Raw genomic sequence first — 121896 nt, forward strand, 5'->3', positions numbered from 1 at the left:
GTTTCTACTGTTAAGAGAAAGGGCCCAGTAATCTCAGCAGACAAGTTTCCGGAGCTCCAGCTACTAACTTTGATTTTAGGGGGTTTTGGATCTCACCTCTGCCCATGGTAGTGCTGCCATCAGAAAGCTGCTCCCTGTAACATGCTGCCAAAAGCACTCACTGTTGCCACATTTCTTTTAAAGCTGCTGACTTCTGCTGTCATCAGTTTGGGTCCCTTCCATTTCAAGGGGATCTCAGACAACATATGGTATCAGCAAACAATGGGTGTATATATATGCTTATGAAAAGACTGATACATCACTAGCATCATATATCCTTTCCATTCCTGTCCCTAAACAATTTTCTCTAACATTGCTAGCAAACAACTGCTGGCTGGAGATGGCAGTGGGTGACACAAGCTTTGCATTTACAGTCTCAAAGTACCACAAGCTCCTTGCAAATGAGACGCTCTGCAATATCAACTGTAACTTCTTGAGCTGCTTAGAAGATTACATGGACAAAAGCTGCTGTTTGAACACAGTAGGGAGGTGGAAGCTTAGCAGAGATGACAGAATTCTACACAAAATTACACAGCATGAGAAGTCTAGCACCCCATGCAATATGTCCCAAGCTTGGACAATCAGCCAATACAAGGGGACAGATAAAGATCACAGTGACTCCAGGAATAAGAGAATGTTTCTGAACAAAGAGAGAATTTCTTCCTCAGGATTTTCAGAGCCATGCTTCTTGAAAATAGTCAAGGAATTTGCTCTGCTGTGTGCTTTGAATGGAAAAGAAGGCTTGCAGGCTGAAGTGAATGGTGAGGCACAAGACCAGACCTGAATCACTGCTTTGGATCTCACTACTTCTCACATGTGGGCAGGCAGCAGATAAAAACGTGAGTGAAGTATTTAAACAGGACAGTCAAAGATAGTTATGATTTAGAGACACCTTCAATTTCCCCAAACTATTTTACATATTATTAGTGTAAAGCAAAAGCAGAGAAAAGTGGCATAAACTCTCACTAGAGGGAAGCAGCAGTAACATCATTGGAAAGGACCCAGCTAGAAACAGGAGGTAAACAAGAAAGAAGCAGGAGGGATGAGAACTGAAGTACGCAGTCATCTCTGGATAGATCTGTTTCAGCAGTAGGTAAAAATCAATCTTCCTGAGGCTACAAAATAGCCCTGTCCTCTGTTTGTGGCTAGACTTTATCAGATCATGCAGATAATAAATCAAAGTAGGAAATTCTTCGTGAGCTACATAGAAATAAACAGATAACAGCTTCTCTGAGTAACTGGGCAGCCTTCAGACCTGCAGCTGCACATAAAATCCAGTGGCCCAAATCTTTATCTGTTGTGAATTAAGCAAGTAGTCTCAGCTTTAATGAAGCTGTCTCCATTTATGCAAAAGCATAGACCTTGTTTACCCAGCATTAGCCTATGCTTAAGTGATTTAGGAACATGATGTAAAAGTCCCTATGAATCCCCAGATGGAAAATTTTAGACACTTCTAATATTTGGCCATCTCATCATAAAATTAAGTATGAAATCAACAGGCAGATCTATCTTGTTTAAAAATTTCAGCCTTTTTTGCCCAACACTTTTTTTAACCCATGGTTTGAATGCTCACTTTGAGTTGTCTAAATTACTTGGATAACTTTCCATTTTTACTTAATTTATCTAACACATCTAGATCTTTCCACCAGTACATCACCCCTAGACTTGAACATTATTGTACTTCCAAATAAGGCTGTTAAGAAAAAGTAAATAATCAGTACTGAATACATACTGCTGTCTTCTAAGTCTCATGCCGCATAAAGGAGTATCCTCCATGATCCCTATTCTCAATGCAAAATGATTGTCTTCAATGGATGAGCAGCTGCAGCTCAACAGCAACTACGCTGGGTTGAAGTTTTTTCTCATTTTTCTTTTAAATACTTAGAAGTTTGCAATTTATCTTCAATTCAGCTGTGCCATAAGCTTCAGGCTGTCCAAATCTTAAGACACAGGAATGAGTTTACTTCCAGCTTCAAGTTTAATAGACAACATTTAATATCACTTGCCTTTGAGGGGTTTTCTTTCTTACCCAAGCAGAAGCTAAGCCCTTATTCAACCCTGAATCATGACTTCTCAAAGTAATACTTTCACTACTTTCTGACGAGGTGAATAATTAATCATGTCAAATTCTACAGCACCTTAGAAAAGTTATTCCACTCCTGGTTCCAGCCACAGATTGCCTGCATGGTGTGGCACTGACCTAAGCAGATTAATGATGGCACTTCATTAAAGGGCATGGGACACACAAGCAGTGGGATGACTTACTTGTAATGAAAAACAACAACACTGGCCAAAAGACTGAAAGCTCCGATTTTAACAGAAGTAGCAAATAAGAATGAGCCAGAGGCACATAAACAACTGAGCAGCTGCACATTGCCTGGAGCCCTCCCATGGGGACCCTCTCATGCTAATGAGTGTCAGTTACAATGCAAAAGGCATAGGATTTTGTTTGTGCTATCTAGACAGAGTAGATAGAACCCCTACTCCAGGATTACAGCCTGAGCTAACACAAGAAGGGAGAGAAAACCATCATTTTCTTTTTCACAAATAGGGAAGATACACTTATAAATAGACTTGCTAAAGATCACCACAGAAGGCTGCAGTAGAAACAAGGACCACATCCAGGACTCTTGTTTATTCCACTGTCTGAACTCTGAGACTTGCCTCTCACTGTAGAAAACCATGTTGGGAGGGACCCTATAGGACATTAAATCCTCTCTCAATAGAGAATGAAAACCAAGTTAAACACTGTGACAGATCTTTGTCTAATCTGTTCTTAAAGACTTCCAGTGATGGATATTCATAAGCTGAACAGGCAGTCTTGCACTGAGCTCAGGGGTGCAAACTTTGACCTTAAACAGTTCTCCCTTTCCCAGCCTCACAAGATCATGTCTTCTAGATGTGTATCATTCTCACTGCCTTCTCCTTAACTCTTTCTGCTTAGTCCAAAACTTTTAAAATGCACACCTGCAACTCCAGCCTATATCTTGCCAGAGCTAAGTTAAAAGATTGCTTCATATAACTTAGATGTGATAGTAATCCTTCCCTGTCCAGCTTCACCTGATAACATACATTATCTGTACTTTGTTCAGTGACCCTTCTGACCTTGGTCTGTTAGTGGTCTCTAGGCACAGGAGTTCTTCACAGCAATGCATTATTTTTTCTCTGAGGATTTTAGGAAATATAACTTAGTGCCTGGCCCTTCCTTCTGCTTCCCTCCACTCCATAAAGTTGTCCTCTAACAAGGGTATTACTCATAGATGAGCTGATACTTTGTCTACAGTGTTAATGACTGAAGCTGTGAATATAAATTTATTTCCATTGTGCATTTAAGAGCTTGGAACAAGCCACCAGTATGGCGAGGTCAAACATATTAGCAGAAACAAAATCCTGGGCAGGCTTCCTCTTTCTTCCCTCCTGCAAGTCATTTAGACTCATTTTCCAATTGAGTGAAATGGAGTTGCCTCAGCCTAAGATAGGCATCTAAAATAAGTCTGCTGAATCATGGTCTTTAAGGGTCCTGAGTAACTCAAGCCTTCCTTTACTCGTTTAGACTTCACTATTTCTCAACATCCTTTGCTACCCAGGGAAGGATGAAGACAGCCTCACACTCCAGTCAGTGCAGGGGGTCAGTGTTAGCTCAAGACCTCTCAGCAGCCTTCACAAACAAGTATTTCATCTACAGAGCAAACAGCAAGAAAACTGGAGAGAAATGGAAGCTGGGCATTTACACATTGCACCTCATTTTTGCAGCGTGCAAGGGTCTCAAAGTTAACTTGAATTTTTTTTACCTCCCCTTTGTAAATCTGTTGGAACAGTGATTAAGGCTACTGCTAAGGCCAATGTTTGGTGCTCTCCTGGGGAAATTTAAACTCACTTTTAAGACTGCCTCTGTTGAGGGAACACATTGATCGGACAAAGTTTCCCTCTCAAAGTTACTGCCCAGAACAAGGAGGTGGAGAATCTGTCAAGCAAGTACAAGCACTTAGTTCATGTGCTTCCCTGTGGCTAGAGGAATTGTTCTACCTTGGCTGTAAACTCCCAATCTGTATTCTGCCCCTCTCACTTCAGGACATAATTCTTTGTATTCATCTGTTCATCATCAATGACTTGGGGCACTTTTTAAAAAAATACAGTTAAAAGACCCATGTGAAAAATCAAACTCACTTCAACAGCACATTCTGCTCAAGGCATTTCATAGTTAAACCCTCATCTCCAGTTATCTGTGCTGCCTACCCTTGTACTTAGTCCCAGCATGCAGGCTGCATGGTCACTGTGTCTGTCTCTCCTTGTTATCTTCTTCACGCTCAGTTTGCCTGGCAGGCAATTGTCTTTTTATATCACAAGAATTACTTGTTAGCCTATAAACAGCTTGTTAGCTGGCTTCCACTTTCTGATCTCTGCAGGAACTGGTCGTTTACATGGGAAAAAAAAAAAACACACAACAAAAAAACATCACTTGTCATCAGATGATGTGCTCTTTCTTTCTGAGCAATACGGGAATGGCAGGCAATTACGGTAATAGCAAGGAAACTGCCTGCTACATCAGCAGAGCAGTAAAGTTACTGCTGCTCCTTGACAGTGTGGAGCTGAGCACTGCCCTGGGGAGGGATCCCTTGAGGGATGCTGGAGTCAAACCCCTCACAAACATTAGGATATGGGGAATTAGTGCAACTGGGAGCTGTCAAAACAGTGGGGAAGTAAAGGGAGGAAAGCAATGGATTTTCAGGCACAGAGTACCATTTCTGCATGAAGAGAAGAGTCTATTGTGTTGTGCTGTGAACCTCCTTCCCAGATGCTCAGAGAAGCTGTGCCACCTTCTAGAGACTGAAGAGGTGAGTGTGGACTGGGGCAGGCACAAGGGTCTCAGGTATGCTCTTCCTCAAACCATCTGTCACCACAGATTATTCTCTGGTTGGTTTTGAGCATTAATATCTCTGACAGTACTTTCTGTTCTGCTTCCGTGACTTACTGGCAAGTTTTGCTTCATGAGCTTAAAAAACAAGTTTGATAATTTCTTAATTTTCTAGCCCACCATCAACCCTCTAATGACCACAGTTATAATGGTTAGAGATGCCTGATGCTATGGGCACTTTTCATTGATGTGCTTTGTCAAATCTGTCCTTTTCTTTCTTGAAATTATTCTTCAACTTGTTTCCTCTTGCAGGAAAGAAAATAAGATTCCATTTTCTTTCAGTGCATGGAAGGCAAATTCCCAGAGTGCAATACCCTTTCATCTCCTCTCCCCCATTCTGTATTCTTATGAACTGGAAATTTCAGGGGTCCAGAGTTTTAAGTCCGTTTGCCTGCAGGAAAATTCAGTTTTGAGATTCAGCTACATGACAGCTGCTGCTGCTCAGTGTTTGTGTAAAGTGCGGTCTGAGGGACTCATCTGAGAGACCTAATATTAGGACACTTACAGAGTCTTACCTTATCTCAGATGTAACAGGAGTAATCTTAGTGGTGGTTTTTCACGTTTGATCAATATTCTGGATGGGAACACTACAGTCGCATCCAGGTGTTGTGAAAGGCTTTCAGCCCACAGTTGTAGCTTTCCCCTTCATGTCCCCCATGTCTCAGTTCCCAGACTTATCCTCACTTTTCCATCTGATGTACCTTTTCTCCATATTTAGTCAGCTGAGCCTGAACTCGGCTTCCAGATACTCTGAAATGTTGTGTCACTCAGCAGGAAACTTATTCTTTGCAACATCTGCTTGGCAGGAATTGCTTTTCCCTATAGATTTCTAAAATGGGCAGTTCAGCTGGACTAACCAGCAGTTCAGGGCATAAAGGAGTCACTTAAGAAATCTTACTACTAAATTCTTGAATTATAAATCTAACTCACAGTTTGGAGTCCTGAATTGTGTCCCTCAGCTTCCTATCTCTTCTAGAACTGGTCTCTGCAGGTGAACTGATAATTAGGATTGATTACTATCCCTATAGGAGAACGGTCTGCTGCTGAGAATGTAGTGAAAAAATTCAGGCAACAAAATCTACATTGGTCTCCTAGTTGTTGTTAAACAATACTGGGCTCAAAAAGGTTGGTTCCACTGGCTGGAGCCAGCCTGAGGAAGGCTCCCTAAAATAGCCTCCTGCTCTATTCTTATATGGGAACCATGGCAGTTAAGTGACAGTTGCTTCTGGGAATCACATTGTTTGTGTCTTTGTCTCCTTCAGGGGGGTGATGATCTCCAAAGAGCACAACAGCACGCATCGCTGACACGGCAAACTTCACTCTCCCCTTCAAAGCAAGCCAGAAGCTGATATGGACAAACTTTAATTTGCAGGCCAGGAGCTCAAGTGACAACTGCTCCACAGCACGGGGAAGCTCTGATTGACACGTCAGACCCTGAAGATGGGTAGTGGCAGGTATCTCAAATGACACTGCTAAGCAGACACAGTAGCAGCAACCTCCACCTAATCAGGTTTCTTCTAAGCCAGTGTAAGGCTGAACCAGGACTAGCACAAGGTAATTAAAAGCATCACTAGTTTCCTCTTGGGAGAAACCTAAAATTGAGACCTTTTGCAATATTTATGTTACTTAAATATTGAATGTTCCCAAAAAGGCAGAAATTATTTTAACCTGCAGTTCCATTATTTCTCATGATGCAACCCCAAAAAGCAGGATAAACAGCCTCAGTTTTTTGTAGTTTCATTTCTGCACTCCAAGAAAAATGCAAAAGTAGTTAAATTTTACTAGAAAATGGTGGCTATTAACTGTGTTTTACTGGTAAACACTAAGGAAGAAAGGTAGATTTTCCAATATGCTTCTGGATCCTTCTCATTGTTCCTGGTGCTGCACTTCTAAAATGTTCTTACAAGTTCTTTTCCCCAGCAAAGTCAGGCAAATGTTGCCTGTAGGACCTTCTGAGAACTGATCTCATCACTCTTTCTACATGAAAAGGGAGTGAAGTACAACAGCCTTGCATGAACATTATCAGCCACTCACCATGGCTTTCCTCCCTGAGAACTCCTCTGACTGCTCCAACTGCACCCATTCTGTGGGGCCTCTGAACGTTTCAAAGGCCATTTTACTAGGTGTTCTTCTAGGGGGGCTGATAGTTTTTGGGGTTTTGGGTAATATTCTGGTTATCCTCTCTGTAGCCTGCCACAGACATCTTCAGAGTGTCACTCACTATTATATAATTAATCTGGCTGTAGCTGATCTCCTCTTGACTTCTACTGTCCTGCCCTTCTCAGCTACTATGGAGATCTTGGGCTACTGGGCCTTTGGGAGAATTTTCTGCAACATCTGGGCAGCTGTTGATGTCCTTTGCTGCACTGCTTCCATTATGAGCCTCTGTATCATCTCGATAGACAGATACATCGGGGTGAGCTACCCACTGAGATATCCAAGTATAGTGACAGAGAAGAGAGGCCTCCTGGCCTTACTGTGTGTTTGGGCATTGTCTCTGGTGATATCGATTGGACCTCTTTTCGGCTGGAAGGAACCAGCACCAGAAGATGAGACCATCTGTCAAATCACCGAGGAGCCCGGCTACGTGTTGTTCTCTGCTCTAGGCTCCTTCTACCTCCCCCTGACTATTATCTTGGTGATGTATTGCCGAGTGTATGTAGTGGCCAAAAGGGAAAACAAAGGTCTGACTTCTGGTCTGAAGACAGAGAAGTCACATTCTGAAGAAGTGACCCTACGGATCCATCGTAAAAATGCTCCCGAAGCAAGCGGATCAGCATCCAACCCCAAGAGCAAGCACCATTTCTCAGTGCGTCTCCTCAAGTTCTCCAGGGAAAAGAAAGCTGCCAAGACTCTGGGAATAGTTGTGGGATGCTTCGTTCTCTGCTGGCTTCCATTTTTTGTAGTAATGCCTCTTGGTAAGTAAAGCAAATCCCTCTACCTTTCACAGCACCTCCCCTGGAAGGAGGGCCGTGTTCGTGACTGTGCACAATAATGCTGACCAGAAAAGCTCTGAGGGAGTAATTTTCTATTGGAAAGCTGGTAAAATATAAGCATGCACCATCACAAAGTAGTGAAGGGAAAAAAGAAGTCTCAAATGAAAGGAAACATCTCTGGTGCAAAGAGAAACAAAATTATGAAAATAATAGAAAGGATTTAGTACTGTTTTTCCATACAGAAATTACTCTTTCAGAACCAGGACTGTTATTTCTGACCAACTCTGGTAAAGGAACAATATCTTGGGGGGGGGGGGGGGAAGCGGGGGGGGTGTTGTATGTTTATATGTAGGTTTGCAGCCCGTTCTTCAGGCGACACAAATACGTAAAATGTCAGGATAGAAATATATTCAGGGTCAAATCACCTGTTTACAGACTTGGGGCCAGATCTCTTGGAGTGCCCAGCACCTAACAGTTCCCACTATAAGGAAAAAAAAAAAATCAGCTTCCTACCAGGAAGTTCACACTATGAGATACCATATTCCTAATTAAATTAATGTATTTTTTCATTTATTGTATGATCAGTCAGAGAAGAGCAGTGACAACCCTTCAAACTAATTTTATACTCTTCTGGCTCGCATCTGTTGTGGAACCCACTGAGCCCACTGGCTAAACACTGGCTTCAACCATCATGCCAAATATGCATATTTATTCACTAGATATAATCCTACAGGGGAGGAAATTTGGGGATTTGTTCTGCTTTGCTATCACCAAAATATGAAGTAGTAATTAGAATTTTAATTAAACCTTGCTCAGTTAGCTTTAATGCAATTTCAGGATTCAAAAGCAGAATACTAATTACATACCTATATCTGAGTGTGATGCATGTGGCACATCTCACTGAACTTTACTTTGCAATAGCTGTACTAAATACTAGTTTGTTGAAATATGGAGCCTTAAATCTGTTACTTGCTTCATTTCAGTAGCTTTTCTTATGGAAAGGGATTATGCTGGACAAAAAAAAATTAGTTAGATTGTGTGGAAGCTTTAGTTATTAACAGAACAATGTGCAAAATTGAGGAAAAGAAAAAACAGCCTTACCTAAACATGAATAGAAAGATTTGCAGACTTACTTATTATTAAGCCTTATAAAAAACTGTTCTTTTCCAATTAACTTCTACTAGATTTACCAATATTACCAAGTTGTTTCAGGAAAACCTGTTGGTAATGTTGCCATGTGAAAAACATAAAAATACAGAATCTTTTCTGTTAGTCATTACTGGGAAGTGCTGGAGCAAGGGATGTTTCATGAGGAGAAGCCCTGAAAGGCCTGGCTTGTGCTGTCCAGGATGTCAGCATGTTGGAATGCTGGTTGCCAAGATGCCTGAAACATACCCAAAAAGGGTTCACAGGAACGCATTAAACACACTTCTTTTCATCTGCAAGTCTGGTTGCCCACACAGAGCTGTTGTTAATTAATTTGCTTTGGATTTAAGAAATTTTCTGGATTCAAGAGTGACTTTGCATCTTTCTTTTATCCCTTACAAGGAAACTTTTTTGAGGTTAGTTTCACTGTCTTTGAGGGGTTAACTCTGCTATTTTTAAAGACTAGAATAAGTCTTTCAAAACCTATTTGTTCCTTTTCTTTAAAGCCAAAATAGTTATTAAACAGAAAAGTGGCGGAAAAAAACCGCCTTCAAAAATCCTCAAGAAACCTCCTCAGGCAGTGTCCCACCCAGAGGTGATTGCACAAGGCACGCCACACCTATACCATGCAGAACAGTTTCCAAAAGACAGTGAGAGAAGTGATGGAGCCAGGATCACACCACAGGTTAGTGGCAGGGGTCAGACTTCTCAGCTATACAGAGCACTGCTGCTGAAACCAGTGGCAGCTGTAGAGTTCACAACACAGCTGGCTGGGCAACAGGAGCTTTGCTGTGTAGCAGGCCAGCTCTGCGGCTTTACGGCCACAGGAAAAACCTATAAATGGAGCCATCAGCTGCTGTAGGCCACTTAATCTGTAGGAGTCATTGCCTTTTAGAAGCAGACCTTCAATGAAGGCTGCCCATGAAACAGACATTCTTTAACTGTGTCACCGTTTGACTCAGGTCCGATAGCAATGCTCTCCATCCCCTCCCCCTCCCACCCAGGTAGGGAAGGAGAGAGAGAAAAAGAGAGAGACTTGGCTGGATTGAAAACTAAACTACACAACTTTAATTAAACAGTAATGAATTATATAAGAAAAAATATATACAATTATATACAGATATGTTCAGGTATGAGCAAAAGCCTCTCGCCTGCCCCCACCCCCAGCAACTCCCACCACACTCCCCTGAGCTGGAACAGTTCCGAGAAATCCCGGAGCTGCTGCTGGAGAAAAGCACAGAGTAATGAGGGTCAGGAGAGCTCGAGCCTAAGGGTGGATGGTGATGGATGGACGGAAGAGAAGGGAAGAAGAAGGAAGGAAGTTGTCTCCTGTGATCTCTGACCTTCCTCTGAGCTTACGTAGCTATATGGAATGGAGTATCTCTGGCCAATTTCGCTGTCTAACTCAGCCTCCTACGGGAGGGGGGGGTCATAGATCTCCCCATAGGGTCTGAGCAGGCAGAGTGAAGGTGCAACCTTGAAGACGCAGCAGTTAGAAAAACATTCCAGTGTCTTATCAGCCTTAGTCAGAACAGAGTGTTGCTAGTTAAAAGAAAGCTCACTGAAGAAAAAAAAAACAAAACAAAAAACAGTAAAAAGGAAAATTGGCTTCATCCTGGCTCAAACCAGGACAAACTGTGCTACACAAACCACTTCTGACAACTGGCAGGCACTTGCCACTCTATGCAGGAGAAGTTCCCAAAATATAAGTTTGTTTTACTGTGATCTACAGCATCTTCAAGATCCCCACAACTACTAAAATCAGCTGTACCAGCCAAGAACCAATGTAAAATAAGAAACACCAGGCTTGTTAAAGTGTGTAACAAATTGGGGTAGAAACTTTAGAGGTGTAGGTAAGGGAAAGGCAAACCTAATAGAAAGACATCAAGAGAGGGATAAAGGCATGATACCTGTATCAGGAGATGTTGCTGATAATACTGAAACAGGCTGAGTATGCCTGCCATAAGACAATATCTTAATTAAAATCAGTGTGCAAAGTTACCATTTGCAAACTGTGTAAGTCATGTCTTTCTTACCTTCTTAGATTCATTAGCTTCATTCCAGGCAAAAAGTCTGTGCAAAGGCTTTCAATCCAACACTCCAATACACCTTCTTCTCTTTTGGCTTTGATGTTTGCGGAGTAAGCCAGGGAATGATAATTCTGCTGCATGAAAAGAACCGAGGTTAAGATTTGTTTTTTCTCTGCACACTAGAGTGCAAACCCACTTTTCACACTTGAAAAGTTTTTTAATGCTGACCTTCACACTTTGGTTACCCTTTACTTGGCTCCTTTCTCAGAACATAACTGCACTAAAGCACTCCATTCAAATAGCTCAGAGGAGTGCAAGCCAGTTGTCATAAACAGGGATTATACCCTGTGTACCCTTTACATTAACAGGGACACACTGTTTCACTGAAGAGAATTAAAATCTATGGTCACCATACCTGAGCAGAAGCAGGCAGAGGTGGCAACTACGACAGGTTCAGCTGACAGCCTGGTAACCACCAGATAAAGGCAAAACAGAGTCAGGAAAGAACAAGCCTAAACCTGCCTGCATCCCTCAAAGAGGGCTAAGGAGAACAGCCTGAGCTTATTTGCACCTCGTGGGCTAATAGACAGAGGGATTGTGGGTAGAGGCCTCAGATGAGGCTCATCTGGGCAATTAATATTTGTTAGGCCATAGCATTCTGCAGTAGCAGGCTGGCACACAGCATGCTTCTTTCACTTCTGTTTTTTGTTTTTCTCTTACAATTGCAAAGAGATACAGATATAGACAGAAATACAGAATAGTCTGGAAATTCAGAGCATGTCCATAGTGATGTAACCCCAACCTCAACATTACCTTGGAAACTGGTGCCAACTGACAGAGCAGACCTTTTCATGGAGGTGGAAGACACTTATGGGTTGCTCTAGGAATTGTTCATAGTTTCTTCTCAACAACATTGATGACAGTGCTTGGAGGTCACTTTGTACAGAACTGGTAGCAAAAAGAAAAAGGGTTGGGTATTACAAAAATGGTTCTATGTTACAAACTCAGAGCTTGCTGTGGCAAGCTAGCTTATATCTATCTGCTTGTAGATGTTGCTTTCAGAAGCATTAAGAAGAACAAAGGGAAAGCTTGAGCCAGGATGTCACAGGGGAAAATGTTCAGCCCGCTAAACTGGGCAAGGGAGAGGAAGGCTTTTAGCATTTGTCAATCATTCTCATGATGAAGACAGCAGACGAGAATACGCTGGAGGGCGTTTATATTTGTAGAACAGTAGTAAATTAGTCTTGTGAACTGACACAAACACTATCAAGGGAATAGTCTAATCCTGTCTATGTGCCTGACTGTAGCTGGTTTCTAATTATTGTTTTGTGGTGTTTTTTTTAATTGAGTCAAAGACAATGACTCTTTACTTTCACTAGAGCTAAGCCAGAAAAATAAAAAGCATTTTTCCATCTCGCCATTGATGCAGTATCTCAGGAAGTCAAAAGGTGAGGAGCAGGAACTTGCACTGGTATCTGGAGGTTGACAAATTTATCCCTGTGTTTTCCTGTGATGTTTACATTTGTTGTAGATTAATAAGGTGGCTGATTTAACTATGGCACCTTGCTTGGGCTCCAGAGGTCCAGGTTCATACCCAGTCCGCTCACTGTAAATGAGAAACTTATTTTTGGAAGTCAAAGGTGACCAGACATGTCAGAAATGCTGCAGCTGTCTGAATGCTGTCAGATACAGGAATTCATTTACTTTCATCATGCTACTAAGGCATGATTGACCTGTCCTCTTCTATGCTGCAATTCCAGGACAACAGAAAGGTGTCATTTTGTCTGCTGCGCTTCAAGGACCCACCTAATTTTTGGCACCAATGAAAAACCTATCACGTATAGCTTTATGGCCTCTCACTCAAGGTCATCTGAACTTCAGTTCTATGTATTCTCCTGCCAGAAGTGCTCATATCAACTCCCATGGTTTCTGGATAAGCCATCCTGCATCCTGCCCACTTACTGCCAAAGTAACTGGGCTTTAGACCACGTTCCTTTGTCATCGTGAACCAGAATATGACAGAGCTGGGTCAGGAAATTTAAGCCAGGGTCTCTGCTTCACCCGTATCTTGTCACAGCAGGAGTTCAAATACCTACTACTGCCTTTAAGTTTATACTCTGTGATTCACTCTGTTCCCTGCCTACCAGCTCCTTTCAGTGGTGGTTTAATGAGCACAATCTGGAAACACCATTTCAGAGTAACACACAGGATCCAATGGAGTGAGAAACTGAGAGCAGTTTAAACATGGGGCTCAGGGTCTTTTGGGGACACAAGATGGCAGTGCTTCATCCAGGCCCTCAGTGTTTATGTAGCAGTATAATGGGAACTGCCATGGTGTCAACTCGGATCCCTCAGAAACAAGTTAACTCTAAGTGCTGAACATAAAGTCACCAATTTTGTACAGAATGAAGTCAATTTTGATTAATGATACTGAAGCAATGGGTCATATTGTGTTACCCTGCGAAGGCAGTGTTAAAATAAGGTGTTTAAATGTTGGGAAAATAAGTTTGCTAGTGGAGAAAATAATAAGGAGAAAAGCATAGATTTTATGGGAAATAAAATTGTGAATGTTTTAAATTTATTTCTAACTAATCACAAAGACCATATTTCATAAATACAGTCTGGAAAGGCCTTGTTGGTCTAGGTTGTTAACCCAGCTACACTGAAGCCAATGACAAAGATCTTGCTGACACCCCTGTGGCTAACATTTCTCCACCATTACCAAGTGCTGAAATGTTGTGTCCCACTAACTCATAACACAGCACAGCAGCAGAAGGAACTGGTGATATTAATAGCCATTTACCCTGAAAACAAAACAGAAAAAGTGGAGTCAGTCATGCTATGTTTTGTGATTCACATATCTGGTTCTCCTGCATGCACTACCTGTCACAGAAGGCTTGTTCTTCTCTTTGAGATGTTCCTGCTTTGTGTATTCACCACTTTGAAGTCCTTGGAGTAAATGAACCAAGAACCTAATTTTTCACTCCCTCTCAAACTTCATGGTGCAATTTAGGAGTTGTTAGTGATTGAAAGGCGATGAGTGATTCTCCCACCACACCCAGCAAATGTCACGATTTGTCTTCAATTTGGATTCGTAGTAGATAGATACTCAGCTTTTGATGAAGAAAATTCCAGTACTGCTAGCCTCAAGGATTGAAAAATTCTCCAACTGACAACCATGTAATGACAAACTTGTAAGACAGGCTGAGAAAGACTCATTTTTTCAAGCTGTTCTCTGAATAGTGGGGGGTTTTTTAATTCTTAAAGGAAAGTTAAGAATTTACTCTAAGTACATAACTCTGAGAGCAAGGGTTTCAGGACAAATATCAAGTATCTAAAAAATGTGAGCAATGAGATCCAGAATCATTCCACTGCAGTAACAGCATGGGAGCTGGAATTTCAATGACAATGAAACTGATTAGTAAAACAACGTGATTACTTGGGTTTACACGGGTAACAAACCTCAGTTTACCTTCCCATGGCTTTTTATCAGCTTTCTAAATCTGCAGCTGCACACAGTGAAGCTGGAAATAGTTGCTTACTGAGATGTTTGCTCTTTGCCAGAAATACCATCCATGTAAGTGGGTACAATATGAAACAGAGCACAAATTAGTTGTGAAAAAAATCCAACTAATCAGAGCACCATTCCCAGACTGACCAATGCCTGCTGCCTGTCCTTCCCACCTCTCACCTGTGTCCAAACACCTGCACTCTTCTGATGCCCCAGAGATCTGAATTCAGGCCCTTGTGAAAAGAAACAAGCTCTTGCTCCTCCTTCTATGTATCTTTATAATGGGTCAGGGATATCAAGGCACAAAGGCATCCTCATTTTCCCTCACAATATTCCAGGCTCTGGGACAAGCACAGCTATAATTGTGCAAGACTTGCCAGATGTAGGCTTTTGTCCTTCCTCACACCTATGAACCGCTGTTCTGCATTCATTACACTAATTTGATTGTACAAAACCCTGAAGCATTTCCTATTGTCCAGGGGTTCTTTGGTTCCATTTTTATTCCCACAGAAAATACTTTCCATAAGGGAGCAGCAGCGTGAGACATGCTGGGAGAGCATATATGTACATAGTGCAGCTGTTGAATGTCTGAAGCAATTAATATATATAAAAAAATATACTTTCCAGGGAGCGGTTTCTGTTTGACCTGAGATGCAGTATAGAGTGCCAGTCTTTTGAAATAAAGTTCAGTGCTAACATTGACCTTGGGAACACAGTATGTAACACATTTATCAATGTTTGTAGAGCAGACTGCCTCAAGAGAGATCTAGGGTGTCCCTGGTACAAAGTTAATCTCGGTGGGGACATCAGTGCTCCTCCGTGCTTCATCCTCTGGGTCTTTAGGGCAACTGCTCTGGAATAGCTGCTGCCTTCCAGCTTGACCCCTTTAGGACAGATCCCAGGACCTGGGTTTTAAGCTTTGCCTCCCTGTAAACCAAACCACTCTCCCAGTTTCCAGGCCACCTGTGATTCCAAAGGCGTATCTATTATATGTCAGAGGTAAGAGGTGCTAGGATTTTTGTTTGACTTCCGTAGGTTTAAAATGGGTGCCCCTCCTGATTCCCTAGGGCACTTCAAGCTCTGATAACACTAAAAATATGGCTGTTCTCTGCTCACAAGGTGCACAGGCACTGCTGTCATCTCTGACCGGAGTCTGCAACCGCAGACTTCTAGGTATTGCAGGCAGCTACTCATTGCAAGCTTTGAATACACAGGCCTTAGAGATTATTGCTGATCCCTCATCACATGTGGGGACAGCCCTGATTTCACCTCATACAGCCCTGATACAGCCCTCTCTGCCTTTCCTGTGTGTTTAGTCACCAGATTTGTGTAATAAAAAATAAAAGGGGGAAAAAAGTAATGAACCTAAACAGAGCTGCAAGACACAGTAGCAGAGATGGATTTTAACTCCACTGTGGGTCCATGGGTCACAAAAATGTATGAGATCTTATTCCCATGTTGCTAACAGAGACAATACAGAAAAAAACAACACAAGTTTCTGTAGTCTGGCAGCTTCTAAATCCCTCTGTGCTGTCCATCAATGAAACAATGTACATAAGGACTGGTTTTTGAACAACCTATAATCAAGCAGCTCTGTAACTTCTGACAAATTATGAAGTCAGGTTACATCTTTGTGATTGAATTGGCACTTAATCACCAGGAGGTACGTGGAAAACTTATCTCTCAGATCTGAAGAAACTTCAAGTTGACAAAGAGCAAAATTAATGATGAGGGGAAGAGAATGCAATCCTGACATTTTCAGGGGTGAGTGATTAAATACTTAATGGCAAAGGATCCCAGGAGGCTAACAGTACATTTTACTTTATTTAATTTTCCTATAACAAGCAGTTGAACTGTGCTGCTGACACTTGTGAGTCCTCAACCTTCTGAAAACAAAGCAGGAATTCAAGCATCATTTAGTCAATCTACAATTTAAAGGCATTAAGAGATCATTTGAAGTTTTCTTTACTGTATTTCCAGCACAGACTGCAGGGAGAGCAAGGAAGATGAAGCCTCTAATCAGTTTTGCCACTATTTACCAGTCTATTCCTGACAGTGTGCCAGGGAAGATATTACAGCCTGTGAAAGGGATACAAAATTAATTTTCAGAAAGAAAACTTTTCACTTCTCAACTTCCCCTCACTGCCCAGCTCTATTAGAGAATACCTGGATGGCAGCACTTTATTTATCTATTATTACTACTAGTCTGGAGTGAGTGAATTGGAAAAGCTTGCTCTGTAGAATTAGGTGCTATAATCATTTTGTTTTCTCAGTCCTGGCTGCTAGTAGGCAAGTATGCAAATCCAAGTTGATATTTTTCCCCTTTTTCCAGATATCCAGGTAGCCAACAGAAAAAGATTAGGGAAAGTTTCTGGCAGTAGTAACCAGCTGCCTGCAGTAGAAGGGCACTGTTTTCTGTGGCTCTTTGAATAGGATGTCACGCTTCTAAAGAGACACTGAGCAAATACTAGCATGTCAATAGTTACAGCAGTCCTGCACCATACAGAAGGATTTTACTCATTAGAGAAGATGCAGGAGATGAAATTTTTTTTTTTTGCACCATACATAATAGTTCAGTGGCTCCCAGTTTAGACATGGTGGTCTTAACTGACATTGCTTTGGAAGCTGAATAAGCTGTCAGCCTAAGAAGAGAATCCAAATTATTTTTACTTGGTTTTTACATTTAGCTCTGTTACAATTGGGTGCATTGATTATTGATTCCAGTTTCCGCGCTTTCAAAATGCTACAGACAATATTTCTTCCTATTGATACTTGTACCATTTAATTCACAGGACAACACACATTTATAATGAATCCTGGAGACAGAGCTTAAGTTGGTCTAAAGTTATGAAACATCACTGACAGGCACAATCAACTGTACAGCAGAGCAAAGCTACTGTCTTAAAGACAGAGTTGTATTTACCACTGGAGAGAAAGTGTTAAAGACAGCATGTGATGGGGTCTACAAATAGCAAAGTGTATGCTCTTAAAGCCACTTCCGTCACTATGTGCTGTTCCAAGGCAACAAGTCCCTACAATGATGAACCAAAAAAGGTTACGTTAATAAATTAGCATGCAGATCCCCACCCGAAAAAAAATATAAAAAAATCAAGAGACAGACTCTGACACCGGTTATTTTCTATTTTTAACAGACTTTGGCAAGGCACTAGCATTCCATTTAGAGCAAGCCAGAAGCTGCAGCAAAGAGGAATTGTTATTGTTTACTCATTTTTACACTCAGCCTCTCACAGCTGATTTCTTAAACCAAGATCTGTTTCACTTTTTGTCTTACCACAGAACGGGAAGGCGGTAGATATGCTGCAATTAAATGAGGAAATAAAGATAAAACTGAGTATGGTTTGGGCAATTAGAAGCCTTTCACTATTTTTCATCTGCCAATGACTTCAGCCAGAAAGTTCTTTGACAATGTTATTTAGTTGGTTTTCACTAAAGGAGAAAAGCATTAATTTGCTGAAAAAATTCTGGGTTGTGGATATGCCTGCCCTCTCAGGCTTAATGGCGGAATAGAAATTGCTTTATTTAGCACATTTCTGGTCTTAAAAACTGGTTGATACTGAAACTAATAGTGAAACTGTCCTACCTAGCTTGCTTGGAGCAACATAGAAGCTATTACAGAGGCAGCAAGGTTGATGCTTGTTGCCCAGGTTGTAACTGGGGCTGGAATCAGAGGCCCAGCTGCTCCAGTACAAGGAGCAAACTCCTGTGGCATTTTCTGCACTGCCTTTGGGTCTCACTTCTCTGCTGCTCCACCATACACCAGCTGGATGGATCTCAGGGGACCCTCCCAAGTCAAGAGATAACTGGAAGGCTTCTTACCCTGCCACATCTCTATCTCCCATTTCTTCCTGACAGCAATGTGTCCTCTAGGCCCATTAGCTCCATGCTGAGGGTAGGAGCTGGTGGCACAGCAAGAAGACATTGCTTCACATTTCACAGCAGAGACAGTGTTCACTAGAATGAGCAAGCCATTAATCACACTGCTCTATTTGTGTCTCTGGTTCAGGCAATATTTTGATAAATTCTCACACAGGCAAAAACACCCTGAGAATTCCTCTCTGGCTTTTACTGCTTGAAAGCATTTGCTGCACTTGCTGTAGCTTTGACAAAGACGGGAAGAAAAAGATTCAAACTGAAATCTGAGGTCTGAGAATTAAATTAGAACACTCTCTGATTGCGTTATTAGTTTTTCCTAAATCAGGGGAGTTCCAAGAACAGATCGATCCCTGTAAAGCTAAGGAGCTGCTTACAGACACAGTTAAACTGCAGAGGATGACAAATGTATTGATGCCTAAATCTTCCACAATATTTCTTAAAACATGCACATGCTTATGATTTTTTTTTCCACAGGGAAGCAGGAAGACCAGCATTTGTCAGTTATAAACTTGACTATAAAGTCCAAAAGAAGCCAATTATGTTTTCTGGGAATTTATTTTTCTTCCTGTGCCCAAATTAAGTACTGACACTGGCATGACAGAACCACTTCTTTTGTTTTTCCCTCCCATTCTTTTAAAGGAGGCAAGAAACAGCCTTTCCCCTTGATAAAACACGGCAAATATTTTTCTGGTTCTACATTCATTCTGCAGAATTGGTCTGTTATGCTGTTATCACTTATTCCCACTCCAGCATCCCATAGAGTTTAGTTTTCTGGTTATTTCATATTCAGACAACATTATTTTTACATCTAAGCAAAGAGAAGTACCAACTAAAAGAACTACAGGATCTTGTTACAATGGCCACTTTCCAGTATCATTCAAGAAAAGCAACAAGTTTCTAAACAACTCTCTGTAAGCAACTGTGTTGACTCTTTGACATCTTAAATATATCTTTGTAGCTCTATAACATCTCCCCATGAGTAAATCTCTTAAGCATTTACTGACATCCTATTAAAATCATTTAAAGTTGCAGCAAAGAGCTCAAGTTGTAGTTAGAGAAAAAAACAAAAGTTTGGCAGTAGGAAAAATGTTCAATATTTTAGACTGGCAGATAACTCATAATTAAATCCTTTGTTATATGTAGTAATCTATTTTTTACAAAGGATATTAGTAATATTATTTACTTTTCAATTTGCCTGGTCAGCTGTATGTGCTAAGACTAATTAATGTACAATTTATGGCTCTGTCTCTCATATGCTGACTAAGCTTCATAAAAAATTTTCAAGTTTTTTGAATGTTACCCTGCCTTCTACAGAATAAAAAGTCACAAAGTACTTTCCTTACTAAGGAGTCATCTAAGTTCTTGTTCTTTTAATCATCCATATTAAAAGAGGTAACCTTGCAAGCATGTATCAATACAGGTACTATGACTGTGCACAAGACCCTCTCGAGACAGTGCTTGTTTATGTAAGAAGGAACCTTTCTTTTACATCTCTGAATTTTAGATGTATTCTGTGAGACTGAAAAAAGTGAAGAGTTAGATTTTCTAAAGGTTTAAAGGGAAAATGAGTACCTAATACTGATTTTTTTTAAGACTTCTAGCTGGAACGCAGCCAACTCAGTAATCTTACTTCTCAATTACTCTGACTTCGGAAATGGTGTGATTTTCTTGCCATTTGAAACTCCTTTTGATGACATCCTAGATATGACTATGGCTAACTAATCTTGAATTAGAAATGTTGGAGGAAGGAATTTTCCTCTGTCACTTGAAACCAATCCTCTTGCTCACCTCTGGCTCTAACTGGGAAAACAATGCCTGTACAATAAAGTAGATGTCTTGAATTATTTCTGATAGAACATTCATGTAATTGTATGACATCATACATTCTGAAATACTTTATTCCTGCAGGATTTGAGCTTTGAGTAGTAAGTTTTCCAAGACAGAACAGAATCTTATTTATTTTTTCCAGTGTTTCTTTGGTTACCTGCAATTTCTCACTGCCTCTGCCTTAACACTGTGTATTTTCCACTTTAGGTTCTTTCTTTCCTGCAATCAAACCCCCGGACACACTTTTTAAAATAACATTTTGGCTTGGATATTTAAACAGCTGCATCAACCCCATAATCTATCCATGCTCAAGTCAAGAGTTTAAGAAAGCGTTCCAAAATGTCCTAAGAGCACAGTGCCTCCAAAAGAAGCAAGCAGCAAAGAAGCAATCCCCAAGTTTCAACCTCAACCATCCAACCAGTCAAAGCATGGAGAGCAGCAAAGGCGTCGTCCGGATCCCTGTAGGCTCACAAGAAACCTTCTATAAGATTTCCCAGTCAGATGGGGTATGTGAATGGAAGATATTCTCCGCTGTGCAAAGCATGCCTGCAAAAAATGCAGTTTCTAAAGACTGTATTGCAGCCAAAGCAAAAAGCAAAGGCTTCCTCCAGGAATGCTGCTGTGCGGGCACTTCAGGGAACCTTGTCCATGAAAACTGTAAAGTGCCAACTATTAAAATACACACCATCTCCCTCAGTGAGAACGGGGAGGATGTTTAAAGGAATGAATGTGCCTAGCAGCACAGGCTGGCAAGCACATGGCTCTGATAGGGTATTGCTCTTTTTACTGGGAAGTAGCAGTGGATGCTACAACAGTTGAAGGAATCTGGGTGAAACAAATACCGTAAAACAGAGCCAAAGCTTTTGAGGAGTGATGTCTTTTTAAGTGCTGGTAGCCTGAACAATGCCCCTTAAAACAGTGAATAGCTTCAGTGGATGGTGAGCACCCTACAGTCTTCCAAGAGACTGGTCTCTGCAAGTCATTTGCCTGACACTTAAAGGCTTCATTTTTCAGTTTATTCCCGTTTCAAAGTTCTTACTGCTCTGATTTAGGTTCAATGGGGGGAAAGAGCAAACAAGTCCCTGAAAGGGTACTTTCAGACAGCTCCACATGTAAAGACATTTTGTGATATTGGCCGCCCAGAAAAAAGCTAAACCTCTATTCAGCAGCCAGGAGAGCTAAGGTTGGGAGGCTCAGGTATTGGGACAGTGTTTACAGATCTCTGCTTACATTTCATTAAGGGACTGTGGACAAGCATATTCTCCGACCACGTCTTGCCTCTTTTTTTCATGTCCAGGTGCTGGGTCAGGGAGGTCCTTGTTGAAGGGGACAGGCAGCTATCTGGATCTGCATCTTCAGCTGGGCAGCCTCTTTGCTCCTCTTTCCAGGGCTGCACCAGCTGGGGATTTGGTCTTCCGTAATGCTCACAAAGCTGCTTGTCCTCCACCTACCTGGAAAACCAGCCACTTCAGCTCAGAAGGGATAGTAAAAATCCCTCTCTTGGCTCTTTCCCTGCTTGGAGTCACTCCAGGTTTCCCTTTGCACTCCGGATTTCAGTAAAGTCCATTTCCAAAGGAAACACAATCCAAATACCCACGCTCTACCTAGCTTCAGAGTCCAACCAGAACTTCTCTTCTGTGTACAACCAACCTCCCAAATCTCCAAACAAAACAAAACTGAAATTTGCATGCATCCTAGGTTTATTTAGAAGGTCTCTGCACTTTGATGTGGGTCTAATAAAATTCAAAACTAGGTAGGTCATGATCAAATAAGGCTTAGAGAGGTCCCTTCCATTCATTCATTTATTTTAGCTGTTCCGAGTCCAACAGGCACCTACTTAGGTGCTTGCTAGTCAGATGACTGCCAGAGTCAGTGGAAAAGCAGCAGACATTTTACTGCCTCCTTGTGCAGCATTATGCCCCATTCCAACTCCTTCGATACCAAGTGCTCTAAGCTTTCTAGGAGATCCTGGGTGCCCTGGAATCAGCAGCTTTACCCTTGTCCGGAGTAGTGGGAGTTAAGAATGTTAAATGACTTAAGGACATACATCCCCATGAGAAAGCCATCCTTTGGGAATTAGAGAGAAAAGCATTTAGAAGCATGTCATATTTTAGTAGAGCTAATCCAAATAAATAAATGAATGAGCTGTTCATCATCTGGAAGAAATAGTGGGAGGAATTCTCTGTACAATATTAGAAATAAGCAGCTCTTGACATAACTCCTCCTGAGCCTGCCAAGTAAGAATACAGCTTCTTGAAACAACACAAGCTTTTCCTCACGTCTTAATGTCAGCTCCTGTGCTGAGTATCTACTGGCTTGCAAAGGAAAGGGCTTGAGATAAGGTTAGGTTTTACAGCATAGGCCCTTGAAAGGACACCTTGCTGTTCTTGAGGAATCAGTTTATTCTTCTCTCATTCAATATGAAGTCCCCAATGTCAAGAGAATTTCAGTCTTCTGTGTCTTTTATCCATGCATGAATGAGATTTATTTTCTCCTGCAAACACATATTTGCAGCTAGAACATTCGACATTTTGCAAAAGTAAAATAAGATCCTTAGAGTTCCTGCAATACTGTTGTTTTGCACAGTCCTGGAAGCAGAAAACAACCTCAGAGTGTAAATGCACTTCACACAGCCAGGATGCTAATCAAGCAATGCTACTCTAAATAAATGTCAAACTCAAAAGAGTAGATAGACCTAAGCCTGTGTTTTGTGTAGACAATTCAGAGGGAGAACAAGGCAGCTAATTTTCCCCCGTTTTTGGCCCTGTTCTCATTGCATTAGACCTACTGCATCATATCAGTACAACCAGGAAACCTACTGCGAAGAGTCCATTTACAGATCTTGCTAATCTTGCAGGATCAAAAGTAAAATCTGTACAAGTAAGAACCATGTCTTTGGGCAGATGCACTGGTATTTATTCAGACAATACCAGTCTGATGGAGCGATGTCAGAAAACACAAAAAGTGTAAAAGGCTTGGTAAAGTTGGAAGCTTTTCCTGGGTATAATAACCAAGAATACTTCAGGTCCCATAGGTGCCAGTAAATTTACCTTGCAGCCCTTGCTGCCTAAGATATGTATCTTACAGGTGTTCTTCAGTGATAATATATCATATCAAGCAGAGAACTTGCTTCTCTCAGCCTAAAACAAATGAGTATGCAGGAATAAAGAAAGTGAAGCTGAGAGTTCTCAACTCAGACTGCAGTGGTCCTGTAGACATTGAGAAGACACTTGAGTTTGGAAACACAGTGGTTTTTTTGTTTGTACCTAGCTTAGCTGATAAACTCAATCAAATAGTTATTTGTTCTCCCCCACAAATGCTGCGTAAGATACAGAATGTCCCTAACAGGTTAAAATTAGAGAAGAATTTAAATAAAATCCCTGGACCTAAACCCTTCTTTCCAAAAGCATGCACCCAGCAAATCTGTAGCATTATGCCATTTTTAGTGTAAATAAAAAACCACACACTCCACCCCTTAAAGCTTTTATTAGGGTTTTTCAATAAAGTCTAGAATTTGAAACTGGAAGTGTTGAAATACCATGAAAAAATATTCTCATGGTACTTCAAGCCAAGACCAGAAGCAGAAAAGCTGGAAATCTCATAAGAAAGTCACATGAGACTCATGGCCAAGGTTTTCAGTCTCATGGGGTTCAAATACATGGGACATTTATTTCAACAAACCTGAGCTCTAAAACATTCTCAAAAACACCCGCTGAATTGAGCAAGACTAGCAAGATTTACAACCTTCACTGAACACATATGACCGATTTACTTACTTTATACTTTGAACCAATAAGGTCATTTGTGCCACCTCTCCCTTGGAGCTGGGAGACTTACAGAGTCTCCAGTAATTTTAGACTTTTTGAGGTTTCATGATGTCAGGCAAAAGGTTCCTGCAGAGCTACACAGGCTGACACAAATGGATTAGTCATTTAAATCCTGAGCAATTCTGAAGTAACAATATAATCTGAATCTGTAAAATGAGGATAAACTGCTCGTGGAAGTATCTGGATAGACAGGACTGGATAGTCACCTTTGTAGCACAGCACTCCTGTCTGAGAGAGACACAGGCTGGAATAAAGAAGCATGGGTCTCAGCTTCAAACAGATGCTAAAAGATCTCTCTCTGTCCAGTGACTCAGAAAAGTACCCAGACCAGTGTGGTCCCAGCCACACCTCTGCTGCTGTCACATTTGCCAGCAAAAACAAACATAATTTGTTTGGCTCACTTAAGAGAATTTCTGCATTAAAACTGCTCTGTTCCCTTGTTGCAAGCAGGGTCATAGGCATTTGTCATCTTTATGGACATTTAGACTGATGAGTCTCAAAAAACCATAGAAGGAGCTCTAAGAAAAAAAAAAAAAGTACAGATTTAAGCAGCCCATACTTTTCTGTTATTTGTAGTGAACTTGGCACTGGTAAAAGAGCTGCAGCCACAGAGGCTGAGTGTTTCTGCCTATCTAAAGAGAAATAGTAGAACAAGAGATTTCCCAGTGGCTTCACATGCATCCTCACATGTATAGTGTTTCTACAATCAGGACTCCGTCATGTGAAATCCTGTAGGAGCACAGAAAGTGGTCAGGTGGGAAGTAAGAACAAAGTGGAAAGCCATGATTTTCCCCTCAAAGCCCCATCCACTGGATGACACAGACCTGCCAATTGATGTGCCCTAAAATCTTAAAGGGCTGCATATGACATGCCAGCCTTCCACTATTTTTTGGTGACAGCAACAGTTGCGATTCCCATCCTGTGTGGAACAGATAGTCTCTGATGTAAAGAGTTGAGAGCTGCCAGCATCATCTAGATGACTTTTAATTTACACAGGTTGAAGCTAAGCAGATCACCAATCTCTCTTCCTCATAGAGCAGGGAAAGTTCAGTAAACCCATTTCCACTGTTACTGTTAATTCAGATTTAAATCCCAAATACTGAAGATCTGCCCACTACCCAAATAAACCATTTCTCTTTTTTTTTTTTATTTAAGATTTCTCTGCCAATTCCAAGGATAATTTATGCATTGTGTAAAAGAATATTTTCCTTTGTAAGCCTTTAATGTCTTGAAAATCCATGGCATTGAAAAGAGAAGAGATTAAGATAGGAATATTTCTTGCTTTTCTACTCACCAGACTCAGCAAATGGATTTCATAAAGCTTCTTCAGTCTTACTTGCTAAATTCCCCTGCCTGACCTTTTCAATTTTCTGAAAGTTAACTGTGACAGACTGGAGTATCACAAACCACTTGACGGCAGTTAAGAAAAGATGTCATTTCTTTATTGAAGTGGAAGTTGCTTAGTTCTCAGTATCACTGTTGGTCTCAGCTTAACTAATGCTCATGTTTCAATGGGTTTTTATTTGGAATTCTATTTTAAGATAAAGCTACTGAGGACCAGAATGACTCAGTGATTTGCTCAAGGAAGATTTCAGCTGTTCCATGCTGAATCCATGCCTGGTAATTACCTCCTTTACGATGTCTTTGCCCGCTTTCTTGTCTTAATATTGTTTGGATAAGCAAGACAATGCTGACAACACGCTGAACAGCACAGGCTGTTGACACTAATTATTTCTGGATAATCACTGGTGACAGGGCCAAAGAGCAGAAACAGTCTGTCTTCAAGATGCTGCACTAAGCTCAAGGTTTATGTGAACCCCGCACAACATAGTTTCATTGTCAGAAGGAAAAGGTATGCAATAGCTCATGAGAACTGTTGTAATGAGGCAGCTTTGTGTATCTGCTCCCTCTGCTTGCTGCAGACTCATACTGACTTCTTCATCATCCTTCTGCACACTTTAAGTCTCACTAGCTTATCAGCCTTTAAGTTGTTTCCCAAGAAGCCCAGGAGTCAACTCGTTCTTTCTATGACTTAATCTACCCAATATTTATTCTGCTTCTTGCCTAATTATAGTGAGACTCACAGGGAGAAGGTTAGACTGTCTGGCCAGACTAATCCTATCTTTTCCTATCACTGCCCTTATGGAAACAAAACCTTCTCCATCTGCAAAAGGGAGCTAATCCATAAGCACAGTCAACTATTACTTGAAGATATTCCCAAGCAGATTGTTTAATATATGACAGTATTATGAAAACACAAGGTGCTACAGTGATAGTTTGAGGTGCAATGAAATAAAGATCTTCCACCCAGCCTGATAAATGTAATTGAATCATTTCTTTCCCAGGAGGAGATTAAGCATTTGTATTAGGGATTCAACTATAATGTCATGCCTTCCACACAGAGCATGCTGTGTATTTCTCATACTGACAGAGAAGAAAAATAGCAAGCATGAGCTAAGGGGAAATGAATTGCTAAAGAGGTGAGCAATGTATTGCAAGCAACTATCACGTAGAGAAACAGCCCATCTTCTAGTGCCACAACATGCTCAAAGGTGTAGTTAATGCAGGTTTCTGTCTGTTATACTGAGCTCAAAACCCAGGCTAACAAATACCCTCTCCTTTAGCATCACAGCAACAAAGTTCTTTTTCAGAATCAAAAATGTCCAAGTGTTAATACTGAAAAGCAAAAATAATTTTCCAGTACTACTTGTCTCTACTGAATGACCAGACCTTCCCGTATTGATCCAAATTTCTTTTCTGACCTGCAAAAACAGTCCTTGTAAACCATTTTATGAAATAAGAAAATACAAATCTAGACAGCAATTCAGCAGTTTTCCACTTAAGAAGCAATTCCACTCAGCTCACGAACACAGCGTCATTGTTTTGTGATACGAAACCTCTGCTGAATATTGCTGAATATTCAATTCTCCTTACTGACATTATGGCTGTGGGAAATGTGTGCAAGCTGGTTTGGGCTTTGCTTTGCCAGTCGTTGGTTGCAAAACTGTTTTATTTTTCTTGTGTGCTGCAGCATTTTGCCTGCATGTTGTACGAGTCTGGCTGCCAATGGTTTTTAAAGATGTTTGTTGAAATGGGCACTGCATTTTCTGAACATTATATTCCTATGTCATTGAATTTTCTACGTGCTGTTTTTAAAGGCCTGTTTGTTATCATGTGACATGTTTGAACAGTCATGCCGGACATTTTTTTTGAACAATGTATATGAAACACTGCTAGGTGAACAAATAAATTATTGGGGGGAATGTGCACTTTGTGACATGTGAGCTAAAGTCTGCTTGTTGTTCTGTTGTTTTTCCCCAAAAAGTATTTATACAAATGTGACTTCCCACTTTCAACAAATATTTCACGCAGAGGATGAGACAGACATTCCCACCAATAGTGCTGATCTCAGCGGGTTTTCATGGAAGGAAGGTACAAGGACAATTAAGGAAGCAAACTTGTACTTCTACTATAAAAAGTAAAGAATTCTTTAAAAATTTTGAAAAGAGATTGGAAAGTCCATTTGGGCCCCAGGTCCTCACCAGGCTTATTCAATTTGCTTACAGTAAAACATCATGTCCCAGATGAAATCCAGCCCATTTTGCTGTATTCCTTATAAACAAACACTAAGAGAATAATCTCAGTCAACCCAAGAATGTAAATCCACTGTGGGAAAGAAAATGCTGAATTATTATTTTCCATTATCTATAAGGGGAGAACTGAGACACAAAAGACATATTTCCAAAACAGCAGATGCACCAGGAACCTGAAAAACCCTGACTGTAGCTGTCCTCTCTAAGTCCTCTGGCTTACAATGTGCCTTTACCCTATATTACTTTGTATTGCAATAGGGTCTGGGAGCTTCAGTTAAGGACCAAAATCTTGTCCTTCACTGACACAGCCCTCGCTCTGAAAAATACCCTTCTAAACTTACAGATGGACATGAAAAATGCTGCAACTACAACTAATAACTTGGAACGTCAGAATGTCTTTGTGATCAATAGGTTTAGTCAGATAAAAGAAGCAGAGTGAATTTTAATCAGTGATAGGAAATGTGCTTGGCTTTTAATATAAACCCAGTTCTGTTAGGATTACATCAATGTCTTAGTAATGTGGCTATAGATCCTTCCTGTTACACACTCCCTCACTGTGAACCTGCCAGGTGAGGAGAGGAAAGAGTTACATTTTTTTACTTACTGGATGAGGATTTTATTTTCTGAACCAGGTCATGATTTTCTGACCTTATGGAAGTCAGTGCATTTACCCTGTGTCTAAACTCCTCTGCACAGTGGCTGTGATATATCCCAACTGTGTCAGGAATGCTGAGCCTCATAAAACATCATCAACGATATTGAAAAGCTGACATATGACAGGAAAAAAAAAACCAAAGCCTGTCAGTACATTTGTTTTGTTGCAAGTACATGAACTCAGCAAACTCTGCTTACCCTTTTTTCCTGATAAACTTACCCCACTCCAGTTCCTCAGATGTCTTTGCTAGATTCTCAGCAGCTTCTGTCCACTCAGCCTCATCAATAAATTGGCCCAGTTCCATGGAGCCCCAGGGAAGACACAAGTTCTTGCTGCTCTGCTTAAACACGAAGGCAAAAGGTACAGCTTTCACTCATATCCTGACCATGGGCAAGCACAGTTAAGTAATTCACTGCCAAGAAATTCTGCTCAGGGTCACTTTTGAGGCTATCAGAGATTCTGTCCCTGTCTTAAACCATCAGGTTAAAATAACACACAACATAAGGCCTCTGAAGGTCCTCGATTTCCCTCAAAATTACATAATCAAGAGAAAAAGCAAGATTTCCACTTTCCCCAGTTCAGTTCTACACATTAAATTTCAGTAATAATGCCTGTGACCTACATTACAAATAAGGCCTGAACAAATATAAAATTTCTGTTTTATATGTGATCCACAAACAAGTCCCAAACCTGCTCTAGATTTGCTTATTACAAGATATAGCTTTCTAGATACTACAGTAGTTAAAATACCCTAAATACAATTCACACAGTACACTTTTCTTAATTAAGCCTTTGTACTACGGAAACTGCCTTATACATATCCCCTTCAAGGTTACCAAGCTGTTTTATTAATTTTAGCTTAATATAACTTCGAAGTTACTCCATGAAAAGGTGAAGTCACCCTCCACTCTGGTGTGAAGGGAAGCATCACGTTTAGCATATACCTTAACATCACAACTACAGCTTTGATAAGGAAACAGCTATTTCCTTTACCAGTGAGAACCTCAAGGGAAAAGCAAGTAGCAGAATATTACTGCTCAAATATTATTTTGGCCAAGGCAACACAGTCAACACAACACCATTTTTCTGTCTGAATGCAGTATTTAATGACCCATGGACAAGTGATGCTAATGGTACTGCTTCATCTCCTAGATGCTAATGCTCTCCAGAACTCTTGAGGGGTTGTTTTTTTCCATAAAAAAAGAAATTTTATCACAGTTTTAATCAAGGTCCCAGGCAGAATCAAAATCTTAGCACTGCAGCTTTTTTAACTGTTGTGTTAATCCTAGCTGCAGACAAAGGTCAAAGCAGTCAGGGGCTTTATTGAGGTTCAAACAGATTTACAGCAATAAGTGACAGTGTGCTGGCAATTACAGGAGAAGTTTTTCATTCAGCTTGTTATTGCCCTAATGCTACCATAGTTCTTACAGTAAACTTCTGCTCTTCATTCAAGCAGTAAGTGACCCAAACAGGTATTTGTTTAAATCCACCAGCTCATGTAACGCAATCACCAGCTGCTGATCTTTATCATAAAGTTGCAGGATTAACTGAATAACTTTGGAGAAATGGCTATTTTCTGCTTAGTATCAAGCCTAACATCATTCTCCAGATTTGGCCAGTTGGCATCACCTTTTGTGTGAAGGAAACAGCTTTAGAACAGCTACATGGACAGGCCACCCGTGATCTGTCACTGCTGGCTTAGTTTATCACTGTAATGATTAGCTCTATAAGAAAGAGATCTCAGCTATGATTAGAAGTGGTCCTGTTAATATAACAGTCTATCTCTCAAAGCAAAAAGAACCTGCACAAAATGTCCATTTATATCATACTGGGTTGAGGATCCCCCTTTACTTATCAGTATAAACTCACCCCTTTCTTCATACGGTCATACATGTCACTCAGACACAACCCCATGACCTTGGCAACAATTAATTTCACTGGAACTCCACTGGGTTTAAAACTGAGCTCAAATTGACCTAACAGGTAATGAAACTAAAACAAGCAAATTATTGTCCAGGTCTGCATATTTTGTTCTCCACTTGGCTTACATGCAATGCAGAAAGAAAGGCCCGTGATGTTACTGGTAGTGGCAAGACAGCATTTAAGTTCCCTTTTAATAACAGTATGTTGGGATACCAGTTCAGTTCTCATCTACAGATATTTGACTAAAGGGAGCAAACCTTCTTTTCAGCCTCAATATCCAGACTATAGTGGTTACTTTGCACCTCCAGAGAGAAAACTACTGGTACAGCAGATGGACTGAAACCAACTCAATAACAATTATATAGGTGCCTGTATGTATTTGTGGATATATACACACACAGAGACCCTAACCTCACTCCAGAGCTCTGTACTTCAAGGTCTGTAGGCATTTTCACAGTTGAGACCAACTGAGAAAACTGGAGGAAAAGAGACAATCTGTAGGGCATAAAAATCTATCAGCTCATCTAAAGATTTGTTCAGAAACTTGAGCTCTGTATGAGTTTCATTTTCAAACAGAAAATCCTGCCCTCAAATTGTTGGCCCAGAATAAGAGAACATACCAGGTTCCACAGATTTCTGACTTGTTTCTTCACTCTTTTACAGATCTATTGCAAAGCAAAGGGAAGAAAATGCTAGAAGGCTTCATTCGTTTGTTTCCTTGCTATGGGCAGCCATGCATTCACATTTGCACATAGATCTGCATTTTTCCCTCCCTCACCCCAACACACACCTGATCCCTACAAATGGAACTAGCCAAGGCTGAGGAAAACCGGGCTTTATGCAGCTGCATTGTAGTTCCTTACCAAGTAACAACCCCTCTACAGACTGAGGAAACAGCATTTACACATTTCACTTCTCTTCATCAGTTACACATGCTTAAACTCACAGAAAACACAACTTGCCAGGAGAGCATTTAGGGCTAGGTACATTTACTTATTGTCACATTTACTTATTGTCACAGAGGCACTCACAAAACAAAGACTGCATCTACTCAAAATGAAGACTTACTCTGACCAAAGGAAACCCCAAGTTTGGACATCAGGCAGGACTACAATATTACCCGAGTTTACCTCAGAATTCTTAAGTTTTCTCGAAGAGTCCTTTTAGAAAGATGACCCAAAACATGCTCTGGCTCACACGAGGGACATCCTCTCACTCAAAGATACCCAAACAAATGGAATCACACACGCTCAGAGAGAACAAGGATGCATCGAGAAGAAAAACAAACAAATAAATAAATAAATGTAAACATTTTTAAACTCACCTACCACATGAGGTGTGTGAGGGCACTCAATCCCAGCCAGTTTCCCTGAGCGAGGCACAAGGTAAGAGCTCCAAGCACCAGCACCGCTGCCTGAGGAAACCCACCCCAACAGCGGCAGCCGAACCGTGCGCACCTATTGGTCGCGGCGCCGAGGCTCCCCCCAGTCGAGCCTTCCCATTGGTTGAGAGCCCTGTCTGTTGGCCAGAGGTCCCGCCTCCTTTTTCCCGCCGCTGGAGGGGGCGGGGCGCGCGCTGGCTGCAGCCCGCCGGGGTGCGCAGCTGCAGCAGCCGCTGTGCAGCAGCAGCGGCCGAGGCGGGAAAAAAAGGGCGGGAAGGAGCCCGGGCCGGCAGGTGAAGAGGGAGCTGAGGGAAGCGGGTGTGTGTGTCACACTTATATAGAATATGTATAGTATTGAGCCCAACCTGCAAGGTAGAAAGGGGGATTAAGAATGCATCTGGTGACTGTCTTCCCAGTTTTTATGTCAACCTACCCAGGAGCAATAATGGAGAGGAGTGGAGGGTGTATGAAGACAGCAGCACATTTTGTGGCTAATACAATGTTTCCCTCAGATCCTTTCTATATACTGAGTTTTTAGCCATAACAAACCAGCTCCTCTGGTTAAAACTGGAGAAATTCCTGTTTCAATCAGGGAAATCCATGGCAGTATTTCAGCTCAGGTAAGGCTCTGTTAAACTAGAGTCTTTTGTTTCAGTAGTTGGTTTGGTGTTTTTTTTTACCAAGAAATAGTGTTTGTTCTTAAAATTCACAATCCGATTGTGTTGTTTGGTGTTCACATAAAGCTGAAGAGCTGCTGTGTGCTCCTTTACTGGACTTTTTTTTTTTTTTTTTTTTTTACATCACAGCTGCTGAGATGGAGGCAGCTGGCAACAAATGAAGTCTTCCTGACAAGTTAGCTTTTTGCTAACCCCACCTGACTTTAGTTGTGATGTTTCCTTATCATCAAGTTGCTGCTGGAAGTCACACTGAGCCTCTTGAGATGAAACATTTACTATTTATTAGTAAATCAAGTAACAGTATCAATGTTTACTGGCCTCATGCCTCTTAAACCAGCTATCCCCGATGTTGGCAGCTCCCATGATTTATCCTTGAGAGAGCCTGTGCTATCTGAACTCCAGCTCAGGGACTCCAAAATGCTACTTCAGTTTCAGGAATGTTTGGCGTTTCCCTTGAGAGTCATAAAAATCTCAGACTAATGGTGCTAAATCCGGAGATGTAGCGGAGGAGGGGGCAGGCAGGAAGAATACTGCCAGGGAGTCTCAGGTTTTAAAAGCATTTCTTTCCTTGAGCACTTGTAAAACGGAGGATAAACCAAATGTGTTGGCTGTAGGCAGTATTGATAATCACAGGGGTCACTAATTACCCCCCAAATGTAAAAAAAAACCAAAACAACTCAAACCCTCCTAACATTTTATTTATTTAATTTTAGTTGAAGGAATTCATCAGATATTTTGGAAAAGGCTGTGGCTTTTATAGTTTGAGGATGCCCAGTCCAACATCACATATTAAGTTATCCAGTGTGGCAACGAAAGCAACAAGGCTTTCTCAAAAATCCCAAAAGAGATCCATTTCAGAGATTGATGGGGTTTAGTTATTATTATCATCAACATCATCATTATCAATTGATCTTACATTTAGAAAACTGACCCTCTTTTCCAGTTTCAATATTTCCCATTGAGAATCCCATCACAGTATAATCACCAGGAAAAATATCCCTTCAGTCTGTTATTTTTTAGTACTTGGTTCAGTCACTACTGCATGGTGGCCTGTGCTGAGACAGTTGCACTTAATCACCAGACTGTTTCTGTTGTTCTGCCTGTCTTTCCTTCACTCCAGACTTAACACTATTACTTACCTACTTGAAGAAAAGTATTTTGCTGCTACCAAATAATCACAAAATGTGGAGGAAAAAAACTAAATTTGCTGTTTGCTTTAACTCACTGCTACAGCCATTATGGAAACTAATATTTAAACAGGTTCAGTAAAAGGAGCAGCTTCTCTGATCTCAGGATGTTAAAGCAGAAACAGGCTTTGCAGGAAAACTTCAAGGAACCAGCCCAGGAGGAATTTCCTTGCAAGGAACTTGTGTTGGACAGGTCAAATGGGATAAATGCAGGCTCCCCAAATAGCCTGTGCATTCCCATGTACTGTCTGAATAGTTATATGAGAATTTATCAAGTGCATGGGGAATATGAAAACCAAAAACATGCCAATGCAAAGAAAAAGGAACATGTACTTACTTATGAGCACAGAGTCCAGACCCATAAATTGCCTCCTCCATTTGCCAAAAAATAGGTTCCATGTGGTTGCTAGCAAGCTATTTTAAGGTACTTTTATGCCTTTCACTATGTTGTTATATCCAAAGAACATTTGATAGGGAATTCAGTTGTCTAATTCTGAATGCATGACACATACTCAAAAAGAGGCAGTTAAATTAAATTACAAGGCTTGATTGGGTTGCTGTTTCATTTGTTACATGCCTGGAGTGTCTTCTGGCTTCATCGAGAAATATCTGAATATAAATCTCATCTCAAGCTATATTTACATATGGATCTGAGCACATTGAAAGGCTCCAGAGACTCATAAGAATCATATGCCCCTTCCTGGTGCTGCAAAGGGATCATGCCTAAATATTCCAGAACCTAGTGCTCACATCACTGGGGACATTTGTTTTGCTGGAAGCTATGTATAAAAATACAATTCGGTATCTATCAAAGCAGGTGGCAAACAGCAAATTGGCCAATAAACACCTGTTGTGTCAGCAGTAGCTATTCTGGGCATGTTCTGTACAGCCTTGCCATCGTGTGGTCTACTTGGGGCTGCACGTTGAAAGCAAGGTTAGGGTAAGAAGGGGACCTGACAGCACAGTTGGGAAGAGCAAGTGGAGGTACACTAACTCATGAAGATGGAAAAAAAGGCAGAGGAGACAGGGAACTGCCCCCAATCTGTTTGCCCTCCCATTTTACACCAGTATGTTGCTCCACTGCCTGCATTAGAACAGCTGATTTATGCTGGCAGTTCAAAGCCATGAGCTTTCCTGCCAGATTTTATTTCTGATCCCACAAGCAGTAATGGCAAAATGCAGGGAGATAAATCTACTTTTCTGTTGCTTGTGGTGGGTATGGGCTCCATAGGCTCCAATGGGTGACTCTGCAAAGGTGTCAAAGCAGATTTAGAGAACTTCAGGCTCAGAAACATCAGCAGAAAATGCTTGCAAATACCTGAGAAGGCCAAGGCAATGCTAAGACTGACATGGCAAAATTAACCTCTCATGTGAAACTTCTTGATCACAGCAGTAAGCTAACAGTGTAGTCCTCTTACCCTTGTTCTGTACAGCTGAGGTTCCCCAGTTCCTTTTGGATAAATTTTATGTACTCCAACAGAGCAAATCCTGCTCAAAAGGTTTTTTGAGGGGAAGAGTAGGTGGCAAGCAGCTTGTCAAAGGGGTACAGCTTCAGCTGGAGATGTGAGAGCCAGTACAGCAACACGTAGCCAGCTTAGTAAATGCTGCTTTGCAGTTGCTGATCTTCTGCCTTCTTCTCAGACGAACTCTGGGAGCTTTAGAAATGTGTTAGCCTAATTGGTGTCATTAATCTACCTGGAATCATATCATCTTAATTTGTATTGAGGTTAATTTTTGTTTAGGAAAAAAATGGCTAGACCTTTGTTTAATGTAGCTGTGTGTGCCTTTTAAGCCTGCTATTTTACTTTAAATGATGAATTAGAGGTATAATTTCCTTTCAGGTTTTGAAAATTAACATCTAATTATTCTTAACCTAAGGGATATTAGCACTTCTTATGAAAGCAAGTAACAGTCTAATCTAAATTTAGAAGAAAGAACTCAGTAAATGACTATGCTGGAATTATTCAAAGACAAAAGAATCAAGCCACAGAAACAAATTAACATAAAAAAAAAAATCCAAAGTAATTTTTAAGACAACCAAAGAAAAAGGCATTTGCCTCTTTCAGATCTGTACTGATAATATTATTCATCAGCTTCCAACCCTGCAGCTTGGCAGCGTGGTACAGCAATGGGATTTCTGTTCTCTTTGAGATCACTAATATCTCTTTGAAGAAACTGAGACTATTTCTGTCTTTTTGTTTCATTTTAAAATGTTGGTGTCTGGAAGAAAAATTAGAAATTGGGTGCATTTATTTTATTGGTGAGAGCAAAACACCAGCAAGACAGACTACCAAGGAACAGGAAAAATTCTCTATCTCTAAAAGACTAATAAGACTAAATGAGTGTCTAACGAATGTGATAGTTCAGCCTCAAATTCTTGGGCCAGACAGTGGAGCAAATCAGGGAATTAACAGAAGAATCATGGTTTAAAAAAAAGAAAGACTTAATATTTAGGAATGTAAGTGTCTTTGACAGCTACGAAACTACAAATGCTTGTTTTCTTTCTAAGTGCACAAAGGCACAGATCATTTTCCTGGCAGATATTTCATCGTTTCAGACTTTCTCTTCTAATGAGAAGAAGCATTTTATTTTTCTCTTTATTCTTAAACTACAGATTGTTCCAGAGAGAACTGCAGGAACCAGAAATAGGATTGGATGTAGCCTGACAACTCATTACTTGTACCTAATGAATTAAATCTCTTTGGAAAAGGCATGCAGTACAAGAAGGGCACTTTCCTAGTAGGATCTCCTTAGGCTTTCAGACCAAAGCTTCTGTCCTTGTTGTCTCTATTGAAGGTTCTCCAATGAAATGTCCTTAATCTGTATCATGTTTGTTCATCAACTCTCATATCCAAGCCAGAAAGGAAGCACTTGCCTTCCTCCCTCAGGGCTTTAGATTATTTTCTCTCTCCTTCGGATGTCAGGCTGAAGTCGTTCTTGCATCTTTCTGTCGTGAGTGCTTGTCACTGGAAATACTTTCATGCAACACAAAGCCAGTGGGTGAATGATTTCTGGCCTAGAGCAAACACAGATCTATGACTATGGCATGTGCAGTTTGCCTTATTTCTAAATTGATCTCATAGGGCAGGCCTGATGCCAAGAGGTTTTTCTCAAAATAGGAGTTTCCACTCTCCCCTGATAGGGGGGAGCAAAATGCACTTCCAAACTGGGAGACATGCTAATATTATCTCTTCAGATGTTCCTGAGCTTCCTTCTAAGCTCTTTTGGTGCTCACATGAAGTGCTTGTCTTAAGTTTTGGCAGCCCTGAAGGCTGAAATAATCTCAACACAAAACAGAGGGTGGCCAGGGTAACCAGCATATTTCCAGCCCTGTCCCTTTGGTGACCACCATACATATGTTGGCCAGGGAGATCAGGCAGTGGGAGGACAGCTGGGCTTACAGTAGAACCTTGCTGAAGCTATGGCTTCAACACCAATTATTGTGTTAGAGTTTAGGCCCATTCCTCATTTCTGCTTTCTTGATAAACTGGCAGCGATTCCTCCTCCACCTTCAGACTCCTTTTCTAAGCCTTCTCCTCGCCTCTAAGCCACCAGCTTGAAGATGATGGCTTTCCCTGTGAAATAAGGTCTTGGTGGTCCCCAGGGCTTTTTTGAACTGTTTTTACACCATCCTGCTGTAGCATCCTCAAGAACCAGGGTATGAGGAAAGATGGTTTAAAGTCAGTCTAATTTTCCCACATACGCTTCAGGTGCAATTTTTCTGTGAGCAGTAATGCTGAAGGAGGCAGATTGTCTTTTCAGCACTGCCACGCTATGGGAAGGGATAATTACATGAGTTTATCTTTTCACTCCACAGCGTATTATTCAAAAGGGCAAGATATTCACCTAGAAACAGTGCAGTGGGTGGGAGGGAAAGCTACCAGCAAATACTGTGCACTTCAACAGCATCTTTCATTAGAGAATATGGAAGAGCTTTATAAATATTATTTGGAAGATTTTTATCTAAGTATTTTGCATTGGGCAAAGCTCGTCTCCCACTGAAGGAAATATACAACTCTTGTCCTTCCTTTGGGCAGCCCAAGGAGCTAGGCAGCTTTTGAGACACTGTTTAAGGCCTATTAAAGGTTTTTAATGTGCATTTTTTCAGCTGTATAATTAGAAAATGTAGTTTTGTCCTGAATCATGCAATGGGTCATTGAAGGATTTATTGTCTTGAACCCAGGAGCCCTTTCTATTTATATTTCTTTAAATTATAAGTTCAGATGTAGTCAGACAGAAAAGGCAAATTTTACTCCAGTTCTCCTCATTCTTTTCCCCAGCTGTGAATTATGTTCCTGAGGTTATGTCCATTGTTCCCTCAGGCTTCATCACTTCCCGTCATGGCTGGTGCTATGCTTATAGCCAAGCACATGCCAACATACTATGCTAAACTGTGGCTTAAAACTGTCCTATAGACACTTGCCTTTGAATATCAACATTAATGAGCATTGCTAACTCCATTACAGCACCAGGCAGACACCGTTTTTCAGAGATGTACAACAAAAGTTGCAGGGGTTTAGATTACATCCCCTCTGTTGCTGTGGCTTGTTCATAACATGAGTATTTAAAAAATAAACTTGTTATAAATAAAAAGGACCATTTAACATCCAAGTGACAAGCTACAGCAAAAACCAAAGCATATAAATGCCAGGGGCTTTTTTCAGTTTATAAAACCTTGTTTCTAAGTTTATATAAAACATCTTGCTGGTTTTGTTGGGGTTTTTTTTAATACTAAAAGAACTCTAGGACCCAATCCAAAGACCACTGGAGTGGATGGAAGTACTCTCATTGATTTAAGTGAGTTTGGATCAGCCTGTGTTTAATACAGGATGCAGGGGAGAGCTGTCTCCAGCCCAAGCTGGGGGAGTCTTGCCCTCTGGTGGCTGCTGCTCTAGAAATAAGCTACCAGGAAAAACGGCTCTGGAGCTGGTTTACAAAAAAACCCAGAAGCCAGCCTCACTGTGCTGGGAAGGGTAGAGTCTGCAGAAACAGAGAATTAATGTCTCTTAACACTCGAGTAGCCCCACAAGAGCAAAAAGGGCAAATACTATTTCTGTTTTCCCTGCCTCCAGACTTTGATCTGTTCAGCTGTACAAAGAGGGGCTGGAGGAGGATTTTTCAGAGCTGTGCTAACGAGTTCTCCGTTGTTCATCAGATCAGAAGACGCTGCCCAGTAAAACTCAGCACCATTCATATGCACTTGTCTAACAAAGGCTGCTTGCCAGTAAACCACAACAATGATGCAGCTGGGTTTGGTCAGAGATGCTCTGAGGGTTTGCTAGAACTTGTCAGCATTAAGGGAACGGCTCTACTCTGTAATTTTTTAATGTTGGTGAAAAGCGGATCAGTTTGGTCATGAAGGACACAGTCTTTGTTGTTGCAATCAACACTGGACTGTCAGAAGAGAAAGGAAAATGGATCTGAGCTGAAAAATGTTGAGCCCAAGGGTTGCTGTGGTTGTGTTTTCTTGGTTCTGAGAATCTGATTTATTGCTCTGACATAAGAACAAACCTAAGCATATTTAGTTTAATAATATAGTTTCCATTTGAATGTTTCCACTGGGCAAATTCCAAGCTGCTTACAAAGGTGGTCAGAATTGTATTTCTGTTTTACAGAAGGTAAAGTGAAGCATGAAGCCAAGCCCAAAACCAGAAGCAGACATGAGCATGGCACCAATTTCAAGCAAATTCAGTGCAGACATCTCCAAAAGAGTTAGAAGAGTAGAGACTTTTGCTACTCAGTACATGGAAAGAAGCACTCTTAGGTTCATTGCAGCTTGTTCTAGGAGAGAAGCCTTTCCCCCTTGCCTGGTCTCTGAAGGAAAAGGCTGTAAATGATGATTGAACATGAAGAATCAAAAAACAGCACTAGCAAATTTTTTTGTACAGTGACATAAATACCAAAATATATCTTTCCAGTCCTACAAATGAAACCTGAAGTGGTCCTACAGGCACTTTAAAATTAGTCTACATAAAGCGCTGCACAATGAAGGAATGGTCCAAAGCCAGATATATGGCTGCAGTGTGGGATGAACTGAAAAGCATCTCCTGCAAGAGCTACCAGAGGCCCCTGTGCCACGGTATGTTTCCTCTCTTCATTTTACTGCTGCAGACTGGCATGTTTCTGAAAGCACCTACGCTGATGCTAATAACAGCTCACCTCCCATTTGGATCCAGTCCTCAGGAAGGCACAATATTTCCTCTGTATCAACCACTGCCGTGTCTTCTGACCCGCAGGGCTGCCAGGCTGTGTAGGACACGTACTCCCTTGCCTGGGTGAGTCATTGCTGTCCACTAAAGCAGGAGATGTTCTGGGCACTAATGTGGAGATGAGTGAAATCTGGAGGATGGGAAGTGATGATTTTAGCAGGGAAAAGATCCATAATTATTCATAGGGATGTCTCTCTCTCTGTCTGCACTGTCTAACTGAAAAAAACAAACTGTTCAGAATTATTTTGAGCTGATTTGTTCTAGCTGAAGTTCCCAGCACAATTATTTAGCCAGAGCTGGATGGAGGGAGGGAGGAAATGCTATAAGCCAGAATCTGATCTCAATTACTAGCCTATGAAGTTCATTCTCACTCTTTCGATGCCAAGGATGATTTGTATGTGCTAATCTATGATCCAAACACAGCACGGATATGCAGGAACTTTGTGAAAACAGGAAGAGTCAAAACAGTAACACTGGGATCAGAATCAGAGTCCAAAGTAGCTCTGCTAAAATAAAATAGACAGATTTAGATAGATTCAATAGATCTGAAGATAAGCCTTTTGGGCCAAGACTTGTTACAATACAAAACCTTTCACAGCTAAGCAGCTTGTCAAATGCATAGATCACACAGTCTATATTGGTGCAATCTAGTCATGATAAGCAGATGCCTTAATGACATCCCAAGGACTGAAGAAACTGATACCAGTAACTGTTAGCAATACTGTGTTCACACTGAAAAATGGGAAAATAAGCTTGATGTGGGTTTGCCAGCAAGAGTGCTTCTTGAAATGTTTATTCTAGCATTCAGTATTTCTGCAGTATCATTCATACTAACCTGAATTAGCCCAGTGGGAGCCATGGTTGCCCTGTAGTGGCCAGGGCATGGCATATCCCATTATCTGCAAATTACAAGGGTTGGACCTCTAATTTGTGTGTTGATCTAGGTGTCTCTGAGCTCAAACCCTGCTCTAGACCTATGTCTGAACAACAAGATAAGAAGGAAGCTAGCAAGGCACTCCTCCAGGGACAGCACCCCTGACCCCAGGAGGCTGTGGACTGCTAGAGGATGGTAATGACAGCACAATCCTGACAGCATATGCTGCTTTCAAACACAAGGAATCAACTTGTACTGAGACCAGGCAGATGATTCAATATTTACACAGGATTTAAACAGTAAAAGAATGTTGTTATGCCTTAAAAGCTTTTGGAGGATGAGATCCAAGATGGCACAGCAGGGCCTTGGAACAGCTCCAAATTCTACTTCTTTATGGCAAATTTGTCAAAATGAGGTGTTGATTCTGGAAATCGCTCAGCGAGCAGATGTTGCCCCATTCACAATGCCAAAGCTCCCAGTAGCCCTCCAGCCTCAGGCTGCCAAGTGTCCCTTTGACCTTGACCTTGTGGTTCAGTGAGGCTCCAGGAGATGAGGCAAAGGAGACAGAGTTAGGCTTAGGAGTTGACCCTAAACACTGTAGCAGCCACTTGGCCTGTGCTCTGCAGCCCAGTGCTGGGCTGGGGTCAGCAGATTGATTTACCTGGTTCTGTCACAGTATTCCTACATAACCTGGGACGATGCTTTTCATCTCTCTAGACATCTGTTCTCTAGCTTTAAAATGGAGTGTCACAGACAATAACTCACCTATTTTTCTTTCATATGCTCCACATGGTTGTGTTTGCCTCAGACAATGCAGAACCCAAATTTTGGCTGGATTCTCCCCTGCTACCACTGTATCATAATCATAATAGCATGAATTTACAATAACCAAGTTGTGGTTCTTTCCCTTACACATGCTGCAGGAGTCCCTTTCTTCATACCAGTTTTTTAAGCCAGAGGCAGTTACACAAAATCTGCACTTACACAATCTGAAGATAATGTATGACATTTGAAATCTGCCATAAAGCTGCTATTGTTCTTTGCAAATGTGTTTAAGGACCTAAAGAGACAAAAGCTACTGAAGGGTTTTAATCAGCAGCCAAAACCAAGGGATGGCATGCAGCAGCCAGGAAACCCCTCTCTTTACCTGGATCTGCAAGGGAGAGGGCTGGTGGTGCCTGGGGCAAGGCACTCTGCCTTTGTATTTGCCTTTCCTATGGCTTCTTCAAGAGAAAGTTCTTCACAGCAGAGATTCTTTCTTAACCTAGACTTTATGCTGGCCAAATGTGACAGTGACTGTCATCCTAAATTGCTGCCATCAGGGTAACTAAGCCCAGCACCCTTTCTCTGAGAAGCTGAACAAGTACCTTGCAGCCTCCGTATTCTCCATGCTTCTTGGCTCATCAGCTGTGCTTGTCCTCTGGCTTTTCTTTCTCCATCACTCTCCACTTGAATTTTAATCAGAAGCAGCAGCAGAACAGAAGGTGCCATTTCCATAGCTACAAAAGAGGCATCGGCGCTGAGAAGTGATGGAGAGGCTTTTACCCAGATGCAGTCATCATTAACATTCACCATAATAACCTAGCCTCCAAGCACAGCCCTACTATGACAATAAGACACTTTGGGCTGTAAATCCTTGGCCAGGCTTATCTTTCATCACAGAGAATACCTTTTGGGGTCACATTTCTAATCTGCCAATTAATCATTTTTGTATGTGGCAATGTTTGCATACATTCAGAGTCCACTTTAAACCATGTACACCTACTCCAGTGGTTACCTTGGATTAGGCACATGGATGATAATTGCCTTTTCTGAGGTATTATGCACAGAGACATGCACACAGAGGTACACAGCATCTACCATCTGTGTCTTGCTCCTCCCACTGGACTGGTTTATGCCTCTTGAAAAAACACTATTTAACAAAGACAGACTCTATATTTCTGGCTGTCCCACTGAGCTATTTTGGGATGCTGGATAAGACCTTTCCACTCCCTTGTCACTGTTTAGGTTGTGTTTTGCATGTCAGATCTCCTGTCTGTCTTCCTCAAAAGCCTAAACCAGAAATATTCCCCCTCCCTAAGATCTTCACAAAACCAGTACATTGTTCAGGGAGAAAAAACCCTTGTCATGCCATGGGTTTTCTCCTCAGACTGTGACTCAAGCCCATTATAGTTTGTATTTCATTTCAGGTACAAAACCTGGTCAGTGGGGGACCTAACAGGGTGTGTGGCATCTTTGGGGGACTGGCTCTGACATTAGATTGGGAACCTCTTCTGCTGCAGTGGTTTGTGCCTGTTACAGTGGAAATCTCTTCTGCAGAGCTCCAGACTTGTCCATTTAGAGTTTTCTACCCAAGCTTCCCACATGGCAGAACAGGGTGAGAAACCGGGTGAATAAAATTGAATTTGAACATGAAGGAGGGAATGCGGGTGGGAAAAAATAACCCTTTGAGTAATTTATGAGGCACATTTATAGCTCTTATTTATAGATCTCTATGGGGGATTCACATTGTTCTCTACCATCTGACATTATTTGGCAGTTTAGTGGTGCCTGCAAGAAGAAAAGAAAAAAAAGCGCAAAACCCAGAAAAACCCATCCTCCAATACCACACTTTTGATTAATACTCTTGAAAGCTCAGGGTGTCAGCAAGTCCTCAGAAAGACTGTCCCTGCTCTCCTCTAATAACTTATGGCTCAAAGGTACAAGGGCTTGATTAAAACTCATCATAGTAAATCAATGGTAGCTCAGGGAAAAGAGCTCCTTTCCCTCCTCCTTTTCAGCTAAAATTTACTCTCTTGTGCTTTTCTGGCATTTGTTTTTGCATGCATGCAAAAATACTAAATCGATGCCATCAGTAAAGCACTCACTGGGGGTGCTTAGTCCTGTCCATGGCAAGCTGAAAACATGTTTTTTTATGCATGTGCCTTCAACATTATTTTTTGAGAGATTAATGAATTCAGGTGCAGTAAAAATAGTCTACTGCAAACAAAAAAATTCCTCCTTAGCATACTGGAAGGATAAAGAACGCCATCTGCATGATCACAACCTCAGTGATACCCCTGAACTAGGCAAAGCAGTTGTACCATCTCTGTGGTTGTTTGGGGCAGTGGATATCTTGAGTGACCTTGCCTGTTAGGAGCTGTTAATCCTAGTGTTTGCCTCAGCTGAGGCAGGAGATACATCTGGAGATGAGGAGAAGAAACCTTCCAGCCCCAGTTATGTCTCTATGTAGGCACAATATGTGGATCTATTTATAGGAGTGAGGTTTGCAGGAGGCTGGAAAATTAATGCTGATTCCCCCAAGCCTCCATGCTAGCAAAGTCAGGATGGGCTCATTTCCATGCCTACCCTGATATCCTATAAGAGGGAGTTTTTTCACTGTTTCTTAAAATAGAAAATCTCAGGAGACTTCAAACTGACTGCTAAGTCCTGGTCACAGTGGAGCACAGCCTGTGTTGGGTCCTTCCTGTATCCAGCAGAGTAGCTGCTGCCAGTTTATTAGAGGAAAGGACAAAATACAACTGGCTTAAAGCAAAAATGTGGTATGGTGGTTCATTATGGAATTGGCCTGGAGCCTGGGAAAGCTTGGTGCTGTCACCAGACAAGGTTTAAAAGGGTAAGAGAGCAAAGAAGGGCAAACCACAAGGTCTTCTGTAGAGCTTTGGTCAATCTACAGATAATTTGGGTTTCAAACTTGAAATGTCCACTTGGCTGAGTTCTCTTATTTCTCTCTGACCAAGAAGTAATATGAAATGGCCCAGAAAGGAAAACCACATTAAATCTCTTGATGTGCCTACTCTTTTAAGTATCATACAAACCAAGACATTCCTGGGAATCATCTACCATTTGGAGCCAAAAGCCTGAGCATAGCTGATGAGGTGAGACATTTGAATGTCACCTGGTCCCAGTCCAGCCCTCAGTTGCTGTTTGACTTGGCAACAGACTTCCCTTCCCTGTCCCAGAAAAGCAACACTCCACCAAGGTGACATCTACCTCTAAATCTCTCTACCTCTCCCATGCTACATTTGTCCTTAGCCTATAAGAGGAAAAAAATACAGAGATGCATAAATAAAACAGGATATTTTCCTGCACAGTTGATGTCATTAACGGACAGAAATTGAGCAGTTTTCATCATACTTTGACTTCTTCTAACAAAAATCCTGAAAGAATCTGTTTAAAAAGCCTATGCGGTGACTCTGACCAAGTTCTCAGGCAAACATTAGTAAAGCTATAGCTTTTCTGCAGAATTTTCTTCAGGAATTAAAAAAAACCAAACAAGCCACAATGAAACAGAGACAATTTCCTATCACACAGCCAATTTTGATTTAGGAACAACAAAAGTTACGTATGAACCAGCATCTATCTAGTCTAGGACAAACTAAAATATGGCAGGCTATGGTGTTGGAATTATACAAATGCCTGTGTACTTTGTATTTGAACAGGTCCACGTCCCTTGCGAAGGAAGCAACCCAATTAGGAGGGACCAGCCTCGTGAAAGCGAGAGAAATGCAGCTTAAACACGTGTATCTGGTGCCCTCCTGTGGAAATGAGCAGAAAAGTCTCTGAGGTAGGAATTTTCTTTTGGACTTCGAATAAGGCCAAAAATGATAGAAACTCTACAGCTCTGTTAGCGATTTAACTAAATTTATTTACTTTTTTTAAAAAAACAAACCTACTGTGTGATTTTCTGGGATAACCACGGAGATAATTTTACATATTATTTGTATTTACATATTGTTTTTAGTAGATGTAATCATTATACCCCATTCCCCCATCACCTAACCATTAGTAAGCAACAGTTTGTACTGGAACACTGTACTTTGCCTGCTTCTGTTTTAGGGAATGGTGGAGGACAAGATGTAGCTGTTGCACATATTAAATTGAAATGTGTGTGAGCTTAAGTAAAGTTACTGAATGTTTGTCCCTGAATGAAACAAAGCAGAAAAAAGGGTAGTAACTATCATGTTTTGAAACTGAAATTCAGATAGTGGAAAAAGCTATCATCTGACAAGGCTGTTTAGGTAACACTGATCTATCATCTACTTTATTTTTTCTTGTATTTGAAATGCTTTATATCTTAGGAATGTTTTGTATGTCAAATATTAAATATAAATGCCCTCAGTTGCTGTATGGGGTCTGGCTTGCCCACCAGAGCATAAATTTCTCATCACCCTCTGTTTTCCAATCCTAACAATTTATCACTGTTGGTTAAATGTGATCACTCTTATACTCACAATTTACATGGGAAAAATTAGTAATTTAAAACTTTTTTTTAGCAATAAGAATTCCTACTCTTCAAACTGCACTTAGGGGGATCAAATATTTCCCTTATTTGCAACTTTAAAAGAAAGGACTGCTGCAGAAAGAGGCCCTGCGGTTTCTAAATGCACTTACATACACCAGCAACAGGAAATCATCCATAGCCAAAACCTTAAAGATGCAGGCTCCACGGGGCAGATCTTCCCACAGGTTTAGATGGTGTTCTGAATCCTCTGTGGTAACACAGTCTGTCATCAGCTGGGGTGAGCTGGACTGTAACTCAGGTGAATAACAAAGGGTCAGCAAGGGGAAGGCACTACAGCCTTCATCAGCACACAGTAGCTGCCTAAGCTTATAAATATTTGGTGTGATGTTGCTCTCATCGATCCATAGGACATCTCTGCAGGATGTGGCAGGATGTGGGGTGGAAGATGGCCAGAGCCATGCACTCAGCTCAGCAGCTGAGCCACCTGGTTTCAAACAGGGCTACTAGCCCAGAGAATAGTCCCACATTGGTCTTAGAGGGATCTTTCTTCTGTTGTGGGAAGGCATAACAAGAACTACTGGTGAGAAATGAAAGACAGGCCAATTCAAATCAGCAACAGGGGAAAAAAATAACCATGAAGATGATTAATCCATAGAATAAATAACCAAGAGATTTTCTGCCATTTGAGGCTTCACAAGTCAGCACTGAAAGATTCACTATAAGGCATCTGCCAAGTTTTATTGGTTAATGGCTGAAAAAAATGCTTGTGGAAAGAAAAAGCACACTCAAGTACCTCCTGGTAAATCCACAGTTAGAGAGCTGAGGCTGTAAGTCATTCACAACTCACTGGACTTAGCAGAGGGCAGCTTCTCTGGCCTCTGTTGGGAGAAAAAAAAAATACATAATCTCCTCTAATTGTAGAGCAGTCAGTTGGCAAAGTTTGCAGTTTTACTAGAAGAAAGAGTAATAGGAGGAGCAGTAGCAAAGAGGGAAATTATTCTCCTGCAGATATCCAGCAGCTAACTTTTGGAAAGAGATGGTGGTACAGCTTAGTGCTGAACTGAATTAGTTTTGCTCATTTTCAAGAAAGAAAAAAATGGGCATGTGAAAACTTTTCCTGCTACTGGTAAACAACACAGAAAAAAAAAAAATCTGCATATTTTCCAGGGTAAAAATGAAAAAAAGGTTAGGGGGGGTTTGTACTTCTGTTTTTTACTATTTTCTCAATGATAAATGAGTGGAACAAGTAATATGATAAACTAAACAATGTTTTATTGTTTCTCTCTTATTCCCCCTCTACCAGTAGCTCCTTAGTCAGGGAATGGCTGCACAAAGCCAAAAAATTTCTTAACCACAGAAAAGGGGCAGGAAAATGCAGGGAAGAAACAGAACTGGTTGAGAGGAAGGAAAACCCTGCCATTTCTGAAAATCTGCCTTACCTCTGGTTTTGGACATCTTGGCTTTTGCAGAGAAAAGCAAAAATCTGTTTTAAAAAATAATGTGGTTTTTGTTTGTTTGTTTTTTTCCTGTAACTAAACTGATAGATATAGTTTATGGCTTGGCTCTGTATTTTATTATAGGAGGGTGTCTTGTTAGGCTTAAACTATAACAGAATACATTTAGGTGATTCATATCTTTTGCCATTGAAATACTATCCGGTATATTAATATAATAGAGAGGATATATGTGTATGCCAGCTCTCTGTCGTAGTAATCATAACCCCTGTGCATGTTCTACATTTATTACATCCTACATCATTCTTAAGATGATCCATGTGCCTCAAGGGAGTTTGGCATTTCCATTTTGCGTGTCCTGCTGCCACCTAACGGCAGTGAGCTCAATCTTCACCCTGTGTGCTGAAAACGGGGTCCGGAGCTATAGCCTCCCTCCATGTAGAGCAAGCAGCTAAAAGTACTAAATACTTTCTTTTTTAGAGTAACAAAAATCTTGGGAAATTTAAGTTAATTAAACTTATTGTTAATTAATACGATTTTTGTCCCGCACTAGCTATCTAGAGTCATACATAGTACCTTAGTTAGGGGTGCGATACCATGTTCCTGGCCTGTGTGAAGGTGCCAGTCGTGGTAACCCACACTAAGGGTTACCCAACCGTGGGTTTTTTTGAAGTGCAAAGCAACTGGGTCTATATTGTCAAGGAGCCTTGGGGGCCCACACACTCAGACACCCTCAAACTACTGTGGTGGAAGGTATTAAGCTGCAGAAACACTGGTTTAAGCTTGTAGGAAAAAAGTGCAAAGGAACCTTGGCTGCTGTAAAACCAGTTGGGTTGAACAAAGGGACATATATATGCTTATACAGATATATAAAAATATAGCTATAGATACGAATGTGCCCTAGGTCAGGAAAGCTTCAAAGCTCAGCTTTGAAAATCCTGTGCTGGGTCTTGGCTGTCTTAGCAGGACAGGTTAGATGCAAGGACAATGATTGCTCCCAACACTCTTCCACTGAGCAATAAAATCAAGTTCTGATAACACACCTCTCCTCACATGCTGACAGCTAGTAGTGTTCCAGGTCACTGACTCAAACTCATCCTCTACTTCCCTTCTTCTCCTTCTAGCCACTAATTCCGTATCAATATTAAGATCAGATTAGAGCTGTATCAGGTCTTACATGTGTGGACATAGACCTGTCAATGGGAAGCCTGCAGAGAACCAAATCAGCACGTTCCCACTGAAGCATGAGCTGAACCTCATTGCTGCCAGCATCAGGAATTACCTGGATTAACGAGTTGACAAAATGTGGTTATTTCTATGCTCTTCTGTAGCAGCAAACCAGCAGTGCCCTACTGACCTGAGTATCCTCCTGCGATTTCTCCCTGCCTTGGTTCCTCAGTACCTGTTAGGCTTAGATCTGGCTGTTGATGACTTCTTACTGACCTCGAAATCTTCTGTATGCTTCAGTTGATATTTTTTTGGTCTGAGTCCCTGGAATTGATTTCCTGGGAAGGACGTTTCTTTCCAATTTAGACACTGGAGGAAGAAATAATGATAGCATAAAACCAAAGAGAAGCCCTTGCAGATGTGTGTTAACCAACCATCAGTGCTTTAGGCTGAACATCTCCTTTACCAAGATATTATTGTTGGGACAAGCTAATAAATCTTATACATAACAACCCTCTAACCCTGCTCTATGGGATTTGATGGCATATATGCCAATATCTAATGCAAGCTGCCAGCAGCCAAATAACTGCATGTCCTTGGCAACAGAGCCAGGATCTCCACAAGAACCCAAAGTCTTTTTATAAGTGAATAACAATTGCCCCTTCTGAACAGATAGAAAGAAAACCGTCTAAAAACTTCCCACTGGATTGGTGTGTCCAGTTTAAAGTTGTGTGTAGGAAGCTAACTGCAGCTCACAGAGCACTTAAATGATGAGAAACAAGAGCTAAGCATCTTTGCAAAGTCAGTTGCAAACTCCAGCTGTGCTCAGATTTGGAGAAGACCACTTCTGGGTTGCTCTTGTGGGCATAGGGATGCAGCCACCAACAGCCTGAGCAGCTGACAGAGATGCTGGCTCCTTCTAAGCCCTTCCCACGAACCGCTGCGATCCCACTCACAGCATCTCTCCAACACAGTAAAACCCAACCACCACCACCAAAAGTTTCACTGGCATTTTTCCAGCCTGCTCTACCACTCCCCACTCAGTTATCTGTGTGTGGCTTCTATTTAGGGCTGTACTTCCCCTCCTCCCTCACTGCTACGAGGGTCCAAGCAGAAACACATTGGAGGCCTGAGGGCTATGCCAACAGTTTTAGCTTCTCTTCCTCCCACTTCATCAGTGAACTCTGCAATGCAGAGCTAGGAGTTTTCAAGCAAATGTCTCTGCTTTGCCAAATACTGCCTTCAACAGACAACTGCCCCGAGAAGAGGTTTGCTTTTCTCTAAGGAAATTGCACTTTACCATCATGATCTTCCAAGAAACCATGGCTCCTCTACACCTCCCTCCTATGCAGGACTACCACCAGCCTACATCAGCACTGATTTCAGAGCTCAGCCAGGTTTTATCCACTGAAGGCACCAGCCAAGGTACAGAGTTTACACAGAACACGTATCACCTTGAGACACAGATGCACCTAGTGAAACAACAACATTTTCTCTTTATTAGGAGTTCCCATGGTAATATAACACAGAGTTCTTAGGGAATAAAACACAAGACTTGGGGATGGGGTGGGTTTTTTTGCCATTGAGACAATGGTCAAATATCAGTACTTCTTTTTGTCTACACAAATGATCAGCTTTAGCACTTACAGCTCCTCCACTCATTGTTCACAATCACAAATCCAAGGGTTAAATCCAGCTAGTATTAAATCCTACTTTTTTTAATTTTTAGAGCTTCAAGTCACTGCGGTTAATTAATTAAGTCATAGTCTTTTTTTTTTCTTTAAGCATTTACATATGACATTCATTAAACAGACACAAAGCGGACGAGCTCTCACAGGAAAAAACATGCTTACATAGCCTGCAAAAATCTTTTTTTGTGATTTTTTTTTTCCTTTTGAAGAACAAATTAAAAAGTCATCATGAGTCAGTGAAGGAAAAAAAAAGGAAGACTTAAGTGAATACTGAAGAGCCGCAAGTGTTTTGCAGAACTGAAATGGATCTGCTGTTCTTTTTTTCTCCCCAACTCGTTCCAATTGATTTTAACATACAGGTGAAAAAAAATATGAAAATAGCTGCAATATATATTAAGTTCATGGATTAATTAACAAACAAAGTGCAAACTCTTTTATGCAAAACTAAAAGACCCAAGAGTTAAACTTCAATGCAAAATGCATGAATGAATATGGCAATGTTTTTCTTAACTTTTGTGTTCAAAGGGGCCTAGAGGAATTAGGTGCTGAAGCTGGGAGGGTTTGGGTACCTATGTAGCTTCCAGACCCTCTGCAAATCCCAGCATTGATATTTTCATAACAACAAATTTAGTATTTGTTTCTTAAAAGCCTTCATACATATAGTCTTTTCCCCTAAAAGAACCTGTAAACACCATTTAAGAAAATACAAATACGGAAAAACAGGTCAATGTACGTGGCAAAGTACAAATAGAAGAGAAAGCAGAAGATGCAGCCAAGTGCCAGGGCATCCCGACAGTGGAGGTAATGCTGTGTTAACTGTGGGTAGAAAAGCTCTCTGTGCTAAAAGACAGGCCACATCCTTGGGACCACTGAGCCCGCCAGCTAAGTCTAAGTGGGAATCTAATGGTGCAGATTTATTCTCCATGTCCTGAAAGTAAAGAACCTCCAATACTAGACTAAAAGACCTTTAATTGCAGAAAATACTTAAATGCCCACATCCCCGTCTGCCACAGAAGCTGGGGCTCCTAAATTAATTCAAGGACCACTCATGGCCTCTGACTTCTCAAATCTGAGAGCAGGCATCTGAGGAAGGGTGGGAACCACCAGGCTTTCTCATGAGTTTTTGCACAAAGGCAGATTCCTGAAGGAATGAGTGACTTTGAAATTAACACTGTGCAGGAGAGATTCTCAGCTGCTGTTGACCCAATGAGCTGCTCTGAGGCTCCCAGTTACAACAGCTGGGCATCTGGAGCCCAGTTGGAATTGCCACAGATGCTCAGGCACACGCTGAACTGACCGGCCTTTTGATGAGAGCTGAAGATAAGCTCTCATAAAGCTTTAAATAACCACTCATCGATGGCCAGGAAGGGGGAATGTGGCTGCTACAGAAATCTTTCAAGCAACATGTTGCTCTTTGCCCATGCTCCCCATGCTTATCGATTTCTACCTCCAGAAACAGAAGACTAACTGCTAAAAACTTCTCAAGAGACCCCATCCCAGCTCCTCAGCTGGTATCCAGCCCCTTTGTTTGCACCAGCTCACAACAGAGTACACCCAAAGTGTAGCTCGTAGCTTATGAACCTGTTCTGTGACCTCCTATTGCAGCTAAGTGGCAAGCGTTGGCTGAAACGATGCAACCTAGGAATACCTGGAACAGCAGGGTGGCTGTGGCAGTGACTCTGGTGGAAGCCTGTAACTTGAATAAGGTTTGGGGAGGACTGGGAAGAAGAGGGAGACCCCTGGTTCTCAGATAAGGCTTCGTAAACACAATGATACAAACATTAAAAACACACACAAACATAATAAAAAAAAAAGTTTTCTCAAGGACCTAATTTGCAGCAAAATCCAGAATGAAAAAAAAAAAGAAACAAACAAAAAGAACTAAAGTCCCGAACAGGTCTAGCTCACCCAATGGCTGGTGCCATGTGCTTTGCCAATTCCTAGTGCTGGGTCCTGTTTCTCCCTCCTGGCAGCCGACAGCTACTCAGTGACCTCACGGGCGGTGCTGGGGAATGGTTACAGACAGGCTGGGATTCATGACCCTCTGTGCTTGCCTAGCTATTCTGCTGCAACTCAGAACCTTACAGAATATCCAGTTTAAAACGCTTGAACTACTCTTCTGCTTGACAATTATAAAAAAAAAAAAAAAGCTATTTTTTTACATTTTTTATTTATTTATTCCTTTTTTGTGTGTGTCTTAAAGGCAGCTCCTGGGAAATTCACTTTATCCTTCCTTTATTAAAAGAAAGATGCTGAATGGGATAGAGGCCACGTATCTTAAACATCCTCTTTACATTTACTTTTGCATGTCAGAGGTGTCAAAACAGGGTTTATTATTTTAAATGTGTAGGGGCTGAGGGGGGAAGTGAGAGGGGTTGGTGAAGATGAGGAGGGAATCTGAGGGGACTGAAAGAGGCGCCTTACTTCAGCCCCCCCCCCACTGGTTGCCCGCAGTAACCGTCACAGGCTCTAAAAGAATCAAGAAGGGTCTCCAGGTGCCCCCGTCCCCGGTCCGCTGGCGGGCACTGAAGGGGGTTGGTCCTTAGCCCAAGCTGGTGATGTTGGCACGTCCGCCCGGCGGTGCCACGATGCGCTGAGTTGTGCGGCGGGGGATGTTGTCATCGATCTGTGCCCCTGAGGGAAAGAGAAGCAATGTCAGGTCCTCCAAGCCAGCGGGGTTTGAGATGAGGGAACTGCAGGACAAGGGAGTCAGGAGAGCACGGCTGCACTGAAACCCATCATGTCCTCTTGGGGTAACAGCGTGCACCAAAACACTTCATCTTTGAAGGAAAAGCCCTTACTGGCCTCCTTAATTCTGCTGAAACCTGTTCTGCACTAGTATCTCTGCACCTGAGGTAGCCAGCCCTGCACAGGTAACAGTTGGCTAAACAGTTTTCCATTAGTGAGCCTTTTAATTCCTTTTTATAGCTTTCCCTTATTGCCCTGAAACAGCATCCTGAGAAATCAAATCTGCCACATTCCAGATCCACAGCTGATCTCAGCTGGCAAAGCTCCACTGAAGTTGGTGCCATATGCCCTCTTCAGACACCCAGCTGAGGACCGAGCCCAGAACGTGACAGGATACTCAGCACTCATGCCACAGCATGAGAATAAGCAGGACTTTCTGGTATCTTCTGTACTGCTCTTCCTTTCTAAAGGGATTACCTCCAAGCTAAAAACACATCACAGTCTCTGCCTTCCAATATCAGCAGAATCAATTCAGAGTATGGGAGTGTAAACAAGCCATGATTCTAAAGCAATAAATAATTTAGCCCCATAAAAACATCTACCAGACAAGCTGAATCCAGACTGGTGCAGGTTCCTCACGGGTGGGGCCTGCTGTTTGGCAGGAGATGTCTTAGCTGAAGACGCTGGTGTGACGGTCTTCGGCGTCACTGACACTTCACAGACAGGTCCGTCATAGAGGCCTCGAGGCACACCCCGCAGCTCAGCCAGCTGCAAAACACAGAAGCAGGCAGCCCTCAGTGTCAAAACAGCCTTCCAAACAGACCTAAACAGCTGTCCAGATGTTGCTAAGCCGCAGACACACGTTTCAAAATCTGTGTTTAGTAAGAGGGTTTGAAATTGCACATCATCTCTGCACTGATCCTGGGTGGTAGCTGCTCTCTGAAGCGGCACAGATAAAAGGAAACGTGCTCTGGGCTGCTGTGGCTCCAGCTGGGTGCTGGCTGGTGTGAGCAGCCAGCCTGTCCCCTGCACCGCAAGTTCTGTCCTTTAATGATCTCAAACTACACCTGCTGTTGTATTAAAGGCTCCTGAGAAATCTGAGATGAAGCTTACTACTCATCCCCAGAAAGCAGAACAGCGCTGAGACACAGGCAGGCCTGCATGAAGAGGAGCCAGGCCAGCTTCACAGCACCAGATTGGGAGCTTTAGATTGGGTTAAATGCAATTATTCCAGTTGAGATACTGCCCAATTAGATTTATAGGTCAGACACGTATTTCTGTGGGACATCCTAACAGAAATCACAGATCTGTTCTCTGCAGGGCTAAATTACTTGAGGTTGTAATTTTGATAACTTGCAATTTCTGCAAAAGAACAATTAAGAAAAGATTGCTTGCAAGGAATACGAAGATTACTTATGGTCAGCAGAACTAACACGGCTCTGATTTTGTCCAGGAGAGGGCAACACTTCAAACATAAAAGTACTTTTCACCTCATAAATCTGACTTCATCTAGAAATAAACTTCTTAAATTCTCAGCCACTAAGTTGCAGCTGAGTTCAGTGTCATCTGCTCTGTCAGTTTTTACCAACTAAAGGCATATCAAAAGGCAATTTCTGTTTTGAATGGGTGCATCTTGCAAAAACTCTTTTCCAACAATTTTAGCCTCTTAAAAATAGAACATTCTCACATTCAAATAGTCAGTAGGCTGTGCCAATGACTCACTAGTCACCAGACAAGAGCATCTGATCTTATCTGACAGAAGGGAAAGCAGCATAATCCATCCGTAACAATAAATCAGCAATCTAAATAGTTGCTGAAAGGTTTGGTATAGAAATGCCATCAGTAACTTCTCTTGGTACTTCTGTGGCAGGAGAAGCATGCCGGGTTATTTGCAGATTGACTCATATCCTAACTGGACAGTTTCTGGTCACATGCTTCCTCCAGGTGTCCCAAAACAGGGAAGAATTAAAGAGCAGGAAAATAAAACTGGAAGAAAATCCAAGCTCAAGGCAAAGCATATTCCTGTAATTACTCAAGCAAATAGCAAAAATTAAAGACGAATGAGATAAAAATGGCCCCTATCCAGGGAATGTTTTCTGTTGCAGAAGTGTGTGTGTGTCTGCAAGCCAGGGGAGAGCATCTGTTTTCCACCCACTTTGACTCAGGAGTTTCAGCAAGAGAACAAATGTGCATCTAACCATTTATACTCACCCTGCTCCTTGCTTTGATGCGCTTGTAAACAAAGTCAGGGAATGGTTTCTTGGGGATATACCGTCCCGATCCCTCGGTGACATGAAGATTCCCATCCTCCAGCACAATCTTCCCCTGGCTGATAACCACCAGGGGAGACCCACGGCACTCCATGCCTTCAAAGATATTGTACTCCAGAGACTAGAACAAACAAAAGACAGTATGTGGCAAACATATTCATCCCAGCAAAGCCTGCTGTGCTTTCATTGGCAATCACCAGTCATGCTAATTGCCAGATTTTAAGGACTGATGGAAGCAAACTCAACAGCATTTACCTGAGTCATATATGCTGTGGTTTAATTGAAAGGCTGGTCTTTATTATCAAACTAAATTTATTGAGGATTTACTTGTGCAAGATTTCCACTGCAACAAGAGGAAATATAGTTTCAAATTACAATACCTCAAAGCCTATTTGTTTAAATGCATTTTGGCACCTATCTCTTCTGAACTGCAGGGAATTTTGGAGTTTTCTCTGAGCTTCATACTAAAAATAATGATAATTTTGAAAAGCTGTCCTTCAAACCAGTGTTTTGATTGATGGGTCAGGGACCAGCACAATCTTGTTTTGCTCTAATGGGATTTCTCATCTTCAATTAACAGGATTGGAAACATTACACCATGGAAAAAACACAGGTTTTAAAGGAATCTCTGGTAAATGTCCCACCCATGAAGCATATACACTACAGCCATGTTACTTGGGGACTGTTACTGTAGTGACCTCTCTCTGAGACATATCCAGGTCTTTTTTACTGAGTTAATAATGGAGTTTGCACTTGAAGTGTGTTGTAAGCATGGGTAGGCTTGACTGCAGATTTACAATTAGCTGGAACAGTGGTTAAACAGACACTGAACCAGATCCAGGATGAAAAAAAGTTGTGGTAGCAAAGAGGAAGGCTTGGTTAGAAGCTTGTGAATTAGGCTGGTTCCAAGAACAACACTCTCTCCCTCTCTAGCTCCTAATATTTCCTTGCCAGACAGTGGCAAGAGCAGTGTGAATTCTTGGAAAATGTCCGCATACTGCTCTAGCATTTAAAAATGTAACAATTATCTGATGCCACATAATCACTATGTCTCCTTGTGTCGCAGCAACTGTTCTGCCTGACTTTCAAAGGAGCTTTTGTTTTAAACTTGACCAAAGGATGCCTTGGCTCTAATGGCATCACCCATATCCATTTCTGCTCTAACACAAAGCATGCACAGAGCAAGAGACACAAATACCCCAACAGGTGTAATGCCAGGTATAACAGACAATGTCATGAGAGAGAGGAAGAGGTTAGAGCTGGCCATGTAAGAAAAAGAGCTGTTATTTCTTAGCACTTCAAACTTTAAACAAACCACTTGAAAACAAGAGCCTTTCATATCCTCCATATTCTTAGCACCCCATTTGAACTTAAAGCTGCAGCCTCTGGCAACAGCTGATCATTGACTGCTGAGGCCTCTTGCACCGTGCAAGAGTTTCAGGGGGATCCTCAGTCCTTAACCTGTAAAACATTTCTGAATGATCTGGATCTGCTTCAGCCTAGCCCAGATCTGTGGCAAAATCATGGAATCAATCCTGATTGTGTTGCAGCGTAACTACAATAGATAAAGTCTCTGCATCTTGTGTTAGGAAATTTAGAATCAAATTAAATTCCTAAAGACAACAGCAAGGACTGTCAAATACTCCATCCAGTAAATTACTCCTAGCTCTCTGAGGTACTTGAAAGCATAAACCTAGGTTGAGACCACTAAATTGGGCACCTAATGTCCCCAGCCTCTAAAGCATTCCTCTTCAGACTGGAAGTGTGATGAGCCTGGAAGCACTTCTAAGGTGACTGAAGTAACCAGAATTCTGAGTCTGGATGCCTCTGTTAGAAGCCTAAGCACAGGCAGGATGATTCCAGGCCATCTGTGACCAATTCTGACAGAGAGTTAAATCACAGGGAACTGAACCAAACCTTTTAAAAAAGTTTCTTTGTGAATGTGCCCAAGGATCTAAGTGTGGAAGAAAATTTTGCTCCTTCAGCTCCAGAGTGAATGAAAGCATTCACAGGAAAAAAAGAACAAGGAGTTTTTTCCAGGGAAACATTCCATAGGTTCAGTGAAACAAGTCATCAACAAATGCAAACAGTGGTTGCGCCCTCTCAGCATTTAATGTCACAGGGAGACTCCAAGCAGCCCTTTGCACTAGGACTTTTCTGCAGTTTCCCACAGGGTAGGACAGCTTTTTCACTGCATGAGCCAGGTGTAAAGATATGGGACACAGCTGTGGGTCACAAGCAAACAGTGCTTCTAAGAGTGCCACCACAAAGAAACAGGGGAAGGACTGGTTAGTCTCCAAGCTGCCTTGTGCCTCCCTGTGCCAGCTAACACTGGGATGATCACCCAGAAAATCATGTCTAAGTGTGACTCCACACATGCATGCCAGATCAGTGTGTGGTGAAAATCCACTCGGACTCAGTGGTCTGGATCAGATTTCCAGCTAAAATGTTTCTGAGCTGAACTAGAAAAGGGGCAGCTACACATCCCCACTGCTAACAAGCCAGAAGACTATAAATGACACATTGTGATAAATGGCCTTTTGATATTTTAGAAGATTTTTAAAAAGCTTTCTGTGTGCTCAGATCCAAGCATCCAACATTCAGAAAGAGCAGACAATCTCTTTGCTCCAAGGGGAATCTCTGTGTATTCATGTGATTTCAAATTTGGACTCAATCGTCTTCCCTTCTGCTTGCACAACTGAGCTGTACTGGGTGTAAGAGCAGAGAGGGGTTGGGGCATGGAGAAAACAAAGATGAGTTGTCATGAGCTCTAGTTCTTGGCAGCACCATCTGACATTGAAGGAAGAAAGGAAAAAATAAGCAGCAGAGTTCACATAGCAGAAATTATCCTTACTATGTTATGAGTCTTGGCAGAGATTGTCTTGACACTGTCAGGATCCCAGATCACCAGATCAGCATCTGAGCCCACTGCGATACGGCCCTTCCGTGGGTACAAGTTGAAGATTTTAGCTGCATTTGTACTGGTGACAGCAACAAACTGGTTCTCATCCATCTTGCCAGTCACCTGGGGAAAGACAAAGTCACTGCATTAGCCAAGCAGAGGGACCACTCTGAAAAGTAAATAGCTGACAGTGCAGCACATTGCCAATCATCTCCGTAGGGGCAAAAACTTCAAGTAGAAGGACCATAACAAGCATCTGCAGGGAGACAGTAACACAGTGCTGCAGTTCTTTCAGCTCTGAATGTCTAGTTGCAGCCTAAGCCTATCACACATGACCTACCACAGCCTTATCCCAGATGATGGACATCCTCTCTTCAGTCCCATTGGTTCCTTCAGGGATCAGGGTAAAGTTGTCCTTCCCAACAGCTTTCTGAGCAGTGTTGAAGGTGCAGTGGGCACTGCCAGTAACTTGCAGGTCTCCACTGGAAAAGAGTAATAGGTTTTTAAGGTATTTTATTGTCACAGATTTACTCATAAAGGTGAAACAGCCTTTTGCTTGCTGACAAAAACAGCCATTATTTTTATCACCCACTTGTCTCATGATGAAGCACATGCTGTATGAACACAAAGAGCTCTACTCACCAGGACAGTAGTGAGTTGAGAAAATCAGGAGTGGTTGGGTCAGGACTCAGTGGTGGAGAAGTTACAAAAGCTGCTGCCTTAGCCCAGTTCTTGCTCCAGTAATGAGATCCATCAGTACCCAAGCTGGCTGTGATGGGCTCTCCATACACCACAGTGCCTACAGGACAGGAACAGAGGCAAATCCACTGTGAGCACCAAGCAACATTCATCTCCAGCCTGGATTCCAGGTATAAAGTATCCTTCTGAAATGGACAGGTTGGATAAGTTATGCCAGTATGGCACACTGCAGGGTTCCTTGGTACTTCCTCTTAAGTCTGTGATCATGGAGACAAAACATTGGACTGAATTCCCTGGCCTACATAAACAGATGATCAGACATCATTAAACTCCTGGCCTGTTCAGTTGTTCTCTGAAACTAATGTGCTGTATCCTGGGCCAAGAACCTTATGGAAGAGGCTGAAAGGGAACTGTAAGTGTGAGAAGATCTAGTCTGATCCAGAAGGTATGTGGAAGAATGAAGAAAAAAGCAGTATTTTTACAAATACGTGTGTATTAAAGATTTAGCAAGGCTGGGCTTATTGGAGTTGTCTCTGTGTATGGGTAAGAGTAAATTCCTATCAGGAAAGCTTCCTGCCTACACAGAAAGTCCCTCACAGAGGAAGCATCCGTGTTCCTGGTTCCCAAATGCAGTTCAGGATAACTGAATTACTCCCCCGAGGGTACACAGTAAATCTGTGGCAGAACTAGGAAATGAAATTGGATCTTCTGACTCAGTCCAGTGTTCTAACCACCAGGGCATCCTTCCTCTTCATTAACATTTTTGGAACCACATGAAGGAACAGCAGATCTTTAAGGCCATGATACTTTGAAAGCTGGAATGCACCAGCAACATCTGCACGCCAAGCAGATGTAAGATGCTGCAACTTCAAAAGCGATGCCAGCTGGTAGCCCCACAGATCTGCTCACCAAATGAAACCTCCCTGAAATCTCCGTAAAGCGCCTGTTCACCTGTATCTGAGCCCAAACACTTCATCTGTTTTTATCTGCCTGCAAAAGATGTGGGTTGTTAAGATACTAACCCTAAATACACTTCCATCAGAAGACTGGCAAAGGCAATCCCAGAATTGGTCAGCAGGGTCTTACACACCTCACTATGCAGAGTACAAAAATACCATCTTTCACATACTGTTTGAGCTACTGTTCTGTCTACAGGCTCTCAAGCTAGCTGGGAAAGAGTGCATTAGCTGAATAAGGCATTAACTGGCTTCATGCTGCTTCCAGGACCACACTGAAACAGGAGGTGTAGGAAGAGCCTTTGTGAGAGGGGATCCACCAGCAGAGGAAGAGGCCATCTGACATCACTTGCCACAAACAGGGTTACAAAATCAGAACAAGGCAAAACACGCTGGCTATTAATGGGAGGCCTGTTGTGGGCCAGTACATTGGGAGGATTGTTCTGCAGGGAGCAACGTTTTGAGCTCCCAGATCTGCCAACGACAGTCTGCAGGGAATCTCCTCCATACAAATGCCACTGGGAACATCTGGCTTTAAATAACATGCGTTCTTTACCACTTAGCAAATCAATTCTGTTTTGTTTTCGCCCTGGATAGTCTTCAGTTATGTTTCCTCTGTTTCTTGGGAGGGCAAGGCTAGTGTGTGTGGCCCTCGTGGGTTACCCAGTTGGGTAAGTGCACACCATTTAAATTGAATTATTTAAACAAAGGAACAGAGAATGGTGTGCCATTTATACCCCAAATTCTCCTTATAAGGAGAAAACAATCTGAATGAAAACTGTGTGTACTAGTTCATTCAGGAGTGAAAAGCAAGTTCTGTGGATGATTCCTCTGGGATAATCCCAGCACCTTTCACAGGCAGGGTAACATCCATCCCAGTCACGTTGTGGTTAATGGCTTATGCAAGGTAACTGTATGGTCCCTCATCCCACCCTCCTATCTACTTGCCAGCTCATGGATGGAGGTGACAGTGAGCATAAAGGGAGGGTGTTTTTTGTTGATGATGCATCTTTGTGGTGCATGTCTCCAGTACTTCACGTGGAAAACAGAAGGGATGCTTCCCTGCCTTATAGGATTGAGCTGCACAGCCCCATCAAGTTGTTTTCTGGGGTAATGCAACACACAGCCACTTTTGCATGTCAACATATCATCTCGTTTCAGCATGATCTCCACTAATGGAGCTAGGAGAGGAAGATTTACCCCTAACAGCTTGAGCTGCTTCCACAACATGAACAGAAAGAGATGCCTTGGAAATCCATCCTCCTCACCAACTCTGAACTCACTTCACAGGAATGATGGGACCAAACTACTTCTGAGCCAACATACAAACACAAATCTGTTTGCTGTGGTAGGAAATAAGCTCTTCTCGCACCAAACCCCCAGATGGAAAGTGATGTCATTTGTATATTCATTCAGGCTTATTTAGACTGCATAAAATTAAATTCAACCCTTCTGAGGAAAGAAGGGGGAAAAAATCATCCCTCCTGCTTACTCACCCACCAGAGCTGCTTTAAATAGAAATGAAGGGTTTAGTCACAGAATAAACCAGGGAGACAGGCACTTACTGTGCTTTGTAACCCTTGCTCCTTGGGGCAAGACAGAAGGGTCAGGACTCAGGAGAAGATACTGCACCACTCAGAGCAGCTCAGCTCCCCACAGACCTCAGTTAGAGAGAGGAGACACAAGGCAGCAGCACCCATGACAGGTCTGAATCTTGCTTCCTTCAGCAGTCCCAGGCAGAGTTATCAGAGGTGACTGCAATTCCCAGCCTAACCCAGACTACTGATCCCAACTCCTGCTCAGACACCAGGCTGTGAGTTACAGCACATGAGAAGCATCTATTCCACAAGCAAGGAACACAGTGGATAGCTGGAATCTGTCACTTCTTTGGCTACTCCAACTAAATCCAACAGGACTCATGAGTAAGACACCTCCATCAGGACTCTTGGAATCACTTCTGACTCCAGGAAGCAGGTCAGCAGAAAGCCCCAAGGAAAGACCACAGCAGCTGGAAGGAGGACACAGCTTGCAATCTCTAGGGATATTAATTAAATGGAGACAGAGTGGAATTACTCTGCGATAAGATGAAGGCACACAGCTCGGTGTGGTAGGATCAGTGTGAAGAGAGAGGTTCTAAGATGAACAGAAGAAATGGATCCTGGCACTGATATGACCCCTTGCCTGTGGGAGACAGAAGCAGTTGCCTGAGACCTTTTAAAATTGAGCCTGGATAATAACACTGGAAAAAGAAACTTTTCCTGTAGGGACGAAACTTATGTTGGCAAAGAGTTGAACAGCATGAGCTAAAAGGGCCCCTCCATCCAAGAGAAATAACTTACCCTTTTTCCTGGCTTGAGCAATGACATCAGCTGCACTTTTGCTCATCACCTTGGTGATATAAAGGGGGCAGTTGGTTTGGTTGGCAATGGTTATTGCCCGGTTCACAGCCTCTGCCTCCACCTGACAAACAAAGTCAGCAGCAAGTTAGTAACATCCCACGTGATAGCATATCCCATTCACCTTCCCAGGGTCACAGCCTCTGCTTCCACAGGAAGACAGGGTGTGCAGGGTTGAGATGAGCCTTTCCACCTCTCCAATTCTGAGCCAGAAAAACGTACAGTGTAATCAAGATAATTAAAATGACATCAAGCTGTAGTCCCCTCTCATTACTACATTTTCTCCCAGGCTGCTTCCAAGTTTCTCTGCAAGCACACCAAGTCCTAAAATAACACTCTAGGTGCTCAAGGTCAGAATTATTAAGCCCTCTTTGTAACCCAGAGAAAAATGAGCAACTAAATGTTGACTCAACAAAAGTATTCCTGCTCCATCCCACGCGGAAGGGGGATGCTGTAGCCACATACTCTGGTAAGCCACGTTTGCAAACAAGCCTCCTAAATTGTACCCTCCACTACAATATCTGGCTGAGGATCTGACAGAGTGAGAACCACCCCATTAATCAACTACTTTTTCTTGCATATGTAGAGAGATAACCTCAGCAAGACCGAGGGTCACTTTATAATCACCAGCCCAAGAATAAATATCATCACTCTGCAGGCTTTTACAGATCACACGTCCTCACATCAAAGCAGCCCAGATGACAGATTTAACAACAGAGTGATGCTCACAGTGCCTACTGCCACAGAGATCTGAGCCTGCAACACCACACAAATTTTCCAAGCAAACAACAGAGGAAACTGAGACACAGTGCAATCAGCCACCTGATTCCCAAATGCAAGAGGCTACCAGAAGCTCCCGGGGGCTCCAGTGGGATTGGCACGTGCTCGGCACTTTTGAAAAATCTGCTCTACAGTGACTTATCACACCATAATCCATCAGCAGTCCCCAAATCAGAACACACAGAGTGCTTGCTCCTAGACCATGCTTGAGACACTGAAAGAGGTACCTGAAATCAAGGACCCATCAGCTTAGGGAATAGTGTAGATGTCCAAGTTCCCAGACCAGCTCTGCTCACACTGACAAAGCCAACACCTGTACACTGCTCTGTCTGCAGCTGGACTGCTCAAGAAAAACGACACTACAACAGCCTGGAGTTATTAAAAGGAAACCAGCCCCCTCCTGAGCCAGCAGGTTGGTCTCTGTCACCAAAAGGGTTAAAGCCTTCACCTGCCCAGGCAGGGGGACATATAGGAAGAGGCATTTTCTCAATCAGCTGCCTCACACAAATGAAAAGGCTGCAAGGAAGGGCCTTCATTGCAGGTCATTTGACTCAGGTATGCCACAGCCAGCAGCACTTGCAGGGACTATGGAGGCTGAAAGGAAGGGCCAAGAAAAGCAAACTTGTCCCTCCTGAGAGACAAAGAGCGCACTCAGATGGGCCAATGCCTCCACACAATGGCATCAGTTTGTAAACTGCCCAGTTAAAGCAGGCCTGTGCACAGCTCTGCTGCTGCAGCACTTGGAAGTCACCTTTCCAGGCTGTGCCTTAGTTTCCCCAATGGCAAAGCAGGAACAACACAACAAGCATCTCCAGACTTTTGACCAAAAGGCATTTGAGCAACTGCTAGGCAGGAGGAGAATATTTTCTGCACAAAAGAGAACAAGGCTGCTAAATTCATGCCTTGTGCCCAGATGCTATGGTGACAGGCACATAACAATAACCCAACGACTAGTCCAAAGGGGAATGTTTGCAATTACCAGTATGCATTAGAAGCCCTAGCACAGCAGTTCTCCTGGAAAAAAAGACAGACATTTCCTGGAGTACTTGGACTGCTTGTGCTTTCAACGTTTTTTGTGGCTAAAATAAAAACAATAAATGATGGTTAACTCCACAAAGTCATCACAGAATGATCTGAGCTATGAGGGGGAGAGTTTTCCAGAAAGTAATGGGTGATGCTGACTTGGTATGGTGGGGTCTTGATAAAGGCTCCCTTTGGTGGTTGGGACAACTAACTGAATACTGTCACCTTGGCTCAACCCAAGTTACTGAGGTGAGCAAGTTAAACCCATGAGTCAGCAGTGAAACTTAATCCTTAATTCATGCCTTCTGCTCAACCTGGGAATTCACAAGACCTGTACATTCCAAATGTACCAGACTCTGAATGCTTCACTCTAAGTCTCACTGAATTGGGAAGGATTTTCAATAAATATTTTAGACTTGTTCAACGACTCCTGCTAGGTTGCTGTAGATGGAGGTCTGAATCAAGCAGCTCTTCAGTAAGATGACAACCATTATAAAGTCCTTAGGCTTTACATATCATAAGGAGAAGCACGAAAAACCAGTTCTAGTGTTAACAGCAGCCCAGGGGGATACTAAGAAACATCCACTCCTACTGAAGTCAACAGGAATTACACATCTACAGCCACCCTCAGAATCTGGCCTTGATCATCAGCCAGCTTAAAGGGAAGTTGTATGTTTTCAAAAACACAAAGTTACACTCCTGTGTTGGAGAAAATGAAGGGAGGGAACCAGATGACATTGTTTCCTGCTCTGTTTCCTATGGCTTTCAAAGAGGAGAGTTTTGGACCAAATGCTTCCACTCCAGGCAGACAGCACAGCTGAGTTCAGCTGCATAGAGACTGCCCAGTGAACACTGGGAAGAGGCTTTACTGATCCTCGTTTGAGGCAGCCATGTGTCCTCAGCCAGCCTTCCTTGCTATACTGAGAAAGAACACATTTCTGCACAGATGTGACAAACCAACTAAGCCAGGGAACCACACAGATCACACTTTAAAGCTCCTACTTCGCTAAGGATGAGCTTTGAAGTAGCCAGACAAGACTTGGCTAGTTTGACGGCCAGATCCTTTAAGGTAAGGAGCAGCCTTCCTTTGAAGTCAATACAAGTTTAGGGGTGCTCCACAGATGAGCCCCAAGTGTCATGTCAGCATCTGTTCCTGCTCTCCTGATGAGAGCCAAAAAGTACATTAAAAAAAAATATGCAGGGGTGTGTGGGTGGAAAGCTGAGTGCAAGTGTTTGCTCACAACTTTCAGGAAGCAAAAAATCCCAGCTCCTGGAGCCAAACACAAATTCTGTGAGGATTTACATACTGCTCAAGTTGAGCATTTTTTTTCCTCTTCTGCATAAAGCAACTGAATGATTTATATTCCTACTGAAATGTCTCTGGATGCTGCTTGTCTGAACCAAGGGGAGGAAACAGGGTGCATGAGGGGCACGTGTGGATGATCTCACACACCAAGCTTCCAGCTGCCGCATCTGGCCATCAGCAAGCCCCAGTGTCTTGGAGGTACAAAAAGAACTGCTTGTACATAACAGATGGACCTCACAAACCCAGAATGCCACGGTGGAATGTCCAGCTTAGAGACACTGAAAGCCTGGAAATGAAGAATGTAATGGGAACCAACCTTAAATGCAAAGTTTTAGGGTTCCTTCTTACTCTTTAGATAAATTGTTTTAAAGACAAAGAGGGAGTGAGAGGGATTGGGGAGCTTGACCCTGGAGAAATCAATGGGGTAGTATGGAGGTTAACTACATTGAAGTGCTGGGCTAAGATCTGAGAATTAGCTTCCCTCTCTGGTACACACCTTCTGTGCCTTCAGCAAACCACTTAGTCCCTTGGTGTAAAAAATCCATCATCAGTTAAATGTTCATCAAATGATCAAATATTACTATAATGGAAGCTATTCAAGTGCCTCAGACAGAGCCTTTATAGACTATCTTAAATAATTATAGCCTCTAGAAGGGAGTACTTAGTCCCTAGAAGTGCCTTTGCTTCTTCCTTTACTCCATGCAACAATAACGTTTACAGCTAGGATGAAGTCATGTTTGTGGCCACATTCATCCCAATATAAAGTATTTGATGGATATGCAGAAATGTTATAAATTGAGGAAGTAAATGCAAAGCGAATAAAGTCCTCACCTCTTCAGGTCTGCTCAACACATGCCCTTCAGGGCCTGTGATCCCCAGTTCCAGGATCCTTTGCTGCTCCTAAAGCAGAGAGTAAAAAGAGCAGGAAAAAGATTTAAAGCAAGATGTATTTTTTCCTGCAGCAACCAGCTGTTTGAAAGAAGTACAAGTGAGATCCTAGGCATCTGTACTAGCTGATAATCACACGGGGCTTTACATAAGGGCCTTACAACCAGAGTCCTGTCCAAGTTCCCCTTGTGAGAATAACCAGACCTCACAAAATCCTTGCTGATTTGTTCACAAGAGGTCAGGGAAACCTTTTATTTTGATTTGTTTCAACTGGGTTTATAGCCCCTCAACTTTCACTACTTATTTGTGTCTATACAACAATCTTTAAGACATGGCAGAACTGTACTTCATGAAAAAATCATCCTGCAACTGCAGGCCACTAGGCTCAGAGACTCAGGTGGGCTCTTCCCCAGTCAGACAATGCAGAAATCCTCTGCAACACCAGGTTTCACATGCTTGAGACATAATGTATAAAAAGAGCCAGAGATCAGATTAAATCCAAATATATTACTAACATTACTTCTCTATTGCTGTTTAAAGGATGAACAGATCCCAAACATCAGTATCCCAGGCACTGTATGAAGCTGTTTCCCTTCCCACTCCCCCCGGTCTTATTTCATTGTACACAGCGACAGTCACACCCAGACAGTCTTTCACTGATGGGGAGAAAGCAGAGATGGCAGACACCCACCACAAACTAGAAGCTGCCACAAAAAACCTGTTTTATCAGTGGCAATAAAGGGGCTAAGATTTGATGTATAGTTCTGCTTGCATCCTTCATACAGCTATGCCATGCTTTTTAAAGCCTTGGTGATTCTCTGTTTGCAAAAAAGGAATTAAGACTTTAAATCCCTCCCAGCATTTTGAAGTTAATACTCCACAGAATAAACACAACATACTTCAGCAATGATGTCACCATTCTCAGCGTGCACTTGAGCTGTCGCGCCGATATCTCGGATTACACTCAGGACCTCGTATATCTGGAAGACAGAAACAACATTACAACATACCCAGAGTGCACACTCAGGTACACACCTATTATAAAGGATAAGCTCCAGGCTCCTTCAGCATACAGGACATTGCAGGGAAGCATTCTCTCCATTTTCTGGAGATTTATGATCCATTTTTCTGCCTACAATTGAATTTCCCCATCTGTACAGTCGGATGCTACTGATATGCTAAAGAAGCACTGTTCAAAAGCCAGGCTTGGTCTATTTACCAGAGGATGAAACAGTGACTGCTCAGGCCTACATCTGGAGTGATTTTAAGGAGCTCACAGAGATGTACTTGTTTCATGCCTCCATTTATTGGTGCCTGGCATGAAAAAAAAAAACCCTCACATTTGATTTTCAGGGAGAACCTGCACCCACCCTTCTCACTGCCTGGAACAGTAGCAGTGTGACTTCCCACTTCAGCAATGAGTTTGAGAGGACTCAGGTTGATTAACATACAACTGGCTCTGTCACTGGCCACTCATTTAAATGCTTCCCAGGGTCATTAGAGAGAACTGCCATCCACCACTGTCTCCTACGCTCTTCCAAATGACTCCCAGGCATTCCTCTCCTCCCACCACAGTTAGAAATATAAACAGCACAACTCAACAATTAAACCTACCCAAACGTAGCAGCCAGGAGGGCAATTCTTTTTTAAGGTCCCAGGGATTCTAAGGCTAAAGCCAGAAACCCACTTCTGGAGCAGGATCAGTTTCAGCTTATGAACACATAGAATAGTTATGCCAGAGATCTCACTGCCTGCCCTGTGCCTAGGAATAAAGCAGCAATTTATACAACTGCCACTGTTTCCACACCAAAGGAGCTGGAATAAAAGCTTAGATCTCTCAAAATAATGGTTTTGCCATTGCTTTCACCAGCCAGGACTTTCAGGGTTTGTTGTTGTGGTGTTTTGTTTTTTTTAAAAAATAACTTTCAAGCCAGAGCTCTGAGTACTGTTTCAAATCTTAGGTACTGTTAAGCATACAAGGACTGAAAACAGAAGAGAATGTTAGATCTCAGTGTGGTAAATTTAAACCCTTCTATGTGACATGCACTGCTTGCAGTGACAGAAGCATGTGAACAGTCAGACTTCCTACCTGAGAGTCAGTTAGCTGAAAGCGATCTTTGAAAGCCATGTAAACCAAGAAGGAGTTCACACCTGGTGGAAAGAGAGCAGAAGATTACCTTTGACATACAAATTGCAGGCACAGATGAAGCTACAAAACACACTTCTGCTCCTAGAGAGGAAATGTCTACCTCCCAGCCCCCCAGCAAGCAGTAGTGATGGGCAGACAAGTAAATTACTTTCATCTGCTGCAAAATGTGTACACACGTGTGCACACACAGACACACACACACTCTGCAGAGCACGGTACAAAGCCACGATCTCCTTGGCCATGTGGCATCTATTAACACAACTGATGAGAGGAGCCTGCACTCCAGCTGTGGGGACAGCTAAACCCCTAGGCTCCCACTTAACATTGGAGTAAGAATAATTCTGTGGATTCAGCACTGTTGGAGGCTGAGTAAAAAAATAAGCAAAAATGCATCACAGACAAAAACAGAGGCTGGGCCTGGCTGCCTGATCCCCCACTCCCTCCTGCGAGAACGATGAGAAGTCTGTCTGTAAGCACACACTCCTCCACAGCAGGTTTGGACTGACCAAGACACAGGGAGTGCTCCTAAGTCAGCTTTCTCTATCCTGCCTTCTGAACCAGTAAAAGCTTTTACCCAGCACTTGTGGGAAAGCACTCATTAGGATGTACAAGATTCAGTTCTTAACTACAAACAGGATGGAAAATTAATCTAGCCCAAGGATGAAATGTCAAGGAAATTAGAGGGGGAAAACCTATGAGGTCATTTTATTCAACTCTTCTCCACTTTTAGCAACCAGTGCTGGATTGTTCCTCTTGGGCCTGATTCTTCCCTTGTTAACAACAGTTTAATGGTCAAACCTATCATGTACCTGCAACAGTGATAACCAAAGGACCTGCACTGAACAAGAGTGCTCCCCTGCAGCAAGGGATTCACTCTCTGCAAATCAATGCTTGCCCACTGTTCCCCTTGCAGTGACACCAGTGTGTACCATCCCCCTGAGCCCTCTACCACAGGGACTATCCAAACCTTCAAAAGAAGCCAGAATGGTCAGAATGGGTCCAGAACAGCTTTACTGAGATGTAAGAATAAGAAATTTCACAAGAGCCAGTCATAAAAAACAGAGAGGAAAAAGGCTTCCTTGAACCTTCAGTGACTGAACTTACCATGATCTTTGACCAGAGCTTCCATCTCCTCCTGGACACCTTTATGCCACTCAGTGATGTCCACATGCAGAGAGTAGTCGCAGCAGGATTTGCTGTCTGCCCATTCTCGCCACTGGTCAAACGCAGTCAGCAAACTGGTCCCTGGCTCGGGAACCACGTGATCGACTGGGAAAGACAACCAAAGTACTAGTAAATGGCTGGCACAGCAGCTTTCCTGGATGTCCAAGATAGAAAGCATACTCTGCAGAGGCTGCTGCTGCAAAAAAAAAAAGACATCCCCTTCCCCTTAAAACATAAGAATTTGAAAGACCTTGGTTTCTGAAGTCCCACATCTGAGAACGCAGCCAAGAAGCTAATTCTGGAGCAGAAGCCGAAGGAAGCAGTTCAATTACTCCAGCCTGCTCACTGCAATTGTTTGTGAATGGAGCAAATGAAATCCTAGGGCAGCAAACACCAACTGCTGCAGAGCTCTATCAACACCACTTCCCTTTTGGTGACAAACAGCGACACAGGCAAGATCCCCTGTGAGCATCAGTAAGCAGCCCCCAGGACTCATTTCAAGCAGTGCCTTTGTATCTCTGAAGATGCTAGAAAAGGCACCCGAGGAGTGCACAGGTTTAGTACTACAGGCATGTGCACAGTGAGGAATACACACATGGATCAGAGCTGCTTTGTGCTACACATCCCAAATCAGAGCACCTTCCAGGGACAGCATACAGGAAGGACTGGAAGAAACAGGACCCACAGCCTGTTGTGGCTGGAGACACCTCCTGACAACGAGATGGTCCTGCTTGCCTCTGGCATCTGCTCAGTCTGAGGATCAGCCTGTTCCAGCCTAACACAAGGTTTAGCCACAGCTGGGTTTGCAAGCAGCTACAGGACACTCCAGCAGTGCCAGAGATGCAGAACAGCCTCCAAGAGGAACAGAAGAGATTTGGATCTGAAGATTTAGTGTTCCTCCCTATACTTTGAATAGCATTCACATTTTTATTTGAAGAGACAGGATCTCTAAAATCTTTACCAGACACAGTGAAATAGAAAAAGCAAGTCAGCATCTCAGAAACTGAGCTGCTGCTGAGAGAGTAGGAAAAGCATGCAGGTCTTCAGGGGTCACAAACTGGGCAGGCACTGTTAGGAGGAGAGAGCCCTGGCTTGATTTTACAGCGAATCACACAAAAAATAAGTTGCTTCAATTATTAGCAGAGAAATTAAAGCAATTTATTTTTAACTTTTCTGGTAAGTATCTGAGCTACCATCAGCTCAGCAGTTAGCTCTAAATCACAACTGAGATAAGAGACAAAGTCCTTGGGCCCTGCTCACTCTCGGTGAAGTACAAAAGCTTCATTTCACCCCCACACAGACACCCAGCCAAGATTTACTGGTTCTGCACTGCCTTAAGAACTGGATTTACACTGAGAGCTCTTGACCCGCTACAAAAGCAATACAACTTTCCTGAAGAACCCAAGAGCTTCAGACACCCGTGTTGGTAATGACATCTCCAACATGTGAGATGTGAAAATACTGTAGAAAGCTGAAAGGTTTACCCAGAAGAACTATCCTTCCCACAAAGCTCTGCCCACCCTCTCTCCCTTCTGCAAAGGTGACTGTGTGACAACACAACAGCATTTAGAGTATTTGTACTCTTCCAAAAGGCTTGGAAATCTATACCATGAGTGCAAGCTCTGAAATTTGCTCAAGGATGTGCTTTTCACCACCCTTTGAGAAAAGCAACCCAGATTTAACTAGATGATAAACCGTCCTGTCTTTAAAAAAAAAAAATTCCAATCTTCATTCCATGATCTCCGTCCCAGTGGTCAAAAACCTTTCACTGACTTCCAGACTGAATTGCTTCTTGGCCAGTGCGTAGCCCCTTCTCACTCTGCCAAAGTTAATCTTTAGCTTAAGTAGTGTGAACAATAAGGAGAAAACAAACATTTGTCTCTGCATTACCAATGGGATACAGAGAAAACCCAGGTTTTCACAACTGTCCAGTGTATCAACATAAGATCCATCTTCTTCAGCCCACTAATTAAACACCTAAAAAATCCCATTTAATCTCTAATACAACACAGTAATAAATCCCCCTCATTAAATGAAAGGTGCCCTAAAAGCTTTATCAATCCCAAGGTGATACGTGGCTTATGGGCAATAGGAAATTCTGCTTGCAGGCACCCAGGGGTTAACACAGTGGAGTCTTCACAGCCCAGCATGGAGCCCCCAGGAATGATTCTGGTGTCTGGGATCAGAGCTTTATCACCGTCTTATTTCATGCACTGCCCAAGTATGACTAATGGGAGTTAGTGGAGGGAGTAGGAGAGGGGGTAAGGGAGCTCTGTCAGATCTTTGACAAAGTCAAACCACAGCTGGTTACAATAAGGATATGGGATGGAGGTAGTGCTGCATATGTGCATGAAAGTCAGCTCTGCAGATTAGGAATATCACATATGGAAGCTGTGCTGCCGACACATCTCAGAGCAGCTCCCTTGAGCTCACCAATAGCCAAATCACCCATCATCCCCACCAAAACAGAATATAGCTTGTTACCATAGCAGCTCTGCCAGGCAAATATTACTGATCAACCACTTCCTTTTATATTCATGTGGAACCAGTAAGCAAGAAGGCCTGAACGTGCTAGGCAAACCAACAGCCTTCAGACACTTGGAAATGAAAGAGGTCAAAGAGACTCAGTGAAGGAGCAACATGGTAGAAAATACCATGGGATGTCTGACACAGCATCCTGAAGCAGGAAGGACACTATGCTGCTGCAGACGGGGCAGCAGAAGCAGCAGATTCTGCACATAAGACATGAGGAAGGTGGATGTAGCCCTAAGTGCTAGAGATAACTCAGACACAAATACAAATGCCTCCTCAATTTTACAACCTCTTGTTACAATGGAAGGGACCAACTATATTGCATGGATCATGGCCTACATGCCAGGTCTCATGAAAGGGTTGGGGTTTTTTTGGGGGTTTTCATTGTTTTGGGTTTTGTTTTTTTTTTCAGAAAAACATATCTAGAGCCCAAATAAACAAGAATGAGATCCTTTAAAGAAGAACAGTCAAGATTTATTTTTTTGTCTCCTGTTAAAAGAACTGAGCACTGCAACTACTTCTGCCTATTGGTATGGATAGAAATCGCCCACGTACAACTCAGAGGAAGTTCTCCTTCCAGTCCTCAGGCACAGCTCAAGAGCTCAGAGTAAAACAAAAAGCTTTTTCTTTCAGGTCCCTGTGCTTCAGATCAGTACAAAGCAGCTGATGAAAGCTCCATCCACTACATTCCCACAGCCCTGGGTTCCCAGGATGACCCTTGGGTATGATCTGCAACAGGACCAAGGACACAAGGTCTTCTGACCCACAGGAGAACACAGCAAACCCAGCCATGGAGATTATCCTGGAGGCTTCCCATGTGAAAAGCAGTGTGCTGTCCTGACCCCACTGAACCACTTCTCCCTAGGGAACCCAACAGTTTACTGCCCCATCCTTCATTCCTTCACCTTGGAAAGCAGGAATGTTCAATTCCTGCAGCCAATGGAGTGGCCTCATGTCTGCAGGACACACAGTAAACTGTTGCAACAGACTTGTTGTCACCCCTTTATTTTCTAGACCACTACAGCCTTGATCTCCTCTTGCCTCCAAGCCCAGATGTTTTCTTCCTGTTGTTGATTACTGCTGTACAAATGATGTCAGCTGCTGGGGTCTGCAAAGGAAGTTACCAGCTCAATTTAAGCTCAAAGCTTGCTCCAAAAACAGAAACAAAAGGAAGAAAAAAAGAGAAGAGGAAAAGATCCTTTAAGCGTCACTTCATCAGTACTGAAACCTTCAAAGGAGGAATTAAATAGCCTGTGGTCCTTGTAGTGGCTCCCTGAATCAAAGTGCATTTCAGACCTAATCCTAGTATCTCTGTTTAACATACACTCTCAGCAAGTTAAATGGCAAAGGTTAGGATTACAGAGGTTTCTCAGCTATGACCCAAAAACATTCTGTAGATTTGTCTTTTAACCTTCTGAAAGGCAGAATCCAAAAATGCAACAGTCTGTGGCTTTGCACAGCAAGCAAGCTGGTTTACATCAGCAAAGTAATTGCTTTTTATAATTTAAAAAAAAACACATGGATTTTGTACTTTACAAATAATCTAATTTTCCCTTGGTAGGATACTGACAAGATTCCAGGATTACTGGATAGTCTTTTTATCTTTTTCCCAGACAAACCAATCATCTCCCTTTGGGCGACAGTGGGATCCAAGCACCTGCATACCCAACATGCCATGATTGTTCCAGCCACAATCACTAAGACTTTAATTACCTTTCCAGTGTGCCTGGTTTTGCTCTCCCATCATTACCTACAATTTCCACATTGCTTACAAGGTGCATCTGCTCTTACTTCCAAGTACTTCCCATCCGTCATCCATGGCTGTTCCTCTGCCTGTCTCCCTCATGATCCTTTGCTCCTCCTTGGACAGATTAATCAGCTCAAGATTAAAGGCAGATAATAAGCTGAAGTGAGACAACAACACTAACCACTGTTAGCTTATCTGTGTGGCTTTAATACACCAGAGCTGGCCTTGAGCCACATTGAAATGTTGTGTGTCCTGTGAGGCAAAAAGGCTGAATGCTGTGCAGGAGAGATAATAACCCCCAGTGCATCAGGCACTCAGTGTGAAGGAAAGAGAAGGCAAATACTTACAGGAATTGATTTACAGAGAACTTTCCAAGTATGGGGGAAGATAAAATAGTATTGTTTTAACATAAGCATGAAAAATCTAAGTACGGTAGAAGTGAGCACATCTGTTTACAAACCACTAGCATTTACTACTTACATCACTGGGCAGTGGTTTAAGCATCCCCTTGTTCTTCATTCAGCCGCTAAGTCTTCTCACTTCATACTGACCTTCTAGCTGCACAGCACACTTAAAATGGTGCCCACCTCAGCTTTAAATAGTGGCTTTATAAAAGGTTGCATCATATCTTGGCTTCCTCTCATAAACTTGGATACACTGTGGCTTTCTGGTCCGTAACAGCTTTCCTGAAGCAGGGAGATATCTGCAGCTCTCACTGAAGCCCTGAACAAGTGCCCAGTTTGAGAAGGGAGGCAGCTCTTCTGCATGGGCATGAGGGATCACACACAGAGAACTGGGGAGGCCATAAAAAATCCCATATAATCTCTCCCTGGCATTTAGAAGCTCCCAATTAAATGCAGTTGAAGAGCCATGCCTTTATATTTTTGACCCCTCACTAAGCTCAAGAGAAATACTTGCTTCAAGTGGGAGAGCTGAACTCAGCTATCAGCCTTGCCTAGAAAACAAAACTTTACTCTTTGGATGGATGTCCTCATGGGTGGGGACTAATGGGTTTTATAGCTTCCTGGTATTGTGAGATGTTCCTTTTTTTTTTTTTTTTTTTTGCATCCTGCCTCATTTGAGCAGGCCTTGGCTTGCTAAAAACTTCTTCCTTGAATTTCTATTAATAGCTCTTGGTTCCAAACTTACCCCTGTAAAAGTTTTTTTCAGCTGGTTTAATTACGTGTCATCTAAAGTATGCATGAAATTTTTCTCTGTCTTCAGCTAATTAAACTCCACTACCAGGAAAAACTATTTGATATGGACAATATAAATGTGAATTAGGGTCAGATGTTACAAAAACTGTGTATGCAATAAAAACATGCATGCAGTATTCCAGTTGCTATTATAAACTGCAGTTTTACACGTTATTTCCTGCTCCTACTAGCATTAAATCTGCCTATTGTTTAAGAGGAGTTTATAAAGTGAAAATCCTTAACATTTAAGCTTAACTGTTAGCAGGCAGATTTCCCCTACCCAAAACTTTAAATAGCAGCTTGATCACTATAAACACATCTGCCTGCTTAATACTACTTAATCTTCCCAACAACTGCATGTGATGAAATCTGGTGAATTTATTGAGTTGTACATTCTGTCACAAGCCATTTTATTGAAAGGTTGTAATTAAATCCAGCCCTGGTAATTGCACAGCTCCCTGCTTAGAACTCTGGAGTTGTTGCTAGTCTAGGGCTGCTGTACTGTTCTCTCCTGGCACTGGTGTGAACTGGGAGTAATGCTATAAAAATGAGTGGAATAAAATCAATATATGTAAACTCAAAGTCAGGCCCTTAACTGACCCAAGAAGCTTCACAGATTATCCCATAATCACAGAAATTTCATTCAGAAACTCCAAATCCTCAGCTAGTAAAAGAACACAATCCCTTATACTACTAGTTATATATCATGACCCTTTTATGTTTCAAGAAACTGAGCTACCAAAAGCTGTCTTGTCCAGTAACAAAGTTGTTCAGAAGCCTCCCAGCAAGACTTATGCTAGAAGTATTGAAGCACAACTGCCAACTTACCACCTCTGCATCAACTGAGGCTAGAAAGAGATCTCAACATTTCTTCTGAGCTCAAAAATCCCAAATCAAGTAACCTAAAAGAGCCTCACATCTGGTATGATCTGATTTGATACCTAGCTCTCCCTATAACCACGCTCTGGGTCATATTTTTGATGAAGGACAAGAAAGGACAGCGACAAGATGGCTTTTAAGGTTACAGTCCCATGTTGCTGACACACCTAAGATGATACACTTGAAGGTAATGAAAAGTCAAATGAAGAATTAATTTAATGCCCTGGATCCAGCAGATTTCAGCTTTGTATACTTCAGGGGATTTATTTCCACAGTATTTTATTGTTCTTGCTCCCCACCCCCCACCCCCCCCAAGAAAAGAGACTGAGATAGAGATTATTCTGAAGAGGAACAACCCTCTGCACAGACCAGCATTTACCATGCTAATACAACTACACAAGGACTGTACACTTGTATCTGCCAGACTAACAGAAGAAAAAGCAGGGTAAAGGACATTGCATGTTGTTTTCTGTCAGATCAAATCCAGTTTATTAGACTCCATGCAGAGAATCAGAAGCTGGACCAGGCTCAGAAGAATTAGACACAGCCGTGCTACACTGATTACATTTTCAGACTGCTATGTTCTGTTATTCCTTCGCTGATGTCATCCAGATATTTCACTTGTCTTTTTAGCTGATTAGATCCAAAATATGATTAATAATTTAATGCCAGCTGGACACAAATGTAAAGAATAGGGGTCTGTATGTCCAGTCATTAATAACCCTCTTTAACAGTTGGAATGCCTACATATTAATAAGATCAGCTCAAAAAAGGCTTCGCTTCTTTACAGAACAGGTTTATTGTACATCCAAGCTGTGCTTGTATCTCAGGAGGTCACTGTGATGGAGGAGGCAGGGAGCCAAGTTCAGGAGAGATATTTAAGTGATTCCAAGATTTATTCTTTCTTTTAGGCATACTCCACACGTGAAGTCCACAAAACAAAAAAAGTACACAGGACTTCAAAGACTTCCATATGAATTGGCCTGTGAACCTTGAGGGAGTGGGATTGAGCAAACCTCTGTTTGTAGCCATGGATTTCTAGTCAAGGCAAAACACAACTATAACACACATCCAAGGGGCAAAAGTTTGATCAGAAAAGGAGGACAACAGATGAAGTGCCATAAGCCAGTTCTGTCCCTCTCAGGTCAGTGGAGATATACCCTGCCCGTCAGGCTTTTTCCACTAGCCAGGAAGCTGGGACAATTCTGGATTTGGATCATTGCTGCCAAGACCACGTTTTAACTTCTCAGCTTCATTTTGTTGCCCATGGTTGTCTCAAAGGTGCAGTGCAGATGAAGAGGAATACAACTGCAATGGAAATATGTGATGGTTCTGAGAGGGCTTTATGTTTTCAAGACTAGGAAAGATTATTTTTTTCCCCAGAAAAAAAAAAAAAAAAAAAAGTGAAGAATTCTGATTCTATAGAATCAGGTGGGAGTTGGTTTCATTTTTAAACAGCTTGTAAGACAAAAAAGGGGAAAAAAAAAAAATCTGCTTGGTGAACCTGTCCTTTCCTTTTGTGTATTTGCCATATAAACATCTCCCTTCACTGGACAAGGACCAGACACTTCTTCTTGTAGCTGTGATGAAATGACATCACATTTTGAGGAAGAAGTTTTCATCAGTCACCATCATAACACTTCCACTGCTGGTAAGACCACGAGTCCCAACTCTGTTCTCAGTTAAACCACTGACTTTGATGACTGTCAAACAGAAAGACAGACAAGGAAGCAAGTACTCAATCAGACCCAGATGTCCATTCATCCATAGAGAAAACGGGTGGGATCTGATGTGGAGGTGCAGCAGAACCTGTTTCCTGAGAAACCTATTGCAGGACACAGATCAAGCAGCATGTGCCCACTGCACACATCCAGTTTCTGCCTACCCATCTGCTAGTTTTCTGTCAACTTTGTAAGGCTAATACTGCCTGCAAAATAGCTATTGACATTGCTGCAATAATAACCTGCAGGAAGCCCTAACTAGATCATCCTTAGTTTAAACAGAAATTCTGTGACACAGTCCCCAGCTGCCAAAATTCCTTCCTCCATCTCTGAAACAGCCCTGGCTGCTCCCTGAAGCAGTCTGGAATCTTCCCAGACCCATGAAGAACCCCAAGTTTGAAGGCACAAAGCACCATGTTTGAGGTAGAAATGTGGATGGATAAAGAGTCCCTTGCACATTAGTCTGAAAAGTACTTTGTATCCCACCAGCAGCTGAACTGTTTGGACACCGATACAAATCCTGAGAAATCCTACCTGAAATAAAGAAAAGTCTGTTGGGAACCATCATTACCCGACATGCATTTCTGGAATGAGATTTTTGCAGCAATACTGGGTGACACCACCTCTTGCTGTGCTGTGCTTTGGGAACTTCCCCCTTCTCCTCTGCACAAAAGCAGTGCTGTGCAGCAGCAGGGACCCTTCTCAAGGAGCTCCTTTACCAGCTCATTTTGCCTGCAGGCTGTGCCAGGGAATTTCATTCACATGTAAAACACCAGAGTCCCCCAGAATCCAAAAATATACACACTGCACATATGAAACTGCTTTCAGGAACAAAGGAATCTGGGGAAAATACGCCTTAGAAGCCGTCAGGAAGGGGAACTTCCAGAAGCCCTTTTTGATGTGCTTTAGAAATTCAACCAGAGATTTTCCAGTTAACATCCACGTGTTAAAAGCTAATGATTCCTCCTATTACTTAAAATAGACTTTCAACATCCAGGAAGCCAAAAGCACCTTACACACACACAGCTCACCTTGTCTCTCTTTCACACAAGTTTTTGCTTTTATCCACACCCTGACAGTAACCTGAGCTGTGTATCATGAGCTGCAGGGACATGGATCCCAGCTGGGAGGGACAGGGACTATATAATTGCTAGTTGGCAGCCAGCACTTCACATCTCTCAGGCAGCTCTACATAAAAATAATCCCTTTATATTTATAATATGAAGGCCTAGGTGAACTTAAGTAATATGAATTAAAGCTTACAACTCTCAGCAACATCCACCTCCTACTACAGACAGCTAGCAACTAGCATGGAGAAATTAAATGCCACGGCCACTGTCACGAGGTAGTCCCAACACTAACTGCAGTGTATCAAGGGAAGCAAAGAGCTTTCCCAGAAGCCATAAGTCTTAAGTGCCCATTGCTGCATTTTTTTCAAATGCACATGGCTTCTATGCGAGTTAGGCTTGTGCAAAGATGCAGGCACAGGCAATTTATAGGCATGATTAAAGTATGCTAGACAGGAGGAGCTCATTTCTATTCCTTAAACATTTCTCCCTCTCACCAGAAAGATTACAAAAAGAATAGTTTCTAAGAAACGGATAGGATCTATGAACTGAAGGCAGAGTGGCTGAAGGAAAGATGGAAAAAGCCTCCACTGACTCAAGATGTCAAACTGCACTCTGCAGCCAGCATCACCTGAATCCACCCCAACTGATAAACCCTGCAGTTAGTTTTAGCCATCACTTCTTTCAGGCATCACTTGCTTCCTTCCCCTGACACGCAAAGCTAATTCCCAACACGGAAAGTGAAAAGTTCCTGTCTGACAGGGATGGTTTCTGCTGAGTCAAGCTCATGGGAAGGTAGAAGCAGCCAAGGGACTGAACACTGGTAGGAAGGCAAAAACCCGTGCCCAGAAAAGCAAGCCAAGAAAAGAGCTGGAGGCGCCATTTCCTGCTGTTTCCTTTAAGACCTTGTCTCAACTTGAAGGTGATTAAGACAGGTTATCTAGCAAGATTTAACACACGTGCCCTGAAAACCTATCACAGGCAGCTAATGATGGTACATGAACCAAGGTGGATAATTGTATTTTATTTTTTTAAGATTGCTTTTCCATTTACAGCAGACAGGCTTTTGCTGGAGGACCCAACTTTCACACCTGCAACCCTCAAAGTATCACATGTATTTCCCAGTGATGTAAGGGGCTGTACAAGACAAAAGACATTGGTGATACTCATTAGGTCTTTAGTTCTCCTGCATTCATCCATAAGACACGGGACTTAGGGATGAGAGCATTTGACATGTGAAAGCAAGAAAAGCACTTAAAAGCAGATCTTCAGACAAAAAACATGGAGTCTTCTCCATGCAGTGGGAAAGTAGCACTACTGATCCCAACCATTACATAGAATAAGAGGTATTAAGTGCTATTGCATAAACAGACAACACTGGTAATTTCTCCTCAGTGAGTGCCAAATCCCTCTTTTTGGATGCATGGAAAAATCTAGGTCAGTCACATCTGCAGGAAGACTGCACTGCCAGTGGTGTTGCCATTTCAACATTCATTTGTTCATAACTAAAGCAGAGTCTCCAGGCTCCAGCATGTGTGGAACAGGCTCCATCCAACCCTTCCTCTGCAGTGACAGGTGGAGCAGGTCCAGAGCAGCACAGGGCAAACCAGAAATGGAGCAAGGGCCCCACTCACCTGCTCTTTAAAACATCAGCATTGCCAAAAAGGCAGAAACCTGGGAGAGGAGCAAGGGCCATGATCCAGAGCAGCTCTGTGGAAGGCAGAATATGGGAAAATAGGGAAAAAAAATTACTGAATTACTTACAAACAAGCTGCACAGCACTGCAGTGGTTTCACAGGACTCCAGCCCAAAACCAGACACTGTTCATTACACCTTTCAGGTGTAAGAGGAAAGATGCCCCGACTGGCAGGCAGAGTCATGAATATCTAACAGCCAGGGTTAAAGACACCATCACAGCACAGGCCTCCTGCAAACCTCAGACAAAGCTACACAGCTCCTGAAGTCCTCATCTGGTCCTCACAGGAGCCTATTCTCTCAGCAGCAAAGAGACAACAAACAACAGTTACAGCCCAAAGGGGGAAAAAAAAATAAAATGCACACAACAACACACAACATATGCTGAGGACTGAACAGCTGCTTCCTCCTGTGCTAACTGGCAAGAGACATCAAGGGGTTGGCAGATTTGTTATGTTCACTTCCAATGGGACTCCTCTGGAAACTCCATTAGAACAACAGAGGTGATCCCATCCAGCAGAACGTCGGTGTGGCAGGGATGGCTGGAAGCAGAGCTGGCCCCAGCAAGGCAGGCTGTGTCCCTACAGTAGCTGCCCTCACTACTGCAGACAGAGATGCCTAATGGACTTAGAGGGGTTTAAAAGCTTGAGAAGAGTAGCTCGCAACAGGGGAGTGCCCATCTCTGATACAGACAGACTTTCTCATTAAGATTTTAAGCCCACTCTGAATGAAAGCAACAAACACACCAGCAGGAAGCTGGGACTCAGTGAAGCAGACAAGATGTAGTGTGAATCAGTGCAGAGGCTGAAGAGTGGGGGGGTATAAAAAGCACCAACGGGAGCTGGGGAGAAGAGAGAAAGGGCCAGAAAGACTCTGCTCTCCTGTGTGGTAATGTCATTATCTTAACGACTGAGTTCAAGGAAGTCTCTACCCATATAAATCACCATAAACTTTCATAAAAGCAGGCAGACATTTTAATTACACTTCTAGAGAATTAAACATTTCTTTGCTGCAAAAGAGCCATGGCCAGCTGCTAGAAAATGAAACAAGCCACACACCCCAACGCAGCCTGTCTGCAGTGCTCGTCCCCAACCACACAGTTCCTCTTTCATCTTGGCCACTGGGTGCAAAAAGAAACAAAATTCAGGCTGGTGCCTGTGGAACAATGAAGCACTGTGTACACACAGCCCGAGAGACTTGGTGAGACACTGCAGCTCTGTGGTCAGGCCCTCGGACTCAAAACCCTTGGTTTTATACTTCCAGCTTGGCCACAAGCTACTGCACAACCACTGCTGCCACCTCCTTCTGTGTCTCTATTTCTATCCTCTGCCCACAATTTAGACTCTTGCTGTCTTCCAGGACAGGACTAATCATGATAGAATAAAATAGCAGCACCCAGTAGGGTAGAACATGATCTAGTCTTTACTGGTGCGTCTAAACACCACCCCATCTCAAGCTGCCCTCATCCCAGAGCCCTGCCCAGCCCTTTTCTAAACCTTACTTTAAGCTCACATTGCAGTTTTAGACTCTGATCCCCTTTGGGTGGCTCCATTCTCTTAAGTCACACTCAGTTCAAAACCTAAGAGGTAAGAAAGCACACTAGACTGCAAACATTTCCTTCTAGCAAGGTGGTGATCTTCAGCATGACCTAGAAGACCTGGTGTCAACTCACCACAGATTTGATTGTAGCTGAGCAGCTGACACACTGCTGAAAATCCCTGCCATCCTGCACATGAGCTGTCTCTAATAGCAGGGTATAGCATTAGGAAGCAGATTGCAGCCCATGTGAAGCTCCCCTTCATTTTCTGAACCTCCCAAGACACAAAGGCTCATATCCCTAGTGTACATTCTCCATGTTATTAGGATAACTGCTAGTCAAGTTCAAAAGGCAGCTGGCTTCCAAGTCACCAAGGCAGAAAGAGCTATAATTTCTCTCACTGTAATTTCTCGCTATGATTATAACAGTGGTTGACTGAGTCAACACAGGCAATGTCAGCAAGGGATTTCACTCCAGGACAGCAGATACCCAGGAAGAAGCCCAGTCTGGTGGCGGGGGGGGGGCTGAAATGTGTGTGGGAGCTGGCCTGGATAGATACAGTTCTGACTAGGACACTGAACAGGCTCAAGGATCAGAAAGCCAGTAAATTTACACAGCTTAGCTTCATCCTTTCTGAAGGGCTAGGAGCAGAGAAAGGCAATCCTGCCCCCTCTGAAATCAGGGAGTTCTACCATTGACTTTAGGAGGATTTCACCCATCATACTTAATATGCAGACAAACCATCACAAGACCTGGAGAGGCCACCCTGTTTTCAGCAGTGATATATTCCTTCTCTAACAGCTCCAGAGACTCTTTTATATCCTAAGGCATCAACCCAGCTCAAGCTGGGACAACAGGGGCTCAAAAATGTTATCTTTATCTCAACAAAACTGTGGCTCCATAGGCTCCATGGGTGAACCTCTTGTAAAGGGCAACTTCAGATGGAGCCCTTTTCTGAAATTCCAGGACTGTTCTCTTTCCATGGAATACAGGGGAGCTTAGGGAAGTATTTAATATCCCTCTCTCCTCCAAAGTCTTCTGCATAACATCCTGGAATCCTCCCTTCAATTTAATGTCCAAATGCTGCATTATGACATTTTAAAAGGGAGATAATCCAAGTTTTTTCTAGAGTAACATTATCCTAAAAGACACACAGTGCTGTTTGTCCTTGGCTGACAAAGCCACACCAATATTGTTTTAAGGTACGGACAGGATCATGCAAATTGCCCTTTCAGGAAAACAAACAATCATATCACAATATGTCACTTCACCTCCCAGCAGCTCTGCACAGCAAAACCAACTGCAGCTTTTCATACGTTAGCAAAGTCAGCTGAGTCTTGCCTTTGGCACTGAGGAGGGCTGAGACAGAAGGATCATAGCTGGAATTCCTGTTCAGATGGCCTCCGTGGGATGAGCAGCTAGAAAAAGAAATCAGCCCTAACTCCTGAGTGCAGCAACCTAGAAGAGAGCAAAGACTGGAGAGCCCTGTAGGAACAGAGGTGATCCAGAGCAGAAAGGGCTAATTCAGATCATCACCCCCAGCCACTCACCCTCATTCCAATTGACCAGGGAATGAGTTAGGAAGCCCCAGACTGGAGCCAGATCTGCTTCCCACCAGGACCAGTCTCCACTGGGGAGAAAATGGGGCTGCTCAATTTGGTACCAGTGAAGATTCCCCACTCTCTGATACTGTAGTAATTAGTTTACTTAAAAGAGGAACACAAGTAAATGAGAACAGGGCTTGGAAACAATAGGTTACATTCTTGAACTCCTGTGTGCTTCCCTTGGATAAGTTTGCCATGAGAACTGAAGGAACAACATGGAATTTGATCTGAACTGAAAATGAAGTTCACTGAAACCAAAGCAGACATACAGGGTGAATTCCTGGCACTGCTGAGGTCGATGACAAAACTCTCCGTTACCTCGCCAAAGCCAGGATTTCACCCACGGGTTTTATAAAACCAACAATCCATAGAAACCTATCCAAGATTCTTGTTTTAATTTCATGGAAATATGTACATAAAACAAATATTTCCCTGCAATGATTGTAAAGTAAACAGCCTTAAAGTGCCCTCCTGCATGAAAATGTGAAAGAAATTGAAGCATGAAGCCAACTAACCTGTTTTCTTGCCCAAAATAAGGGCTCTGTATAAAAAAGAGAAACTGATGGAGTAAAGGTATTTGTAAGTAAATAACACAAAGTTTGTTAAAAGCACAAATTAAGAAACATGGGTGTGCTTTCCCACAAAGCTCACAGCCTTGAGGCTAGCTTTGCCAAAAAAAACCCAACAAACAGACACAAAGTTTGACAGGAGAGGAGCACATTCTCTTTTAAAGAGTCCCAGGCATGGTACTTAAAATACAAAAATGACATAAACATTAGCATGTCATTTTCAGGCTGCAATTTGTTTGTGATATTATGAATCTAGTCCACTAAACATCCCATTTATCATAAAAGAAAAAACGCTGCGAGCAACCACCTGCTTTGGAGAAAACTAAAGGCCACCCACCAAGAGCATGTTCAGGAGGGCAGTTCTGCATGCTTCACTGCAGAAAAACATCTTTGCAAATGCTGTAATTTTGCTAAGAAGAGAACAGCTGAGCTGACAGAGAGCAGAGACTCCAAAGCTTTGAAGTCTAGTTGGGTTTTTTATCCTGCTTTCCACTGTTCAGCTCCAGCTGCTGATATTTGCCCATCAGAAAAGTCTCCCCATCATCCTCAGCAGCCCAGTTTCTGCCCTTGCTCTAGAAAGGTGTTTTTGATTCAGAGATGATTGTGTATTTTGGTGTCCTAACCAGAGACACTCGGACTACAGGAAGGTCAAGTTTAGCCACCAGCCTCCTCTGTATGGTTTGCCCACAGTCATCATCTACACAATGCTAATTTTTCACTGCTGTAAAATGAGAAGTTGGAAAATGGGTGGACTCTCCTCCAGTTTCCCTAACCCAGGGATTGTCAGGAACACCATCAGTGAGATATTCGGATACTCCAGTCATCAAGACACATGCACATACATGGAAAAGTCCAAGCATTTCTGAATTACGAGGCTCAACAGAGATAAAATTGGGGAACCCAAGTAAAGGCCTACTTTGCCTAAGGAATTTCTGCTTACAATGTTTTTTAAAGTGCCACTGGGGAAAATACTGCTGTTGAAAGCTCAGATGCAGATGACAGAGAATAGTATTTTGATCTAATTCAACCTAACAAGGAAGAACAAAATGGTAATTCAAGTGTGAACCAGGTGTACTAATAACAAAGGAACAACCAATGAAACAAAGTTAATGAACTGCAGCTGAAAATAAAATACTATTTCAGTGTTATTAATTTAAATTGACAGCAAAGATTTGAAGAAAAACTGGGTATTACTATGCCCAGTGAGACCATCCACAGCTACACCCCCACTCGATGTTTCCAGCATGCCTGAGGTTATCTTCATACACTAACCTCATACTCTAAAGTGGTAACACTATGAAAAACAATTTCCCAGGTTATTTTAAGGCTATTTATTTGAAGCATTACACCAAATTTACAGATCAAACAACCTCTTCGCGAGCCCAAGACTCAGAAGATTTGTTTCTGAACCAGTTGCTTTAGCTGTGTTTGGATTGCTGGCTCCCACTCCCAACCTCCATATCAGTCAATCCGAATCTGCCCACCAGGCCAGTGACCATCCTCTAAGAGATGAGGATGTTGAGTTCCTAAGGAGCTGGGTTTGAACTGAGGACAGTCAGGCCAACTCCTGGCTGTGCCTAAGATCTCTTTATATCCATGGATTGGACAATAGACACTAGTCCCTGTTCTGAACCAAGCTCTTTCATTTCTCTGTACCTGAACTCCCCTCCTGTGAAATGCCAGCACCTCACAGCACATGAAAGAACCAAGATGCTCAGATATTGTATCACTTCACACCTTTATCCTTGATTCCCATATGTGGCATGGACTCCAGGATGCCATATCACACACAGTTCACACACAATCAAGTGCACTGCAACCGAGGTTGTCATTTTTTTCTCTAGCTCAAACAAGGTTAACAACGACTCAATTATAGAGTTTTAAGATCCTGGCTCTAGCAAACCATCCGTCTGTAGCCAAGGCAAGTGGGGACAGGTAGCCTGGAAGTCATACACCAGGCATTTTAGAGCTAGAGGGGAACGCTGTGAGTGTCTAATTCTGGTGTCAGCAGAAGAATCAGTCTTTTTGAGGTATTTTCATTTCCTGATTTCTCTTTTCCCCCAAAAGAGGATCTGAGCACACAAGGAACAACTCTGCTGCTAAAGCTGCCTGTATGAGTGGGCATGTGCAAGTCCCTAAATAAATGGCCCAGTTTTCAAAGACACACAGTACACTGGCATCAAGCTTCTGGGTGTGATGGACATCTATCTATAGACATCAGGGAGAAAGGAACTGAGGCATAGGTATGTGGAGAATCTCCTGCTCACACTGGAGCCACTGGTTTCAGGAGGAGCAGACCCAAGAATCTGGTGAAGTCACACAAGTAGCAAGGTGAACCCTGCTGATACAGAAGAGTGAAATGACACAGCTGCACAGTGTGGAAATCCTTCCGTCTTGCTTTTCCACCCCTTTTTCCATAAGGTTTTCTCAGCAACCTGGACAGACATCAGAAATAACCCTGTGCTGGTACCTGGCCCAAAGCATCATGTGGCTTACACTGTCCAGAGTTTCTGTACTTATCTGAGAAACAGAAAAGTAAAGCTTTCTTGGAAGAGAAAAAGCAGCCAGCTTACTGATCATGGTGGTGCCCCCAGCCAGGGCAGCCTTGGTCCCCTGGAAGAAGTCATCAGCAGATGTCATCCCCTGCTCCGGCATCTGGAAGCGGGTGTGAACATCAATCCCTCCAGGAATCACCATCCTGCCATGGGCTTCAATAGTTTTCACTCCTCCTGGCACAATCAGATTCTCTCCTATTTGCCTGGGTAAACAGGTTTCAAACAGCAAGTCAGACACAAACAAGACCAACAGCCTGTAAACATACACCCCTGTGCTACCTAACCTGGCTAACATTTGCTTTTTCCATATAAAGGAACCTACAGGATCAGCATGCAGAGCTGAGAATATTTTATTCCTCCCCTTGAAGCAGTTGCATAATTGAGAGCAAAATGAGCAATTACTTCAGAACCTCAAGGCAGTATTAGACTTAATAGGAAGGAAAAGAAGGAGCCACACTGGCAGGCAGCTGGAGAAGGGACCATGCAGATAATCAGATGCATCAAACACAGCAAGAGCTTTGTGAGCAGCTTTACTGGGACTGCACTGGGGTTGCCAAGTGGCAGTTCAACACTTGGTTCTACCAATCTAACAGCAGTTCAGGTGTTGGCATTGTTTTGCGAGCACTGGGTGAATTCTTGTCTCTGTATTGTCTACTTCCTTTTCATGCATAAATACTAGATGGTCCCTGCACAAATATAAACCCACGAAGACACCAGTTACCAAATTCCTGATGAGACCCTCGAAGGTCTCTCAAGTCTGGCTGTTCAGAGACTTATTTTTAGAAGTGCAGTAGTGGATGACACATTGCAATCAATTAGCTCTTTGGCTGGCTCCTTTAACTTTCAACCTTGATTAACAAAACACATGTGCTGACCATTTACCCAGAGCAGGAAAATTCCTTGTTTGTAACTTCTGGCTCATCCATTTTTTCCTAAGAGTAATTTTCCAAATAAATCTGTAATAAATTTAAAGTGCCAGAAACACAGGTTTCAGGACTGAAAACACAGGAGTATGCTAGGAGGAGGTCTGAGCCTTGATCCTCAAACTCATTTTTAACTTTAAAGGGGTTTGTATTGATCCTTGCATCACAGAATGATAGAAGACAATGCTGCAAGAGATCTCAAGAGGTGACTTGAGTCCAGCCTCCTGCCCTAGAAAAGAATTAGCTGTACTGTGATGCTGCACTCTGGATTAAAAGCAAGTCAAGTCATAACTCAGAAAAATGTTACAACACAGGTAACTTCAAAAATACGTGTCATCTCAGCAGGGGGCTCTTCACATGGCTAAATTAAGCACATGTAAGAACTTCATCTGACCCACACTTCAATAGCGGTGGGATTTGGGCCTGTTTATTTAATTCAACACCTTGTTTTTAATGTTCCTCCATAAAACAGGAGGATATATGTGAAACATTTTTCATTGCAATCTACTTAGCTCACTGAGACAAAGTTATTCCTTGCTAATCTGCAAATTCCAATCATAACAGGGTATCAGGCTTCACTTACTTTATCAACCCATCTTCCATGTAAATGTCTGCATAGAAAGACTGGTCATCATTAACTATTTTGCCACCTTTGATCAAAAGACGATCACTCTGCAACAAAAGAAGCACACAACAATACATAATTATTCTGTGAGAGAGCTGACAGTCTGCAGTGTCACTTCAGAGATAAAAGAGCAGAGACAGCAACAACCTCTGCATTATTCACAAGTGCATGTCAAGACACAAGTCAACTGCAGCACTTTCAACTGGAAAGATAAAATACTTTATTTCATCCACAAGTTCTTTCATCACACTAATGATCCGGAAAAAAAAAAATCAGAAGGGAAAAGGAGTTGGGTTCCAGCAGGCTTGTCTATTTGGCAGCTTCACTCATACCTGCAGTCTGCCACCAGCACCTAAAGCAAAAGCATTAAATAATAATACTTTGAGGGATGCGTAATAGCCACATCTCTTGTTTTTTTTCTGCCTTGGTCTATGCAAGATTTCCTACATGCACCCACACCCTGGAGTCACTCCTTGGCTAACGGAGAGTCAACTGCTGTCAGGGAAATGGACCAAAAGTCTGTTGCCATGGGTTACACAACACAAACAAACTCATTTTGTCCAACTTAGTGATGTTTCAATGCAGTGGATACTTTTACTGCCTTTCCAGAGCACTACTGCATAATCAGATGGAAACAAGCACGTATTAGCAAATAAATTAAGTTTATGAGGAAGATTTAAAAAGCAGTTATTAAAATTCCCCCCAATTAGAAGACAGTTTGGCAGGAACAGAAAGGTAATTACAGCTCAGCAGTTATCAGGCAATGTGCTTTTATCACAGCCCAGGTTACAGCTTGCTTTGGGGACATTCTAGGTCAAAAACAAATGTATCTTTTTTGCAGTAGTCATAAACAAGTGAAACACACTCTAGATGGGGAGGAAAGTTAAAAATTACTGCTATATTCCTCTGGTTCCTCCATTCCCTATGTTACAGATCCACACATTTACAGCAAAGCACAGATAGGTTATGCAGTGTTCAGTTTAAACTACACCCTGGCACTCATACTTAGTCTGCTTCTCTTTCCTCCTCCCAAAAATGTCTTTGTAAGAGAACAAAGCTAAACCAGAACAGCACAGCCAGAGACTGCTGAAACTAAAAGCTGACTTCAAGAAGAGAGCAGGACTTAACTTGGTGGTGCCTTGAACTTAAGAGGACAGTGATAGTGGAGCCCAGGGACCTCATCCTGAGCTGGGGTCTGCTGGTCCAACAGAAGCAAAGAATCAGGCGTTTCCTTAAAGAGCTTGTAATAAAACTGAAGAGCTGGAGCACCCAATTCTGAACTGACACAAGCTGACATGGCTCTTCTAAACGCCAAAAGAGCTACGTTAATTGCAGCAGCTACTGATTTACACCATTATACCCACCTTCTATGTAACTGCCAAACGTCTATGAGACGTTAAGTGTCTCTCCTTCCCCCTCCTTTTTTTTTTTCCTTCTCCTTCCTCCTACTGCTGCAATGGAGTTTCCCTGAATAATGCCACCAATTAAAAAAAAAAAAAAAACAACAAAGAAAGAAAACCCCAAGATTTAAATTTAGGATCTGCTGTGAATGCCAATAAGCCTGAATGAATTAACTTGGGATGTGAAAAACCCACTTGTCTTTCAATGCCAGCTTCTACAGCAAACTGCCCTACATGTTTACCATCTCCAGAAACACTGCAGTATTTATGCCCACCTCTAGTGCTGACTCCTTGTGCTATTAAAAAGGCTGGTTAGGAGTGAAACCAGCCTGTTTAGCCACAGATGTCACTGACAGCTCAAGTCCTCATGCATCAATTAGGGAAAAAGGGAAAAAAATATACATATACTGGTCAAAAAAAATGCAGCCTGGACCATTTTAATGATGCTCTGAATGCTTCTGCTAGTAAACAGGTCTGCTGCTGCAGCAGGCTCTAGAATCACTGTGAATCTTTCTGCTGGTTTCAACCACCTTGGAGACAAAAGCACACGCAGTTTGCAACTGTGGGAGGGTCTGCCACTAAATCGGTGCATAATTCCCCGACTGATGCAGTCAAAACAGGACAACTAGGCATTGATTATCTTTCTTCTTCAAGCATTAGTCTGGGTAGATCAATTCAGGATTTATACGAGAGTAAACAAGGCCAGGATCTGATTTTTTTTTTTTCCCCCCGTGCACAAGAGGATTGCACGGGGTGCACACCACAGAAATCAGAGCATTCGGTCAGAAGGAAAATGCGTCATGCTGCTTCTGGCCCCTGACAGCAACCCAGCAGTAGCCTGCATCCTTATTTAAACACAGGCATCTTTTTAAATTCTACACTGGACTCCTAGAGGAAAAACATTCCCCCCTCCGGGGGGGGGAGGGGAATTAAAATAAAAAAAGGGATGCTCTATTTATCACGTAACAATTTCGTGCATCCCCTGCATTTCCTACACATCATTTAAAATGTAACTGTACAGCCCAGCAGCTCCTGCCCAAATGTCACACTTCAAAGCTCCGTTTCAGAGCTCACTTTTCTGCCTCCGAGGCTGAGGAAGGAGGACGAGGATGGGTGTGTCCATGGGGCTGGGAGAAGGAGCCGCTGCCAGGAATGAAAAGCTGTTTCAAAAAACAACAATTACAAATGGCTCTAACAGTCCCGTTAGATGCCAATATCTTGCTTTATGTAAGGAAAAGTTAGTACCGGCAGATCTGCAATACCTGCCCTAAAACCGTCTCCCACAACAAGGAAACCAAGGGAGGGGTTTATATAACGGCTCCTTCCCTTTCCCCCCTGGGTTGCATCGAGGAAGGGACCAAAACGTGCGCCTTGCGAGAAGCTTCTTGGGGAAGAAAAACGGGAATCCTGTTCCATCCCCAGCCGGCCGGGGCAGGGGGCTCCGGCCCACGTCCCCCCCTCGGAGCCGCCCTTGGGCGGGCAGGGGCAGAAGGGGACGGGGGCTCCATCCCCGGCCGCAGGTCCCGCTGGCCCCGGCGCGGGTGACACCGGCTGCAGCGGCTCGGAGGGCGATGCGGATGAAACCCGCCCCGCGCTCAGCATCCCGCGGCTCCCCCGGCCCCGCAGCCCCCCCGGGGGCTCCGGCCGCGCTGCAGCACAGGAAGCGCTGCATTAGACCCTGATCTTATTATCCTGCCACGAACCCATCGCTCTCCCGACACACAAAGGGCTTAATCCCCCTGCACCCCTCCCCCCCCATCCCCGCTTTTATTCCCGTGCGCTCGACTTACCGTGATCCGTGGAATATTTTTCTTCCCCTGATAAGACATCTTGGGAAATCACTCCCCAATTTATTTATTCAGTAATTATTGAATTATTATTATTATTATTATGATTTGTTTCCCGGAGAAGCGGGGCGGCTGCCGGATCGCTATTGTCTCCCGCGCAGCAGCTGCTCCCCGACCTCCCCTCCACCAGAGAAAAAAAAAAAAAAATAAGAACGATAACAATAAAAACCAGGATAAAAACCAATCAGGATAAAAACCAATCTCCCGAGCCCAAACCAAGGCGATCACAAGGAGCGGGGGGTCCGCCGGGCAGGGCGCGGCGCGGCGGGGAGGCGAGCGCTGCTCTCCGCAATGGCAGGAAGCGGAGAAGCAGCCACCCCTGCGCGTCTCCCTTTCTTCCCTCTGCCCGGAGCCCAGCCCAGCCCGGTGGAGCCCGGCCCACCCCAGCCCAGCCCGGTGGAGCCCGGCCCAGCCCAGCCCAGCCCGGTGGAGCCCGGCCCGGCCCCGCCGCGCAGGGAGGGGGCGATCGCCGCCAGTCACCGCAGCGGCGGCGCGGCAAAAGGGGCTGCGCATGCGTAACGAGCCCCTCCCCGGCGGGGGGGGCAGCACAGCTCGGGGCGCCATTGGCTGAGCGGCTGGAAGGGATGCAAATCAGAAGCGGCCGCCGTCCAATGGGGAGAGAGGGAATGGCGCTGATATGCAAAGTGGCGCAATGGGGACGTCATTTTGGCGCGGGGCCGCGCGCTCCTGGCGGGAGAAAGGGGCGGGGGGGGTGCGGACAGGAGAGAGCGGCCGCCGCCCCCGGCCCGCTCCTCCCGGGTCCCCCTCCCGGGTCCCCAGCGCCCCCCGTTCCCTCCCCTCAAGCCGCTGCAAAGCGCAGGTTTCAGAGAAGCTGCCGCACCGGTCAAGGGTGGGAGGGGGGCCCTGCGAAACGCCCCCCACCCTGCGCTCCGGAGCCGTTCCTGCTACCCCCGGCGGGGCTGGCGAGGCCCTCGGGAGGAGAGGAGCTGCCTGGGGAGTCGGTTTGCTGGAAAAGGCGCAGCCCTCCATCTTCTTTGTCCCACCCCGCCCTTCTTGGCGCTACCGGAGCGGAAAGCTGTTCGGAAGCATTAGCAAATTGCGGGGAAAAAACATAAGGTTTGAAGCCACTCCCCGCCCTTTGATTTCTCAGCGTGTCTGCAGTGCTTTTAAATGCCACCTCCCACACCTCCTCGTCCAAAAAATACAGCCCGGGTTGAAGTTTCCCCCGCTCCTGTAGTCACTAACCTGATGCTTTAGAGCCAGGGAAATAGGTGATCAGAGCTATGCACACAGGTCCAATCCAGTCACTCTGGCCATTTTTTACTATTCCAGTGTTGCAAACTCCATCTTCATTGTTTCAGTCACACTTGGAACCTTACACTTCTCTGTCCCTGAACCCCATAAGCTGGTACTTCAAGGAAAGAAATGCATTAAATGGCATAAATATCTCCTCATTCTTTACAGTGCTCTTGCCCCAGTGGGGCAATGAAAAGATGGGAGTCACAGGCAGAGTGTGGGATAACCATTCCAAACACATCTGTTGACACCAATTGCTCAGGGGGAAGGTACCACACATCTTTTGGAAAACTCAAAACCAGTACAAACCTACTTTTGCCTGAAGGTTTGAACAGGCAATTGACTGACAAAGACTTACCTGCTTCCTTCAATCATGGTGAACTCCACGTCACACACAGCAAGCTTCTCCTGCCACAAACTGTAGGGATCTTTATGTACCCAGCTAGTTCTGTGGAACACACCATGCACAGCCCATAAGAAATTATAACCTTCGGTCTGTTACTCCAGGAAATCATTATAAAGGCAACATCTGCTAAAACAGATGACTAGCAGGACCTTTTATGTACATTAGTTCACAGGAGGCTATAAGGAAAAGTGTAAGAGAGCTTTTCCTGGGTGCAGGTAGGGCATCAGGCAACATTTAAGCAGCTAATATGCAAATCAGCTGATATCCAATTAGTAGCAAATGAAAAAGTGGTTCATGACAGTAGCAATATGATTAATTTGTTAGCCTGCAGGGTTTTATTTTGATTGAATGATTAGAATAGACAATACTATATGAGTTCTCCTGCCCCTCCCTGATCTGTGCTGGAAGACGTTTTGAAACCTCAGCATATTTTTGCTCTGAACATGGCAGAAAGCATCTACACCACATTGCTAAATTTAGACAGTGCAACTGTTCCTGTTTTCTCTTTAATGCTAGTTTTCCTCCTCAATTTTCTATCTGAACGGAGTCTGGCCTTTGCTTGCCAGGTAAGAGGGTCTTCAGCTATCAAAGAGGAAGGAAACAGTGCCCAGGGCTTTTGGAGATAGCACCAGGGCCCTTGGGCAGCTGATGTGAGGTATGCAAAGCCCAGCTGCCATTTCAAGATCCTGCCCTGGCAGCAGCAACATCATTCCAGAGGAATAACCACAAAAAATGGGCACAGGAAACTGTTCACCTCCAGCACTGACTGGTCTCCCTGACCTTGGGCAGGTCAGTTCTCCACATTATAGTAGAAGTTGTACAACAGCAGTATTGGCAGAGGAACTAGAAGCACTTCAGGAGAATTATGCCATCAGCACACTAGTATTTCTAAAACTATTCTTATCTACTCAAAGATAGATATTTAAAATACTTTTTAAAAAGATAATCCTTACTGCACATGGGCCTAAGTCAGAACAGCAGTTCTTGAACTTTGAATACATTCCACAACTTGAATCCAATAGTGACTAGGTTCAGAAAGTAACAATGAATCTTCAGGTGACACTTAGCTTTTCCTTCCCATCACCATGTTGCAAGAACCTAAGTAGTACAGAATAAAATAAATGAAGAGATTAAAGGACTGTAAAACATGGCTGGTCAATAGTCAACATCTACACAGCACCAAGTTTTAAAAATTTCCATTGATTCAGTGGGTACCCAAAGGACCAGAACTAAGCTCCCAAGTGTATCTTCTAGCTGCTCCATGATATCAATATGGCCCATTTTTCCTTCCTTTTAACAATGAACTTCAAGGTTGCCAAAAGAAATTATTTTAAAATTACCAGTGTAGTTGCCAACTGGCTTATTTATCCTTACTAAAAAAGGGCAAGGAATGGGCATTATCTGTTATATAAATATGTATAAAATGAGGGGAGGTGATCAAGAGGGAAGGAGAAGAGCTATTGAAGCTAAAGGACAAAATTGGGATGAGAACAAGTGGGGAACAGTCAGAAAGAAATTAGTTTTCTGCATCTAATTTTTTTTTGTTGTTTTTTTACAAAAGCTGGTTCATTCCCTGGATAAAGCTATAATTCATGTATAAATTCCCCCACCCAGGTAGCTGAGGTTATATTGGCCAGTAGCCACACAGGGTTGCCCTCAGCCATTGCTGCACAGATACCAGCTGCTGCAGGACACCTTGTGCAGGCTTCTTGCAGCAGAAACATGTTTCATGTTAAAGGAAAGTCTGAATTTGTCTTCTGGAAAGGTCTGAAGGGAAAACAGCACAAGAATCTGAGAAACTCTATACAGAGATAATCTGTGCTAAAATAAATCATCACAGGCATCAATGGAGATTAATTTACATCAGCTCTGAATCTTAACTTTACAGATTCTGTGGACTACCACAATGCACTTAGCAAGAGATTTTATTCCCACTGTGAAGTTACTGGATGGTTGAGAAAAGCTATTAAAAGAATCACTTTCTCTGTGGAAGTCAGTGTAATTGCAACAAACCCCACAGAATTTCTGCAACACCCAATTGCTTCTACTCCTACTGAACTCTTAAAGGACATTTTGCTATGAAATTATAAAACCTGCAAATGGAAATACACTTTTTAAAATGAATGAAAAGAGGAAGGAGAGATGAATTTGGAGCATTCCTGGAAGTGTCTGAAATCCCAGCATTACAGCATCAACAAGCTCTAGATTTCCCTGTAGGCTTGTTAGATGCTAATAACCCCCATTCCTGGGGAATCATACCCTGCCAAAGTCAGCTCAGCTCTGTTCTTGCCATCAGAGGCAACAGGACTGGGCTCAAAGAGCCTTCCTGAGTTCACTGATCAGGCCCTCATTTTCTGTCCTTATTCTGCCCATGCGAATCTGCTGCATCAGCTCCGAGTCTTAATGACCTGAAAGGAGTTTCCCATGGATGCAGCAACCCCCTGCATCTTAGGAAGTGTTGGGAGGATTAAATACAGGCTGATACAAGGCAGGAGTACATCTGTCCTTCCCAAAAGGTGATGAAAGAAGTGCCTGTTATTAATCACTATAAATTAAATTACAGAGGGGAATTATACTTGCCAGTGGGCATCTTTGGTTTATTTTCTTACAGAAGAAAATGAAAATTAAGTGTCATGATATGGAAATAACCATAGAGGTCAAATGTGCTACTATGAGGAAGTAAAATCACAGAACTCAGAGAAACAATCTAGTTTTTTTTGACTACAGACTGAGATTGTGAGGGGGGAGATTGACTTTCTAGCCACACAAACAGGTCGATAAAAATGTACATTTGATCTGCAAATTAAAATTAACCTTCCAATTTATTTTTTCTTTTAAATATCAGGAAACCTTGAGAAGGTTCAGAAATAACCTAAGACAAGTGTTACTGTTATAGGGTGTTTCTTAGAGGAAATGTTCTGAGCATTTCAGGCGTTCTATGATACTGATCATCCTTAAATAAGCCCGGCCTGCTGCTCCACAGTTAATTATCAAAAAAGAGACAGGTCTTAAAAATGTGGTCTCCTCTCTAAACAGCTTCTTACAGCCTACACTCAGGCTGTGACCTTCACTACAGCATTTCTAGAACAATGGGCAAGGGACGTTTGGGCATCCTTGTCATTGCTCTTTCCTTTCATCCAATAGAAAGAGTTTAGCATCTCCAGGTCTATGGGAACTATGGGTAGGGCCTAAGAAATGGCCATTTTCACAGTGATTTGGACTGTTCCTTAACATTATAATCCCTTCTCCTTCCCTAAAAGCCTACAGGGTTTCAGGCTCTCAGCAACTGCTGCCATGGTTTGTGTCAGCCAGCTCTGCCCACCTCTGACATACGGGACAACCATTACTCCAGACAACGAGCAAATCAAATTCAGACCTCTGTTCTCCCACTCTGAGATCCGTTCCAGATCTCTGGGAGGTGACCAAAGAACAGGAAATCACTGTAAGATCCCCACAGAAGTGCAAAGAGGTTTGATTTGGGGTAGATTTCCTACAGCCCTGCTCCCAGATGTCCCTTTTCAGGATAAGAGACTTCATGCAGAACACACACATGGACTTCACACAAACTTTGCTGCATTTCCCAACTTTGTAACACAAGACAGACTTGGATTTCATGTACCACAGGACAGACTTAACTGGGGAGTTAAGACATGGTCCTGCAGGTAAAAAAATTGCACACAGACCTAAACAACTGCTCAGCACCTACTAAAGCCAGATGGGTCATGTGGAATGATGGCCACAGCACAAGGGTGGCACGCAGAGCTGCCAGTCTCATTGTGCCCCAAAATAAAACCTGCACTGCAAGGTGCTGCTGAAAGACCAGGCCTCTGAATTGGCTCAGCTCCAAACTGAGGGGGGAGATCTGGCCCTGAGGGTTTAAGCTTTCCCTCCAACCTTTAGGCCAAATAATAAAGGGGGCCTGTATCAAAGCCCCTTGCTCACTTCTGCAGGGTGCTGTTGGTGCATTGCTGACATAACACTGCCAGACCACTCCAGGAGCCCCTTTGGATGTACATCACATTCCAGCTGTGCAGATTGGTGGCTTTGAGAGAGATCTAAGAAATTCAGAGGCCTTTGGCATCTGTGCTTATCATTGCTAGTTTCTCTATGGCTTTTGCTTTTTTTTCAGTAGTCAGACAAACTATTGTGATCCACAAAGAACATGCAAGTCATCCTCCTGTATGATTATTTTGCAAGCAATTATTGTCAAAACAAGGCTAGAAAAATTACAGGCATTATTAACAAATTAAACTCAGAACCACATTTCCAGCTGTCTGGAACAACTTCTTTGTTTTACACAACAATTCCATTAATGTTCCAGACTGTGTGATTATTTGAGCCCTCAAAAACGTCCTGTTATTCATTATCTCTCTCGAGGAATGAACAACCATGATCCTGGGAGCTCTGAGGTTTTACCAAAAAGTCCACTTATGTCAAAAGCATCATGAAACTGTATTTTTCAAGTGATTCCTCTCCTGCCAATTTAAAAATAAAAATATGTTCCTAGTCTCTGTTTAATCAGTATTGTTACTCATCTTATTACAATAGGACATAGCTTTGTTGTTCTTCTAGACCAGCAGTTTGCAACCAGTGCTCTGCACTTCCCAAAGGTCCCTGAACTGTTTCTAAGGGTTGCAAAGAAAAAAAAACAAAACAAAACCAAAAACCACATATATAAAGGTTTATTGTATTAGGCAACCACCTGAATCAAAGAATCATAAAATGCCAGGCTGGAAGGGACTTCAAGGATCATCTGGTCCAGCCTTTCTAAGTAGGGTAACTACAAGATGGCAATGGGAACTTTAGCTAGCAAGTTAAGAGTTGTGTTGAAGTGTCTCAGCACCTCCTCAGGCTCTCTGTGCAAACCAGATTAAAGCAAGCCCAGCTTGCTGATCCCACTTGCAATCAAATCTTGCTTTTCCCTATAGGTGTTCCCTAAAAGGCTGTCTCTGTCCTGAAGAATCTCAACAGACGAGCAAGACAGGAGCAATACCAGTTATAAACACGGGTGATCTGGGAAATACACACCGAGGAATGACCCACTTCAGGTAAGCAATGGAATTCTTTTTTTTTTTTAAACCCAGATATAAATGCATGTGTCTCAAGACTGTTCATCTAAGAATAGAGAGGTAAAGCCCTGGGAAGCCATTTTATCAGTGCCCCTGCTCTGAGACCAGGCAGCTTGCACAGCGTCTGCACTGACTACTACAGTGCAGTGCTAGGAGGGGTTCCACAGGTCTCTGATGCCATCTGAGCACCCAACCCCACTGCAGGAAACAGGCTTGCAGTGCACAGCAAGCCAGGAAAGCCACACCAAGTGTTTATTGTCTCATTCAGGAGAGTCCAGGTTTGAAAGAATGCAGTGCTGGCCCAGCTGAGCTGGGCAAGGACCAGGCATTAACAGCCTAAACAGGGAAGATGACTAAGTTTAAGACAGGAAATAGCAGAATTAATTCTCCAAGGCGTGACAGCTGGGAAGTAGCAGGGCTTGCCTGGGATCTGCTGAGTTGCAGACCTGTTGAATAGGTCATGCTGCCTCCAGAGGCCCAACTGTAAAGAGCTGCTTCAACTAAGACAGAGAGTCTTCCTGGAGCCTCTGGAGAGTATATTAACCCTGAGTTATGAGGCAGCATGGCCCAGAGGCAATAAAGCAAGGCCATGATAAATGCCTATAGAATACCCTAGACAGGACAGACACAAAGATTTGATTACCCTTATCTTTGCCTGCAGAACAATATATTGCAATTAAATGTGGAATAATTACATTCCTTTTTTTATCCTCTGGACACATAAGACCTCAGGAAAAAAAAATAGCTTGTCTATCTTCCTTTGCTAAATACTTCAGTGGAGATTAATACAAGATCTTTCTGTACAGTGACAGAAATGTGTGTTAAATCCACTTTGGATACAGCCATTGGCTAAAATCCTTCCATCCAGTCTCCACTGCCTCCAGTTGAACAACACCCATTCCCATCAGCTCATGAGGTGGCTGCCAAAACAGAGCATGGACCATCCTGTGTGTTGATTGTTACATGTATTGACAAAAATTGCAACTGTTGTCAGCTCAAGCTAAAGAAAATGAAACAGTAATATTCCTAGCCTATTGTGAAATATTTTATGCAGGTTATAAGTTCAAGATCCTATAAATTAGCCTGCTGTTGTTCCTTTCCACTATAATTTAGATTCCTATCACATGGAACAGTCTACCCAGGGAGAACCTATTTCAGATGTGTTAGTAAATGCTTCAGACAGAGGTGTGTAAATAGTGGGCCAAATTCAGTTGCAAAATTTCAGAAGCCTTTCTACTCCTCTCAGGCATTCTTTTCATACACTGTTTCCTTTATTGGCACACCCTGTAACAATTTTTTCTTTACCTTTTTTAATACACTGAGCTTTGGTTATCATCACAACCACATTTCCACTAACTAGACTGAAGTGAAGCCAGTTGTACCCACTGAGCATCTAACCACTGACTCAAGCTAGAGATGCAGTCAGCTGGAAAATCAAAGCTAAAACACTCCTGCAATAAATCCTGCAATCCATAGCAAGACATTTATAATAAAAGACTCCACTTATTCCAATGCTCACAACCCCTCACAACACAATCCACTGGCACCAGTGCTATGGAAAGCTAATGACAAACAAATGTTTTGCACTGTCCCATTATTTCATACTCTCAGTTAACATTTATGTGACAATCTTTAAAAACAGAACAAAACCCCATAATTATTTTTTTTTAATTTGGGAAGGATGAATCCCAGTAAGGCTCCTAGTAACACTTCACATTTCTGAAAGCTGGAAAAAGTGGCAAACAAGCCCATATTATAAATTCCAGGCAGATTTCAGTCCTGTATATGCAATTCTTAGTACTAATAAAAATCAAGAGGCACACCCTAGAAACAGCTTCCAGAAGGAGGGACTGCTCCATAAACCCACTGGGGGACTACTCACAGAAACTCTTTCCCAGTATCCTAGAAGTTTATCAGTTTGCTAGTTGGTGCTTCATTCATTTCCACTCTTCCAGCCAGCATTACCAGAGGGAACCACAAGAGTATTTCATGGCTCTGGTCTGCATGAACCTTGCTTAAATCTATTTATGGAGGAAAACAAAGGTGCATGGTCAGCTAGACCTGTGGGTTGAATGGGTTTTGCCTCAGGAAGAGGACAGGCTTTATTACACCATGACACATACAGAGAGTGAGAAAATAGCTTCAGGAGTCTTAAAAGACTGGGAGGAGTTCAGGGGGTTTGTAAGAGAATGAGACATTCCTGTGAAAGTCCCAGGTCCTCCTGAGGCAAAAATTCCCACTGTAGCCAAAGGCCTTGATCAAAATTGGTATTGAAATATAGCTCCCAGGGGTCACTCTGGGCTGTCCTCTCCTGGGAGGAGCGGGTAGGAGTTTCCCCAGGAAGCAGCCTGCAGAGATTTCATCCCTGTAGGTGGAGGCTCATTGATGCTCTTTTGCTAACAATTGCATTTCTGTTCCCGTGAGCTGCATTCACGAGCTGGGTGGGGCATTTTACAACCGTTGTGCTGGGGAGAATCGCCTAAAAACCAAAATCGTTGGTCTCTATCACCAAACAGGAAGGCAGGGGGGGAAAGGGAGGGTGTTTGTGGGTGCAGGGGGCTCCTTTCTTCTTCTGCCCTCCTCCCTGTGCACATACACACACACCTGCAGAGAGCACAGGGATAACATTAGAGGTCTGGCAAGAAGGCTCTAGCAGAGACGCTGCTTCTTAGAGAACACTGACTGTCACATACATGCAAGTGAAATAAAAGCAGGAAACTGCAGGGTGGGAAGGACACATCCCTGCTGCAGCCATCGTGTGGTCCAGCTGCATCTCCCTCACACACACAGATAAGCATGCACCCACCTTGTCATTCAGGTTCTGCAGCGCCTCCTTCCCCGTGGCACTCCTGATCTCCACCTTTCTCCCGAAATCAACAGATGGTTCCCCTCCCTTCCCGCTCTGCCTGGAATAGACGGACTGAGCATCCGGACCCAGGTGGGCAACATCCTTCTGCTTTGCCACCACTTTGTTAGATCCTCGGCCCACCGAGAGGGAGTCGAAGTCGATGGTTTTGTTCTCCAGGGAGCCTTCCACAGGGCAGAACATGCCACAGAATTTCTGCCGGGGCTTGGGGCTGCCCGAGCCCAGGTTTTTGAAGAAGGCTGGCACTTCTTCCTCCTCACCTTGCCGACCAGACTGCTTCCTCTCAGCCATGGCTTGTCTGGGCTCCCTGCTAAGGGAAAATAAGAAGAGCAATAACCAGGAGGATCCTTCACACACAAACACACACAAAAAGAGGAGAGAGAGAAAAAAGAAAAAAAAGAAAAAAGATTGCTGTGGGTCCTAGAGCTACGGCACCATCAGCTGCAAAGGGCTGTGCCTGGCAGATCCCCTGCCCCCATCGGTACAATACAGCCTGTGGCTCGCTCTGTTTTCTTTGATGCAGTGCAAAGTTGAGGGGAAGGTTGGGGCAGATCCTGCTGCAATCAAGGGAGGAGGTTTCAAGTTCCCAGCATCCAGATGGGGAGGGAGGGAAAAGGAGAGAAAAGGAAAAAAAAAAAAAAATTAAAAAAAAAAAATCCTCACTCTGCAGCAGAAACTGAGGACTGATCCGGAAGTGATGCGACTGGTGAATTGGCAAATGGACTCGATCAGGTTGGAGCAACAGCCCCCATCACACACACCCTTTCCCCCTCCCCTTCCCCGGCGTGATGCTGCTGCTACAACTTGGAGAAGCTGATGGGGACAGAGCAACCCCTCACCTCCGGCTGCTTTGGAGGCGTGTTCCCAAGGCAGGGGAGAAAGGATTTCTTCCTTCCTTCCTCCCACCACCCTCTCCCCTTCCTCCCCTAGCCCCGCAATGGTGGAGTCGGGGAGTGCTCCGGGAATCCTATTGTTCCTCACTTTTCTCCAAGCAGCGGAGCCGGAGGGCGGGGAGCAGAGGAGATCGCGGTGGGGTTAGTGGGAGGCAGAACGCTGCTGACTCATCTTCCTGGGCTCTGGGGCAGCGCTGGTGCCGCGACTCGGCCAGACCCTCTTCAGGGGGAGAAGGGCTGATTGATGACACTGGAGAGGGAACGAGAAGGAGGGACAGATGGGAGAGGGGTGTGAGAACCGAGGGAGAGAAGAAAATGAGCCGTTAACCAGGACCTACCTTCAGGAGCTGAAATTAGTGAGCTTACTAGTCAATTAGGGCTCTGCAACGCCAGAAGCCCCCAGTCCCTCCCTGCGGGGGCTCGGGGAGGCAGCCAAAGGCGGCTCGGGCTGAACGCAGGTTTCTAGAGGAGGAGACAGAGTAGCAGCCCCTTGCCTCCCCGTTCTTGCCCATGCTGACAGCGTCCCTGCCATGGGAGACAGAGCCAGGGCGGCAGAGAGCCAGAAAGCGAGGGGCCGGGGGGCAGCGGGGCCGGGGGGCAGCGGGGCCGGGGGAGCCCCCCGGGCCGGGCCCGGCGCTGTCCCTTCAGCACCACCCGCCGCGCGGCTTCGAGAGCCGGACCCGGGGGGTTCTCAGAGCCACCCCGGGGGTCTCAGAGCCACGTCCAGGCACTCGCAGCCCAGCCCAGCCCCTTGCTGGAGCTGCTGGGCTCTAACACATCCTCCAACTCCTCGTGGTTGGTACAGCTGCATGTGTCGGGGATCCTGTTTTAACTAATTCACCCGGGTTTGTACCTAAACAAACGGCTCCGGAGAGGCGGAGGGGGGGTTGCCTCAGTCATTTCCAAGGGGCTTGTTTCAGCAAAGTCTGGCTGAGGCTGTGTACGTGAGAGAAGAGACATTTTCATCACCAAGGTGAGCTCTGCAGCACACAATAGGTTGAGCTCCACTGTCTCCACCTGACATACGTTAACATCCTGATCTGGATCCTTAAGGCTAATCCATATGCAACATCCCTCTGAACCAAACCCGATCACCAAGCTGTTTATTACTATGCATTATTCATCCATATGCATCTTTGTACATGCATACATTAAATGTTAATTTAGAGGCATCTGGGTCCAAATGGTCACCCAACACTTTCATAAGATTAAGAAAAAACGCTAAAATCAATAAATAATAAAAAACCTCTCTGCACCCTCTTGCCTTGCAAACCACACCCAGATCAATGCATTTTTACTAAAAGGTGGAAAAAATACTCAAAACCAAGGTGACAACCAAATTAAGCCCTGTAATAAACACACAGCACAGTGATGAAAGACCCCAGACTGAAAGGCAAGAAATAAGCCTGCAGCTTGGCCCTGAAGGATGAGGATGATGTGCTCTGGTAACTAATGAAGGAGGGAGACATCCAAAGACAGAGGCTTTCCATGGGAAAAGCTCCACCTCCTTCCCCTTCTGGGATCATCACCGTGGATTAGCCAGGGTTGTAGCCACACTGATCTCAGGTGCTTTGTGGGGGATTGGAGGCCAACATATGGTCTCTCAGGTACACTGAAGTCCTGTATTATTTAAGGTTTATAAATATTAATGACCAGAGCATTGCTGATCAGGCAGTGCACAGAAGCTGCAGAGTGCTGACAGAGGCTGCAGCTGAAAGCCTTGAAGCGATCGTGTTGACACGTTCTGCAGTTTGCTGAACTGTGCCCAGTGGCTCAGAGGGACAGCCTCAAATAAAGCTCATTCATCACTTGGCACATCCTTGGAAGATGCTCAGATGGGCACGGACACCGGCCTCTGTGGAGGGATGGGGAGTGATCTGCCAGGAAGCCAGCCTAGAGGCTGTGCAGAGACAAGAATGAAATCCTGCAGACAACATTGCAACTTCCAAGGGTTTCAGACCTCACAAAGGTCACTCATAAAAGCTGAGGTTTCTGACCATACAGATCTGACTCTCTTTTCCAATAAACCCTCAAACCATGGACAACAATCACATATTGAACAGCCATCTCCAAGTACTTCCCCTTGCCATAGTCACTTGAGGACACACTCAGCAGTGTCTTCAGTCATTCTGCATTTGTATTTCCAGCTCCTGGGATTCTGACAAAGACACCTTACCACAGGCCGGTCTGCGGAGCCTGACTTGCCTCACACATTAAACCAAAGATGATTTCCATCACCCATGAGGAAATTCAGGTACTGCAAAATAACTTCTGAGCTACTAAAAGGCATCCTCCTTTGACAATGTTCTCCTTGTTTGGTATTTCACAGGTAGTAGTCTATGTCTTTATAGTCCTTTCACGGACACTGAAAAAAACAGAGGTAATTTCAAAAGTTTTTATTCCCACCTGTGAAACTCAGGTATCAGATCTTGAGAAAAGCCCAGTTATAGCAAATTCTACTCATTATTTGTTATACTTAAACTGAAACATTTTGATACACCTACATGACTCCACAGCTTTATTCCGGAGGTGTTCATTTTCCTACATCAAGAGTGCTACCATGAGTAAAGCTCAACCAGCCAGTGCACTGGGAACTCAGAACCCCAGAATCACACTTTGGGACCAGCCACAGAAAATTATTGCCTACATGAGTCCTGTTGAGCACCTGTAACATGTGACACACCTCAGGGCTTGTTTAAGATCCCCAAATCCCCAGCCAGATACATGATTCCTTACCAACTTTGTTATCATAAAACAATTATAGGCTGATGCAACTTGTATTTCAGTCTGGGTTTGTTTACAGCTAGTTAGCATGGCACAGCTCCTGTGTGGTAATATAATAAACCAGCAAGTGTATATGCCCATGCTCTGAGCAGGGAAATAACCATGTTTTGCTGAAAAATCCCTGGGATCTGATAATCCATGTGTTTAATAATCCCACAGGGTATATCTACTGTCACAGAGAAACACACAAATTACTTTGAAAATTATGCTGACCCTCATCTGAATTTCCTAAGCCCAGCATCAATAAGAAAAATTCTTAAGATAACAGCTCATACTTAGCCCTGTTGAAAACAGAGGTGGAGAGACACTGAAGTGACACAAAGACACCCTGAGAACAAATCAAGCCAGTTGGACTTACCCTGGCAGCCTTCACTCTCCATGCAGCACATTCCATATTTTGATCCTGTAATGAGTATTAATTGGTTCTTGCAAAGTCACAGTGATAAAGGGATGCAGACTAGAATAACTAACTTGAACACTTTTTTGCAGATGAACTCTTTAGCAATACAAAAACATAAGCTCATTTTATCAGTTAATACTATCCACACACTACATGATAAAAGGAACAAAAGAAGGAAACTGAGTGGAGTCACAACACTGGGCTTCCCTAACATCGTAACACTCTGGACAATTCTGGATGAGTGACTCCCAGCAGTAAGACCTCCATTCCAAATGAGGAAAGGGATGAAAAGAAAGCTTGCACAGCCTGCCTGAAGCTGCAGAGAAAAGCAATAGCAGAACTGGCTTAATTTAAGATTCCTTTATATAGTGCACAAAAGTCCTAAGGGACATAAGCACTCCCTACCTGAAGCATTGCAGCACCACATGACAAAAGACAATCCCTGCCTGGGGATTTGCCCTGGCAAAGACAAGAAAAAGGACCACATGAGGAGCATGAGGATTTCACAAGCATCCTTTTGCCACTCAATTTTACATTGATATAGAAGGGAAAATGTGAGCAAAGAAATGAAGTAGGCAGGCTCCTCATCAAACAAGTGGAAAATCAGGTCTCTTTACTTCCAGACTAATACTCCCTCTATGCTACAGTGCTCTGGCACCTGTGGCTTGCCTAGAAAAACTCAGGAGCAGAGAATTCCACACTAACCTGTGTTGCATCAATGGCTCTAGTGATTTCTGATCTCCTGTTCTGTCTGGCCAAGAGGTGCCAACTTACTTCTCCTGCATAAAATGACAAATGAGGCTTTATTACCTTTCATTGCCATAGTTACTGACGTGCACAGGGTACAGCTGAATGATCAAACTCCACTGGAATAATAAGCAATGCAATATATGCTCCCTGTCCCTGTATTCACCTACCATCCCAAGGTGAGACAAATGCTGCAAATCCAGAATTTTCTTCATTATTTAATGAGTAAGAACCCAACCAGAAATTACAGAGGTATATTCTGCCATTAAATTGCCATTATTAAAATAAATGACAGCAACTACTTCCAAATTTGCAGCTCTTCCTCTTGCAAATAATCAATTATTAATACTTCCAGTGGGTCCAAGATTTATCATGCAAGGCAGAATCCCACTGAAATTTGGATATTTGAAAAAGCAGAACTTCACAAAACCTGCATTTCCTAGTGAAAACAGGCACAGAAACAGGCTGGTATGAGCCACGGTGCCATCTGAAGGCACAGGTTACAGAACTCTAGCCTGGACTCCTGCAGGAGAGGGCCCCTAAGATCTAGCCAGGGCTGGGGTTTTCATGGCAACCAGATTATTCATCCTGTTATCTGGCAGATAATCACAAACATAACAGCTGAGGCACTGTGCTCAGGGGACACTTACCTGGCTGCAGAGGTGCCCTGCTCAATGCCTCCAACAACTGAACAACAGTTCTAAGGAGCAAAGGTCAAAACCCTACTAGAGAAAGCTGCTGCTATCCAGACAAATTAAATAGGTGTGTGTGCCAAAACATGGGCTTGAGCCAGCTGAAGCATCACTGACATTCCCAATAGGAGAAAATTCAAGTGAAACAACAGTTTTAAGTCAATGACAATCCTTCAATTAAGTCTCACTGGTGACAACTGAAGAATATAATTTTGTCCTCAGAAGTAAATCAAGTTGATACTGTGTTTTCAAGAGTCTCCACTGACAGGAGGGAGACTCCTTGGTGAAGTTAGCCATTTGGTTCTCCTGAATGGAGAGAAAAATCTTCAGGATGCCTGGGAGCATCCTGGGGCTAAAAGCAGAGATCCAACAACCATTCCTGTTTCAAAGAGAAGCTGAACAAAGCCAGAATATAAATCCACAACCAAAATTCAAGGATGCTCAGAGGAAGGATTTGGGACAGTCTGTGCTGACCTCTGCAACCATCATTGCTTACAAAATTATGCAGCCCTTAAAAATATCAACTTGTTGCATGTGCCACTGCTATAGCTGGAGAATTCCCCTGCCTGACCACAAGCTGGGAAAGCCATCTTTTCCCTCTCTGCTTGTGGCCTTACCTATTGCTGATCCCAGGATCTGACCCTGTAATTCTCATTTTCTAAGGTGCAGGCTCAGTATCAAGAGGTGGCAGTGAGTAACTCTATTTCCAGAATATTCCTTGACTATTAAAAATCAAAGCAAATTTTAAAATGCTTCATCGGGTTGGAATTGTTCCTGCACAGCACAAAAACTGAAAGACCAAGTTGTCTACAGAGAAATCATTAACCAGCCTCCCTTTGGGATGTGATAATTGCTGGAGTGGCTGACAGCTTTTCTTGGCGTTGAGCACTCAAAGACGAGACACATTATTTCAGAAACATTAAAGACCAGAGGAAAGTCTTTTGATAAATGAGTAAAGTCCATTCAAATGCTGAAACAAAGCTCATTTATCTCTGTGGTCCTTTTTATTTCTGCTTATCCTATGTCTCTCTTCTCCTTTATGGTTTTGTCCTCAGCAACCTCAACTAATGTAAACCAGCCCTGGTGAATTTCTGCCAATCAAAGTTTGTTGCCAGTGGGTTTAAGTCCATGAAAACAGATGGTTTGAAAGCCGTATTGTGCCACATTACCCACCACCAATAGTACAAATATTTAGTCAATTAGAAAGGCACAAATGCAAATTAGGCACACGACTCCCATTGACTTCCAGAGGAAGTGACCAGCATCCCTGACTTCAAAAATCTCTCCTTACTAATGCAACCTTTATGAGATAAATGCATATGAAAGTCGTGAAAGCTCTGAAATCAGACACTCTTCAGCTATTTCTGGGATTATAATCATGGGTAGAAGCAACAGGTACCTCTCTGAATTTGTCAGTATTTAAGACAAAAGATCCAGCAAAACTGGTGATTTCACTGAGGTCTGTAAATGTCCTGTGACATTTTGAAGCCCCAGCAATAGGTTGTGTGGATTGATTGGAGCTGAGGATGGAGGCACACTTCTTCCAAACAGTGCCATTAGGAGAACTCAGCCTCCTAACCAGAAGAAGGCATCATTAAATATTAACATTTCCTCTGAACACCTCTCCAAGAACATGACAGCTACTGGCTTACAAGCATTAAAATCTGTATGGAACTGGGACTCAACAGGAAATAGCTATTGATTTGTGCACTGGAAATCATTTAAAATTTTGCCAGCATGTTCCCAAAAGGACCCAATATGGACAATGGCAATCTTTACTACTGCAGCATGTCATAATATAGAGAATTTCCACATCAGGGTGCTCTAGTCAAAAAGCAAATGAGAAGATTGGGTGAATATTACTGTTTCTGTCCTGTCACTGGGCTCCCTTGACTGCTCCCTATCTCCTCAGAAAGAGATGCAAGCATGCCAGAGCTGTGATCCACATGGCTTCCCACACCTTCTGAGCACTATGTTAATAAATAATGATGACAACAATAATAGTAGGGTCATAAAGCAGATCATGTGCTATGAATGATCTACTCATTTGACTTGGAGTGTTGCTGCTCTTTGCGTCTTACTCTTTGAGTGTTACACGCTGCCTTAAATGAAACAAGACAGGACACAGTAGCACTAAAAATAAAAGTCAACAGTAAAGTTGACATGAGAAGTATCCCAGACTCAGGATAACAAATTCTCCATGGCTTAACATGCTGCAACTGTATCCAAGATGTATCCACCTTCACCTTCCATTTCATCAATTGCTCTCTCTGGTCCTTGCTATTCCAAGGCAATCTCTCTAGCCCTTCACACTAAGTGGAACTTCCTCCCTATTTATTGGAAATACTTAACTCTACAGAATAGACTGGGACATCATCCGCTGACTTGCACTCACAGGATGATGGGCTCAGAAAATACTTCCTTGGGCATGGAAAAGAGTTTTCTGCACTCAAAAGCAGCAATGTAATCACCACTTGGATCAGATATGTGCTTGGAATATCCATTACTCATACGTGCACACGGATGTCCCACAAGCACAAAAATCTTTCCCTTACCAGAGTCTCAAGACTGTCACTGCAGAGATCTAAGCTACACAGGTTAAAAGAGAGGGAGGGCACATCCAGGGTCCAGGTAAAGAAGGGACGCTGGATGAAAATGCCCAGATGAGTTCAGAAGATGTTACTGATGCTGATGGTTCTGTTCATGAAAGCTCTGCCAGCTCACAGCACAAAAGCACCTCACTTTTCACCTGCACTAAGCAGCTTCACCTCATAGGCTGTTTGGTGATGGCTTCAGAGCCAGTTTTAGACACACTGCACCAGTCTGCACAGGTAGACATTGAGAAACAGCTCTGAATACACCCTTAATCATGTTTACACACACACTGACTTACTTGATGAACCCAAGGAGAGAGAAAGGGCAAGTACCTTGAGTCCACTGACAAAGGTAAATAGACTGTCATGCTTTATTCTGCAATAAAAATACCAAACAGAGACAATGACACAGAAGAATCACTAGACTGGAAAACTAATGAACATCATGGCTAAGCTGGGCCATCGTGCCAGGCAACTTGTAAAGCTTCCCAATAGGTTCCATATTACTATTGCAGCATGTAATCTGTTTTATAATATTATAAACATACCCAGAAGATGGAATCTTTTGCAATCCAAGGGTCTCAAACAAAGGTTTTCTTAATGACCAGTATTTCAAGGGAAATGCTGAACTGGGATTAGGTTTGATGGCAGAGAGAAGGATGTGAAGGACAAATAGCTAAACACAAATTTCATGCTGGAACCTTCAAAGCAAAAATCAAACCAAGTCATCAAAGCCCACAATTTGGAAAGGAAGAAACAGAAAATTACTTTTTCTTCCTTGTTTTTACAAAGGTTTTTCTTCTCTGCAAGTGTGATGTCTGGGAGAGCAAATCCTGACTGTTAAGACACATTGGTGTTTCTGAATTTAAATGTCCAGCTAAGAAGAAAAAGCTTCAAGAAGAAACCTGCACTGGGCTGTCTCTGTACTGTTCAGTTTCTTCATTTTGCTGACACAGCTTGAAAACCTCACCAGGCCACAGTGCCCAGCAGGAGAGAGTTCAGCCCCTTCTGAAGACACCTTCAGCTAAGCACTCATACCAGGCACCGAAAATCATTTGTCATTTTTCAAAATCTCATCTCATTACATTTTAAATAGACAGGACAGACAAAGGCAGCATTATTAGTCTCACTGTACACATGGGAAAAGAGGCATAGAAATTCAAATGGCCCACCTAAAACCACAGAAGTAGCCTGTCACACAGAGCAACAGCAAGACACTGGCCCAGGCTCCTGTCTGCCTGTAATCAGCCCTGTCTGGGGATCCTCCCAGTGAGCACCCCTGCTCTGCTCACTCTAGGCAGGGGCAGAAGCAGGCAAAAGTCAGGAATAACAGTGGTAGTAGGAAAGAGGGCTAAAAAGAGTAACAGCAATGCAAAAACCAGACCTCTCTGTGCTGCTCTGTAGAACCCATTAAGTGTGGGGGTGCTGCAGCCAACATGAACCAACATCCTCATGTTGCACTTATTGAATAAATCTAATCTCGTTAAACTGCATTACAAGGTTTTATTTCATAAATCTGTGTGCCTCCCAGAGAATTAACTCCTGACTGGATGATGCCTTCCACCATCCCTGCCAATGTCCTGGCTCCCCGGGAGCAGAGCAGGCTCAGATGAGCCCAAGAGGCAGCTCATGGCTCTGCAGCTGCCACTGCCACGACGAGAAACCCGGCCAGCAGCAACGGGATCCCGGGAATTAGGGAGCAAGGTGACAGCCTGGAGGGTGCTCCAGTGAGGGGATGGGAAAGGCCCTCTGCAACTTGCTGCCATCTGCAACATACTAATCAGAAAGGCTGCCAGCTGCTGCTTTTGAAAGGGGCACTAATGTGTCACCAGCACATGGAGACCCCTCTTCCTCCTCTGCTAGGGTATCCCTGCACAGCCAGAGACACAAGCCAGTGTCACAGCCCACTTTTCCTGGGCAGGATGAGATGGATACAGAGGACAATTATTTCCCCCACCAGTGCTCTCTTTTAAACAGTAGGGGCAGACAGGAGCATCTAAGATGCTGCTTTAACATCCCCATAAATTTGGTACTGGTCTTTCAAAGAGAGTACAACTTGCATTCCCTCCAATATTGGCTGTATATGCGGAAAGATGTTTAAAATCATCCAAAGAGCCTGTTGTAATTCAGTGAAAATGCAGGGTATTACTAACTCTTCTAGAAGAGGAATAACAAGAGGTCAGGCTCTGTGTTAGGCTGTTTAGCCCAGGATGTTTCTCCCCTTTGTATGCTGGGAGTTTGTTCTAATGATATGAGGTCAACATGAAACGATCTGTTAAACAAACTTCAGTGAATCAAAATGTAACATTTCAGACTGACCTGCCTTCCATCTGCCAGGAAACAATCTCCCTTGGGGAGCTAAACAGGTTTATTTTTTTAAGATTGAGTCCTACTTTTTGTAGGACCAAAGGAAATGTTTGCATAGAAAGACATTCTGAATTCAAAATTAAGAACTGCATTTTTTCAAGAAACAACATGAATATTTTAACCCTTTAAAAGGAAAAAAAGGAAACGAATTCTTTGTCAAACAACTTGTTGAAGTGTTCAAATCCACTTTAAGCATGGCTCAATAGATAGATTTGATATTCTCTTCACATGTTTGGATAAAGAATATTCACAAAGGCCTCACACTGTAACCACTACAAATCTCTAGCATGGACAAAGCCCAGGCCGAAGCCAGTTGAGCTGAGCTGACATTTGGAAGCCACACAGAGTCAGGGAATGCTCCAGGGATCCCAGCACTGCCAACTCTGCCCCACTGCAAGTGTAAGAACATTTCCAAACAACGAGCATGGCTTCAGCATCCAACTGACAACAGTGCTCAAAGGAACCTACATGTTACTCTTCAGCAGCTTCAATGCTGAAACTGAGATGTGAAAGGAAGTGGATCACACCTACATCTCTTGACTGATCTGTGCATCTCCTTGAAACAACCAGCTCAGATGCAGGAACATGTGACAGTCTCAGCAGTACTGGCAGAGCAATTCACCCACTGAGATTTAAGGTACCACTCAGGTGTTTTGCAGAATTCAGTGGTCCACACTTTGAAGTCTGAGTCTCAAAATATGGCAGAATTCTCCCCAGGCCCAGTTACTTTTTAATCTGGATCAGTTTTTGCAAACAAACAAATCTCCCTCAAATTACTCACAATTTTCTTTCCCAAACAGAAGCCAACAAATTAGCATTACAGTGGGAAAATATGCACTGGCTGCTCTACAATTTTCTGTTTGCTTTGCTAATGTGTGCAAAGGCAAGAGTTAGGCAGGAGGCTCCAATCTGCAAGGCTTCTGTGGCTAGGCAGGCAGTGAAATAAATACACATACTTGAGTGATTCTTTACAAGCAAACCAGCCTACTTTAGCCCAGTTACTTCTCTGTTCCACTCTGCATACCCAAACCTGTTAAGAGCAGGAGCATTGTCAGTTGTCTGCTATACCAGAGGGGGAATGAAAACTCAGGCTCCCCACTTAGCCCTGCAACTGACCCACCTGTGCCTATTAAATGGCCATCGTTCTAATTATCAGAAAAGATGATAGATTAATTAATTCTTTAGTGAGTAGAAAATTATTTCAGATGTAGGGATTAACGAGTAAAAAACCCCATAGTAACAAAATTAAATTACTGAAGAGGTCTAACTGCATTATACACTAATTAACCAGCATCTCAAAAATCAGGTTTGAGAAGTGTTAGTGTTAAGGTAAGCAGTTACTTTCTAGAAAGAAAGTGTGCACAAACAGTATGGCCATTATCTGAAAAACCATGAAAGTCCAGTTGGTTCAAAGGAGCAGGATTTTCAAGCATAGCATTTTTCAAAGGACCTCTCTCTTTCAATCTGGATAGGCAGATTCTGTGAACCTAAAAATATATACACAGCCTAGAACCTGAAGCAGCAGCAAAATTCAAGTTAAAGCAAACCTTGAAAAATCTTTCAACAGCACCTTGGGGGGGGGGGATAAACTTTTTGGTCCTGCAGAAAAGATGCTCTGAGGATAAATTGCAGGGTTCTGGGAGGAAACATTTACCACTATCTCTAGGAGCAATAATTAAGTTGGATTTGATTCCTGTATGAGAGCACAAGAAATTCTGACTCTGGAGATGTGTCTCCTCATTGGAGACAATAATTCAGTCTCTCTCTTGCCTGTGACTGTCTCCTCCACCATCCTTTCTTTGGTAGCTACCTGTATATGCACAGCCTCTAGCACTGGGTCATTTTCCAGGTCATGCCATTTCAGTGCTGTTCTAAACAAAAACTTCATGTTCCAGCATCCCCAAATTCCTGAGCTGTTGCCCCAGTTCCGATGTTCACTCTTTTGACCTAATCAAGCCACTTCACTTCTGTGGGATCCATCTACACATTTCCTAAATGGCAGTGGTAATATTGACTTGCTGCTCACAACTGATTAAAGAATAGATTCCCCTTTGCTTTATGCTGTTTTCCATGGTAGCAGCAAGTCCCAGAGGGAAAACGTGCTGGCAGAAGGAAAAGAGCTGCATTGTGTCTGGAGAGGGGATGCCTGGATTGTGATAAAGGAGGACAAAGTCAGCCTTCAGAGCCCAGCACTGGTAGCTGCTGAACCCCACTGGCTCTTGTTCATCTTGCAAAAACATCATTATAAACTGTCACCTCCCAAAAATGACCAGCACTCCCTCCTTCAAAGATCCAGACCTCTGCCTGTACAAAGCTACTCCAGATTACTCCTCTTTGTGCACAATGGACATATGGTGTATTGCTGAATGCACAGAGACAAAAGGAAGAAAACACAGGCTCACAAAGGAACCCTCAGCTAAAAAACACCATCCACTCATGGGTTAAAACTGAAAGCAAGCCTTGAGGATGTCTGAAACAGCAGGGCATCAGCTGGAGCCTGCATGGAGGCTGTTCCCATTGCCATTCATAACAAAATCAGGAGGCAGAAAGTTACTATAGCAATGGCAACAGAATGCAGAGTGGCTGCTCTTCAGAGAGCAGGAAGAGCTCTTAAAGAAACGCAGGGGTCTATTTCTCTTCACCCTTCAGGGCTGCCAAACACAGATCAGCTCCAGTTCACCAATGCAGCCCCCTTTACATACAAAATACTTATTGTACATCACTGAGTTTTAGCATAAACAACACTGAAATGAAGCCCAGCTGAAAACAAAGACAACCATCCACCCACTTACTCTCCAGGTGATACAGCAGCCAAGAAGTAACCCATGGCTGCACAATAAAGAGGCTGGGTTCACTTTCTATGACCAAAAGCACTGATCAGTAAAAATATTTGTGGCTAGAGACCCCTGCACCAATGCCCTTTGTTCACTTTATCACTGATCTAGCTTTGGAACAGACTTGCCCACTTTCAACACGTTGAAGTTTTGCTGGCAGATGGATATGATCCCACTGGCCAGCAGTGTGACAAGTGCAGTGCAAAGGATTCTGCAGCATAGATGATCAGGATCAGATTCCAACCTTGCCATAAGATGACCTGCAGAGCTGGACTCAGTGACTAACTTAACCCCTACAACAAAACTGAGGTTTAAGCAGCACATGAGTCCTGGAGGTGGCTCGTCTGAAACAAAGACGATATTGTTGGTTCAGCTCTAGGGATCAAAGTTTCCATACATGCAAAACTAAGCTCATCTCTTAGCAGATCCAGTTGTCCAGACACAAACACAGAAAAGCTCTGGGGAATGCTGGACCAGAAGGACTGACTCGCATAAGAGACCAGCTCCCTGTAATTGCAAGCAACCCCACAACAAAGGTCTGGTTCAGATGCCTCTGTACAAGATCCTCTCCCTGCACCACAGATCATTTTCTTAAAAGATCACAACTTAAAAATCAATCAGCAGAGATGCAGGGCACAACAAGTGAAAAGAAAGAGACTATCAGCTGGAGAGCATCACATTATGAATGTAAATTAAAGCAGATATAATACCTGTTAACCCCTGGGTCTTTTAACAGATGATGGGAGCACAAAAGTGTCTTAAAATGGTCACTTGTGTCTCCCTCCCATTTATCCCCATGTCAAATCAAGCAATTAAAATCAGACCTGCAAGAATTTTCCCATTCAGTGAAGGGTCTGCGTTACATTTGCACCCTCTATTACAACAGTTGCAATCAGAGTTCTGCCATGGATTTCCAGTGTCAAAAAAGAGCAGACTGCAGCCACTTCTACATTAAAACTTTTCCTTGCAATGCATATTTTCATTTCTTGATTAGCAGTACCAGCCTCTTTAACCATTTGCAAGGCAATGATCAAACCAGCAGCGAACACTCGTCCCCACGTGGTGCCTGCTTTAATGTAGTCAGCTACATGGCAGGCACTTCTGATGGCCTGACTGCTTGATTTGTTTAATGTACCTTCCCTTGTCTTCTCCAGTTTTTAATGCTGACCAGTTCTCCACACAAAATGGGGGTCTGCAGCAAGCCCTTATTTCAAAAGAGGCCTCGTTGCCTTGGTTACCAATCATCAAGCCCAGGCCTTTGCAAGCACTGTGGAGATCTACCTTCACCTTGGTTCTGTCCTGGTTTTGTACTACTGAAAGATTTCTGTTTCCAGGCAGAACAGCAGAAAGCTGCATTTAAATGAATAAACTAAATGAATAGAAAACTTGAGGGAAAGGCCCTTGGATGTGCATCATTCTTCTCAGTGTCAGGGAGGAATAACAAACAGCAGTAGAAGACACAGGACAACTTTAGTTTAGCCACAGACTATGGAAGCACGTTTCACAGCCAAGTACCCTCAGCCTGCATCCTGAGGAGCTGGCACTCGCTCTGCTGCCAGTTAGCAGTGGGGGTGAGACAGAACTGAAACTGGGGCATCACTGGTGCTGCATGTGCCTCCAGTCCTCAGCAGGCCGTGCCTCACACAGCCCAAACCTTCCAAGGCCCACACAGGCCCTAGGCAAAGGGTGTGGGGGGTATTTGGTGCATGTACTCAAACCAGCTTGGGTTAAGAGTGCTGAACACTCATCAACACAGCACAGAAAATAAAGAGAGATTTAACAGGGGCTGCTTTTGATGAACAGATACACTGAGAAAAACTTTGATGTGCCAGTGGATAAATCTCAAGAAAATTAATGAAAACAAGGCTTACTTATTAACTATTCTCTTGTTCCTACAAACTAGCTATTTCTGCATCCACTATCACAGTTAAAAATAACATCTGATTTTACTTTTGAGCACTGGCTGGGAGAATTGATTCAGAGCCCACCAAAATGTTAATACATACTAAGAAAGGTCTCTGCATTCTTCTGTGTAGCAAGCAAGTTAAATTCAGTTAATGCCATTTTTGGAAAGTACAGGCCACATTCTCAGCACTGTAAATCAACATGACTGCATTAAACAATCATTCCTATCAATGTTTAAGGTATTTCAAAGTGTCACATCGAGTGCAAATGAGATAAGAACATGAAATAAATAAGCTATCATACAGCTCTCATGCTCCACCTATACTGAATTGAAAAGGCCACCTCTAACTCTTCACTGTCTCTTCCAGTGTTGCAAGCTTCATTAGATCTTCCAGACAGAAACAATCCACTCTAGACCCAGCAGTGCCAGAAAGGAAAAAGGACAAGGAATTTTAATTGCACCATAATCCTTTCAGCTAGGTTTCTTGCAAACAGTACATTTCAGAGACCTAACAGACTAGAACCAAAACCAAAATTCACTAAGAAGCTCTAAAAAGAAAACACACTAGAATAAAAGGGATCCGCAAGATCCACAGTCTGTATTAATCTCCAGGCAGTTGGCCAGGCTGCAGTTTAATGCAAGGAAGTAATCTATATGAAACCATTTGTCACTCCTGAGTGGAAGAAAGGAAATGGCCAATTTGTCAGCAGCAGCAATTTGTAATTGCTGGATCCATCTTTCTTGCTACTCTGTACCTCCCCACCACAGGCCACAGTCCAAGCTGTCAGGAGTTCTCACAGGATTCTTCAGACTGTTCCTGAGAAATTGTTTCATTCCATAGTTCATATATCCTGATGAGAGGCCTACAAATAGACACTATTTTCTACCCTTGTTACTCTGCTGTATCCATCATCATAAGAGCAAAACTACCTTTCAGCACTGCATTAAGTCAGTGGTTCTCTAACTACAAAGCACTAATGTCCATAAGGTGATGGATGGTAAAAGGTCCAATGAGCCACACTGCACACTAGAGCAAACCACACCTTCACTATGATATGTTCTGTTCATTCTGTTATGATAACAAAAGTGGTTCCAGTCTCCACAAAACAGTCAAGGTTGACAACAGACTGCCAACCCAATTACTGACAATAAAAAGAGTTGCCAAGAGGACTTGAGATCCAGCTCCCATTTTGGCTTGAGGGTGCATCAGACAGTGCTCTGTTGTGCACTGAAGAGTTATGTATTGGTGTGGCTTTCTAAGGGTTTTACCTGGGCAACCTATGTTACCTGTTGGCCAGACCCTGTTGGGACTTCCAACCCAAATTCAATTTGGCAGCACTTTATTCCAAGCCAGGCTAGGCCTATGGAATCATGCTCATTTGTTCCGTTCACCCAAACAACTAATCTGCTCTTTCACCTGGAGGATGCAGGTTGAATCACTCAGCTGCTGCAAGGCCTCTGAACTCTTCCCACAGCTCTCCTCACATACACATCTGACACCCTTTCACTACAGTTGTAAGGCAAAGTTTTAGTTTTGACCATAGAGAAGGCAAAGCAAAAGCCCCACTAACTTCTCCAGACAGGGTCCTGACAGCAAAGGCCGTCTGCAAGACATACAGTACTAGGTGGAGCAGTTTAGCTGTGCTGCCCTTCCAGGTTGAAGGATGGGATTACTTGGGACTTCAAAGGGGTTTTGTGTATATGTGAGGGTGTTTTGCAACCCTTGTGAAAATCAAACGGCATTGCTTGTTGTGCTTGTCCCCGATTGCCTCAGTTAATGAGTTTTTAGTGCACTGAACCCTACTTAATACATTGCTTAATAAAATGAGAGTAATTAATCAATTATCCAAAAGGGCCCAGCTTATGATCATTCTTACGCACTTATCACACTAGCCAGAGTCCCTTCCCCACTCTCCTCAGCATCACAAATCACCCTTTTTTGATGACTGGCCTCTAGACACAATGAGGGACCTGTCCTCTCCAGGACAGTTGCAGGCTGAGTGGCAGAACATGGCTGCTGGCCACGCTTTGCTCCTGGCGTGTGGACCAACACTTGGCCATGCTGCCAGCTTCCCTTGCCACGCTCTCTCAGGCAGTCACTACTGCTCACAAGTCCCAGCCAGGCCCATGCTGGAGAAAGCAGTTATGGATCTCTTATGGAGGCTAGATCTTCTTTACCAAAACTGAACTCAGCTGACCTGTCTGTGCTAACACCAGTTCGATATCAATGTTTTAATTGCAAATGTTTGTATTCTAGTTGTGAACTGCAAACCTACTGCACTAGGAGCTAGACAGTCGCTACTGTCAGACTGAGCCTGCTCCAAACTCATCACCTAAAACTATTATTTCCTTCAATACATAAAATTGCCATTGCTGACAGAGCTCTAGATGTTTCTTGTTGTTTCTACTTGGCTCTCTTACTGCTCTTGTGACCTTGATGGGTGCCAAGTCTTCTCCTCCTGCTTTAGCCCATTGAAGCTTCTGACCTTCTTCCATGTTCCCTCTTTAACTCAAGTTGCACTTCTCTCTCCCATGGCATTACATCACTAAAACACTTGGAATCATCCTGAAAGAGGAACTTACTGTAAATGGTAGTTTACACTTTGCTAAAGCTGGCGGGGGGGGGCAGGGAGTGGAAGTAGTGTCTTCCTTTGACTTAGAATTAACAAAATGAACTAGTGCTTCTACAGGAAACTCTGTGAGGAAAAAAGGATTTCTTCCACCTTAGTGACATTGTTTCACTTATAATAGGAAAAAAAAATCCTAAGCATCCCTTTGACATCACCTAAGTCCTCACAAGACATTTCCAAAACACTCTGAGGGTTGCTATCCTTCACTGAACTCCACACTGAACAGCTCTGGGGTACCTCTCACTTGCCTAGTATCTTTCTGGATGTAGGAAACATGCAACTTTCATTTTTTGTGGGAACACAGTACAGCACCTACATGGCCATCTAACCTTAAAACTTGGGGGGCGAGAGGAGGCCCTGGATAGAGTAAAGAAACATCAAACTTTTGCTGGAAAAATATAAAACCCCCAATTTAGGCAAATACCATCACAGAACTTCAGACCATTACATTTCATTCAGCTATGCCTGGCTACATCTGAATACAGCAGGTCAGGCCCTGCCAGAACAATTCATCCAGTTTATGACTCAGTCTGCACTGACCCGCCTGCCTTCACTTGCTCAGACACAGGAAAGGAGAGTCTCTCAGCTGGACAAGTCCTTCTGCCAGCTCATCCCTGTCATATGCAATGGGAAGGCATTGACACCTGCAGGTCTTAAGAATTCCATGGGGTTCTGTGTAGAGCTGAACAAAAAAAACCCTTCACCCCTGAATTAACACTAAGTGCAAATAAATCCAACAAGAGCACAGTCCCAGACTTGAGCCTGCTCAAGGAGCACACAGCAGAACAAGCAGGCTAGTGCAAACAGACCCACATACCAGGTGGATCTGCTGTGACACTTGGGAAATATTGGGTCTGACAGCCAGGCTGCAGCGCTGGAGGGCAGCAACTTCCTGCCATGCTGTTTGTTTTTCTTAGGATTTCTGAATCAGGAAAGTCAGGCAGCTGATCCTAGAAATAACAGCTGGGAGCAGCCCAACACTCAACATCATTGTCATCAGCAGCTCTTCTGAAGATCCTGATGTTAAAGGGAGGGTGCAGAGTAGACACCCACTGGCCAGACACCCATCCTGACAGGAAAAACCCTGAGGTGTTTACAGCAAGGATTTCAAAAGCTCTTAGCAATTAAGATTCCCAACTTGAGACATCTTGGAAGCCCAGACTACTAGTGTGCCTGCCTCCAGCAAACTGTGCATGGAATTTCCTGGCATCTGGCAACAAGAAAGATGTTTCCATCTCTCTGTTCCATGGCAAGGAAATAGAGATGAGAATCAGGGAAGGAAGAAGTGTGGGTTTTTTTAAATATTTATTTCCCCACCCCCTTCATTTGTCAGAGACCTCAAAGGAGGCCACTGAACAGGGGCCTCAGCTGCAAGGAGCTTTAAAATGATTACCTAGGGCATTACAGGTTCTAATCCAAAGGAATTTGCCTGTATTTTTTTCCTATAAACTTTTTTGAAAACTACCTTTTTAATTAGAGCTATTTTAGTAGTGAAAAAACAGCTTACAGCAGGATCAGGACATTAATCAACACAGAAGAGTTATAAGATGCTGTCCAGGCTGGAGTTGTTTACAAGCATCTGTGACAGCACACACACACAAAAAAGCTGCTTATTGCTTAAATAGGGAATTCTACATCCCTCTTAGAAGGGACAGAGCAACACAGGTGCTTGGAGCAACAGGGGTGGGAGGATAAATACTGAGGGAAGACAACAATGAATTCTTTTGCAATACAAACACATTGCTTGATTGCTACCTGGCTAAGCAAAAATAAAGGGAGAACAGTGGCAATACCTGTCACCATATTTAAATGGTTACCAAGAAACTGGCTGACGGCAAGAGAATAAAGGCTCGCCAGTGGACTGACAAGCAGGACAAACTCCACTGCATTTATACTATGTCTTTACCAGCCATTATCTGCACCCAGACACCAGCAACTTCCTAGCTGCTAGCCCTCTCTCTGCACACTGCTTTGGGAACCTCTTGGCTCCAAGTCATCTCACAGTCTAACATGGAAAGGACTTCCATCTTTATCTAAGGAAAACCCACCTTCACTTACACCTACAATCAGGCTGGCCATTGCTTTCTCATCTGATTAATCCAAAATTATGCAGCTACCAGTACTTTGTGAGAGGCTGTTACAAGTTTTATACTCAACTTATGTATAAAGGACATAATAAAAATGTGTTACCCCATCTTGATATGTTTGAAGAGGAAAAATATCCTGAAAAAAATATGACCTGACAAGTAAAATGTAAGTAGGGCTGTCCAGGCTGTTGTGATTAGATGCTTTACAGAAGCATCTTTAGGCTAAATCCAATTCCCTGTCTGATCCTGATACTACAAATGTGTATCACACCTTCTTTGCTCATATGACCATTCAAATAGATTCAGGTTTTACTGATTTTACTCACCTTCATCTTGGGCCAAACCTCCTTGTACTTATGCTCAAAGTGAAACACAATGTATTCTATGCACTGAATGAAACTTTTATCTCAAAGACATCCCCCACTCAAGAGGGAAAAAAATCCTGCAGACTTCCTTTTAAGCATTCAAAACAGTAACAGTAAAATATCTCTGGTGTCAGTTTTATCAAGGTTATTTTTTAGCTTTTAAAAATTATAATCTGGTCTGGCCACAAGCCAGATGTTGAGTTTCCTTCATGTGTTACACAGGACCAACACACTTAAAGGTCACATGATGAAGAATCAGTGTCCGCTGATTTAATTAAAACAAACAAACAAACAACAAAAAACACAAGCTGGCAGGAGAGAAAATGGTGCTTTTCTAGGAAAGTTGTACCAGGAAGGGTAGGGTGCAGCAGTTCTTGGTTAATCCAGCTGCTGAAAGGTTAATTATCTGTCAGAATACATACAGGGTGGGGAAGAAATAATTGTGAGGCACCGAGTTGCTAGGGAGTAGAGGTTGCAGGAACAAAAGGCAAATGGGTGCTTGGGGCAAGGAATCTCCATCCTTTTCCTTGCAAAGCATGGTGAGCATCTGCAGCTTGGCAGCAGGGATGGCTACTAATAAATTGTAGAGCTGGGCACCTGCTAGACTAATTGCAGCACAACAATTGTGGAGAGCATCTGGAGACAGAACTGAACTCACTGCAGTGTAAGAGCTCCGAGGAAGCAGCGTGTCAGCATGCTG

At 43.2% G+C, this 121896-nt stretch overlaps 2 protein-coding genes across 6 annotated transcripts; one reads left to right on the plus strand and one right to left on the minus strand.

The window, feature by feature from the left end:
* Window positions 1-6947: 6947 nt before the first annotated feature.
* On the plus strand, window positions 6948-21560 carry ADRA1A (adrenoceptor alpha 1A). The gene is made up of 2 exons (XM_051640794.1): window positions 6948-7872; window positions 20506-21560. The coding sequence occupies exons 1-2, from the start codon at window positions 6990-6992 to the stop codon at window positions 21015-21017; spliced, it is 1395 nt and encodes a 464-aa protein (XP_051496754.1). The 5' UTR covers window positions 6948-6989; the 3' UTR covers window positions 21018-21560.
* Window positions 21561-49966: 28406 nt separating this feature from the next.
* DPYSL2 (dihydropyrimidinase like 2) lies at window positions 49967-101888 on the minus strand. 5 transcript variants are annotated; one of them, XM_051640797.1, is made up of 15 exons: window positions 101879-101888; window positions 100838-101207; window positions 88011-88099; window positions 86523-86707; window positions 69343-69507; window positions 68179-68240; window positions 66989-67069; window positions 66033-66101; window positions 62036-62156; window positions 58684-58840; window positions 58382-58523; window positions 57994-58164; window positions 55081-55260; window positions 53472-53637; window positions 49967-52815 (listed from the first exon to the last, which is right to left on the minus strand). In XM_051640797.1, the coding sequence occupies exons 2-15, from the start codon at window positions 101186-101188 to the stop codon at window positions 52724-52726; spliced, it is 2031 nt and encodes a 676-aa protein (XP_051496757.1). In that variant the 5' UTR covers window positions 101189-101207; window positions 101879-101888; the 3' UTR covers window positions 49967-52723. The 5 variants fall into 5 exon arrangements, with proteins under 5 accessions (XP_051496757.1, XP_051496758.1, XP_051496756.1 ...); XM_051640798.1 differs by lacking the exon at window positions 101879-101888 and adding an exon at window positions 101737-101752 and having other exon boundaries at window positions 100838-101204; XM_051640796.1 differs by lacking the exon at window positions 101879-101888 and adding an exon at window positions 101561-101650 and having other exon boundaries at window positions 100838-101204.
* Between the last annotated feature and the right edge of the window lie 20008 nt (window positions 101889-121896).

This window comes from Apus apus, chromosome 26 (assembly GCF_020740795.1).
Source record: "Apus apus isolate bApuApu2 chromosome 26, bApuApu2.pri.cur, whole genome shotgun sequence".
NCBI classification, from domain to species: Eukaryota; Metazoa; Chordata; class Aves; order Apodiformes; family Apodidae; genus Apus; species Apus apus.

What these genes read in the sequence shown, in the direction of transcription:
- DPYSL2 (XM_051640797.1), bottom strand. Translation starts at nt 101,188, where the DNA reads ATGGCTGAGAGGAAGCAGTCTGGTCGGCAAGGTGAGGAGGAAGAAGTG. An exon ending in CTCAACTCACTACTGTCCTG is followed by an intron (nt 58,524 to 58,683) that starts GTGAGTAGAGCT and finishes ACTCTTTTCCAG; the next exon opens with TGGAGACCTGCAAGTTACTG. An exon ending in CTGCCAAGACTCATAACATA is followed by an intron (nt 55,261 to 57,993) that starts GTAAGGATAATT and finishes TGTTTGTTCTAG; the next exon opens with TCTCTGGAGTACAATATCTT.
- ADRA1A (XM_051640794.1), top strand. Translation starts at nt 6,990, where the DNA reads ATGGCTTTCCTCCCTGAGAACTCCTCTGACTGCTCCAACTGCACCCAT. An exon ending in TTTTGTAGTAATGCCTCTTG is followed by an intron (nt 7,873 to 20,505) that starts GTAAGTAAAGCA and finishes TTTCCACTTTAG; the next exon opens with GTTCTTTCTTTCCTGCAATC.